The sequence below is a fragment of the Pongo abelii genome, chromosome 3 (assembly GCF_028885655.2).
Source record: "Pongo abelii isolate AG06213 chromosome 3, NHGRI_mPonAbe1-v2.0_pri, whole genome shotgun sequence".
Lineage (NCBI taxonomy): Eukaryota > Metazoa > Chordata > Mammalia > Primates > Hominidae > Pongo > Pongo abelii.
Window position 1 is genome coordinate 14,359,299 of NC_071988.2, and position 107,015 is coordinate 14,466,313.

Below are 107,015 nucleotides of genomic sequence, written 5' to 3' on the forward strand. Positions count from 1 at the left end.
CCATTCTGTAGGTTGCCTGTTCACTCTGATGATAGTTTCTTTTGCAGTGCAGAAGCTCTTTAGTTTAATTAGATCCCATTTGTCAATTTTGGCTTTTGTTACCATTGCTTTTGGTGTTTTAGTCATGAAGTCTTTGCCCATGCCTATGTCCTGAATGGTATCGCCTAGGTTTTCTTCTAGGGTTTTTACAGTGTTAGGTCTTACATTTAAGTCTTTAATCCACCTTGAGTTAATTTCTGTATAAGATGTAAGGAAGGGGTCCAGTTTCAGTTTTCTGCATATGCCTATCCAGTTTTCCCAACACCATTTATTAAATAGGGAATCCTTTCCCCATTGCTTGTTTTTGTCAGGTTTGTCAAAGATCAGATGGTGGTAGATGTGTGGCATTATTTCTGAGGCCTCTGTTCTGTTCCATTGGTCTATATATCTGTTACCATGCTGTTTTGTTACTGTAGCCTTGTAGTATAGTTTGAAGTCAGGTAGCATGATGCCTCCAGCTTTGTTCTTTTTGCTTAGGATTGTCTTGGCTATACAGGCTATTTTTTGGTTCTGTATGAAATTTAAAGTAGTTTTTCTAATTCTGCGAAGAAAGTCAATGGTAGCTTGATGGGAATATCACTGAATCTTTAAGTTACTTTGGGTAGTATGGCCATTTTCACAATATTGATTCTTCTTATCCATGAGCATGGAATGTTTTTCCATTTTCTTGTGTCCTCTCTTATTTCCTTGAGCAGTGGTTTATAGTTCTCCTTGAAGAGGTACTTCACATCCCTCGTAAGTTGTATTCCTAGGTATTTTATTCTCTTTGTAGCAATTGTGAATGGGAGTTCACTCATGATTTGCCTCTCTGTTTGTCTATTATTGGTATATAGGAATGCTTGTAATTTTTGCACATTGATTTTGTATCCTGAGACTTTGCTGAAGTTGTTTATCAGCTTAAGGAGATTTTGGGCTGCGACAACAGGGTTTTGTAAATATACAATCATGTCATCTGCAAACAGAGACACTTTGACTTCCTCTCTTCCTATCTGAATATGCTTTATTTCTTTCTGTTGCCTGATTGTCCTGGCCAGAACTTCCAATACTGTGTTGAATAGGAGTGGTGAGAGAAGGCATTCTTGTCTTGTGCAGGCTTTCAAAGGGAATGCTTCCAGGTTTTGCCCATTCAGTATGATATTGGCTGTGGGTTTGTCATAAATAGCTCTTATTATTTTGAGATACGTTCCATCAATACCTCGTTTATTGAGAGTTTTTAGCATGAATGGGTGTTGAATTTTATTGAAGGCCTTTTCTGCATCTATTGAGATAATCATGTGGTTTTTGTCATTGGTTCTGTTTATGTGATGGATTACGTTTATTGATTTGCATATGTTGAACCAGCCTTGCATCCCAGGGATGAAGCTGATTTGATCATGGTGGATAAGCTTTTTGATGTGCTGCTGGATTCGGTTTGCCAGTATTTTATTGAGGATTTTCGCATCGATGTTCATCAGGGATATTGGCCTGAAACTTTTTGTTATTGTTGTGTCTCTGCCAGGTTTTGGTATCAGGATGATGCTGGCCTCATGAAGCAGTGGTTATTTTTAAGGCTCAATTAAAGTTTGCCTCTTGTGCCTGCCCTTCACCATCCAGAATGTTTTTTATGCAACTTGAAATTGTGTTCTATGTTAAGGGGGATAAAAGAAAAGAAGCCAGGCTCTGACTGTTAGAGGACATACCACATTTTAATGACTCATCACAGACATGGCAATGTATAAGTGCCTCCTAAAAGGTGCAGAGGAGACAAATAGGACCAAGGAGTGTGGAGGAGGAGTGCAAGGTGAGCCACAGCATCTAGACTAGGTCTGACCCTAGAGCTAGGAGTGGACAGAGTAGGATTCATGGGCTTATGGCACTCACAAGCAGTACCAGGCATGGCAGTTGACGCTCTATGGTCACTGTCTTGAAATTTCCGATAGTTGCATTTTTGCATTTGTGTTTTGCAAGTAAAGTGGGACAATTGGGCATGCACCAGGGGCTTGGACTCTCCTTTCCTCTTTCAGACAGCTCCCTTGTTCTTGCCCACCAAACACTGCCACCCTCTATTTCCAATGGGCGGCTAGGCACAGGCATGAGGAAGGTCAGGTGTTCACATTCCATAAGCCAAATTGTAGGGCAAGGTCCAATGCCTATGTGCGTCTGCTCTCACCAACCAGTATCCTTGTGCCCAAGGGAGTTACATGAAATAGCAAATAGAAAACACTATGACAAGTCACGAAAGAGACCACAGAAAAAGGGAAAGACATCTGGCTTTTCAAACAAGGTATCTCACATTTTCATTTTGTTCTGGGTCCATAAATTATGTTGCTGGCCCTAGGGGTAAAATTGGAGGTGGAAAGAATCTCTGGGAACTCAATGGGTACAAATAAAAGAGAAGTTGATTCACACTACTTGAGTTTTGGGTGCCACAATTCTACCTTATGTAGAACTCTCTAGGGCTTTGTAGGACAGTTAGCATCCCAGACCCCTTTCCTCCTAAATAAAAGTGTCAATCCCAAATACTTCCAAGGGATTGTGATGTCACATCCCCACAATTGAATTAAAACCCACGGAGGTTTTCTCCCAAAAACAGGGTGCTCAAAGGAAATGTTAATATAAGAAATAGGACTATGAGATCTTTATAATTTCAGCATTGAAGGGACCTTAGAGGCTGTCAGTCAAAATCCCTGGAGTTTTCAACTCCTTGAGAACTCTTGATGACAAGTCTACCCCCAGATTGTCAGGAGTGAGTCTGATTTCCAGTTCAAGGAATACAGCTTAAGCAGGCTCCTTTCCCTTCTGAAGCATGGCCCTTTGCCCAGAGACACATCTTCACAGTGTGTGATAAACACAAGCAAGCCCCAGTACCTACTCCCAGCCTTCCTAGACATGGTAAGGAAAAGAGGAGACTCTCTAGACAGAGAGGAAGGGCACAGTTACAGCCCCTCACCCTGTCTAGGCAGAGTTAGACCTGAGTGGTGGCATCATTCCTGCTGTCTATGGTTTGCAATATTCTTGGATTTGGCTTCATCCATCAAGGGTCTGGCAGGTGTAACAGCAATGTTCTATCCACATAAAAGGCCTTCAAAGGCTACCACTTAGCCAGCCATCCTCTGAGTAGCCAGGGCTTTGGGATTAGGTTGGGAGACCAGGTGTTTAAGAGTTGGGTTCTATGAGTAGAACTAACCCATCGATCTTTTAAAAATACATACAGCTAATTCTCACTATTCACAGCTGTTATGTTCTATAAAGTCATCGTGAATTTGAACCATTGCTCCTAGGGAAATAAAGAGTTAGGTTCATGACAGCCCCTGGTCATATTTTTGGCAATTGATCATTACATAACCTTGTTTTACGTATGCTTACATTTAAGAACATCTTATTTTTTATATATATTGCTGATTCATTAACATTGAATTCATGGCCAACATCAGTGTAAATCATGCCTGAACGGAGCTTATCTAACACATGTATTTTCTTCAAAAGGCACATCATAGCTTTCTTGCACTTAGAAACACTAGTCAGCATTTCTATGCTTGGAGGACATTTTAAATAGCAAAATCACCAACAAAAAGTACAAAAATGCAAGAAACAGCACTAAATATACTGCCAAAAAGGACACTTGTTTACAGTGTGAGAGCTGAAAGGAGAAGGTAGAACATTGTCGTCTTTGACCTGAGATGTGCATATCCATGCGCAAAGAACCAAGAAAGCACCGTGAGGTTTGATTGGGGGCTTGCAAATAAATGTTAGCAAGTAGATGAATTTGCAATTATAGAATCTTCAAACAATGAGGACTTTTTCTAAAAATCATTCACACACTTACCTACCAGAAATAGCATCTGTACTTAAACTCACCTTAGCTGGTCTCCAGTCAAGTCATGTTAGGTGGGTTTATATCTAACACCTGTAAGAGGACACCATAGTAACCTCTGTACAATTGATTGAATTTAAGGATTTTCTCTTCCTTATCTATTGTCTTCTATGATAAGCTACTATATTTCTAATTAGGAGAAGCAATTCTATTTAGTATTTAAAAGGATTAAAGTTAAAACAACTTTTTGGTAATTTCAAGATAAAGTCCACACCCCTGCTTGGGACACCAGACTTCACAAAGCTTACCTCTTGGGTTTCATCTTCTAATATTCTTCAGAAGCACTTTCCACTTTGACCATCATGAACCACCTAAAACTTCCCAAATTTATACCCCTGTTTTCCACCTTCTGCTTGGAACATCCTATAGGTTAAGAAACTGGCTTGGGGAGATTATTCAAAATTACAAAACTGATGGAATGATTAAAAAAAGAAACAGTTGCTCTGAAGCCCATACTATCTCCCCAGGCTCAGAATGAAAAACTGAAACTGTCAAGGTGATATTTTTCTAATTATCTTTGTGCCATAATCTCAGCATAGACACATTAATCGCTTACATTGCTTTCAACATTATCTGGGGGAAGAAAACCCTGAAATATACTCTCTGCCATTACCATATATACAGAAGGTCAAAATGGTTCCAGAAAGGTGTTTTTGCCTTTTGAGAGGAATGACGCAGTGTATTCAGAGCAATATTTCAGCCAGACATTCAAGCCCAGTTTGCAAACACATGTCCTGTGTAGTCAGATTTCGTTAATATGGTCTACTCTGGTTTCTTTCATTCTAAGAATTTAATATTGAATTTCAAAACCCAAATGGCATAAATAAATTCCAGATGTCTTCCCAAATCCCTAAATCTCATATTAGACTAAGGAGAGGCATTGCTATATATGAGTAGACGGTTACATTTAATTCCTTGAAAAGCCAAAAGGATCTTTGGGAGGCTCTTCAGCCTTCTTCCACCAAGAAAACACATTAACTCTTCTGAGTTTCTTAAGAAGCTGAGTTCTCAAGATCCACAGCGCAGCTGTCTGACATATGTTCTGCGGCATTCCTCTGCTCGAGGGGCAAAAGAGCATCATGGTGAACTGCAGGGCACAGAAGCCAGGCCAACTGGGTTCCAGTCCAACTGGGTGGCTTTGGGCAAGTCAATTAAACTCATTATTTCCCAGTTTTCTGTGAAATGGGGGTAAACATAGTACCTACACCTCGAACAGCTGTTGCAAAAATTAATGAGTTAATAATTTAAAGTGTTTAGCACAGTGCCAGCCACACAGCAAAATGTCTACACTCTTATTTCCTAAGAGGCGATGTATAAAGAGCTGACCTGGGAGGTCCTCAATGGCTGAGAAATTCCCTTCCCTCTTTCCCTCTATATAGACAAGTGTAAGTCTTCAACCGTTGATTAATAAGATTCATCTTTCTGTGGGGGACTAATCAGCTAACTTCAGATCTCAGACCCCTCCCCTAAGTATGGCCCGTCCCCTACTTTTCCTACCTAAGTCAGCATTCTTGATCCTTGTGCGTTAGTCATAGGCAACTTGACCTGCAGCATAACTCCACTTACAAAATGTAAAAGTTCTGTCTTCAGAGTATTTGTGAACATAGCTTCATGTCTGCAATTAATTAAAGAAGATCATATATGTAAAACACCAAAGGGCTTACAATAAGTCATAAAAAAAAATTATAGTTTTCTTCCTTCTTCCTCTTCCCCCGTTAATGGCTGGCACATCTCTTTGTAAGAAACGTGTGATTATGACATGAAAGGCTCATTGCTAACCTTTGGCAGAGCATTTACAGCCCATATATCCTTCAGCGTCTCAGTTTCATGCCCCTAGACCACACTTTGGTGCCAGATGGTAACTGGGCAAGCTTGGCTATTTCACACTTGACTATCTTTTCACTTTTCAGTAGCAACAAAAGCTTGCCTAATAGTTTATTATTTACAAAGTGCTTTCACATACATTCCCTTGAGTATGCTCTATATCAACACTATAAGTAAGTATCATCATCATTATCATTATGATTTTGCAGCGTGGAAAACTCAAACCTGGAAAGATAAAAAGACGGGCCCAAATTCACTCTGCTGATAAAAGGTTCAGTGAGAATTTGAACCTGGGTTCCCTGCCTTGAAATTTTGTATTTTTTTTTTCTCCCAAACTTCATTGATAATATGATAGGATTAAATAATGAAAACCTTAAAATATACCTCATTAATTATTTGGTTACATGTCTTCCCTTGATGGTATTTTTTTATTTTAAGCTTTGATTTTTCTGCTTTGTCTGGTGTTACCATGGTTGGGAAGATCACACTGAGCTTAGTCTTTCAGCCAGGTGGAACTGTTTTTGTAGGCTACAATGATTGTGTGTTGGATGGTTGGTCTTTTTTTTTTTTTTTAAAGACACGTTTAATTGTTATTTTTGTTCAAGTAGAACAAAAACTCTGTGGTCATAAGAGACCTAGGTTTATTCTACCTTTCTGTTCCTCCATCCTGGTATGTATGGTATGCAGCAATCCCTATTGTAATCACAAGACATCTACTCTACCTCAATGCCATGACTGCATTCTGGATCAATGGCAAACTACACAGAACAAAATCTGAACATGTGAAACCACCTGAGCCTTTCTCTTCTAGGAAGCTTTCCCAGCAACCTCTTCCATCAACCTCTGCTTACTTATTATTGTCCCAACTCAGCGGGTCACAGCCTTCACTAGCCACAAAGGCTCTCAGGAAGGTGGGCATTTACCTGGCCACATTGCCTCCCCAGACAAATGAGGCTTCTGTTAACAAGAAATAATGGCAAAATGAACATTGGAAAGCAACTAACAGAATCTTGTAAGAAAATTACCATTTTTTGAGAGTCTGAAATGTGTTAGGCACAAACTAAGACAACATGAAGAAAGAAATGTCACTATCTTTGCATTAGACATATAGAAAGTGATATCCAGAAAGATGTAAAATGTGAAATGAGATGCCCTTGTCTCTGAACATTGCTATGTGGGTTTTCCTCATGTGCTGATACCCGGTTCAGAGCAGACACTCAAAAAATGGCTTCAAATGTTTCCTTCCCTTTCTCTCCTCTCTCGAAATTAGAAATGCAACATCAGCTTCCACTTGGAATGCCTTTATATTCGCATTGTCTAATTAATCTTGTTATGATCCCACTATGGCTACCATTCTGGCCAGTGTTATCTGTATTCTCTAAACCATCACACCCCTGACTTGTCAGATCCTGTCAAACCTTTTCTGTGTCATGTTCGTCTATCTTTTTGGTTGACTCTCTAGAGCTGCAATGACATTGTTTTTACTTTTAACATCATCAGCTAAGACATAAATAATCTTTGGCTTGGTGATTTATCAGCCTCTTCATTGTACTTGGCACTTAGGAGGAGCTCAATGATGTCTGTTGAATGAATGAATCTCAGCTTCATCATTTACCAGCTGTGTGATCTTGGGCAAGTTTCATAGCTCTAATGAGGGAGAAAAAAAACAAATGTTTGTTGTTATAAGCCACTGAGATCCGGGAGGTGTTTATTATGCAGCAGCATTAATAGCGGCATTAGCTGATGACTACAGCCTGCCACCATGTAGATGGGGGAAGGAAATTTATGGGAGATGCTCAGCAGATAATGCCAAAAACATTTGCCATAGAATATTATCCATGCCCTAATAAGACACGTTTCTCTAGCATTCGTTAAAATGAACAGACAATCCTGAATTGTAATAACTTCACATATAATAAATACTAAAGAAATTACACATAAACTTTCCATATTGTATACATGCTCTGTGATTTTTAAAACATGTATGGAACACCACCGTGGAGAAAAAAATATATTTCCTGGGCAAGCATCATCCCATTGCATCAGTGGGCAAGCACATGGGATGATCATGACAATTCAAAGTACCCAGAATACTTCTATCATTGTCACAGCTGTGTTATAAATACATTGAGTCTGAGGTATGGGAATGGTCTCTCTGAACAGAGAGTAGAATGGGTAAATAATCTCTTTTTTTGTGAGGCAAGAATAGCACCTCTTGATTGTCAGTGAAAACCAAAACTGGAGTACTTTTGAAAAGCTGACATATCATCACCTGGGGCTTCATCCCAAGTGAAATGAAAATACACACCAGAGTTGAGCAGGGTTTTTCCTCTTGCTTTGCACACTTGTATGTCTGACTTCTCTTCATGAAACATCCAGTGAAATGGGGATTTTACAAGCAAACGAGCAGGTGTTTGGCACCATATATATGTTCATACATAAAGGTATGAATTAAAATCTAGTATATTTCAAGGCCTTTGTCAACTAGCAAGGGAAAGCTCTTAAGAGATCTTTTTTTTTTTTTTTTCAGGCAGCATAAACTACTGGAAATATACTTGTGTACCTTAGAATCAAGAAGACCTGGATTTGATTCCCAGGTCTGCTGTCTAATAAATGTGCAACCTTGAGCATATTATTTCTCACCACTAATTGTTTTCCTCATCTGTGCAATGGAGATAATAATATTTAAAATTCTTCAAATGACATTTCCACATTTGCCGTCAAAAGAAGTTGAATATTGGTGATTTCATGTGGTTCAACTTAGACCCGTCTCTCTGGACTGACTCCAGAATAATAGAGCTTATGTATGTCTGTCAGTCACAACTCTTTTGGTTGCACATGAGAAGCACCCATCTCAAACCAGCTTAAGAAAAGAGGGAATGCATGAGCTCATGAAACTGGGCAATCTAGAAATGGTGTTAGCTTCATGTGTGGTGGGATCCAGGGGCTCAAAAGATGCTTCAAGTATTTTTTTCTCTCTCTCTTTCTCCCTCTGACTTCCTTCTGTATCTGTTGACTTTGTCATACATGGTAGAGAAGATGACCAATGATAGGCTTCACTAAGAGCAAAAGGGACTCCTCCCTCCCAAGGGCTGTATTCCTTGCATTCCATACTCACCCCTCAACTAATCACTGTTGCCAGAGGTGTCAGAGATGGCCTGTTTTGCTTAGCCTACCCTGGCTGACCTACTCACCTTAGGGGAGGCAGCAGGAGTGAAGGACACTGTGCATGACAGCCCAACTAGAACTACATAATATAGGAAAGGCATTACCCAAACATTACTGGGGTGCTGAGCAAGCAGAATAAAAAGATGTACACTGCAGTGTACACAACGTAACACAGATCCCAGCACATGGAAGATGGGTTAACAGCTGGAGAGTTTCCTGTGCAATCCTCAAAGGATGTAAGAGACACAATTTACTGTCTCACTCAAAGATAAGATAAACAGCTTTTCCTGATTTGCCTGAGACTTTTCTGGTTTTACCACTGAAAATCCCATGTCGTGGAGAACTCCTCAGTTTTAGACTGAACTATCCCAGTTTTAAAACTGAAAGCCTCACATCTTGGGAACCCCCTCAGTCCCAGGAAAATTAGGATAGCTGGTCACCCTATCCAAAAATGGCACTTGTAAGTGTAAACCTTAGCTACAGTCGAGGGCATGTTAAGTCAGTTTACTGTTGCTGCATCATGGAAGAACGGCATGGTATGGCACATGAAAAACTGCGGATAGTCCCCTGAAAAAAATGCACAGCCCAAGTCTGTGTTACTTGCAGTTACAGCATCTAACCCTTTGCTTTGCCTCCCTCCTCCGCCTTTTCTTTTTCTTTCACTGTCTTTCTCCCTTTTTCTTTTTCCTCACTTTTTTCCCTTCCTCTCCTTCCTTCTTTTTTTCCTTCCAATCTTTCTCCCTTCTCTGTTTTATTTTCTTCTCTTTTTTAAATTTTCTTTTGTGGCTACATATTTACCTTTCAAATAACATGAGACTTAAATGTTGTCCGCAGTCTCCAAAGGAGCTGCTATGTGTTCCTGGACTAAAACAAGGAAGCCTCAGTAAATGTCCTTATCCTGAATGATCTACCAACTAAGTGAGAGCTTCATTGTTGATTAAGACAGGAAGTGCATGTGTGATTCCTGTGGGCTGGCTGAGACAGCAGGGTCATGCTGATGCACATGAGGAATGGAAAAATTGGGGGGAAAAGATAGTGATGATTGTGAAACTAAGAGATTGGAAATTCGAAGGGCTTGAGACTAGGTTCTTTTGAGGGACATTTTGGTTCAACCATTTACATAGGGGATGCATCTATTTATCCATAATGAAAATTGCTGAGATTTGGAACTTCTTTCTTCTTTTGAATCAATTAATGAAGGAATATAAATCAGGAAGTGCTTCTTAGTTTCAAACTATTCTTTGAAGCTAGGCCTACATTTGAATGTTTTCAATCAAAAATCTTAAAATTAGAAAGAAGGCAATTTCCAGTAGTCTTCAAAGAAGAACTATTATTCGGGAAAATAGAGTCTTCTAAATTATACTTTTGAGAGTGATATGAATTTTGTTGCCTTTATTAGGTGCTAGAGTTGTAAAGAATTAACTCCACTTAGGAAGCAAATCCAAATACTCTCTCATGACAAGGTTTCCACCAAGTGATGGTCATATACTTGGGACTTCCACTACATTTTCAGCATTCATATATCACTTACACAATTTTCATCATTACCCAGTACTACCAGCACCATTTATTTATCTGGCATTTTTCTACAAGTTGACTTTTTAAATTAGACATACTGAGTTGATGCAGCCAATGCAGCTCACTAGGATGTATGTGTATCAATGTCAGAGGGACCAGGCTGATTCCCAGATCTTGTTTTTGAAACCCTGTGGGAAAGAAAATTATTGTCACCTACAAGAAAGCAGAGAAAGGACTTGGAGCTTCACCACGTGGCCCTTATCTTGGTTCTACCTTTTGGTAGCCTTGAGATTTGGTTTAAGTGACTTTAATTTTCTACCCATACAGTGGTAAAGATGAATTAAGATAATGTCCAGAAGAATCAATGAACTTTGCTAGCACCTAGCAAATGTTAGCCAGGAAACTTGTTTTTATTTTTTTTTCACATGTAAACATTACTAATGTATTAACTACGATTTTATAATCAACATTATTGAGGTATAATTTACATACAGTAAAAGGCATCCATTTATAGTACACAATTCGATTTATTTAAAGTGTTCAATTAGCTGAGTTTTGTACACACCCATGAAGTCACTGCCAAAATTTAAGAAACAGAATATTTCCATCTACCCCTGAAAGTTTCCTTCTGTCCTTTTGAAGTTTTTCTCTCTTTCTGTCCCTGGCCTCATGCAACCACTGATCTGACTGATCTGCTTTTTTGTCACTGTGGACTTAGTTGCATTTTCTAGACTTTCACAAGTTGTATCACGCAGTATAGACTCTTTGTGTCTGGCTTTTAAAATCTATCATAATGATTTTAAGAGTCACCCATGTGGTTGCATGTATCAGTTGTCCACACCCCCGACTCTTTCACCATGCTCTTTTCTTTTTCTTTTTTTTTTTAAACCATTTTTTAAAATTATACTTTAAGTTCTAGGGTACATGTGCACAACGTGCAGGTTTGTTACATGTATATACATGTGCCATGTTGGTGTGCTGCACCCATTAACTCATCATTTACATTAGGTATATATCCCAACGCTATCCCTCCCCACTCCCCTAACCCCACGACAGGCCCCAGTGTGTGATGTTCCCCTCCCTGTGTCCAAGTGTTCTCATTGTTCAATTCCCACCTATGAGTAAGAACACGCAGTGTTTGGTTTTCCGTCCTTGCAATAGTTTGCTGAGAATGATGGTTTCCAGCTTCATCCATGTCCCTACAAAGGACATGAACTCATCCATTTTTATGGCTGCATAGTATTCCATGGTGTATATGTGCCACATTTTCTTAATCCATTCTATCATTGATGGCCATTTGGGTAGGTTCCAAGTCTTTGCTATTGTGAATAATGCCACAATAAACATATGTGTGCATGTGTCTTTATAGCAGCATGATTTATAATTCTTTGGGTATATACCCAGTAATGGGATGGTTAGCCAGGAAACTTGTTAGTCTCACTGGTTGCAAGTAGCAAAGACTTGCATAGTTCTTTAGGGCAGATGGTTCATTTATTCTGGGAAAGCCAACCAAATGGTGAATGTAAAGCGAACATCATTTTCTGAAATATGTGGCTTCAAGTTGTTACACTGCCTTGGAGAAAATGATGTTAAAAAAAAATTAAGTTACAGCCAGGGACCATCTCTGCAGGCTAGGATATTTTGAGAGGAAATATGTCTTAATCAGGGAGGGACAAAGAACATGTCATAGTGTACATTTCCCTCGGCTTCTTCAGACCAGATTTTGATCGCTTGTGGTTAGTGAGTCAGAGGTAAGGATGAGAAGGGAAAGAAAAAAATATTTTAGCAAAATTTTGAGAGTCTCTGCACACAAGTTGTGCTGATTAAGGCTCAAGTGAGAAAACAGCTCAGAATTAGGGAGAGGCGAGTCTCTCCTTCCTCTGCAGGGAAACCAGCATCATTTTAGATTTTAGAGGGTTTTCAAACATTCTGTTTTCTGATTATTTTGATATACAGGAAGGCTACTTTCATTTATGTATTTTTGTATCTATAAACTCTGTTAAACATATATTATTTCTAATGGCCCTTGTTAAATTTGCTGCATTGTTTAGGTGTATAGTTTTATTATCTTCAAGAATGACAGCTTAGCCTCCTCCTATCCCTCAGCTATACCTGCTATTGTTTGTTTCATGCCTTATCATATATAAATTATTTTACCATTATTTAAGAATGATTCAAAAAGTTTTGCATTTTTAATCTACTACAGAAAGAATGACTTTGAAAACTGAACAATTAACAGCCCAACGAATAGCTAAAAATCTTTTGTGGTAGCTTACATATAATATAATGATACGCTGGGAATGCCTTTGTAATCCTGTGATGAAAACAATGGGAAAGAAGGCCTGTGAAGTTATATCGGTCAGTGAGATTTTAGTTGAATACATGAATGAACATAATGGAAGGTAAGCACCAAAATTTGACTGCAAGGCTTCAAATGTGAGATAACACCAAGAAATTATTAACCACCTCAGTCAGCATTCAGTTAAGAAAATAGCATCAGGTAGAGATTTAAGACAAGAAATTAAAGTCTTAAAGAGCCATTGAAAGAACCGTAAAGAATCTATACATCAGATCAAATTGTATTCAACTATACTGAACTATGCAACACACAAGTGAATCTACATAAAAACTGGTAAAAACTGAAGAAGGTCTGTAGTCTGCCTAATACTATTGTACTCATGTCGATTTTTTTTATTCTGTGATTATTACAGTGATATAAGATGTCACCATTTGAAGGGGCTAGGGTATTTTTGTAAATTTTTTTGCAACTTCTTATGAGTCTATAAATATTTCTAAATAAAAAATAATTGTTTAAAAGGGGTTCATGGGACCAACAACTGGCGAAAAAAAAGCATTCTGTTTGGCTGTAAACCGAGAAGAACAAGGTTGCTGGGAAGCCATAGGAAAGTGTGAGATTCTAGGATCTCACCCAGAAGTTCCTGCAAACCGTATATCAGCTGGCTGTTTCCACTCTGTAACTGACACCAAAGAATAATGTCCTCTAATTATTTTGTATCTTTCACAACCCTGTGTGTGCCCTCCTTGGCTGGCTGTAATTAGGAACTCTGCCTACAAATGATTCTGGGAAATGTAGTTCCAGGCTTCCAGTCTCTGTTCCCTCAGAGAGAGAGAGAGTAGAAAGGGCCAGGGATGGTGCTGAGTTGAAAACATATATCCCAACTCACTCATATTCAACAGATAGTATAAACTTACATTCTAGCCTTTGAAAGGAGATTATAAGAAGGAAATTAATCAAAACTTTTGGTTTATAAATAAAAGAAATTTATAAATAACTCCATTTCCCAGCATGGTTTCTTAGCCTAATATTCTAGTTATCTTCATCCAAAAGAATTTGTAATAAAAATATTTTCATAAGATTTTTTTTCCAGTTTATAGAGCAATTCCACATGTACTCTCTCATTGGCCCTCCAAACAATTTTGAAAAATAGATAATAATGGAAACACTTAAGATTTATCTGACACTTTCATTTCTACTATCACATTTCCTTGTAACTCACCAACAAAACTAGGCTTCTTGAGGTTCCCTAAACACAACATGCTGTCATTCCGTTTCTATGCACATATGGTTCCTTCAACTGAAAATGTCTTTCCCTGGTAGGAATTCCTCCTGGTTCCTACACGTCTTCACACCCTGTCCCGTCAGCTCTTTCTAGGAAGAGACTGAGGCTGATGGGGTATGAACAGGCAGCCCCATCCTGCAGAGGGCCAGGCTGTGCTGCCCTTGCAGGAACCCAGGCATTGACCAGCAGGCAGCAGATGTGACCCAAGATCTGCTCCTCAAGCTGCCTCTCTTCACATTAACAACTTCATTCTTGATTAGCCAAACCTAGCAAAATAGACAGGGGAAGAATGCATTTGGTGGTACACAGAGGGCTTAATAAAGGGGCCTCATTAGACTGTACTTGGGCATATGCTTGCTAGTCATACTGCTGCAGGGGAATTTTGAAGGGCCTTTCTTCTATTATTTATTTTCCGGCTTGCCCCTATCTAATCCTCCCTTGCTCCTCTGTAGCTTGTCATGTTAGTGTCCTAATGGCTGGACATATCTTAGTGAGCAAAGCATCCCTGGCTTCAGGAAGCTTACAGACTGGTGAGGGAGACAACCCCATTATGCAAATTATCTTAGAAATATATACCTATTGCTATAACCACTACAATAACAAAACTACATTTATGACATCTTATGAAAGGAGAAAAAATTATAAAGGGGAAGTGTAGGACAGTATAAGAGAATATAGCGAGGAAGAGCAAGGGTGGGGAGGGTCAGATTAAAGAAAACATCCCGGGGAAGAAGCATGTGAGTTCAGTTTGAACTAATGAAGGGACTTATTAACATGAAGGGGGCTGGGAGGGATGCAGGGAGAGAACATTCCAGGCAAACTCTCTACGGCTGCCAGTCTAAGCTCAGTGGGCATATGGAGGGAATCCCCATGGCTTCCTTCTCATGGTGCTCTGGGTAACAATGTCTTGCCTCCAGGCAACTCAATAGGAAAGAGTGGGAAAGGAAAGTAAAGGGTCACAGCTCAGAATCTCGGAGAAAAGAGGAGGTGGAGGCTGACTGTGTCATGAGGGGAGCAGGGTGCTGGTCGTCATGGTTTACATTTGGTCACTGCTGCTTACTAGCTTTGTGACCTTAGAAAAGTCACTACCAAGATATCAATGTTGTTTTGACAATTCAGTGAGGGAAAAAAAGGCTCAATAAGTATTTGTTCCCTTCTTTTACTTCCTGCAGGCTTGCTATGGACTGAATTGTGACACCCCAAAATTCATGTGTTGAAGCTTTAACCCCTAGTACGACTTTATCAGGAGATAGAGGCGTTCATAGCTAATCCAACTTAAATGAGGTCATAGGATGGGTCCATAATCCAATAGGACTATGGTCTCTTAAGAAAAGGAAGAGAAAGATCTCCCTCTGCCCACTATATGAGGACACAGAAGGGAGGCAGCCATCTGCAAGTCAAGAAGAGAAGCCTCACCAGAATCCAACCATGCTGGCACCCAGATCTCAGACTCCCAGACTTCAGAACTGTGAGAAAATACATTTTTTGTTGTTTATGCCACCCAGTCTATGGTATTTTGTTATGGCAGCCCAAGCAAGACTCTACTAGAAAATTCTTACAGATGATAGAGTGCAAATCTTAACTGAAATAACATTTAAATAATAAATTTATAAAAGGGTAAGAGACGTGAATGGAACCATAAAATATGAGTTGGACTTATGACTTGATCATTTTCAAGGGGGCGCTGATCTTGATTCATTTGATCTTTGTTCTTGGCTACTTCAAAAATAAAGACATTCCCATTTGTGTCAAGACACCGTGGATGCCTTTCTGTGTGACTGAACAAAATATTTTCTCTTTGTTCTTCATTCTTACCATTACATGAAAAATGGAAGGACAATTTGAGCCCTAAGAAAGAAAACCAGTAGCAGCAAGCATGGGAGACAAGTACCAAGAGGTGGATAACAAGGGAAGAAAGATGAAATACACTCCTAAAAGGAAAAGGGGGAAAAAAGGTCAAGGCAGAACCCAGGAGCCCTGGCACCTAGTGGTGTCAGCCAATGACACAGATGAAATGGGCAATGGTAGTTGCACAGCCCGCTGGGAAATACCACTGTCTCAGCCCATTAGTACTGCTATAACAAAATACCACAGACTGAGTAATTTATAAACAACAGAAATTTATTTCTGACAGTTCTGGAGGCTGGGATATCCAAGATCAAGATGCCAACAGGTTTAAGGCCTGGTGAGGGCTCTGTCTCTGCTTCCAAGATGGCACCTTGTTGCTACGTCCTCCAGAGGGACAAATGCTATGTCCACACATGACAGAAGGGTAGAGGGCAAAAAGGGCTTAGCTAGCTCCTTCCAGCCCTTGTACAAGGTCATGAATCCCATTCATGAGAGCCGTGCCATTGTGACCTAATGACCTCCTAAAGGCTCCACCTCTTAATATTATCACATTGGATCTTAGGTTCCAATGTATGAATTTGTGGGGAGACACATATATTCAAACCATGGCAACTACTTTATAGTTTCAAAGCCTGAAACATTGCAAAGCACTATCTTGATAAACACCTCATTTGATTCTAACCACAACAAAATGAGGTAAGTGCAATGGGACACGGATCACATACCCAGTGAGTCAACTGTGTTTTGGAATGTTTAAATGACTCCACAGGGCTCCCTTGGCTGTTAAGTGTTCCAAGCAGTGGCCAAGCCTTGATTTTCTATTTCTAGATCTAGTGTTCCTTCTGAGGCAGATGTTAAGATATGCTGTATATGCTGTATACCCTTTCATCTAATCTTGACCTGGATTTCCAAGGTAAAATTTTCTCCATGTTCTATCTCATTTCCTGGCCACTGTACTCCTCCTTCTCCATCCAAAAGTCACTCAATGGTTTCTTTCAGTCAGAAAATAACACCGAATGGAAAATGAGAATGGAAAGGAGAAGAGAAGCATGTAAAAGGGGCTGTGTCGACAAAATTTCATCTTAGGATACAATTGCTTTCATCCTGGACAAAATGCTTTCAGAGAGATTACCACATTGTATGACCAAGCAAGGGTTACTATTACGATTTTTATTCTGCAGCTGTGAAAACCAAGACTCAGAAACATTAAGGGCCATGTCCAGTGATAGGTATCTTAAAGATTGAGAGTCAGATCTCCAGCCCTTGCATCTGCCTCCACCTCCGGCTCTTAGGTTCCCGTCCTTCCACTAACTAGCTGTGTGATCCTGGTCAAGTCTTGTAAGCCCTGGGCATCATTTCTTTCGACTGTCAACCGAAGGGGCTGGGCTGCTTGGTCTCTAAGAACATCCTGTAAAGCAGCTGATAAGAAAGAAATTGCAACAGCTGGTCTTTGAAGACCAGTCAGAGGTGCCCTGATTTCTCCCAGCACAAAAATGAGAAGGTGTTCAGCTAATATTATACTTTTAGAAAAAATATCGTCCAGACTCACTGTGCTATTTCCCAAATATGATTTGGGGAGCGAGCCAACAGATAAAGAAGGATATTTATTTTTGTTTGTAATGTCGACGTCTTCTTTCGGGCTCGATCAAACAATCAGGAGATCTGTGTAGGCCACAGCGTCATTGCACGCCGGGGTCCTTGCCCGCTCCCTCTCTCTGCCACCGCTTAAAGCCTGGGAGAACGCTTTTGAAAGCGAATCAGGAAATTACTTATCAATCTGAAGCCCCAAAGAGTTATGAATAATCCTCGCTGCCAAAGGGAAGGGGATTTTGAGCAAAAGCTCCACATCTGCGCACATTAGAGTTCAAAGACTCCAGCTGTTGGAAGGTCTTGCGAGCAATGTAAGTAAACAGCCCTCTCTTCATTGAAGTAAACGTCTTCAGGCTTTTTTTCCTTAGAAAGGCGTCTTTTGGCTCATGTTGGTGTTTCTCTCTCTCTCTCTCTCATTTTTTTTTTTTTTAAATGATGTTCAGGGGTGTTTACCGACTGGGGCTTAGTCAATAACACAACTCCTCTGGGGGTTGCCACTGCTGAACAAGAGAGGGAAAGCGAAAGTCGTCAGAATCGGCTTTGCTTGGGAAGGGTTAGTTTTGAAAAGCCCTCCCTTGCCAATTATGCTCCTTCATAGCTATAGATCCATACTCAAGAGGAGTGTGAGGCTGACACCGACACTCGTGGGGGCAAGCAGAAGTGGCTCTGTAACCCTACTCTGAAAAACAGAATTGTCATTGTGTCCGTTCCTACATAATTCACATTGAAGGTGCTTTCTTCATTTTGATACACTGTAGGATTTTAGTAGAGGAAAAAGAAAGCATTAAAGTGAATATTGTTCTGTGGAGATTTCCTTATAGTGGCATAAATCCTGTGCTCAATTTAGCTTTCATTAAGGGTGTTGATTTATTTACTGTCTATTTTATTATTAAGCGAATGTGCTCACCACTCCACTTGGCCATGGGAGGAGAGTGCGATCATTGCAATATGGAAGCAGACATATCTAAATTGTGTTGGTAAAACTATGAGTTTGCATTAATAGTAATTCTATAAATAGAATGCATAATTTCATAAATGATGCATTGTACTGGGGTACATTTCTTTTGTAAGTATTTCAAATCAAATTGTGGGTAATGACTGGGAAGTAGTTAAAAGAATTACAACAAACTTGAACGGAATCGTTTTGTTTGGATCAGCCTTTGTCCTCGGGAACTTAAATGTCCATTTTGCAGGTCCCTCAGCATGAATTCTATGGCTGCAAGGAACATATGTCCCGAGTCCTCACACTCTGTCATATCATCAGACTATGTATTTCCCAATTTGTTCTGATTCATGATTTCAATAAGACCCCACACCCTCAGCCTGGGTTGTGTTCCCCCAACTCACTGGAAAGCTCCTCCAAAATAAATAATAATTGCCCTTAACTCTAGTTGACATCTGACTTCCTTTCCTCTCTTTGAATAATTTTGGTGTGTACTTCCACATCCTATACTGTTAAGACACGTTTCATTTCCAGTATGTCAGTCATTGTCAGCACACCCAGAAGCTACTTCCAAGAGTCAAAAGGCTCTAGGTTACTGTGCATTTATAACAGCAATTTTCTACGTAGCCCTTTCTCAAGCAACTCATTTATACTTTTATTCTAAGGTGATCTATAACCTTTCAGCTTTACCTAATAAACAGATAGTATGTGCCTAATGTGCTGAAAGCAATAAAAACCAAATGTGACACAATGCTCCCCTTCTTGTATAAACATGTCTGTAGTTTTCATGCAGCCCAAGTGCACTTTTGTGTTCATGGGCAATAGCTACATAGGGTTGAACACTGACTGTCTGAGCTGTGCGGTGGACTGCGTAATGAAATAGGATGAAGTTTGTAATGTGAAAGTAAGTTATTCAAATTTGGGGAAATATTTACTGAGCATTTGTCGTGTGCTGGGCCCTTCCTAATCATGCCTCGTGTGCTCGTGGGAGCAGCAGGCTCACTGGTAAGGTGTAGAGACTCTGAAGCAGAGTTCCTGGAGACACAAACCAGATTGGCGTCTGTGTGAATCTGGGTTGGGTTACTTAACTCCTCTGTGCCTCAGTTCCCTTACAATAAAATAGAGCTCATAACAGCAGGGTTCATGTAAAGTTTGAGAGTTGATATAGACAAAGTATTGTTTTTGTCTCTTTCATATATGAGAAAACCAAGGCTAGCGAGGTTTACTTGCCTACAATTACACAGGTAATGATGGCTGGCAGGGCTGGGACTTGGAAGTAAATGAGTGTTTTAATCACAATAGAGCAAGTCCACATTTTAAACCACAGCCTCCTGCCCTTTTGTTGTTGGATTCTTTCTTCTGCATTCCTTTATCCAGTTCTTACAATGGCCTTCTAAATAAACATTATTGACTATGATGATTTCAGACAAGTAAACTGAAGCTCAAAGACGTGAAGTGACTCATCCGAAGTCACATACCTAGAAATTAGCAGCACTGATGTCTGAACACAGGTTTTCAAATTCCAAGCTTTGTGCGTATTTTTCCTTTCTCTTGCCAATCTGTGAATGAATGGGTCAGGCCCACACCTGCCCTTTGGGGAAGAGTGAAATAAATAACAATGCTAATGGTCACCATCAATTAAGCCCTCACTCTGTGCTTGGCACAGAATCTCTTTAATTAAAGTAGGTCCCTGTGCCCCTTTGTTAATAAATTATCTAGATGATTCTGGTATGCACTAAAGTTTGACAGTTCTATAATCTAGGACAAAATGGAAATTGTTATATCCAATATGACCTAACCTGAAGAAGGTGAAAAGTCCTGATAGAGATGAGAAATTTGACATTTTCCCCAACTCAAATTTGTGGATTACCCTGTGGTCAGAATCAACACTATTTCAGGGTTATTTCCTGTCTTGTTGATACCCCTGTGCTTTCTTCATCTTTTGGCCCATGTCATCTGAACCTTCTATCATCTTTGATTGCATCAGGTTTCAATCATTAGCAGATGGGTGGATTTCTTTCTCTGGTAGGCTTTTCATGGCAAATTTGTGCAACTCAATAGGATTCATCATCAAATTGAAATAAAGCTATAATATCTATGAGAAATTTACTCAGTAAATTTTATACAGAGAAGCACCAGCAACGTAGAGTATTTACTGTGTTGAATATAATATCTTTAAGTTGGTTTCTCTGAAAACTATAGTGCCCAGATAGATATAAGCCAACAGGGGATGCCAAACACAAACTTGGTGTACTGGGAACTTTAGATGCCTGGGAAGAGGTCATGGAGAGGGTGGTGGAGCAGGAAGCATTGAACACTGGAAATCATTTCTTGTGATGTCATGACTTGAAGCAAAATATCCCTGACTTTCAATTCTGGCTTCTCCACTTTCTAACTGCAAGGCTCCAAGCACATCACTTACCTCTTAGTTTATGTAACACACATAAACAACTTAGCACAGCAACTAGCATAATAGATACTTAAGAAACAAGAGTTCCTTTCCTCTTTAGCTCTGGTCCATTCAATCCACAAATTTGCACTGAGGACTTATATGTCCTAAACATTATTTTAGATATAATAGTGAACAAGAGCCAAAGTCCCTGCCTTTGTGGAGCTTGCACTTTACAGGAGACAAACCACAGAATCATAAACCAGAATGTAACTTCAGAAATTGAAAAGTGGTATGAATAAAATAAAACAGAATAACAAGACAGAGTGACTAGTTGCCAGGAAGGAGCTAATTCTTTAGCTAACATGGTCAAGGACCACCTCATTAAGGGAGGGGCATTTAGCTCAAAGCTGAATCATAAGAAAGACAAAATGAAACTAAGCCATGATTAAGTAAGCCACTGACTAACCATGGGACACTAGACAAGTCACTGAAGCTCTTTTTAAGCCTGTTTCATCACCTATTAACTGCGCAGCTGGAGTAAATCTATGGGGCTTCTCTAGACTCTGCTCTGAAAACTCTGCTTTGGAATTTTCTTTCTCTTTCTTAGTATCATATGCCATAAGTAATTGTATGAAAAGAAGAAAGAAAAAAATCTCTGAACCAAACTATATTACAGTAGCTGTTTCATTCTTTCATTCAATGTTCTGGGCTTTTTCAACATGTTCTTCCTCATCACAGACAAATTAGTATGTCCTAAGTGAATGAAGATCAATTAACAATTTTTTTAAAAGCTCATATCATCACAATTCCTAGGGATTGCATTGTTGGAGGAGACAAGAACCACCGCATGGCAGATTTTTAGGAATGAATTGTGAGGCTTCACAATTACTTCCTGAGTGGCTTCAAGTCTGAAATTGTACATATGTCAGTGGAGTCAACGTCCAAAGCTGCCAGAAGTCAGTCGATCCAACACTCTATTAGCCAAGAACTAATAGAGTGTACAGGTTCTAAAAACAATCCAGGGTCTGAAATGTTCCTTTTCTTAAAATGGCACAGCAGATCACTTGGGTCTAAGTTAGTGGCCTGCTCAAAATGAAGATCACCATGCAGAGAACTTGCACCAGAGAAGTAAACTTTGTCTTTCAATTAGCCTAATAATTGTGGCCAAATCCTTGGCTGTAACAATCCAAATGATTGTCTCATTACTCCATTTTGTCTTTGTCACCATAGTGACCTCAATTATGAATCTGCAACCTAGAATGAGAATTTGGTCTGTATAGCAAAGTAGAATATATGGGTCAATGTTTTCAATTTTCAAGTACTGTTATTTTTTGCTTACTTTATAAAACTGCAATTCCCCAGAATGCAAAGCACATTTTTTTTTATATAATTTTTTTGGAAACAAGTTCCCGAGTTAAGATTCAAGCACTGAAAAATAAGAGTAAAGAGGATGGTATTAAGAAATTGGAGTTAATTTGCCTGTAGTGAAGAAAGTTGTGGAGCAATTCATGATGCTTCCTGGGCTCCGACACAATTTCAACCAGAGAATAGTGGTAAGTTGTTGTCCAGTCGACAGAGAAGGGGAAAAAAGAACTGCTTTCGAACACTTACTTTTATGACAAATAATATTCCCAACATTTTACATATATTAGCTCTGAACCATAACTTCAGGGATTATAGTGTAGCTATTACTTTGCTTATTTTGCAGATAAGGAAATGAAGCTTAGTGATGTTAAATAACAAGGAAGTTCATCAACTAGCAAGCAGCAAAGCCACAAGTCAACCCAGGACTGCTGGACTCCACAACCTGCTAACTTTCCACTCTGTCACTCTGCTTTAGAAAAATCAGGGTTTTTTTTTTAACCCACATGCAATACAAATTCTATTTCAGCAAAGGAAGAATTTACTGCGAGTTTTTAAATGTTGACATGGTCTCCTTAGGGAAGAGGCTGTGGAATTGTCTTCTTTGGAGGTCTATTAAAACCAGATCAGTTATCATATATGTCTGGTATGACTTCAGTGTGGTCCTTCCCCAAGGTGAAAAGAGACAAAATGATTCCTCAAGTTCCTTTCTAAACTTTCCAATCAAAGGCCAAGTCTACATCCATGCAAGGCAAAATGGTGGGGACATGTTGAGTCCAGCTGTCCTATTCTTCTTCCCCTACCCCAGGCCAATTACGTTGGTTGAAGTGATGTCCAGATTGTCTGGAAGGGCCACAGTTGCTTGGATCATACCATGTGGGCCATTTTTCCATAACCCGGGAGTGGACCCAACTCTGTTACAGTTAATGCCCAACAAAATGAATATCTTTCCAATGAATCTGTTGTCTAATTCAAAGGCTATACTTTCAGTGTTTGGAAACTACAAATTGGGAGAAAAGCTGGCATGAAAATTGAACTGTGTTAGAAAATAGGAATACCTTTTAAAATTCTGGCTATTAAGTGTATCAGCTAGGATTGTATTTGTAAGTATCAGAAAACCCAGTTCCTTTATTATGCAGGGGGGTTATTTTTCTCACACAACAAGAAGCCCAGAGGAAGGTCTAGGGATGCTGTAGCTATCCAAGGATGCCACTAGGAAACCAGTGTCCTTCTCTATTCCTTCTCACTAATGCTAGCATGGGCTTTTATTTTTATGGTGGCAATATAGCTGCTGCACCTCCAGGTATTGAGTTCATATTCCATGGAGGAAAACAAAAGCCTTTTCCTTGTCAAACTTTGCCTTTTAATTTCAGAAGGGAAGCCTTCCTCCAAGACTTTCCATGTGCATTTTATTGGTGAAACTGTGTAAGTAATAGGGTTACCCCTAGCTGCAAGGGAATCTGGAAGTCTGTGTATTCTGCTTTCCAGTCTTTCATGTAAAAAAGGTATGGAGAGGCCGGGCAGAGTGGCTCACATCTGTAATCCCAGCACTTTGGGAGGCCAAGACAAATGGATCACTTGAGGCCAGGAGTTTGAGACAAGCCTGGCCAATGTGGTGAAACCCCATTTCTACTGAAAATACGAAAATTAGCCAGGTGTGGTGGCAGACACCTCTAATCCCAGCTACTGGGGAGGCTGAGGCAGGAGAATCGCTTGAACCTGGGGGGGTGGAGGTTGCAATGAGCCAATATCACACCACTACACTCCAGCCTGGGCAACAGAGTGAGACTCTGTCTCAAAAAAAGAAAGAAAAAGAAAAAAGGTAGAGGCAGAAGTGAATTGGGTTGGGTCTTGAGTGACTCAACAAACCATACTTGTCAAAATATGCCATAAATTCCTATTTCTGAAAACAATAAATATAGAATTTAATATATAAATTGGACTATATTACATAAACATTTACTAGCTGTATTTCTTTTAATATTGAAAAATTATTGGCCAGGCGCGGTGGCTCATGCCTGCAATGCCAGCACTTTGGGAGGCTGAGGCAGGTGGATCACGAGGTCAGAAGATCAAGACCATCCTGGCTAACACGGTGAAATCCCGTCTCTACCAAAAACACAAAAAATTAGCCAGGCATGGTGGCGGGTGCCTGTAGTCCCAGCTACTCGGGAGGCTGAGGCAGGAGAATGTCGTGAACCTGGGAGGCGGAGCTTGCGGTGAGCAGAGCAGAGATGGCGCCACTGCACTCAAGCCTGGGTGACAGTGCGAGACTCCATCTCAAAAAAAAAAAAAATTGTGAACATGGAAATATTTTCTTAAAAAGTGAAAAGGGGAAGATAGGAACAAAATTCTTCCTGAAGTAGATAAAATGGGAAAAACATGAGTTTGGGTGCACATATCAAAGTCTGAATTCCACCTGTGCACTTAATTAGGTATGGGATGTCTCTGGACTACAGGTTCTTCATATTTAAAATAAGGGCAATAGTAGCTACCCATAGAATTTCTTTATAAATAAATAAGATATATAAAATGTTTATATGCCACATAAAGAGGCTAGCGTGAACTAGACATCCAGGAATGGTAATTCTCTTCTCCCTTGCTTTGCACCTTTTATTCAGCAAGTGCATAATGGAACGCAACTTCATGGAACCCAACTCAGACAGGATTGACAGTTGAAGAACCAACTCTTTAATTGTGAGAAATTAAAACAAATCTACTGAATGGTGTGTAGCCTTCCTCTATCAGTGCACGCCAAGATTCTTTCATTTGGGGCTTCATCACATTATCTTAGCAAACCAGACAAAAATGTCTAAGCAATTTCGTTTTCCAAGCTGCATCGTATGTTTCAAAGTGCCATCTGTTTGTAACTTGTTACAAAATAGAGTCAACAGAGCCATTTGGTGACATTTTAAAAAGTGACTTCAGTGTTTGTTTCCAAGGGATATGATTCCCAGAATTTGTGCAATTTGTTCTGTGTTGCTGTGATGTGAAATAAAGCCTTCACAGAGGCTCTCAGCTGTTTCAATACATTATCCTCATCTTAACCCGTGAAGCCAGGTTTCAAGTTTGGTTTTCTTTCCATTTTAATTATCTCCCCATGTCACTGTGACCTTTCCAGTCAAAGATTTAAAGCTTGTCACCTCATAGTCACCACTGCAAAATTAAAAAGAGGAAAAACACAAACAAAAAAAAGAGCCTACAGATTTGCATAGCCAAAATCTATTCATTAGCCAAAAACTCATTTCTGCAAGATGATAGAGCAAAAAAAAAATTCTAGAACACAATTCAAAGCCATGGGTTCTTGTTCACGAATGAATGCTGTGACCTTCAGCAAGCTACCATTTAACCTTATTCTCTCTCTTTCCTTACCTGGAAAAAAGAATTAACATACCTGTCCCACCCATCTCACCTGGTCAGTATGTAGATTGTTGAGATAATGCATTAGAAGCCCCATTCAAAACAATGCATGATATACTCAGGCCTATTTTGGTATTTCCTATCTATTGTAGTACAGTTTGCATCATATTGTTACACATGATGAATCCCATACCCTTCTCAAACTCCCATCTGATTTGTCTCCTTATTTTTGCAGCCAGACTTTCTTAAAAAAAGCCATTGCTCTTGCTTCACTGTTTCCCTTCCATACTCTTAATCTAACCTTAGTTGATTCTTCCTGGATCCTACTTGATTCCAGCTGTTCGGACTAAGTATCCAGCTCTCGGCAGGCTTGCCACATTTCCTGGCCCAAATGCTGCCAAAGTCATTACATGTTCATTGAACAAATACTTATTAGTGTTTACCAAATCAGAGGTGATCAAAACAGACAAAAATCCCTGGCCTCTTACAGAAAACATTTTATTTCTCCGGACTTAGGAGCCTGAGCATACTGATAAGGACACTTAAATGTCAACAATCCAACGTCATGCCCTCTCCTCTCACTGAGCAACTTCACCTAAGTGTTTCTTGATGTCTCTGTGCTGTGCCCACATGTACTCAGGAACTCCAAGGCAGCAGACACTATGCAAACCATGGACCCTAATGTTGTCCTTCTTGGCAATGGTAATATTTGTGTGACAAATGCAATCTCTTATCTTCCCCCAATCCCCCCAAATGACAATTTTCATGCAGCCAGAGTGTTGCTAGGTTCAGGGCAGAGGGAGGTAGAGAGAAAGCCACTTCCCTATGTTGATTCACATGGCCCCCAAAATGGTTACGCTAATACCAAGAGAGTTAAGCCTTTCCTAGAAATGCCCTCCTGAAACGTTTTCCTGGAAGCATTCCTTTCAGTGTCTGATGTTACAACTCTCTCCATAAAGGCTCAAAACCAGTCACTAGGCAGACAACAAAAACAATTTATATCCTCCATTGTCCTAACATATCCCCTTTCCATTTAGGTACTTGTGCATACTCATCCCGCACACCTTTCACTTGCAATGGGCAATCTCCAACTCCTAGCTGGCCTTAGCCAGAACACTGTAGAAACCAATGAAATTTAGGAAATTTATTTAAGGCTTTGTACCTTCAAATTGTTATTGTTCAGAAATAGTCATTCCCACCTACTCCCAACCACAGAATACTAGGCACAGTTGAATGCCTTCAGGTAGCAACATCTGTAGTATCTTTGGAAAGGGCTGATTTGCTTTCTTCACCCCTTGCTAGTCTTGAAACCTGCCTTTAACCTGCCAGGTCCACCTTCCTTGGAAGGACAGAGATGCATGGTGTTAGAGTTGGCTATGGGAGCCAAGTCAAGGTTATTTCAGAATGGACAAAAATTGAACATTTGTGTAGGTTAAAAGCAACCAGCCAGTAGTAGAAATGGAGGCTATCAGAGAATGAGAGAAGGTAGTTAGACCAGGTCATCTTGGAGAGGCGAGAGATGGATCAAAACAACCACCCAGGTGGAGGACTTGGTCTTGAACAAGCATGGATCCTGACTCACAGCTGTGTCCACTGAGGCAGGTGAGAAGCAAGTGAAGATGGGTAGGAATTTGAATAAATTGGGGATAGTAGGGAAATTGAGATGACTATGATAATGTTTTTCTCTAGGAGGTTGAACCTGGGATCATTGCTTAAGATAAAGACAGTGAGCTGATTAAATGTGTGCTGAGATCTCCCAGGCCTGTGCTTGTCATAGAGTAAGCACTAGAAAGGAAATATATATTCACTTCTGTCCTCCTTGACAGATTGAAATGATAGCAATTGTTTATTTACAAAGGATCTCATCTAAAAATAGCCCATGACACCATGCATATATTTTGCCTTTCAAGTGAAACACAAATACAACTTTTTTTTTTATTTTAAACCCTAAACTATAATGACTTCTCTAAGCTCATCTCAGCTTTGAAAATAACTTGGCCCAGGTGTATACTATTCGAGAAGACCTCTGACCACATCTCTTTCTATGACCCCTGAGTCTAGAGAATGTTCTGGAGCCTCGCCAGCAAAGAGGTGTGTGCAGGCAGAAAACTGAATTCCGGAGCTTTTATGTTCAGTGTTATAGAAATGGTTCAAGACATGACAAATGAAAGGGAGTTAATCTAAACCATAGACTGTTTTTATACTTGGCCTGTGAAAATTTTTGTAAGTATAAACTTTACTGGGCCAGATCAGGCTCTTACCTCCAAATGTTTCCGATTTTGACTGTCTTCCTTTAATTATTTGAAATCATAATGGTTGGTTTGGGGAGGCAGCTGGCAGGCAGACCAGAGCAAGTAGTGGCCTCCGGGGAGTGGGGTTGCAGGATTCTCTTCCACCTTGCCCTACCAGCCCTCACCAGCATCATAGCAGGGAGAAGCAAGAGGTGGAGTGGACAGACCCAGGATCAGCCAGTGTTTCACGGCTCCCAAGAGGAGCATTCTCTTGTAAGAACAAGGGTTAGGGGCTTGCGATTTCTTGAACACTGGTTCTCTCCTTCTCTTTCTCTCTTTTTCTCTCTGTCTTCCCAAGCTCTTGTAAATAAGTACTGGTCTCTTTGACTTGTTTTTTAGGAATTCTAGTTACTGGCAAGACCAGCACAGTAACAGAGAGGCAGAACTAAGTGCTCACCAAGTACCTGGCACTATTGTGGGTGCTTGGGACAGAGCTGTGATCAAAACAGACAAAGTCCCTCCCTTTAGCCCCTTAGAGTCCACTGGAGGGGTGACAGACAAAGAAAACACAAAGACGTACATGTCAGAAGGACCACAGAAAAGGGAGTGACATAGGGACAGAAAAGTGTAGACAGGTGGGTCAGATAAGGCTGGGAGCCATGGGAAGCCAATGTTGGAGCAGAGACATAAGCCACATCAGCCTCTGCGAGAACAGCGTTCTCAGCTGAGGAGTGACAAGCAGGACAGAAGGCAGGATGGACTGTGCTTGGTTTGTTTCAGGAACAACAAAGATGCCAGGGTGGCTGGAAAGGATCCCATGAGGCAGAGGCTTGAGGTCAGAAGGCAGTGGGAAGGAGATCATCTAAGGTCTTGAAAACACTTTGAGCTCTATCCCGGGAGAGGTGGGAAGCTACTGCAGGGTTTTCAACAGAAGAGTGACTGACAGATCTGAAAGTCCACTCCGATTGCTATTTGGAAAATGCACTGTCAGCAGGCAAGGCAAGGTGGATTATACTATCCCTGCTCCAGTTCTCAGTACCCTGGCTGGGCAATTTCAACAAGAGTGGGCTCACTTGGTGAAGAATTCACAGGTCAAAATAAAATAGACACACACCGAAAGTTTAACAACCACCTTCATTACGGCTTATATATTACATTAGATTACTCTGTTTGAAGACAGACAAATCACATCATAACACGATAATAAAATGAAATTAATTTCACTAAGGACAGTTCTATTTGTAGCATTTTGTTTCGCCAGCCAGAAAAACTCAAATACCAGACTGTTATGCTCAAAAACCAGACCTGGAAGCCAAAACCAAAAGCCATCTATTCTCCTTCCTTTTCCTTGGACTGCCTCTCCTGGCAGAGTGCTGTCCCTCAGAGAGCAGTGAGGATGTCCGCATCTCAGCCCAGCTCCACAGGGTTCTGGGCTCCTACTCAGGAGTGTGTGGCCAAAGCTCCAGATGGCACACACTGTTCCTTTCCCTGGCCTTGTCTCTCATGCATGGAGCTTTTGAGGAGACCGTGGAGGAGGCTAGTACAGAAACTAGTTCATTGAAGTCTTAGATACAAGAGGTCATGGGTCCCAACCAAATATTATTTGTCAACATTTATGGCTTTTATTTCATTTTTTCATCCAACAAATGCAGGTCCCTAATAGGCACCAGACACTGTTCTGGTTGCTCAGCACTCAGCAACAAAAAGTGCAGACAAAAACACCTGCCCTCATGGAGCTTACATTTTATGGGGAAGACAGATGATAAAAAAAGAAATACATAAAACACATGGTACCTTAGATGACCATACAAGTCATGGAGAAAACAAAGAAAAGGGGGTGTGGAATGGTTTGCTCTGCAATTTTAAGAAGAGTGGTCAAAAGAGGCTTCATGGGCAAAGTGAAATTTGAGTATAAATCTGGAAGAGGTGGAAGAGCAAGACGATGCTATAGATGGGTATAGGTGGAGTCATAGCCACACACATCTGAGGGAAAGGCTCTCTAGGCAGGAAGAACAGTGTGTGAAAATGTCCCATGGCAGGAGCATGCACAGCAGGCTTGAGGAGCGGCACAGAGATAGGGTGGCCAGAGTTGAAGGAGCAAAGGAGAAAGAAGTAGAATATGATGTAGGCTGGTTGGGAGAGGAAGGCCATGGAAGGCCTCCTGGCTCACTCTAAGCCTTTAGCTTTTATTCAGAGTAAGAAGGGAAGCCATTAGAGAGTCCTACCAGGAGGGCTCTGTCTGCTGAGTGGCTTCTGCAAGGGCAGGAGCAGGAAAACTAGATAGAGACTGTTTCAATCATTCAGGCAGAAGACAGCATTGAAAGGGAGGAAGGTGGCAGCAGTAGGGATGGGGAGAAATGCTGAGACACTTGAGGTGATGTTTATGGGGAGCCAAAGGATTTGTTAATGTACAATTTGCAGGAAAAGGAGAATCAAGGGGGACTCCAAGTTATTTGGCCTGAGCATCCGAAAGAATTTGCTACCAATTATCGAGACAAGGAAGTGTGTGGGGCAGGTTGAGAGACAGCAAGAGAAAGTGCTGGATGAGCTAGGTTCATGAAGCCAATCAGACATGCATGTGGAGGTGTCTAGCAGGTAGCTGAATGTGAGTGTGGCATTCAGGAGGGAGGTCTAGGCTAGAAATAGACATTACAAGCCACGTGGCTAGACAAGATCACCAAGGGAGAGTGCAGGAGGAGAAGTAAAGGTATTCCAAGATTGAACCTAGGCTTCCAACATTTGCCAGATTCAGAAGAGAAAGAGGATCTGGAAAAGAGGGCAATGAGGAGACTGAGGGGCAAGAGGAAAACCAAGAGACCGTGGTCTGAAGGACAAGAGAAGAAAGAGGGAGAAGCAAGGGGGATTCCAGTGACTAGTGGGACAGAAGCCTGATGGGGTGGGTTTCAGAAAGAATGAGAGGAATGCAATTGTAGAGAGTGAATAGAAATCCTTTATTCAAGGACTTTGAGATGAAAGGGAACAGTGAAATAAGGTAGTGTCTGAAAAGAGAAGTGGTAGTATATACAGTAATATCTATGCTATAAACAGTAATATATATCACTGCATATATTTAATTTACTTTACATATCTAATTTTACATACACGACTAGATTATTATATCTGTATATATTACATATATAGAGATATACAGATATATACAATATCCTTCAAAGAGAAGGAAATGTATGCAGGACAGAGAGGAGAACTGCTCTAGTGATGTCATGAAGTAAGGGAGAAGAGGAGAGAAGATGGTATCCAGGGCACAGGTGCAAGGTAGACCTTGGACGGAGGCATTAACCATTCATTCTCACTGAAGAGGAAAGGCCAAACACACCAGCATTATGCAATGTAAAAGGCATATCTATGCAGTGGTGGGAGATTGTATATCTTCACATTACTTCTCTTTTCTCAATAAAATGGGAAATAAAGCCATTCATTGAAAGTAACCAGGAGAGAAGAGGTTCCAGAGGTTTGAAGATAGAGAAGAAGATATGAAATGGTTATAAAGGAGAGTTGGATGTAAAGAAATATGAGAATGTAGTATCATTGATATGCAACATTAATTAAGGACTATTTTGAGGTGAACCATCATATGTTGAGATGGAGAGCAGTCGACATGGTTGTGTGTTTTCCTCCCGTGCATCCAGCCAGAATGGTGGATTAGCCAAATAAGTTACAATATAAAGAGGGGCCAAGGAGTCAAGTATGTGTTCAGAGAGCAATTAGACTCTAAGCAGAGTAAGGACAGAGGTGAACATGAATAAGGTACAAATTAAAGGTACAGTGTACAAGTGAAGTCAAGGAGTCGTGGGATTTGGGATACACATGAACAGAAAGGATAGAAATGGTGGCAGGACAGTGGGGAGCTTGAATTTGAATTTGTGAAGGTGCTGTAGTTATTGGTAATGACAAGGTCAATGAGATGATCATGTAGGTAAGAGGCTGTGGTGGAGAGGAAGACAAGACCATTGGAAGAAAAAAGGTTCAGGAACTGTGAGACCAGGATATGTGATGAGTCTTCCAAGTAGACACTGAAATCACTGAGAGTTATGACAGTAATGTTGGAGAAAGTGACAGGGGATCAGGAGCTGAAATCTCCAAGAAATGAGGAAGGTGGTATAATTAGTAGATGGCATCATCCAGGAGGACTAGTGAGTGGTGTAGACAGAGGACATGAGATTCACCTCTGGAGGATGGATGCTCTGGAAAGAGCAAGGAGGAGCAGGGAGGTCACCCATATCACCTCCAGGCTCAGTGGAATGAGGAATGAAGGGTTGAAAACAGCCTCCACCTTGTGGGGTACAGGAGAGGAAGTGTCCTCAGGGGACAGCAAAGCTTCAGTCAGAACAAGAAGGTAAAGGACATTCATAGGGATGGTGAGGATACAGGGGACTTCGCTGATGAGCGGCCTTGAGTTTTAAGGGGCAGTAGGGAAGGGCTTCTGAAATCAGGAAGGGGTTGGAGATAAGCCAGGAAGTAGCCATAGGAGATGAAACTCCACAAGATGAACAGTGACCAGGGGAGTTTTGAAGAGCATGAACTGGGGAGAAGGGTGTGATGAGAGCCCCCAATGGCCTAAAGGCAGGGCATGCTGGTGAGGCTGTAAGTGGGAGGCAGGAGTGAGTTGGGGTCTACACAAACCATGACAGGTCTGTGGCTTCTCTTCACTCCTGTGCATGATGATTGGAGGTAGGAAAATGAGGAGTCTTTTTATTTTTTTAGATGGAATTTTGCTCTTGTTGCCCAAGCTGGAGTACAACAGTGCAATCTCGTCTCACTTCAACCTCCATCTCCCAGGTTCAAGCGATTCTCCTGCCTCAGCTTCCCAAGTAGCTGGGATTACAGGTGCACACCACAACACCCGGCTAATTTTGTATTTTTAGTAGAGACAGGGTTTCACCATGTTGGTCAGGCTGGTCTCAAACTCCTGACCTCATGTGATCCACCTGCCTCGGCCTCCCAAAGTGCTCGGATTACAGGTGTGAGCCACCTCACCTGGCCCAAAATGACAAGTCTTGTGTGGAGCACCCAGAAATCTCTAGGGCGCCTTCCTTGATCCCCTAGAGATTTTCATAAACTGTCTTGAGAGGCACAGGTGCATTGGTAACACTGGATTATAAAATGTGAGTAGGTCAGGGGGCAGGAAATGAGGCTCACACCGTCAGCAGGGCAGGTTATGGAGAACTGTGCATCGTGCTAAAGACTTCTTCATTAATCCCACAAATCAGGGTTATTAGTCTGTGATGTGAGAGAGGTCCTTTGATATTATGAAGATCATGGACTCTCTTCTACTCCCACATAATCCTACACAACCATTATGCCTATAATTTCAGGGAAGGGAGGAATTTGTCAGTTGTATACAAGACTATTCAACCAGAGAAACAGATGAGTAGGAAGTATATATTAAGAGGCATATTGCAGGGATTCGGATTATGCAGATGTGGGGGCTGGCTAGAAGTCTAAAATCTGTAGGGGAGTCCTCCAGGAAGGGTAGGCTGGAACACTAAGGAAGCAGCTGATGCTTCAGTCCACAGGAAAGCCACAGCTCTGCTCTTCAATCCTTTCAACTGATTGAATTGAGGCACCCAAATTATCTAGGAAAACTTTACTTACCATCAACAGATTATTGAATTTAATCACATCTACAAAATGCCTTTACAGCAAAACCCAGAGTGTTTAATGAATAACTAGGGACTGAAGCCTAGCCAAGTTAATGCAAAAAACTGACCATGAAATCAGTGTATTTCCTAAAACCTACAGATCTATGGCTGGGAGTTCCTTTTGTGAGCAGGGGAGGAGCCCATGAAACATTACAGGAAGAAAAGCGAGATGGTCCACCTTGCATTTCAGAAAGATCAGATCTTCAAGATTAGGTGGTAAGAAATCTTAGTAAAGAATCTGAACAAACAATACTAAAAATAAAATACAACTTTCTCCAGTGCAAATCCATGTGAATTACAGCTGGTCTCAGTGGAAAATAAAGCAAGCTGGGAAGAACCCCAAAGAAAAGTTATTCCAGACTTCCCTGAACACTCAGGAAAGGAATTATTTGTCCAATGTGCAAGAACTTTTAAAGTAATAGATCAAAACTCCCAATAATGTTCTAATCTTCCACTGAAATCATGGTTAATGAATTGACAAGCATTTATGGGCACTCAATCAGTGCCAGCTTGCTCATGAAATAGAAAAAAAAATAGTTATCTATAGTTCCTGCCACCTCTCACCCTCCCAAAGAGACAGTCTATTTGGGGACTCCATCAGTTAGCACTCTTAATTGAAAGCAATGGAACACCCAACTCAAAATGCCTCAAAGCAAGAAAATGGGGAAGGGTGCTTTTGAATACATGTAACTAAAGTCCGGGGGTAGATCTTCTGACTTCATGTTGTGTTGAATCCAGGTGCTCTAAGCATACAGTCTGAACTCTGTCTCTCCACATCTCTCAGTTCTGCTTGTCTCTGAGGTGGTATGACTGTTGGTCAGGTCTCTCCTTGTAATGAGAGAAAGTATCACCAGCAACTCCAGGTCTACACCCTAGTAGCTCAGCAACCCCAGTAGAGAAGATTCCTGGACTCCCAGGGTTGAGTAGACTCCTACAGTCCAGTCTCAGTCGACTCACTTAAGTCACCTGCCCTCCCATGAATTAATCACTCTAACTTGAGCCACGGAATATCCTGAAGATGCTGGAGCATGGGTGGGGAGACCCCACCTGAACTGTACGTTTTGAGAGAAGGAGAAGAAAAGGTCTCCAAAGGAAAATTAAGAGGCTATTTCCAAAGAGGGAATTGGGTGTTGGGTAAACAACAAAAGTCAGTGCCCTTTTTTGGGACATCACCCCCCAAGCCCCAGAGACCAACGCAAACCAGCACAGACCTGAGAATTCCACTGGGCATCCTGCCCTAATGCGAGTCCCAGTGCCCTATCTCCAAAGGGGGAGTAATAACAACACTTGTTATTAATGTGTGTTTGTGTCTCCCAGCAACAATAGGTATTATTAAAAATCAAAGGAAATAACATATACAATTATGCCTTATAAATAATAAACATTGCATACAAATAAGGTATGATGAAAGCTTTATCAATGGGGTGGGACTTCAATTTGTGATGAGAAGGAAAAGGAGGAAAAGGGACAACAAGCAGGAAGAAGCACCACTATTTGGGCAGTTAAGAAGGTGAAATTTGAACACAGGTCCAAAACCCATGTTCTTTCAATTTGGCATTGCAACATGGGTCTCATGAATACAGACAGGCAGTGAGAGAGAGGAAGGGAGTGGGGAAAGCATTCCTGAGTGCCCAGGTCCTCAGCCTGGATTTCGTTTCAGCAATAGTTAGCCAGCTGAAAGTTTAACTTAACCTGTGGACTGAGTGATATTAATTAGAATGAATTTGTTAGAGAATGTTTTAGCCAGGACAAAAAGAACTCAACATTTTAAGAATGTGCCATAGACACCAAGCTGAATTTAAATGCTCTTCTGTCTGAATCCCTAAACCCTCCATTCATCCAGATATCGAGAAAAGAGACTCCATTTCTTGCCAGAAGACTGGGCTTGCACATTCATCAGATCCATGATTCACACCTGTGTATATATCTAGGTGGCGCTTACTTAAATCACCTCATTCATTTTCCACTACAGCCTTCTCAGTGGATACAGCATCCTCACAGAACCAAGGCACACACACAATGGAGTGTTAACTGCCAGTGTGTGAACCAAACCTCTCACCCCAAGCCCAGTGCCCCTTCAGCCCCATCACAGGCACCTGTGCAGGGAAGCAGCCCTCACCTAAAGACACTAGCCCTGCCCTCCACATTCCAAGAAGTCCTGAGGCACATTCACATCTGCCTGGGCCCCAGCTCAGCCTCTCCAGGGAGGACCTGGTACAGCCCAACCTCCTCACTTCTCTGAGCGTGGAATGATGCCAAGCATCTCTCAGGCGCCGGCAGAAGGAGCAGAGGGTGTGATGTGGGTGGCATTTGGGCCAGGCATTCTGTGTGAGTCTGTTTTGCCTCTCTGCGGGCCTATTTCCTTTCTCTCTCGCCTAGCAAAAATCACCAATAATTATGATATAGAAAGGAGCAACACAGGATTTTCAAAAGACATTTGAGTGAAATGAAAATGTACAGGTGAGAGTAACCGAGAAAACAGGTGAATGCTGCCTGGGAGTTTGCTATCCTCCAACAAGGAAATCACCATCATGACTGCAATCAAAGCCCATTAACAGAGACCCTGAGCTGGTCTGGGAGACACACTCTGATATAATTTGATTGTGTCCCCACCCAAATCTCATCTTGAATTGTAGCTCCCAAAATTCCCATGTGTTGTGGAAGGGACCTGGTGGGACATAACTGAATCATGGGGGTGGTTCCCCCCATACTATTCTTATGGTAGTGAGTAAATCTCATGAGATCTGATGGTTTTATAAGGGGAAACCTCTTTCGCTTGGCCCTCTTTTCTGTCTTGTCTGCCGCCATGTAAGACATGCCTTTTGCCTTCCACCATGATTGTGAGGCCTCCCTAGCCATGTGGAAATGTGAGTCCATTAAGCCTCTTTTTCTTTATAAATTACCCAGTTTCAGGTATGTCTTATAGAAATTGGCGCCCAAGGGGATTCTCATTATTAAAGACAATTTGAACACCTCAACCATTTCCCAAAACAACTTGGGTAGGACTGTCTTAAAATGTACCTGTGGGATTTTAATTTATGGAGGTGACTCAGTGACAACACAAACAGACTAATGCCATTGAAAGAAAAGTTTTATAACTTATATTTCCCAAGAGGAGGGGGCACACCATGCCACATAGGGCCACATGGGAAAGAGCCTGGCTGGTCAGGGGGCAGAAGGGGGAGAGGAGAGAGCCTGGGCCAGAGCCTTCATTGTGTTTTCCATGGGAAAAGCAAGACAGGGCAGGATAAACAGCTTAGGACTGGCTAGTTGGAATAAGTCTGATGGCTTTGGAGCATAGGGACTGTCCCTAGTTGTCTGGTGCCTAGCCCTGGAGTGATTTAGGGAAGAGGGAATATCGGCTCCATGTGTAAGAATTCCATAAAAGAGATGGTGGGGGGTGTGGACGCTGGACTGGTGTTTTTGCATTTAAAAAAAGAGTGCTCTTGGGCAAGCTCCCTTGCTTTCTGTAAGAACTGGCTATGCCTGGGAGGTGCAGTCTCTCCCCAGTCAAATGCCAGAGCATCAGGAACACAGAAAACAAGAAAAGATAGTTAATACAACTAGCCCTGTGATGAATGGATGCCAAATAGACACAGACTCTAAGAAAACAAAGTTGTTACAATCACAACCCTGTTAAAAGAGGCCAGTATACTCAGACTCATAACTCAGACATTCTCTGCCAGGAGGCATGATGGGCTGGGAGCTGGGGGATGGTGAGAAAATAGAGAAAGGCAGGGCCGAGGGGGGGTCCATTGTTCAAATGACACCGAAGAAACAGCAGAAAATTGTAAGACCTACTCTGTGCTGAGAAAATACAGGGCACCTTAGATATATTGTCTCTAACAACCAAACCCTTTGAAACACATATTAGTATCACCATTTTACAGATGAGAAAAATGAGGCTGGGAGGGGTAAGTATCCTGCCCCTATGGTCATCTGGCCAGTCAGAGGTGGAAATAGACATTAAACCTCAGTCTTTTTGACTCCAAAGACACTGTTTTAACTTTAAAGTCTAATTCCTCTGAAATCTGGACTTGAACCTGGGCAGATGCTAATCTCCAAAGAAATCAGTTTTAGTAAGTGGGGGGCAATGAAGAGGGCTCTAAGCAGTGGGAGTTCCAGGTCAGAGCAAAGCTGCAAAATTCCAAGTAGAGCTTCCAAACAAGCAAGTGGATGTGGATGAGACCTTCACAAGGACCTCAGGGTGGATGTCATTCCAACTTGGCCAGGGCACCAGCAATGGATGAGGGCTGCAGCGTGATAGCACCCGAATGTGAAGATTCAGCCACTTGTACTGCATCCTGGGCCTCACTGCTCCAAATTCCCACCAAGTTGGGCCTGAGCCAACCTCCGTCACGTTGGAGATGATTGAGATTGAGAGGGTCTGGCTGTGCCTTCAAATGGGAGGGGCAGGAGGCAGACAGCACTGACACAGAGGACCATAAAATGTATGTAGCAGAGCAGGAGAGCCCCATCTGGAGGTCAGGCGAAGTAGTGCAATTGTGCACTATCTTTTCTCAGCGCTTCCAGGGTTAATCATGATCTGGGGGCAGCTGAGCAGATCTCATGTATTCAGCAATTATTTATTGAGCACCAAGCAGCATATCATATTTTAGTTTCCAAAAACCCTAAGACAAAGACTTAGGGAGCACATTATTTATATGCATAAAGCAGGGAGTAGGGACAGAAAAAGGATAATAAAGCTAAAAAAAAAGGGTGTGTTATTGAGTGGTTGGCACTGTGGGCAACTGACGCGCAGTCCCTCTGAGGACCCTGAGAGTTCCTCAGAACACCCCTCAGAATTGTCCCATCAGCAGAGGAGAGGTTGTGTCTTCACTGACTGAGAGTTTCCTGGGTGGCTTTCCATCACCAGCCCTTCTTGGCAGCCCACACACTGAATAAACTTTCCTATAGTTCCAGAGAAAGGGACACAGCAAAGGGACACAGGCAACTCAGGGGGCAGCTGTCAGTGTAATGACATATTAGTCTGTTTTCACGCTGCTAATAAACACATACCTGAGACTGGGCAATTTACAAAAGAAAAAGGTTTAATACAGTTATACGTGCCTAGGGAAGCTTCACAATCATGGCAGAAGGCAAGGAGGAGCAAGTCCCATCTTACATGGATGGCAGCAGGCAAAGAGAGAATGAGGAAGATGCAAAAGCGGAAAACACTGACAAACCATCAGATGTTGTAAGACTTATTCACTACCATAAGAACGATATGAGGGAAACCGCCCCCGTGATTCCGCTGGGTCCCTCCCACAATACGTGGGAATTATGGGAGTACAATCCAAGATGAGATTTGGGTGGGGACACAGCCAAACCATATCAGATGGAAACTTCCCACTGCAGCTTCAAGTGAGCTCAGAGGTGGATTGAGAGCCATGGAGCAGGGAAACAGCAGTTTCTGATCCCCTAAGACCCCTCAGAGACTGTTCTCCCACAGTGGACTCTATAGCTACTCGCCTGCTCTGCAACCTCCTGGGCCTAAGCTCAGGGCTCCTCTGTCTGAGTGGTCATCCCCTACTCAAATTCAGGAGTGAGCTCAGACAACCCTTCCTCTAAAATATGCTTTGGTGACCATAAAATCTGAGGCAGGAGTGTGCCTCTGCACCTCTGGCTATCTCTAGAGGCACCTGGATAGTGGTTACAGGCCTGAGCTTACAACTCTGTGTCACACTGGGCTTGAAGATAGTAAGTCATGGCCCTTATCTTCAAGGGACTTAAAGTCTCAAAAACAAGAAGATCACAACTCTTTCTAGGCTGTGAGCATCCCCAAGAGTTCTTAAGGCTTCACTTAGGAACGTGCTGAGAAATAAAAAAGAGCAACATTCTATGCACTCAGCTCCACTGTAGATCCTAAATTAGTCACAGGATCCCCAACAGCCCACCTACCAAAGCCCCACCCAGGGAGTTTCATTAACAAATCAAATTAAAATCTCTCAGCAGATGCTGGCGACTACACAGTTCTACTTCCAAGAATACCCAGATCATCCCAACTGATTTTGAAGCTGCAAGAGCACCCAGTGGAATTAAGGCCCACCACTCTCACCTCCCCTCCTCCTGCAGAGTCCTTCCTAAACTAGACCCACAAAGGAACACAGCCACAATTTCAGTCTTTCTTGCTCCTTTTCTCAACTTTGCTACCATTAATCTAGTTTTCATTCATTTTTTTCATTCACTCAGCCAACAATTTCTTCAGTGCCAGTCGTGAGTCAGTTGCTGTTTGGCTCCAGCAATGTAATCATGACTGAAATATGGCCCTAGGTCAAAAGGAGCTTATAGGCCATAGCGATGACAGCAATTTTATTCTTCCACACCCAACTGGTAATTTTAAAAGCACCTGGGGTTATCAAGAGATCTAATGAATCATAGCTAGAAACCATTTTCCAAACACTAAAGGCAAAGCTAATTATATCAGACGCATGCTTAATATCCATTATTGACCCCCCACCCCCACCCCATTGATGTCCAAGTCCCTTTATTTACAGCTAAGCATCTTGACTGGATTCCCAGCTACTGTACAAGCCTTGTCCTCCAATATCTACCTTCACAGACTCTCTGTTCCACAATGAACACTTCAGCATATCTCTTCTGGGACCACCTGGGTCCAGGCTCAGTACTGCCCTGTCTGAGTAGACAAGCCCTACTCAAATCTCAAAGCTGAGCTCAGGCACCCCTTTCACAGAAGTGCCTTTTGTGAACATTCCCCTGAGGCAGCAGTCTGCTTCTGTTACCTGTGGCAAATCTGTAGGGTCTGCAGCAACCTCAATTCTTGCCTGCTCAGAAGAAAGAATTCAACTGAGGGGCATAAAGCAGAAGGAGAGACTGAGGCAAGTTTTAGAGCAGGAGTGAAAGTTTATTAAAAAGCATTAGAGCAGGAATGAAAGGAAGTAAAGTATACTTGGAAGAGGGCCAAGCAGGCAACGTGAGAAATCAAGTGCATGACTCCACCTTTTGACTTGGGGCTTTATAAGCTGGTGTGCTTCTGGGATCTCACATTGCCTCTCCCCTGATTCTTCCCTTGGGATGGGCTGTCCATATGCATAGTGGCCTGTTAGTGGTTTGGAGGTGAGCATGCGCAGTGTGTTTACTGGAGTTGTATGCATGCTCACCTGAGGTGTTCTTCCCCCACCAGTCTAGCATTCCTAGAGGAAGGTCATGTACCAGTTAAATGCTGCCATTTTGCCTCTTAATGCACATGCTTGAGACCACTCTCCCAACTCCTGAGATCTTAACAAGAACCTGCTGATCACCGGTTTCAGGCGTTTTCTATCTATTGGGAAACTGCCCTTTCCTGGTGCCGACTGCAACCAATTATTATTTTAGAGAGACAGTTAACTTCCTGACCATAAACTGATGGTCACCTGACATTCCTAGTGGGTGGATGTGTTGGGGAGGGAGCCCTCTCCTGCTCTGCCAATGCCTGATGAGCCACCTACACTTCCAGCAGCTCTGAATATCTCTGTAGGCTCCGCAGATAGTAGTTAAGGACATGCACCCCAAGTCATAATGACTACAGGACCCATTTCAATCGATGATCTGTGACTTGGCCAGGTTCTTCGTATCTCTAAGCCTTGATTTCCTCCCATTAGAATGGAGATAATAATAATCATGTACATAGTGTTGTTGCATGGAATAAATGTGATGACCCATTTAAAGACTTAGCCCAATGTTTGAACACATAGTAAGCCCTCAAACATTAGCTACTGTGATACGTACAACACTTCATTTTAACTGGTTAGCTTAATTTGACTATCACCTCCTTACCTATGTCTTGTATAACTATAAGCCCAACTGTCCCACAGCATGCCGGGTATATAGGTATTAAGTAAGTGAATGAATGAACTGAGATGCCCCTTGCAAAATTTGGAAGGTGCTTTCAAGTAGTATATACTGAGTGCCCACTTGAAGCCAGTCATTGCTCCAGGGCCTTTCCCATATATGAAATCATCTGTTCTTCCCAATATTCCTGTGGGATTAAAAAGACTACTGCCATTATCACATTTTTATGGGTCAGAAAACAAGTTCAGAAAGTCTATCCAATTTTTCTGAGGCCATGACATTAGTGAATGCCAGGACAGAGATTTAAGCCTGGCTTCTCCGGTTCTGGGGAAGATACGTCAATGTGATTGTAACACACAAGCTAGATTTTAGGGAAATGACACTGCAACTAAGATACCGTCCATTGTTGCTAGGCCCCACAGGAATTCAGAGATGCAAGGTTTTATTCTTCAAAAATGTCTTGGATTGTACACATATATTTTAATTGTTGAGAGAATAAATAACTTGACTGAAAAAATAGAAAACATTTACAGTCTGTATATTGCAAAAAGATCTAAAGGCAGCAGCTCCCATGGCTCTTTCAGGGATATAGATGATCAGTGTAATCTATCATAAATCAGCCAAGTATGTTCAGTGGCAGTAAATAATGCTGTCAACAGCCTTAAATTTGGTGCACAAGAAGACACATTTGTATGAAAGGGAGTGGAGAGAAACAGAAAAGGATTAAGTTCCATTGTTTTGTTTTCTGGTGAACACAAGGAATCTGAAAACTTCTGCAACAAGAAACCCTAACTTTGGAAATTGTACAATATTTTCCCTCCAACATTCAAGGAGACCATTGAAGCTGGTCAGTGTCATGGCTGGATGATGAATGGTCTGCTCTGATCCACACCTTCCAGCCAGACCTCATGACCTTCTCAATTCCCAGGCTTCCTAATGTTTGTTATAGAAATTATTGGCTTTTCTTGCCCTGTATTAATCAAAGAGGCTAAGTTAGGCAGCACTAACCAACAAATCCCAAATCTCAGTGGCTTCAAACAGCAAAAAGGTTTATGTACTGATGCATAAATACATAAGCCTTTATGTTACATGCTCACTATGGAGCAATCAGGGTCTCTGTTCATTGTAGACACTCAGGACCCAGCCACCATCACCATTTCCCGATACCCCCATCACAGCATAAGGCTTCAGATTTCACCATGGAGGGGAAAGGGGACATGTAGGTAATTCATGTTGTCTGCCCACACAATTCTTCTAGCCAGGCCTAATTTTAGAGATGAGGAAGGGTGATCCTGCCAAGTGTCTTAGAGGAGGACAGAACCGGAAATACTAGCGGGAGCACCCCAGTGCTGCATACCACACATAGAAGAAGTCAGAATAGTCCCTTTAGAGAGCTATTTCCATGTTGCACAATAGCGAGGGGGAAGGGAGTGGCAAACAAATGAGGAGGAACTGGGAAAACATATCATTTTTGTTGTGTAGGGATAGTCTCTGATGAGGAGACCATGTCTGGGTGGAAAGGAATGAGGAGCGTGTGGGGAGGAGCGACCTTGCAGCCACAACACAATCTGCATCTTTAAGTGCTTCAACCTGAGCCACACTGGCCTCCTGGACACCAAAACCTGAGGGGGATGTTTCATCAAGGCCATCTGAGTAGGAAGAACAGAAACCACAAACCTACTGGGGCCTGGTTAACTGAATGCTGCAAGCCCCCTCTGCACTGTTGTTGGCCAAATAGCTGGAGGCATCTCATCACATTTGAATAACACCAGTACCAAAGCCAGGCAAGGGTCCCAGCATGGGTATTCCAAGAGGGGAGAAACAAGTAGAAAAATCAAAACCAGAAGGCAGATACAAAATTACATACATCATAAATGATCCACCACCAGAGAACACAGAGATCAGTTCTCTTCAGTCTTAAATGAATCAACATCGTAGTTTCTCAGAAAAGAAAGTTTAAAAACGAAATAGAAATGATCAGAAAAGAAATAAGATGAAGACCAGTTGAAAAGTAGCAGAGCTCAGGAAATCAATGAAATAAAACAATTATAGACATGAAAGTCAACTTCAAAGTCAACAGAAAACATAAATGCTATTGAAAGCACAGGAAAGCTTCAGATACCACACAAAATGAGAAAGAAAGAACAATGTGATAAAAATGATTACAGACAAGACAACACAAACTGAAGCAAAAGGGAGGCTGACATACCCAGATTGGTATTTTGAACAGAAAAGAAGGAACAGGAAAAAACTTAAAGTCAATTCAAAAAAGCTTTTTGAGTTTAAAAAAGCTTTCTCTAAATTTAAAGGGCACACCATATCCCAGGAAAAATAAGCAAGATTGGTAACATCAAGATATGGACTGTGAAAATTCAAGGGAAAATGTCTTGTATGTGTTGTTTAGAGAACAGATATCACAAGCGGAGCCTGGCAGGTTCCTTTAGTCTCCACCACAATCCTCAACACCAGAAAATAGCAGAGCAACCTCTACCAAGTTCTAAGGGGACAAGGTGACCCAAGAGTTTTTTTTTTTTCACTCAGCCAAGCTATCCTATAACTACAAAAGAAACAGGCAGGCATTCCTAAACATGTAAGAATTCAAGGACTGTATTAACAAAGCCCTTCTTGAAAAGTATTTGATGATGAAATCTAGCATAGCAAGACATGAATCAAAATTAAACACCCAGCAATGGAGAATCCACCAAATAAGGACATGAGCAAGTATTCGATCTTTTACAAAACTGAATCAAGACTAAGCAACAGTGGGAATTATTTGACAGAAAAGAATATAAATGTTATAATTCCAGGCAATCCAAAAATAATGATGTAACTGAAAAAAATTGGGAGCCTAGGGGTGGAAGGGAAAAATGAAATAAATAAAACCCTACTCTTTCATGGCAGAAGATAAATAAATATTGTATAAAGTTAAAACATACAAAGTTTTAAAAAGCAAAATGACACTAAATTCTGGAATTGTTTTTCATAGTTGTCATCTCACCTTAGAAATATCTGAAGTTCAGCAATTCCTTCAGTTGGATTCTAGTTTATTTTTATTCTGATACATTCGAGTAACCTCACATTCAATTGTTTTTTATAAAAATAGCATGTGTAGTATGAACTTATTTTTGTAAAATTATATCCAGCATGGCTTCTGGCTAAACCTGTGCCTCAGAGAATCTGGAATGATGTTCATCAAATGTTGGCAAAATGATTTCTGAGAGGTGAAAGTTTGTTTTGCTTTGCTTTTTTGTTTTTTTTTAAATAAAATTCCTTGAAATTTTTATAAGCAGATACATTTTCACAAAATCACCACAATCTCCCCCAAATAATCACTCCCTACAGATCATGTCAGCTACTTAGGTGCCTGAAAATCTGCCTGTCTCTGAGTTCCATGCTTCCCCAAAATACTATGCAAGCCCAGCAGTCGGCTCTGCTCAGAAGAGTGTGCCCAGGCAGCGCAGCCCTTCCCTCTTGGAGTCAGCAATCAATTTCGCTCTGTGTTATTCATTTTGGATGTTCAATGTTGGTCTCATTCTGTCTCATCCTCTTACTCTAGTAATGCTGTATTAGTTTCCCAGGACTGCTTTAGCAAATTACCACAACCTGGGTGGTTTACATCAGAAATGTATTCTCTTGCAGGTCTGGAGATCAAAAATCCAAAATCAAGGCTTTGACAGGGTTTGTTCCTTCTGGAGGCTCTGCAAGGTCATTCATCCTCTGCCCCTCTCCTGGCTTTTGGTGGCTACAGGCAATCCTTGGGGTTTCTGGGATCGTAGGCACAACATTCCCATGTCTGCCTCTGTCATCACCTCACCTTCTTTTCTGTCTCTTTTCCCCTTCTTTTCTCAGGATACACTGAATTTAGGGTGCACCCTAATCCAGGATGATCTCATCTCAAGATCCTTAATTACATCTGCATAAACCCTATTTCAAATTAAGGTTGCATGCACAGGTTTGGGGTAGACACATCTTTGAGGGGGCTACTATTCAGCCCACTACAAATGGTGTGATTTCTGAGTGGTGTAACAACTAAAACTGCTTGCAATATAGCTGTGCTCCAAGAATTGCCCAACTCCAGTAAAATGTTGTATTCTTAATGTTTTGTTCAAATAGGTTTTTTTCTGTATTATGAAATGATATAAAATACCTAAATTTTAAAAACAAAAATGTCCTCTATTTTTAACATTCATAAACATACTACTATCAATATATTTTAGTTCAGTATCCTCCTAGAGTACTTTTCTATGCATATACAAACACATCATGTACTAATAATGTACTTACTGTTTTGCAGCTCTTTACAATGAATCTATTTTAGGCATTTAGTCAAATGGATTCACCTTAGTTTATTTAAGTAGTTTCTTTAACTTGACATTTAAATTGTTTCCCATTTTTTGTTTTATCACAAGCTGGCTACAATAAATATCCATATAGACATAGATGTTTTTATATATATTTTTAAAAAGACCAAAACCATGAGCTGCTCATTTTATGCAGTTCATGGAAGCAGAGAGTAGCTTGCTAGAAGAGAGTTTCTCACAATACAGGGGCCTAAGGATCCCTGAAGACACAAGCAGTTTTGGAACCAGATATATCTGAGTACTAGTTCTTCTTGCTTAGCTCTATGACTTTGGGAAAATCACTTAATCCTTCTCAGTCCTGATTTTCACCAGGAAAATAATCTCTAGTCTGTAAATCACAGTGAAGGTTAAATGATGATTAGAGTTAACACTTATAAAGTATCTAGAATACAGCAAGTGTTTTTTATGCTAGTATTATAACTTATACTTCAGAGAGACTATTCCAGGAAGATCCACCTCAGTAATTTCACTGTGGAACAGGAAAAGGGCCAAACTCAAAAGTATTTGCATGAGTCAATGACTAGGATCACTTCGTATATTCTCTGATCTTCGCTAAGCATTTGTGACTTTACAGCGGCATAGTCAGAGCAGGTTGACTGGGGTAGGGTTGTCATTTTATTCTTAATGGGGACCAAGGGCATGGGAACCAAACAGTCTGAGAGAGAAAGCAAGACCAATCACTTCTCGAATAAGGAATGTCTGCACAGCACAATAGAACTCATTCTTATATTAAGTGGCAATTTAACAGCACATCCCCAAAGCATCTGTGATCACGAGCCCTTTTTCCAAAACAAACAATTCATAAGTTGGGTTCAGTAATTGCTTCAATTTTAATGTACATTGAGATATTCAGAACTTCAATGATTTGCATAATATTCCATGGAATTAATAAGAGAGTCACTTCCCACTTTTTCTCAATCATAAGTGTATCAGTTAGGAACGCTTTAGTTGCAAGTAACAGAAAATACACACAACCATGGCTTAAACTAGTAAAAAATTTTATTTCTTCCTATAACAAGAAGTCAGGGGGTCCCTGGCGCTGGTTCAGCTGCTCATTAAAGACATTAGGGAATGAAGCTGTTTCCCTCATTCCACTGTTTCATCCTGAACATGTTGTCTTTCATCTTCGCACTTGTGTCGAATGACAGCAGGCGGGCTCTGCACTTGACATTGTATCTGTGTCAGAGGCAAGCAGAGGAGGACACAGGGATGTGCTGATTGGATCTGTGTCCTTTCATCAGGAAAGCAAAAGCCTTTTCAGAATTTCCCATAAGGTGCCTGCTCATGCCTTATCAGCAAGACTCCTGTCAGATGCCTCCCAAGCCCTCCCACAAAGGCAACTGGGAAGTGAGGATATAGGTGGGTATATATTGCCACTCAGTAGAATCGGGACTCTGGTAGCAGAGGCAGAGGTGGAAATGGATATCAATTTATTAACAGTACCTGCCACAGAATGAGACCTGAAAGGCTCAGAGAACTCAAGTTCACAAAACCCTGTTGCTTCCTCCTAGCCAATACCAGCTAAAGAGTTACCACTCTCCCTGCTGAGTGTTTATAACCTGGATAATTTAGTTGAAGATCAAATTTGAGCAAAGTGATCTCTTAAAAATGGAAACGAGGTAATGTCCCTCTCCTGCTTCTTTCAAGACCTTCCTATTGACCTTCAAATAAAAGTTAAACTCCTCCACAGGGCTTTCAAGACCCTGTATAACCCAGCCTGTGTCCAATCCCTCTGGCTTCACCTCTGGTACCCCCGCTTGCTCTGTCCTCTGCCATCTCACTCTCCTTCCTGTGGCGATTGCCCTGCTGCAGTGCCTTTCAGCTGTTAGTCTCTGTAGGAAGAGCTTGTCCCCCCAGACTCACTGGTCACAACTTTGCATCATTTAGATCTCTACTCAAAGGCTGCCTCCTCAAAGAAACCTCTGACCCGCTCCTTAAATCTAAACTAGCTACCCACCCCTTCTCCAAGATTTACCATTCTCTTAACTGCTTTCTGGTCTTTGCAGCACTCACACTGTTTGAATAATCACTGCATTTGCTTGCTGGCTTGATGTCTGCCTTCTACTCTACAACACCACTCCCTAAAGGCAGGACATTTTTCTGTCTTATTTGCCACAGTTTCCCCACCAGGACCCACACTTTGCACCTAATACATATTCAATAGCTCTCTGGCTCTCTGTTGAATGAGTGAGAGTATAGACCAGAGCTAAGAAGCCAGACGTCAAATATCCAAGCAGAACCAGTAATGGGGATGCAAATTTGGGATAACAGGCTAAGGGTAGAAGCACACTGAGGACACCACATAGTGCTATGTATTAGAGAGGAAAAATGAAGATGAACTGTGTGTGCTTGCTGCTATCAAAGGAGTTTACAGTCCACCTAGGAAGACACGCATACACAAACAACACAAGGGACTCTGTAAAGGGAAGTAAGAGGAAAACAGGGTGGGGGCTGAGTATGCTGCCAGCTTCAAACTTCCTAATTAGAAAATGATGCACAAAGAGTTCACTAGAGGGATGCCTATTACAATGTTACTGGCAAAAACAAAAATTAAAAACAACCATACCATCCAACAATAGGGAATTAGTGAAGACAATTTTAACACATCCATATACTATAATTTAAAAATTACTCTGTAGAATTATACTTTACTATTTAAAAATTGATCATATACAGTAAGAGATAATAGGATACACAAAATGAAACGCATAGAATAGTTCAATTTTATTAAATCTTTAAAGGGAGAAAGAGACAGGGAGAGAATATGTATCTTTCCAGATGTAGATCCCAAAATGATAACAGGGTTATTGCTGGGTGGTCTGATTACAGCTGATTTCTATTTTCTTCCTTTTGTTTATTCATCCACTCTAATTTTTCTATGATTAATATGTATTAATTGTGTAATATTTTTCCATTTTGGAACAACTGATTCAAGTGCATGTTTTAAATCCCATCTCAACAGTATGATTAAAACACTAGATATCAGAGTGTCATTCCTCGGAGCAGGAGACCAAGTGGCTCTTAATTATTTCAAGCACATGTAAATGTTTAAGAGGCTCTGCTGGGCACGGAACAAGAGTGTCAGGCGGGTAACACCAATGGTACAGCCCCATTGGTGGTACAGCCCAGACAGCCCTTAACTGGAGGTCAATAGCACCCTATGGACCTAGGAAATAGCCACCATGCAAAAATGCCATTTAAAGTTGTATTCTGTGCCAAATTCACTTCATCCACAGAACTTGCAAAGTAGTTATTATTCTCCCATTTTAGAGATGAGAATCCTGAAATTCAGGGAGGCTCAGAGACTTGTCCAATATCCTCCAGAGAGTAAAATTTAGACCAGCTCTGCCTAACTCCAAAGACCTGGCTTGTTTACCTGCACTGATGTTAGCCACGAGCCTAATCAAGTGGAGGACACCTGGCCAGAGGCTCATCCAGTGGATATCACACATTTCCTTTCACTGTCGTTCTAGAACCATTGCTTTGGCTAAAATCTTAATCAGTGGTGAAATCAAATAAGTCACAAAATGCAGTGTAGTCTACTGAATTGGATCCTGGGAAAGACAAAGAGCATTAGTAAAAAAAAATAAACAAAAAGCAAACAAAAACTGGTGGAATCTGCACAGCCTGGACTCAACTAATATTTTATACAGTCATTCCAGAAGAGCAGCTCCTTCATGTTATATATATACATATTAGCCGGGTGTGATGGTGGGTACCTATAATCCCAGCTATTCAGGTGGCAAAGGCAAGAGAATCGCTTGAACCCAGAAGGTGGAGGTTGCAGTGAGCCTAGAAGGTGGAGGTTGCCCCAGCCTGGGTGACAAAAGCGAAACTCTGTCTCAAAAAAAAAAAAAAGAATGTATATATGTGCGTATATACAGATAAGAATGTAGGCCGGGCTTGGTGGCTCATGCCTGTAATCCCAGCACTTTGGGAGGCCGAGGCAGGTGGATCACAAGCTCAGGAGTTCGAGCGCAGCCTGGCCAATATAGTGAAATCTCATCTCTACTAAAATTACAAAAAACAAAATTAGCCAAGCATGGTGGTGCACACCTGTAGTCCCCTACTCGGGAGGCTGAGGCAGAAGAATCACTTGAACCCAGGAGGTGGAAGTTGCATTGAGCCGTGATTGCGTCACTGCACTCCAGCCTGGGCAACAGAGTGAGTAAGACTCCATCTCAAAAAAAAATAAAAAATAAAAAATAAAGTATGTATGTATATACAGATAAGTATGTATGTATATACAGATACAGATAAGTATATATGTATATAGGTATACAGTGTTCAAATAACTCAATAAGGTCAAGTCTGTAAATCATGTTGTTTAAGTCTTTTACAACATTAAATATTTGTCTCTTAAAAAAAGAATCTATGTATGTATATACAGATAAGTATGTACATATATACAGATACAGATAAGTATATATGCGTATATATACAGATAAGAATGTATGTATGTATGTATATATGGATAAGTATGTATGTACAGATAAGAAGAAGCTGCTCTGGTGGAATGATGAGGGTGGGAAGGGGCTAAACTATTGACTTAGAAAGCTGTCAGCTGCGGTGTTAACACTCCCTCCATCTCAGCCCCAAAGAAGTCTCTAAGCTCCTCTGGAGAGCACTTTGGATATACCTGAACTGGTCCAATCAGACTATCTCACAGTCTGAAAACAGGAGTAACTTTCCCAAGAGCACTCAGCTGCTCATTGGTGGAGAGGATTAGAAGCCCTGTGTTATGGACTCCCTGTTTTATGAACTGAATATGTGTGTCCACCTCCCACCACCAAAATTCATGTGTTGAAGCCCTAACCCCAGCCAGTACCTTGATCTTAGAATTCCCAGCCTCCAGAACTGTGGGAAATAAATGTCTGTTATTTAAGCCACCAGTTTATAGCAGTATCTTGGTAGGGCATCCTGAGCTAAGACCCCCAGTCTCAGCAAGTCCAATGTTCCTTCCAGTATCCCAGTTGACACCCAAGGACAGATGGGCTTTTCAGATCAATTTTCAATTCCACTTCTGCTCAAAAACATCTCCAACTAAAATAACCACTCTCTAAAATTTTTAGATTTTTGTAAAACCAAGAAAAATTAACTTGCTTTATCAAACATCTATTTTTTAAAAGGCTGCATGCAGCTAAAATATTATTGACATAAAAAGGGTGACATTGCTATTATTTTTATTCAACTGGACATCACTGTATCATGGTAGTGATGGTCCTCAGCCTCAGGCCCTTCATCCAAATTATCTGGGAAGCTTGTTAAAAATCCAGAGATTTTCAAGGCCTACAAGACTCTAAGTGATTGCAGCTTGGGAATGGGCCTCTGTATCTATCTGTATTTATTTAGTGCTCCTTATTTACACTGGTTTTCTCAGGAAAGACAAACTGGGGATGAAAGATGAATGTGGAAGAAAGACTTATTTTCACTATTCATGCTTTTCATTATGAAATTTTTAAAAACCATTGTGTACATGCACAGCCATCGTCAGAACCTATGAATCTAGTGAGATGCTGTTGGATCTCTTAAAAACAGAGCATTGTGCAGAATCACCGGGAGGGTCTCGGGCAGTCTAGTCAGGCTGAGCTCCTGGAGGAGACAGTGAACTGTGGAGTCTGACGGCCCAGGGTCTGAACGTGCTCTGCGCACCCAATGAGACACCCTGGGCTTGGTGTGCTCACTTTAGTGAGCATCTCATCTATGAAATCTATATAATAGGACCCACTTACCAGAGTTGTTAGGCTGAAATAGAACAATACATATAAAGCATTCCACACAGTTTGGCACATAGGGAGCCCTCAGTAAATCATAAATATGATGACTCTTTTTTTCTCCATTGTCCTTGTGCTGGAATGAAGGTTATTGAAATGATCACAATTGAATTATCTGGGAAAGCAAAACTCTTCTTTGTCTCATAAAACCAAATCAGTTGACTTAAAGCCAGAAAGTGTATGTGCTAAAACAGTTTATACATACCCCATGAAGTGCTAACGGCCAAAATTTCTCACCCCAGCCTTCCTGCCATTAGCACTAATCCAGGAAACTAGAACTCCTGAGGCATTTTAATTTAGAATTATAAATGTGTGCAGTCATAATTTTCTTAGACATCTTCCACACTATTTTGGAGCTTTGGCTTATTGCTTTATGCTTGCACTTAATTTTTTTTCTTAGAGATGTAAATAATTATGTTACTAAATATATGGGAAATAGAAAGCAGGAAAAAAACAGTTCATAATTCCACCATTTTCACAATGGATACCAGCATTTTGGCATATTTTCTGCCAGGCTGTTAATGTGTGAGCTATATCATTACAAGCATTATAACTGTATTGAACACAATTTTGACTCTCAATGTTTCTCTTAACAGTATATTGTGAATATTTTCCTTATTATGGAAAAGGCATTGTAACTACCTTTTCAATTAACTGCATAATATTCCACTGAGTGACTAACCCACAATATATTTAATAACTCTACTATTACACGACATTTTGGTTTATTCCAATTTTTTCTGGTTTTCATAGTGCTGCAATAAACATCTTTGTATGTGAACATTTTTACCGAATTCATAATTATTTCTTAGGCTAGATTCACACAATTGGCTAGCCTTCAATTTTAGAGATATAAAATTACATTAGATTATGGTATTAAACTAACTAGGTAAACTTACAAAAATCACCAGGATTTCACGTGAATATGCTTTCTCTCTGGTTTTCAGAACTATTAGGGGAATAAATCTTTTGCAAAGCAGCAAGAAGGCAGCCTGTGATCTACCAGAGACATACAGAATTGCAACAAGGTCAAAGGGCACCACTTTATTTGGCTGCTACAATATCAACATCAATTTCGAGTTACAACCCAGAAACAAAACAGAGTTTTGAAAAGCAGCAGTGCCTGTCATCCAAATTGCGTCTCCTGTTTCACACACGAACAGGAAGGAAAAGAAACTGCCACTGGCCCCCTACTGAAAGAGACTCTCACTGTGGAAATGTACGTGTATACTATCTTCCATTATTCCAGGAAGTCAGCAAATTCATTCAAATAAGAACTCATTATATTAATAACCATTTACATTTATTGAGCATTTATACAATGTGCCAGTGTTCTTAAATATCCTAAACATATACTAACTTTTGTCCCATTTTATGGAAGGCACACTGAGGCATAAAGAGAACATAATTTTCTGAAGATGACAATGATTTTCACAGGAAAGACAAACGAGATGAAAGATGAATGTGCAAGAAAGACTTATTTTCACTATTCATGCTTTTCATTATGAAATATAAAAAAAACACTGTGCACATGCACAGCCATGGTCAGAAACTATGAACCTAGAGAGATGCTGTTGGATCTCTTAAAAACAGACCATTGTGCAGAATCATCAGGAGGGTTTCCGGCAGCCTAGTCAGCCTGCATTCCTAGAGGAGACAGTGAGCTATGGAGTCTGACAGCCCAGGGTCTCAATGTGCTCTGCCCACCCAATGTGAAAGTGGTTAGTAGGAGGTGGAACTGGGCTTCAAACCCAGGTATGCTGGCTTCAGAAATCACTGTCTAAACCAACCCAGACACCCCTATTCTTTTTGCTGCCTACAGCCCTGGCAGGGTCTCCTGGCTTCCCTTGGTATATTAATTTTCTATAACTGCTGTGACAAATTATCACAAACCTGGTAGAGCAGTTACCATCTTATGGTTCTGAAGGTCAGAAGTCTCAGATGGGCTTCCAGGGCTACATTCCTCTTGGATGCTCTGGGGGGAAAGCTGTTTCCTTGTCTTTTTTATCTTCTAGAGCAGGAGTCCCCAGTTCCTGAACCACGGACTGGTACTGGTTCAAGGCCCATTAGGAACGGGGTAGCATAGCAGGAGGTGAGTGGCAGGCGAGTCAGTGAAGCTTCATCTGTATTTACAGCTGCTCCCCATTGCTCACATTACCCCCTGAGCTTCACCTCCTGTCAGATCAGCAACATTAGATTCTCACAGGAGCGCAAACCCCATTGTGAACTATGTATGCAAGGGATCTAGGTTGCACACTCCTTATGAGCATCTAATGCCCAATGATCTGTCCTGGCTGTGATCACCCCAGAGAGGATGGTCTAGTTGCAGGAAAATAAGTTCAGGGCTCCCACTGATTCTACCTTATCATGAGTTGTATAATTATTTCACTATACATTACAGTATAATAATAATAGAAATAAAGTGCACAATAAATGTAATGCACTTGAATCATCCTAAACCATCTCCCACCCCCACCCCCACCAGTCTGTGGGAAAATTGTCTTCCATGAAACCAGTCCCTGGTGCCAAAACGTTCGGGGAGCACTGTTCTAGACTTCCCACATTTTCTGGCACAGGGCTTCTTCCTCCATCTTCAAAGCCATCAGTGTAGCATCTTCTCTCATTGCTTCCCTCTCCTTCCATCCACACATCACCTTCTCTCTATAATTCTGAACTTCTGCCTCCCTCTTAAAAGGACTGTTGAGATTACAGCACAGGGCCCACTTAGATGATCCAGGATAACCAGCCCATCTCAAGACTCTTCATTTAATCACATGCGCAAAGCCCATTTCACCATGTATGGTAAACACACTCACAGGTGCTTGGAATGAGAACTAGACATCTCTGGGAGGCTATTGTGCAGCTCACCACACCTGGCAAGTAAATTACACTAAAAGACAACTTGAAAAGACACAAGTGCATCTGCGTAACTACTTTTCTGGAGATTTTTACAGAAGGCAAAACTGTTAGAATTCCAGCAATCTCAACGAGTGAGCAATAGGAGACAGAGATCACATAAAAAGAACATGAATCGATCCCTCTCAGTTTTTGAGTCCCTAATACGTTCCACAGACTGTTCGCCTAACCCATTTCACTGTCACACCAACACTGGCAGTGTGCAGTCTTATCTGCAAAACAGAGATGAGAAAACTGAGGTTCAGATCCGTTATAGAATTCTCCTGGGAGTTGCACCACCCAGGTGGCTCTGACTTCAAAGCCCAGTTACTGTCCACTGTAGTAAGACAGTCAACATCAAATTTGATCAAAATGAACAGCACATTTTAAAGACATCAAGCATCAGGGATTGATAGTTACAGAGGCAGTCTCCTGCACACAACCTCCATAGCCATCCTCTGTGTTCACATTATGTGCTTCTACCACCTATTTCCACGGTTACTTATCTATGTCTTTATTGTCATCTCTTCAGAAGGTAAGGACCTTGTCTGTTGCTGACTGCTATTGCACTAGCTCTGAGTAGAGGCCAGGCACCTAGTAGGCACTAAATAAATGTTTTTGTAACAAATGGATAACACTCCTTTGACCCGGAGATAATTTATGTGAATAAACCCAACCACTTGCAACATGGATGGGATGCTAAAAATTGGCAAACGCTCCAAAAAGATTTCTTAACAGCCAAAATAAACAGCAATGAGTCCAAGTTAATGCACAATCTCTTTGGAAAACCCTGTGAGACCCAATCCAGAGCTCATATTCCCTCTTTAAAAACTGATTTCTAACCAATTTGTTGAGCTCTTTACTGCTGTACTTTTTGCTAAAACGAATATGCTTCAGTTGTAGTTAAAATTAAAAAGGAAGATTAACTTTCTAAAACACATGAGCCACAGAAGCACGGTAACTGCAAATATAATAGCACTCAAAAGATGCATCAGCAAAGTTACAGCCTCTGTGGTTGGAGACAAGGATTCAGAGAGACTGATTGCATTTCTCAAATTGACAACCACAATACCGCGTGATCCTTACTCAGCCCCTACAAAGAGTGTCATCTCAGTTTTTAGTTCCAATCCTCTCAAACACAAGTGTAACTGGAGAGAGCAACCTCGAGTCAAAGAGACGGTATTTTTTCTTTCATGTATATGGAACATTGTCATTACAATGTGTATTTGTTTTTAAATTTTGACTCTGCACACAGGTATAATGGGCACTACCTTTTTGATTCACACTTGGACCTCAAGCGTTCCTCACTCATGGCAGCTATTCACTTTGTGTCGATTTCTGTCTCTCCTAGAGTTCTGTATGCTTCTTCAGGGCAGATAAATAGTTTAATCATCCTTGAAGCTCTAAACTTAATGATTGGAAGCTATGTGCTGGATGAATAAATAAACCATTTATTATTTTAAAAATTCATGATCATTAAGAATTTCAGAAAATACAGAAAGGGAGAGAACAACAAACGAATCTGTGATCATAACATAAAACAAGTAACATTTCATGATATTTCTTTCTGGTCTTTTTTAATGTAGAGGGTTTCTTTCTTTTTATTTTTCTCCTTACAAAATCATATGCACACATTTTCTGTCAGGACTTTTGCACACACTATAACCTAAGCATTGCCCAATAACATCTCATAGTTCTGCAGCTTGATTAAAGCTAAAGAACACACTAATAGGGCTTTGGGGGTACAAACACATTTTCTTCCATTCAACACATTATTAACTCTGGTGTGACAAAAAGAGAGTTCTGCCTGCATCTCAGTGGTTATAAATCAGGCTTCAGTTCCCCAACCTGACTAGAATATCCGTTTGTTTTGCTTCCTTTTCTATTTAGAATCTGTGACCTAAATTTAGAATCTCTCCATTTCTCCTCAGTGTGATAAGCAGTAACAGCCCTCAAAACTCTCAGTAGAACCTTCCAGCAAGAATCCTTTGGCAAAACATAGTATCAGTCACTCTGATTCTAGAGTTGTTCTATTTTTTTTTCTATTAAAGTAAATGTTTTCATGAACTCACAAAATGTGTTAGTCATAGCCATTGTAGAGTTCCAGTTGATGATTAAAAAACAAACTAGGCTTGGGATAAAATTCAAGATGCCTTCCTTACTCCAAATTTGTTCTTAGTCAACAGAGAATAGAGGCCAATGCCTTGAAACCAAACATATTTTTATGAAACCAAACATCATAAAACATGAGTGCGCATACCCTTACATCACTGAGACCGCTAAGATTAATAGACATGCTGAAAGCATTTGCTTCACACTTGCTCAACTGAACAAATACATCTTTTCACAAAACCAGTCCAAAATCTTGGCCATTCCCAAATGTCTAAAATCCAAGACTCTTTGCTTTCAAATTCCTCAATGAGAAAGCACAGGAGAAGGAGAGAATTCAGATCATTAACCAGATGTTTAAGGTTGGCACCAGGAAGAGAAGCAGCTAGAGTTGTACACTGAGGAACCAAAAAGATAAGAAATAGGAGGAGGAGGAAGAGAAAATACACTAAGAGAAATATTCAAAGACACTCTTTTACATTATCAATTATTTATTTCTTTAAGAAAGAGGACATTTCTTTTCATCCACACAAGATATTGTTCGTTAGATGAGTAGAGAAAGTTTGTTTTTATGTAGCATTTATTGACTTGTTTCTAAGACCAAAAGAATATGCTTATTTCCCATTGAAAAATAACTGGAAAATACAATAGAAATAAAATTAGAAAATACAAATCACCCATAACCTCTCTGTATAGCAATGTGGCTACATTAGTATTTTGGTATTGGGCCTTCTCATTTTTTTTATTTGATATATATATATATATATTAGAGATGGGGGCTCACTATGTTGCCCAGGCTGGTCTCAAACTTCTGAGCTCAAGCGATCCTCCCACTTTGGCCTCCCAAATTGCTGGGAACACAGGCATGAGCACCTGGCCTGTATATATTATTTTTAAACTGGAATAAATGTTACAAACTAGAGACACTATTTGGTAGCCTCCTTTTTCCCTTAAGCAATATGTTAAAAAATATTTGCCTTTGTCATTAAATGTTCTTTTAGCACATAGATTTTTAAGAACAGCAAAACAGTCCTTTTGTTGATGTGCATTGATTTAACTAATCTTTAATTATAGAACAAATCATTTATAACATCAAAAAAGTTACACTGTGATTAACAGTGTTGTACATAGAGCTTTGAGTACTTTTTAAAAATTGTTGTCTTCATATTACATCCTAAGGGTGGAAGTGTTGGGAAAAAGGGTTTGCACAATTTTCAGACTCTATGTATATATTTGCCAATATAAATTTTGCACTCCTAAAAGTTTATACCACTTTATATTTGCATGAACAATCTATAAATGTGCCTGCTCTTTAATTGGTTTTAATTCTTTGCATCTTTACCAAACTAAAAAGCCATTAGAAATTATTTCATTTGCTATTATTCATTAATTCATGGAACAAATATATATCCAGCACTTTCTACATGCCAGGCTCTGTTTTAGAACTAGAGGCTCTACCATGAACATAGGCTCTGGCACTGGGCAGACAGGGTTGGAATACCAGCTCTGTTCAACTCCCTCTGTTACCTTAGGCATGTTCCTCATTTGAGATTCCATTTCCTCCACTACAAAGTGCAGGCAAACCAACCCCCACTTAGAGGTGATCCTGAACGTTGACCATGCTGACATGTGCACAGTGCCTGGACCAGGCAGGGTACAGGGGCCTCTCAGTAGGGTAGGTTCCTTAGCTCCCCTTACCTGTAACCTGGGCAACCACTCACTAGAGGCACCAGCTGTCTCCATGATACTCGATCCTGCCTTGATTGTAGGGACTCAGTCCCTGACCCTGAAGTGCTCTGATGTCTCAGACAACCCCTTTTCCATCAGAGGAAAGACAGACTAATTGTAAGAAGCCATTTTCTGCAGTTTGTTAGATCTCAGGTTAGCATTGCATTATTGCATTGATTCTAATATAGGAACTGTGGCCACAGCACACCAAATTGAGTCTCATGACCTCAAAGTCCTCCCTCTTATGTTAAGAGTCAGAGGCTTCAGTTGAAAGAAAAATTAGCTGAAGTGCAGCCAACACCACCTTCTTGCTTGTCTATTGCATTTTCTCTAGTCTTAGCTGCATTTCCCTATACAAAAGATTTTTCAGGGATAACCCAAGTAGTGATAGTTTTTGTTTTCCTCCAGGTCTTTTATGTTATAAAGAAATTAAAAAATATATAAATGTAGCGAATGATCCACCTTTTATTCTTTCTCTGTCCTTCAGTTAACCAATGAGGACCTGAAACTAGTGCATTTCATTCCCATGTATTCTTTTTAAATTTTTTTATTGCAATGAAACTCTCATAATGTAGAATGAACCGCCTTAAAATGTGCAATTCAGCAGCATTTAGAACGTTAACAATCTTGTGCAGCCACCAACTATATCAAGTTCCAAAACATTTTCATCACTTCAGCAGAGAACCCCATACTACTAAGCAGCTATTCCCCATTTCTCACTCCCCTGAGCCCTTGAAAACTATCAATCTGCTTTCTGTCTCTATGGATTTATCTATTCTGAACATTTAATATAAAATGACTCATGAAATACGTGACTATGTTAGTCTATTCTTGCATTGCTATAAAGAGATCCTGAGGCTGCGTAATTTATACAGAAAAGAGGTTGAGACCAGGCACAGTGGCTCATGCCTGTAATTCCATCCCTTTGCAAGGCCAAGGCAATAGGATCACTTGAGTCAGAGAGTTCGAGAACAGTCTGAGCAGCATAGTGAGAACCTGTCTCTACAAATATGGTGACACACACCTGTGATTGCAGATACTTGAGAGGCTGAGGTAGGAGGATGGCTTTAGCCCAAGAGTTGAAGGCTGCAGTAAGCCATGATCAAGAAAGGCCCTGTCTCAAAAAGAGAAAGAAAGAAAAGAGTTTTAATTGGCTCACAATTCTGCAAGCTGTACAAAAAGCATGGTGTTGGCATCTGATTCTGGTGAGAGCCTCAGGAAGCAAAGGAGGAAACGGGCCACATGGATTGAGTGGGAGAGAGAAGGGAAGAGGTGCCACATACTTTTAAACAACCAGATCTCTCAAGAATTCAGTCACTATTGCGAGGACAACATTAAGCCATTCATGAAGGATCCATCCCCATGACCCAAACACCTCCTACCAGGCCCCATCTCCAACACTGGGGATTACCATGGGACCAGAGAGAAGGTTCGCCAGGATGAGCCTGCATGGACAAGCGCCCAAAAGGCTTCCCGTAAGAGGCTACATCTTACCCATCAGCTCTTAAACAAAAGTCTGTTGAAAATCTCTCTACTTCTCTCGTTTATCCTTTGCAGCCACAGTGACCAGCCATGATCATCTTTGCCCACTCAGCTGCATCAGCCTCCCAACTTGCTCCCACCTCCCCTCCCCAGCCCTCTCTAATACCTTCTCCACCATCGTTTTATGCACAACAAAGATCATGGTCTCGTCTAACCCTCTCATGGAACCCCATTGCTGTTAAGATAAAAGCCAACCTCTTCAGGCCCTGAAATGACTTGACCCCTACTATTTTTCTGACCTCCTTTCTTACAAGCCATTTTGTCTTATAAGTTCCAACCCATTGTCCTTTCAGTTACTAGAATTCCCAAAGTCCTCTCCTGCCCCAGGGCCCTCTCTCATACTGTTCTCCCTCCCTGTGAGGCTTTTATCCCATCTTCACCTGGCTAAGTCATCGTCAGGTATCCCCAGGTATCTCATCCTTAGAGTGACTTTCACTGATCTCCCAAACTGCAGTAGGCATTCTTTTTAATCTCTTTCACCAACCCCTCTTCTTTTCCTTTGTAATGCTTATCTCTCTTTAGTTACATAGGTATTTACTAAAAAGAGGTAGTAAAATACAGTAGTTAAGTGTCCTAACACCACATGGCCTCGGGCAAGTTATTTACCTCTTCTGCCTCAGTTTTTCCATCTGAAGAATGCAAAGAATAATAACAGTAACCTTCTCCTGTGGTTGTAGAAAGACTGAGTTGGTGTATTCAGAGCCCTCAGCACAGAGTCTGCCCAGAGCTCCTGGCTGAGATTGTGTAGGGAATTTGGGGCATTTATGCAAAATGACCACTGAGATGCCACCCAACTCAAAAATGGTACAAATGCCAATACCATTGTGGAACAAGCTTTGACGTTCTCTTCACAGCAGAGGTTAGCTTCACTAACCTTAAAAGTTACTTCCAAATCTGAGATTCTGTGGCTCTCTCTGTGTTCCAGGGACAAAAGGTGCCTGGCTGTGGGGGAACTTACATTCCCCAGGATTTTGTTTTTATACAGGGACAGGGCAGTGTAAATTCACACAACCTTTTGGAAAGCAGTTTGGCAGCATGTACCAAAAAAGACATAAAACATACAGACCTTTTGATCCAATAATTCAATTTCTGGGAATCTATCCTAAGGAAATAATCCTAAATAGGGATAAAGGCTTATGCACAAAACTTTCAATGTAATCTTATTTATACTAGGAAAAAACAGAAACAGCTTAATTGTCCCGTAATAGGAGAGAAGGGGGTTAAATAAATTATTGTACAACTACTTGATGGATATTGTTTGGCCATTAATGGCTCCAAAACATAACAGGGGAAAAACACCTATGATATAATATTAGGTTAAAGAAAAAGCACACAGCAACAAGTGTATAGGTACTATTACAAATCTTTGAACAGAAGACCTATGCATACACAGAGAGAACAAAAATAACAGAAAGAAAGAAACTAAAGTGGTAACAGTGGTATAGTTCTGAGAAACAGAACTATATAAATAATTATTTACTCTTGTTTTCCTACCTTTTCCTCCTGATATTTCGTGAGCGTATATTTAAAATAAAATACAAATAGTTCCATAGGACAGGTATAGAAAATACATGAGGTTAAAAAAAATAGCATATGTATTTTGATCAAAAAGTGTATATACTATGAATAGGAAGAAATATTAGAAGGAAATCACATACATATATACACACACACACAAACATACACACACACGGCCAAACAAAAACCAGACAAACCAAATCTGCGCCTAATCTTCTAGAATCCTACTATATTAGAATCCTTGCCAGTGGTGGGGTGGTTTTCTTACCTATCTTTGCCCAAGTGTGCTTCATTTTTGCTGCCTCCCATCCTTTCTCCAGATAGCAGTCCAAGAAATCTATCTATTAATAGGAGTCATATATGATTCTCGTCACTGGCAAACTCTTCACTGGCTTCTTAATGTCCTGAAGATAAAGTCTAAGTCCCCCAAGAAAGCTTTAGCCTCAATATCCACAGCTTCCACAATGGGCTCCACCCCCCATCCTTCTCCCTCCTCACTCCTCTCCAGCCTCCCCAGCTTTCTCATTCTCCAAGGTGCCTTGTTCTCTCTCAATGCCAGGCTTCCACTGAAACCATTAGCTCTCCATGAAAAAACTACTTATTCCATTCTGGCACTTATTTTCTCAGACACCTTACAGTCATCCTTCAGTTTTCAAGAAATTGCTTAGGAGTTCGGTCCCTAAGGAGAGTGTTTCTGATCACGTAGATGAGATTATCCTGAAAACACAGATCTAAAGTGCCTCCAAAGACATGCATTTCCTAGTCCCAACAAGAACGTAAACTCTAAACACTATTGAAAGAAAAAGGAATGCCTCTAACTTAAATCTGCTCCTCTCTGCACCAACAGAAATCAACATTTTTTGAGTTTGAATAGCACAAATGTGTCAGTCAACAAGATGCATTACTTCATCAAACTTTACAACAACCTTACTTCATTTGGACATTTTTAAAATTTCAATTTATGGAAGAGAACACTAAGGTTTCAGAGGGGTAATCCTCAGAGTCTTTTGCCCAAGGCAATTTGCCCAAGTCACATGGCTGGACAATGATGACTTTGTCCTTCAAAGTCAGCAGTCTTACTCCACAAAGAAATGTCAGTGGGAAGGGGGAAGACATGAAGATTTCTGCTAGTTTAGACTCTAGGGTAACATTCCATTGCTTTGTCTTTTTTTTTTTTTTTTTTTTTTTACCAAACCTCAGTGCTCAACTTTCCTCCCCAGCACACTATGAGTCATTGTTGGATTTCCCAGCTCTCTCTCCAATGTGATGGAGTCTGCTGAGGACAGTGTTTTGGCTGGAAGTGAATGTGTATGCAAGAGGCACCACCTGCCGCTAAATCTTTGCCTTTGTTGGGTCTAATATAGCTCTTGACCCTGAACTTGGCTCATGTCCTCAGGCACCCTCCCCACAAAATGCCTCACATGTTTTTAGCAATAAACAAAGCAGAGAACATGGGCCCCCCATTATCCGGATAAACGTTTAGAAACACCAAAATGTTCAAATAGACCGAGATGCCTGAAAAAAAAAAGATAGTTGAAGAGCTTTTTCTACTAAATAATAAATGAAGGTATTAGCACAATATTGTTATGATCACCACTATTTTTATGCCTGCATAAAGTCACGAAGACACTCCCAAAATTCTGTGGCTGGAGTGGTTTGCATCATTGAGTGGAGGCATTGCTTCCAGGTCTCTGGCCTTCGGATGGTTTTCAGGTGCAAACAAGAGGAGCATAGAGAACCCAGGACAGTCAATGGCACTTACCAAAGAACAGTAGCCAAAGGTCAATGGTAAGAGCAGCGGCAGCTATGTCAGCACTATTCACCCACTTCATATTTATGGAGCACCCACGAAGTGCTAGGCAACAGGGACTCATTTTCTGGGGATTATTTCAATTAATCTTTACAACAATCCAAGGATCCAAGTACTATCACTCTCCTCATCTTAAACCAAGAGCTTGGTTTGAAGGTCAGACAAATCTGGGTTTGAATGCCAGATCTATCACTCAGTAGCTGTGTGACCTTGGGCCAGTTCTCTCATTTAGAAACTTCAGTTTCCACATCTGTAATAAGGAGATAATAATACCTACTTCGCTAAGTGGTCAGGACTCACTGTAGGTAGCACATAGTAGATGGTTAATAAATATATAGATATAGATATTTAAAATTTGTGGTACAACCATACAATGGAATACTATTCAGCAATGAAAGAAACATGCAACATGAATGACTCTCAAAAACATTATGTTAAGTGAAAGAAGAGAGCCTCAAAAACCCACATATTGTAAGATTCTATTTATATGACACTCTGGAAAAGGCAAAATTACAGGACAGGTATATGACCAGAGGTTGCAGGCAGCTGGGGTGGAGGAGACTGACTACAAAGGAACATAAGGGAACATTTTGGAGGGAATGGAAATGCTCTGTATCTCTTTTTTAGTGGTGGTTACACAATTGCATACATTGGCCAAAAATCACAAAACTATTAATACCAAAAGGGTAAATTTTACATTTTAATAATTATACTCTAATAAACCTGTTTTTTTTAAAAAAAAAAAAAAAGGATATTGCTCAGATACGACAGCAAAGGAGCTTCTTAATCCAGATTCCTTGGGATTTGGCAGATTTTTTATCTCCAGTTCATTGACCTGAACATACGTAGTTGTTCTTTTCATATTTGCCTATCCGATAATTCATCCTACCTTCCCCAGGGCAGAATAAATCAAGAGGTGAGGGAGGAAAAGAGTGTACTTGGAAAATCCTTCCTCCTGAACACCAAAGGGTCAGGGAAAATGCGTTCTCATCTAATATCTACCCTAACCTAATATTATTTCATCTAATATTATTTCCTGTCCATTCAATACTAAATTTCCAAATAGCTCAGTGGGTACATGGAAATTCATTATCTACTTGATCTCTGTTTTTTAATATGTTTAAGACTTTCGATAATTTTTTTTTTTTTTTAAGACAGGGTCTTGCTTTGTCACCTAGGCTGGAGGGCAGTGGTGCAAACATGGCTCACTGCAGCTTCAACATCCTGGGCTCAAGCCATCCTCCCACCTCAGCCTTCTGAGAAGATGTGCCTATACATGCACTCCAGCAATGGCTGGCTTTTTTTTTTTTTTTTTTTTTTTTTGGTAGAGATGGGGTTTTGCCACATTGCCCAAGCTGGTCTCAAGCGATCTTCCCACCATAGGCCCCCAAAATGCTGGGATTACAGTCATGAGCCACCACGTCTGGCCAACTTTCTATAAGTTTTTAAGTTTTTTATGTTTTAAAATATGAGAAGTGATATTTTGGGCCAGGTAAAGTATTATGATCCGGGATAATGCTATATTGTTAATTCACATTTATCCACAAGCATGGATATTTATGTAGATTAAAACACTGGATTGTCTTCTACATGTGAAGTAGGAACCAGGTATCAGTGAAGGCTGTAGAGCAAAGACTCTTTTGGCCACCCTGCAGGGACCTGAGTTCCAGTTCTGGTTTAGCATAAATAGGTTATTTGGGCAAGTCACTTCTTACTGAATCTGGCTTTTTATCTGTGAAACAGGAAACTCAAGCAGATAACCTCTGAAATCCCTTCTCCTCTAACAGTGTGAAATTCCCAGTGCAATGTAAGAACTGTGAATTGAGATCCTGTCTTCCACTTTCAAAGCTGTATGTTCAGGGCCCAGCACAGTGCCTGGCACACACAGGGGTCAATGACATTTGTTCATTCCATGAGTCAGTGAATTGCCTTTTTTAAATATGCAAACTCCTTTTCTCATAAGAACCCACCTCTTTCCCTGCAATGAAAGCAGATTCAGTTTAGAAACCAAACTGAGTCGTTTCAGCTGGTTGAAGTCAGCTTGAAAAGCCAGGAAAGTGGCAGAAGGCACCACCTCTACCTGGTCAACAGCCTGGTTCATGAAGTCCCACTCACAGCCCTTCTGAGGAACCTACTGACCCCAGGATAAGGACCAGAACCTCCCGTGGCCAACAGAGCCCCGGCCTGGCCCAGGCACATCCTCCCTGCCTTTGCTCTCTCCCACTGGCCTCCACTCAGCATCATCCTCTTCCACCTCAGGGCCTTTGCATATGACATTCTCTCAGCCTGGATGTGTTTTCCTGCCCTTCTGCCAGGTTCATGCCTACCAGGTTCATGCCTAAAAGGTTTCCCCCTTTTAGGTCAGATGTCATTTCTTTAGGCAAGTTCTCTCTTATTCAGGCAAGTTCTTTAGGCAAGATTCAACTGGGTTGTACAGCTAAACACTCCACAATATCCTTTATTTTTTCCTTCAGAGCATTCTCCAAAACTTATTGAATTTATCAAATGGTATTAACTGTCCTTAATATGATATGAATAAGAAATAACCTCATTTTTCTTCCATCATTTGTTCTAGCCAAATTTTGTTGGATCTTTCTTCCCTGCCCTTTTATGACATCTCAGGCAAATTTCTTGGCTTTCTGGTAACTTCCAGTTACATGAACAATTTTATTAGTCAATTGTGACTCATTTTCAGATACTAAAAAGACAAATCTCAATAAAATTTTCTATTTTATATCCAATACAATACTTGTCCATCTCCATGGCTGTAGTTCAGGATATGCTACACCCTTTCACTCTTCCCCCATCTCCTGCCACTTCCTTTCACTTTCAGCTTCTCTTGAGTCAGGTCAGAGAGTAGAAGAATCAGGAAAAAAGTGACTGAATTATTTTTACTTAATAAGTGCTACTTGTATGATCGTCTCCTGGCTCCAATGTCTGCTGTGCACTCCAGGTAGCCAAATGCTGGCTCTTTCAGGGTGAAGGTGTTCCTTGGTTGATAGCTTGCAGTGCTCCCCCGCCAGCCTCAGATTCTATACTCAGTGATATACCCAGTGACTTCTTAGTGGCCTCCCCTCAACTAGGAGGACTCCTTGGCTCAGGAAGTCCCATCAAGATGGCCCAACTCAGCTGCCTTCCTCAGTACCATCTCCCTCTTGGGGAGTGCATATATTCTTGCCTCTCTAACAGCTGCCCCTGCACTGCTCTCCCTTCTCCACAACTCTACCTTGATGCCTCTCTTCAACCACTAATCCTTTCTGAATTTCCAGTTTTCTCTTATGTGGACTGAAAATGGCTGATGGTCACTGTCAGATCCGGCTGGATTTTAACAAGTTCTAAGTCAATGTATGAGCATTGGTTGCCTATCATTCTCTGCTTTGTGTTCTCAGCTGAAATTCCAAGTGGATGGGAATTCCCAGTTCATATCCTGTTAAGCATAGTTCTGTGATTATTTCATAAATATCTCTCTTCCCCACTAGATTTTGTCTCTACAAGGGCTCTTTGTTTGCTCTCTACTGAATACCCAGACCAAGCATTCAACATCTGACATATAGTAGCAACTAAATAAATATGTGATGAAGTAATAAATAAAAGAACAGGATGAGATATAAAGAAGACCAGATTTGTATCACTACAACTCCCTGGTTTGTAAGGACAAGCAGATAAGGCATCATTTGAGCAAGAGTAGATAAGGCAAAGATTCCTAGAGCCTGGCTGCCCATTGGAATCACCCATAGAGCTTTTAAAAAATATTAGTGCCTAACTTAATCTGCTGATATGCTCATTCAGTAGATCTAGTTAAGAGCCAGTGAGCTAAAGTGCATGGGAGTCCAAATTATGTGCTAGAAGGGTTCAGAAGAAGACAGGGTTGTACTTCCTTGAGAATATCAGGGAGACTTTCTGTAGAAAGTGATGCATACAGAAGATAAATGTGAACAGATGGAGAAAGAGGCATAGGGGAGACATGGTTGGTAATGGCTTGCAGCTACTGGAGATGATATAAGCAAGGCACTGAGGTTAGAAAGAGAAAATTCAATTCCTAACAGAACACAGGGCACTCATGGAGAGGAGGAATAAGAAACAGGGGGTATGCAACTGCAAGTTGTTTGGATGCAAAAACATGGTCTTTTAAAGTTAGCAACAACCTAGGGAGGAAATATGATAAGTGATTAGGTGTGTCAATTGTGGATCAGACTGTCTAAATTATTCATCTGTAGAAGGAGGATAATACAATTACTCACCTCAAGAGGTTATGATGAGGATTAAAGAAAGTGATGCTTGTCATGTCTTAGCACATTGTACATGCTCATTACGTATCAGCTAGAACCTTCTTTTTAAAATACTTCTACCACCTAGAAAAATGATGTGTGAGTGTGTGTGTATGTATATGTGTAGTGGTGAGCAGAGCTGGCTTATACCTGCCAGCAAGCACCAATTCTACAATTCTACATTCTATAACTTTCCAACTCTGCATTCAGTGAAGGTCAGATTGTCAGCTTGAAATTGACCATGTCGGTGGCATTCACTCCAAGAAAACTAACAAAAGCTACAAATCTGAACCTTCTTTTTGAGAGCTAGGTTAGCGGCAAACTGTTAGGTGCTCTGGGAACATTGATGGGTTTGGAATGGGATGGAACGAATTCAGTTGAAAAGTAAATAAAGGATATAGGGGTAAAAAAGAGCACAAGTTGAGAAAGGAAGATTATCTGCCTAGGAAAGACAAAATAAGACCCCGTCCTTGGGTTGAGTGGCAGGTAAAAATGGAATCTGACTTTTACTCTGAGCCAATACTTCCTTCAGCATATTTTTCTACCCATCACTTCACCACTGCTTCTAAGTGTGAAAATAACTGAGTGAAATAGACACTGACAAGCTTTATCAACATCTGAGGTTCTGAACACTCTCAGAGACATTTTCAAAGGTTCATTCTCTCTGGGAAAAAGAATGAGTTCAGAAAAACATAGATTACAATAAATTATCTGAGATGAAAATAATAAAGAAGAAAAAGAAAAAATCCAATTTTTATTGAAGAACAGAAAAAATACTGTAATACTTTAATGATACAAAAAAACCTTATGTTGTGTGGTAAGCAACATTAAAGAGAAATTAGAGAAGTTGTGAATGACACAGAAAAGAAAATATGAATATCCACAAATTGCATCAACACTTTAAGGCAGAAAAATAAGAATGCATCTATTTTTTATTGGTCTACAAATTCATCCACTTCTAAGTTCCCTGGCAGAGACTGGGCTACTCCAAAGAAGACATAATGGAAAAAGCCCACTTAAGAAGTTATCGCTTATAAACAAACAAATGAACATATTAAAAGGCTGTATCACCTGAAATTAAGCTTGTAAATGGGTGACATCAGACACCATCATCTGGTTCGAGAATATTAAGAACTATGAGAAACCCTGGAAATAATCAAGGACAACCATCTTATTTTGAAAATGAGAAAACAGACACAGAGACTTTATCTGATTAAAATCTGACTCTAACTTAGCAATAAGTTATGACTAGCTTCTATGCTCAAGACATTGTTTTGACCATCCTATGATGGTATTAAGATTTTGGAAAGCCAACAAATTCAAAGGACCATTTCCTCCAGTGTGGAGAGTGGATCCCAAAGGCAAAATTAAGCTGGTCAGAACGGGGAGCCCAGCAATCTCGTTGGTCAAGTGTATGGTCAACGTCCACTTCACTAACTCTGGAAACATTCCTTTCAATTAGAGTTCTCATTGCTTGAGAAGAATGAGAGGAAAAGAAAGATAAAAACAAGATTTTTTTCAGTCGTCTGATTTCCATAAATGACATCATAAATTATATATTGCCGTTGCCAAGGAAATATAAGAAATACATAGCAGAAGGAAACAAAGAAATTGATTGCACCATAGACGACTAGTCATATGCTTTGGAGAATCATTCTGCCTTTTGAGATGTTATGATCAGTTCTTTACAGGCACAAAGACATATTAGTTTTCTAAAAATACCCAATCATTTATCCATTCAGCAAAGAACAAAGAAAACAAAATCAGTGCAATTCTCATAACCCTCTTTCTTTGCACAGCACATAGAATGAGGGGCTATTTTCCTGCCATATTTACCAAGAATAGGGACAGTGTTCATTATTCCACAAGACACCATCCTAGGTCCAGAATCTAAAGGCTCTACCTCCAAAACTCTCAAATATAAAATGGCTTTTTTCTCTAAGTTAACAACTAATTTCCAGTCAGTGAGTAATTTTTTTCCTGAAACATTCACTCAGTGGAAAACAAATGAAGAGGGAAAAAATTAAGTAAACAAATCTGAAAAAGAGGCCACAACACACAGAGATGGAGAAGCTCTAAACTTACCACTGAAGGAAAGCAGCCACTTAAAGTTTATCCCAAACAAAACTGTAATTTTAACTGGTCCCCGAGTTGAGCCTCACTCGATGAATGACTTCCAGGGCCTTTGGCTCTTTGGGACTAAACGAGAAAATTATTTTTAGCACAACTATTTGGAAATCTTTGAGAACTTGGATCTGTTATTCTGTCTGGTACCAAAGCAAGTTTTTCACTGAGCTCTCATGAAAGATCCTCAGTCTCTTGTGGATTTAGAATCCTGCAGCAGCCCACCATCTAAGAGCAAGGTATGGTGTTTACTCTTTTTTTTAGAATTTTGGCAAATGTAGATGCAACGGCCTGTTCTCTTGACGGGAGCTTTTTAGCTTATTAAACAGATGGCTCTGTAGGAAGAATCCATAAAACTGAAGACCTAGCTTCAAGTCTCTGGACTGACACTAGCTTTCTAACCATAGACAAGTTGCGGGACTTCTCTGGACCTTGGTTCCCCAGCTAACCTACCACAAGATGGTTTTGGGGAGGATGATATGGGCTTAGCATTGCTCTCTAGGATATAAAATGTTTTGCAAATGTCAGGGTATTTTTTTAATCACTGTGCCATAAAGTAGTCAAAACTTTATCAATAATGAACTGTTGACAATAATAAATATTGATGAATTTTTTTTTCCTTCATTGAGCCTCTACTGTAGACGAGTCTCTGTCCTAGAGTTTGCATTTTAGTGGGGAAACAAGCAAGTCAATAGATAGCCATAACACAGTGCAATTGTGTGGCCTTGCAGGAACTTGAGTAGTGCCAGGAGGAGAAGGAGGTTAATTCATGGCAAACAGGAAAAGCAGTTCTGCAGAGGAAAATTGGAGCCCCCAAAGGCAAGGAACTGGTGAACAACAACGTAAAAGGAACTGAGGCATGAGCAGCTCAGGTCTCCATCCTGTCCCAATCACAGTGCCACTCCCAGTGCAACAAGAGAAGCACAGAGCCTGCTGTTGTGAAATCTCCACCTCTGCAGGCCAAGAAAATGTCCCGTTTTGGCTTTTCCGGGTTACCTAGTCTCTTCTTAATGATTTCCAGGCAAAGCACATTTTCAACTTGAATTAATTATCAAGTCCAGCCCTTTGTCATGAAGTAATATGTTATAGTTTCCCTCACATGATGTAGGGACAAACTCAAGTGTTTGAAGACAAAAGAACTCAGTACAAATTCTGGCTGCACCATTTCATGCCTGTGTGGACTTGAGCCCACAGAGTATCAATGTTCTTACTTGTAAAGTGAAGATAATAGCACTTACTTCATAACAAGTTGTGTGAGGATAAAGTAAAAGATGTCCTTAAAACACCTAGCACAGAAATAAGAATACTGGGCTCTCCCTGCATTCCAATTCATTTTTATTCAGTTTTTTAAATTATGGTAAAATATACATACCATAAAATTTACCATTTCAACCATTCTTATGTGTACAGTTCTGCAGCATTAAATACATTCATTTTGTTATGCAGTATCATCACCATCTCTCCAGGACTTCTTCATCTTCCCAAACTGAAACTCTCTATACCCATGAAACCATAAATTCCCCCATTGCCCTCTTTCCTTCTTCCTCCAACAGTGAGTATTCTACTTTCAGTCTTGATGAATGTGACTACTCTAGGAACTTTGTGTAAGAGGAATCACACAATATTTGTCCTTTTGTGACTGGCTTATTTCACATAATATAATGTCTTCAGGGTTCCTCCATGTTGTAGCATGTGTCAGTATCTCCTTTCTTTTTAAGGCTGAAGAAGATTCCATTGTACGTGTAGCCCAGGTTTTGTTTATCCATTCACCTTTCCATGGACACTTGGGTTGCTTCCACCTTTTGGCTATTGTGAATAATGCTGCAGACATGGCTATGCAAATATCTGTTTGTGTCCTTGCTGCTACGAACATGCATGTACAAATATTTGTTTGAGTCCCTGATTTTACTTCTTTTGGATATATGCCCCAAAGTGGAATTGCTATATCCTATGGTAATTCTCTTTAATTTTTTTGAGGAATCACTATACTGTTTTCCACAGGTGCTGCACCATTTTACATTCCCACCACCAACATATTTTATTTTTCCAAGAAAAAAATATACCTGGATTCTACTTACACTGGGGAAAAAATAGTATGCTATTTTACAAAGGGATCTCAATCTATGAACATGTTTTCCAGGATTTCAATCTTTGTACTGAGTTAATCAGTATTTCTCCAAGTATTTTCCGTGGCTAGTTTAGCTAGAACAAAGGGCTCCATGACTAAATAAATTCACAAAATACTATATACAACATTTCTGCCTCAAATATAAGCACATTAACATGGAGCTTCTTGAATCTAAAGTAACACAAATTAAATTTTTTAAATGTGTTTTAAAAACAAAAACCTGTTACTTTGTAATCCCTACAGAAAAATAGGACTGAGGATTATTTATCATTAGCATCCAGGACAGACATGTTCAAGATTAACAGTATTTCCAGGCTGGGCGTGGCAGCTCACTCTTGAAACCCCAGCACTTTGGGAGGGCGAGGTGGGCAGATCGCTTGAGTTTAGGAGTTCAAGACCAACCTGGGTAACTTGGTGAAACCTCATCTCTCCAAAAAATACAAAAGCCAAGTGTGGTGGCACACGCCTGTAGTCCCAGCTACTCATGAATTCAATTCAATGTTTTAAAGCATATTGCATGTGGAGTGACAGCTAAGGGGTACAGGTTTCTTTTTGGAGTTTTAAAATAGTCTTTAATTGGATTGTGATGTACATTGAGTTGTACACTTTGGCAAATTTTATGGTGTGCAAATTATATCTTTATAAAGCTGTTAAAAATTATTGTAATGTTTATGAAATTGTGACCCACGTGATTTATTCCCAGTCAAAATAACCAAGTTCACTGCAAGGCAGTGGGGGAGTGGGTAAAGACTGGATTATTCAATAAAAGGAGTTGAAAATATAAAGTAATATCCCTACCTCACACTTTTTATCAGAAAAATTCTGATGGAACAAATTTTTAAATGTGAAAAAATGAAACAAAAAAATTGAAAGAAAAGCACAAGGATTCTTTTCAGGACCTTAAAGTGGTGAAGGCCTTCTAAACCCAATAAATTGAAGCTCAAAAAATATTTTCATGGTAAAAATATTTTAAAATACATGAGGAAAGACAAAGGACAAACTGGGGGAAATTATTTGCTGCTCATGTCATAAGCTATTTGTAGATTAAGATAGATAGATAGATAGATTCATTGTACCATTGCTTATAATAGCAAAAGAAAGAAAATAGTCCAAATACCCATCAGTAGGAAACTGGTTAAATATTACAAACACATCTATATGATGGATTTTTTTTAGCCACTAAATAAAAAAGGACAAGACAGCTCTACACATATAGGTGTCAATACAGAAGCTATAAATACTCATATGGAAACTAAGTGAAAAGGCAACGTACAGAACATTGTATATGGGATGCCAACATGGGGAAGGAGGACACACAAGAAACTGGCAAAGGTGATCAGCTCTAGGGAGGGAACCTGGGTATCCAGAAGACTCAAAGGGAGGAGAAGAAATTGACTTATCGTTGCATACTCTTTTTTCTTTTGAATTTTATGAAACGTACATGTATTCCCTATACAAAAAAATTAATTTTAAAATATTTTTAAGCACCCTAGACTACATCAAATTAAAACAACTCAAGTTTTGTATTTGTATTTCTCGAACACTGCAAAAACGACACATAGACTCCAGGGAGATTTCTTCAAACCCCATTTCCCTCTTTCTTGTGTAATATTCTCATATTTCATAATTTCTCACCAGTTTCTTTCCCCCACAAAGCTCAAACCTCCCCACAAAATTCTCCTTTTTCTCCAGCCATGTTTTTTGGGTTAAGCCCTGCTGTAGGTGGTTGGACACATCAATGACTTCAACAAAGATCCCTGCCCTCATGTAGATTACATTCTATCAGGGAAAATGTAGATATAAAATAAAGATAGGAATTAGCTACTGAGTTAGAAGTCAAAAGTACAGTGGAGAATAGAAAAAATGTAGAGCAGATAAAAGGAAGGTCATGGGCAGAAGAAGGCAGATTGCAGTGTTAAGCATGGTGATAAGGGTTGAACTTAATGACAAGATGCCATTTGAGCAACGATGTGAAGAGGGAGATGAAGAAGTAGCTATATAGACATCTTGGTGAAGAGGGATTTAGACAATGTGAAGAGACACGTGAGACCCTAAGGCAGGGCATACCTAGTGTCTTTGAGGAGCACCAAGGAATCCAGTGTGACTGGAGCTGACAATGTGAGGAGAATAGAAGATGAAGTCAGGGAAATAAGGAGGGCCTTGTAGACCATCGCACCATGTAACATGAAGCTTTGGGCCCTTAAGTGCAATGAAGAACCAAACCGCGTGATCCCACTGTGATTTTTCCATTATAATGCACACCCCGTGGTCTTCTTGCATCAACTGAATCCCAGTACTTGACTGACCAGTCACCATCGTGCCACTAGCATGCATCAGGCACCACAACACATTGTTCCTCAATTCTTTTTGTTTTTTTAGACAGGGTCTGGCTCTGTTGCTCAGGCTGGAGTGCAGCAACACAGTCTCGGCTCACTGCAACTTCCACCTCCAGGATTCAAGTGATTCTCCTGCCTCAGCCTCTCGAGTAGCTGGAATTACAGGTGCACGCCACCATGCAGGGCTACTTTTTGTATTTTTAGTAGAGATGGGTTTCGCCGTATTGGCCAGGATAATCTTGAACTCTTGACTTCAAGTGATCCTCCAACCTCGGCCACCCAAAGTGCTGGGATTACAGGCGTGAGCCATAATGCCCAGCCTGTCCCTCAATTCTGATAAGGATTTTTATGGAATAATCACTTTGAGTGCCTTTTTTAAAGTTTTAATTGGGAATGCTTGAAGCATTTAGACTCCTATACAGGCGGTAGTATTCTTCCACACTTGTCATAAAAGCAATCTATTTATTCAGTGAATAAATCTGTTTACATTCTTTTAATTTATTCCTTCTTTGAGTGCCTTTTTGCCTGGCTATTGGCAATACTGAATATCGTTTCTTCCAATCACATCTTTAAAATTTCTGCTTCCTTTGCCCACCATCAACTAGACCCTTACCACACTCTTCTTCACAGACTGTTCCTGTGACTATTGGCGTAGTTGGGCTTTCACACCTGCATCACCATGTCTGAGAAGCCACTGTCCAAATCAACTTCTCTGCAGATGCTTTCAGGTCCCTCCTGAAAGCAACTCTGGCCTCAGCCTATAGCCTGGCACCCCATGTCTAGTTAAAAACCTCATTATGACTATCTTCTATGAACCTTTATTTTTTTGGTAGAGATGGGGTCTTGCTATGTTGCCCAGGCTCCTCTCAAATTCCTGGGCTCAAGTAATCCTTCCACCTCAGCCTCCCAATACACTGGGATTACAGACATGAGCCACCATACCCAGCCTTTTTTTTCTGGGGAGGGGGGTGACTTTATTGCTGTCCTGCTCCAACACCACAGCAAAATGGGCCCTGCATGCTCCAGGCCTGCATCATGTATCACCACAACAAAAACATGACCTACTTGAACACGTTCCCTCCCAGGATATGTATTAAAATTCTTTAAAGAAAACAGAATAGATTAATAACTTAAGTGATTAGGCACCAATAGCAATTTGAAAAATTAAATGTCCATTTTAAATGGTAACAAGACAAGAACTTAAGATTGGGTTTACTCTAGCCCATCTTCTCTTCCTGTCAAATAGCAACAATTCTATGGGAAATGATTCTAAATTTCAAGACACAAGTAGCGGACAAATAAGTGAGAACACATATCACCAGAAATCCAGGACAGCCTGAATCTCCAGGCGGCCTCCTCGGCAGGTAGCCCACCGTGATTCCAGGCCCCAAAGAGCTTGGCAAGTCCCAGAAAGGTGGCCCCCTGAGGAAGGGCTTTAAAGCTCCTGAGATCAGATTTGCTTCCCCCACATTTTAAAGATGAAGCCCCAGACAGGGCCACTTTCTCATTCCTTCTCAAAGTCTCCTCTAATCAGCCTTTCACAAGGGAGAGGGAACTGCTAATTTAATCAATGCATCTTGTTCTGACTGTGGCAGGGGGTGTGAACAGAATGTTCTTTCCATATATATTTTTTTCATCTGAAGCTCCTTTGGAAGGCCTGTATTGAATGCACTGGGCTTGTCAGAAAGTGCCTTAATCCCAGTTGAGCAATAGAAACAATAATTTTGGATTTGTGCTGTATGACAAGGGCATACAAAAATGTCTACCAGACAGGGCATGGCAAAAATGTTCTCCTTGCTTTTTTTTTTTTCAACTAGTAACACCGAGATTTAGTCAAAGTTACAGAGCCTGAGTTCGGATAAGTTGCTTTGGTTTTTCACTAATAAGATTTCTAGGAATCAGCTTACTTCAAAATCACATGTGCACACTGTGTTTTTCTTAGTTTGTCATTCCTATGCTCTGGCAAATTTCTGGGTCTAATTCCAAGATGTTGTAATTTCCCCATGGGTACCACAAAAGTGGTGATGTGTGCCTGGTCAATTTTCTTACATGGCTGTCAAAAAACAAAAGAAATTTCATCTGATTGCTTTCCCCACATTTTGTGATGATTTCCTTTGGGAGAGTATACACCAGGTCAAGCACTATATAGATTTCTTGTTAAAGCATGGGTCCAACCACCCAAACACAACTCATTTGCATGACCCCAGAACCACCTGTATATGTTCTTCCCTTTAAAAAACTGCTAATCCTAAGGACCATTTAGCCTAAAAAATCAGGTATCTCCAATCTATACCACTCTCCATCTCACCTTCAGCCTATATGCCAAAGTGCCATACTAATATATGACTCATCATTCTCAGCTTCTAGGCTTTGTGGGGGAGTAGGGTTGGGGCCCAAGTCCTATTAGATCAGAATTGAAGAGACCTGCTGCCTGCTTCACTTGGGGCACAGGCACCATGCATGGCTTAATTTCACACAGCTCTTTAATTGAGCCCCAGTGCTAACAGCTTAATGGGACACCACAACATTATATCCTGCAGATTTTAAATTAAAGTTTGAGACCCCCCCCCCCAGGACATGCACAGTACTCCAATTAACACTAATTGGCATTATACATGATTACCAAGTGAAAACCATGGTTTTCCTGAAAATGCCTCCTCTTTTCTCCAGCTTTAAATAGTCCATAAATTCTAAGAAAACAATCATGGGTGCATGCAAAGATTAGCTAGAATGATGTCCAGCATGATGTTTATATTGGGAGAACTCTGGAAGCAACCTAAATATCTATAATGGGGGTTCTGTACATAAAAGATAGTAGAGACAAAAGGAATTATTTTTTAATGTTACACATAATTTTGACATGAGAAAGTGTTCATGATACATTGTCAAGTGAAAGAAGTTAAGGAAGTGTAGAAATGGCATGGTATCACTTTCTCCATAGTATGGACAAAAGAGACTGGAAGGATATATATACTTCCAATGTATATATTTACCAATGTAAATCTCAAGGTGGTAAAAATAATGTTGATGTTTATCTTTTTCATTTCCAGGTCTAAATTTTTTTCTTTAAAAAATGCACTACTTTTGCAAAAAGAAAATGCCATTTTTAAGTCCATCATTGATTTCTGAAGAATAAATGCAGTGATTTATTTTGAAATGATTTTAACCAATTCTTCATCTGCACCAACTCCCGTGTAGGGCACTGAGGATTCTATGTCAATAATGTGTTAATAATTTTCAATGGAATTATGAAGGTAAACAGGGTTTTACATGTGTGGAAAGATGAACACTGGAGTGATTTGTTGCAAATGCACATTCTCATGTTCAAACTGATTCAATCATGCCAAACCACCCCCCTCCCAACACAGAAAGCTCATTTACGTCCGTGTGTTTCTCTTCCAGAGCCAAAGATGTTTGTCTTGCTCTATGTTACAAGTTTTGCCATTTGTGCCAGTGGACAACCCCGGGGTAATCAGTTGAAAGGAGAGAACTACTCCCCGAGGTATATCTGCAGCATTCCTGGCTTGCCTGGACCTCCAGGACCCCCTGGAGCAAATGGTTCCCCTGGGCCCCATGGTCGCATCGGCCTTCCAGGAAGAGATGGTAGAGACGGCAGGAAAGGAGAGAAAGGTGAAAAGGGAACTGCAGGTAATGAATGAGAAGTTGCATAAAACACCCTCCTTCACCCCCACCTTAAAACTGTTCCCCTTTCTTTGTTACTTTTTCTAATGGGAATTGCTCCTTAAACCCCTTCTGTACTTTCATTAATCATAACAATTTACTGAGCCCTTACTAGGCTTCAGATGCTTCCCTAAACTCTGTACCTGCATCCTTATTTTACTGCAATGACAACTCTTTCAGCTGAACGTTATCCCATCTTATAGATGAGAAAATTGAGCCACAGCATGATTAAATGAATTACTGAGAATGGACTGGGGTGGACGTGCACTGCTAGTAGCTGCCAGAGCTGGACTCAAACATCTGATGTCCAGAAGTACTGGGCTATTGCAGCCAGCAGGCAATGGCCGGATGTGCAAGCGCATGGATGGACAGACAGACAGATGGACAGAAGGGGAAATGGACAGACTAAGCAGAGGCAAAAACCAGGAGCCAGATGCACAGATGCCATCCTGCTCAGCACGAATATCCTGAACAAAGACACATAAAGGGCTTCTAAATTTTATTTTTCATAAATGAAGTGACAATAGCACTGTAAAGCCTACCTTTCTTAGCTCATCACTTTCCCACCTGACACGTAGCAGCTACAAAGTAGATTTTTACAGCTCTTTACAGCAACACAATTGCCCACTAGTCCTTCAGTAATTTTCACTTTGTTTCCCCCCAAAATAAGTTGGTCCGGGAAGCTTGCCAGATTCTGCAGTCCTTCAGAGTAAACCGAATTGAAATTCTAGACAGGCTGTGTTAACTCTAAAAGAGGAAGGGATTTGGAATCAATCTTTCAAGACAAGTTGCTGAGCATAAAAGTTGGGACAAAAGATAGGAAGGAAAAAATTCTATATATCTCCAATCATCACACCTGATTTACTGGAGTTCTGTAAAACAAAATCATAAAACATATTCAGATTATTGGATAATAATTCATTTCTGAATTTGCCATGTGGATAATATCTGGAAAATCAATTATCAAATTTAAGAACATTGCACAATAATAGATAAAGAACCTTTAGGGAAAGCTTCAACATCAGATAAGAAGCTTTAATTTGGAGCTAAAATGTAAGCTTTTAAAGACATCTATAAGGTAACACCTGTGAATATAAGTTACCACTGAGTCATAATTATGAATATTCTTGAAATCCTATAATAACACCAGGATTATAGTTATATATTGCTTTTAGTTTACTGGGTCTGGAAGCAATAATGTAGTGGCTATACAAACAAACATTGGAGTCAGAAAGACTTTGGCTCAAAGCTTAGCTCCTTCAATTACTAATCTAGTATCCTTGGCCACATATGCTCTTAGAGGCTCAGTTTCCTCATTTGTAAGTTCATGGTAATAAGGGTGATTGTTAAGTTTAACGGCAAGAGTACATGCAAAACCCTCCACAGGATAACTGCCATGTGATAAAAACTCAGTAAATGTTATAACTTATTAAATTCTGATCTGCAAATATGAGTCACAGCTAAATTTGTGACTAGCAAAACCATATAATAAACTAGACATTGGTAATTCGTTTCATGAGGTAGTTCTAATGTTAAAGACATATGTGTGGATATGCACTCAGATTAAATTAAATGTTCATAACTGCTACAGTTTTAACCATATATGAGGCCAACTATACCACCACATTCATAGATCCATTCATTCATCCATGCATCAGGCATTATTCATTCAATAATATTTCTGTGCACCTATTACTATCCAATATTATTCTTCCAGTGTTTCTCAACCTCTGCACTAATGAGAATGTGGGTAGAATAATTATTTACCGTGGAGTGACTATTCTGTGAATTACAGAATGTTCAACAGCATGCCACTAGATGCTAGTGGCACTCCTCTCCAAACTGACAATCAAAATTTTTCTATACACAGCCAGCTATCCACTGGGTAGAAAGGGGGACAATGCAAAATTGCCACTGGTTGAGAACACTGTTCCAGACACTGGGAACGCAAGCATAAGACATTGTTCTTGCCTTGATAAGCAGACATTCATGTGGGGGAGGCCAATATATGCAGACATAATTAAAATACATCATTATAATAACCATTTACTAAGAACTTACTATTTGTCAGGACCTTTACATTTCATATTTAATATCTACTATAACCCTATTAGCAATAATTATAATCAGCAATGAAATTAATGTTACAAATGAAAAAAAATCGAGATTCAAAAACAAAATGACTTTCCTAACCTGAGATTATTTAAATACAATATACACACATAGGATACATAACAGCTCAGAACGAAAATGTAGGAATCACTATATGATTGATGAAGAGAGGTGTACCTCACTTATAAACTACAGGAACAGCCTGGGAGATTTGGGAATGTGTTTTTAATATGGCTGTAACTGGGCACAACCTGGCTGGGAGTGCCTGCTCCCTGTTTCCCCTTTAATGACACTACAAGTGCCTTCTCATTCACGTACTCTTGGTGAATACCCTCACCACATCCACCCCAACCAAGTCCAATCAAGCATAATTTTGGTCCAACTTCCCTATCCTAAATGAGAAATGCAGAGTTTATTACACAAAGTTATAAATTTTCTATGAAAGTATCTGTCTCCCTCACTGGTCTGTTGCAATTATTACTGTAGCATAATATTAACATTTAATTTAATCTGGGTACATATCCATATAAAAATCTTCAGATAACACTAGAATAACCTCATGAAAAAGATCATTCATTCCAGTTTATCATACAGATTTAGGTATTCATGAACTTAACTATGGCCCATATTTGCAGATCCAAGGTCATAAGTAATGACAGCTAATTTGAGGTTCGGGCAGATGTCTTTCATGCCCATGTTTCACTTAGCCCCTAGTCCATGACTGGTATGTAGTAGATGGTCAATTAATGTTAAAAGGTTTACATGGATGCATGTATGTACGCATAGATCCATGGATAGACGGATGGAAGGATAGAATGAATGAATGGATGGATGGAAGGAAGAAATGGCATGGAAGAAGAAATCTAGGTAGATCCATTTCATGGAGAACTATAAAGAAATCCTTTCTGATCTAGTTTCAGTACCTAAACATAGACTAACTCTTACCCCCATAATCCTCCACTCTACCCAAGCATGTGTCTGACCAAATAGGGAGAAGGACAATGACTCATCCCTTCTTTCCACTCTTAATGTGTGGAACCTAAGCATGTGAGCAAATTCTTCATACAAACAGGAAGAATAACTATACATTATTACAGCTAGTCCATGATTATCTATCACCCAATTCAGCATCTCAAACAAACATTACTATAGAAAATCCAAAATTTCAGGCTGTGAAGGACTTTTTGTGGACAACATTGTAAAATTGCATCCCAGAATGTATGACTCGGTCTCAAGGAATTTTCAAGAGGGTGAGACCTCAAACAATCTAGTCCAACACCTTCATTTCAAGGACTGGGAAACTAAAGCCAGAGAGATCAAGCCTTTCTTAAAATTCACCTAACTAATCCATGGCTGAACTGGGGTTTTATCTCAGGTCTGTTTGCTGCTTTGCCCAGTAACTTTGGATTGGACTTAGATCCAATCTCCCCTTATTACAAATGGAGCATTTAAAACCCAGAAAAGAAATGACTTGCCCAAAATTTAAATTTAGGTTTAGCTTAATAAAAGTTCTCAAGAACAAATACATAGGTATAGTAAAACACACAATTCATCAGCAATATATTTGCTCTGACTACAAAAGTGCACTACAGGTTACTAATAATTTGGATACTTTCTGAGGAAATATCATCATACAAGCACTATTTGTGAAATAGATTTGGCCATAAAATTGAATGATATCTTTCGATGGTATTAAATCATTGCTGTTATATATATAAAATCATTGCTTTTTTATATATATAACAATGCCTTATATGTAAAATGTCATATATAAATCAATGTCTTATATATAATCTATTTTATATATAAAACATCAATGTCATATACAAAATCAATGACTTATATAGATTTTATATATATAAAATATTGTATATATAATGTGTTATATACATAATCTATTTAAATTTTAAACCATTTATATAAATTAAATTGATTTTGCTTATTTCCTTCAACCAGGATAACCATTTTTCTGTATTTAGCCTATAGTTGGTCTGCAGATATAAAGATTTAAACACACAGAAAATATTCCTGTATGGTGATTTGGAATTTGTGAAATTTCTTTCACAGCAGTTATGTCTTTTCTGTATATAAAGAGACTCAGAAAAATTAAGAGACTTCCCTAAAATGATACAACCATTTAGTGACAGAGCCAAACACTATTTAAGATTCTTGACTCCAACCCCAAAGGTAAAAGGCATTTTGATGAACCGGAAACATCATTTGACTAAGAAGGCTTGGATTCTAGTCCTAGCATTGGTACAGAAGCAACTTTTTTTTTTTTTGAGACTGAGTCTTGCACTGCCGCCCAGGCTGATGTGCAGTGGCGCAATCTCGGCTCTCTGCAACCTCCGCCTCCCGGGTTCAAGCAATTCCCCTGCCTCAGCCTTCCAAGTAGCTGGGACTACAGGCGCGCACCACCACGTCCGGCTAATTTTTGTATTTTTAGTAGAGACAGGGTTTCACCGTGTTAGCCAGGATGGTCTTGATCTGCGGACTTCGTTATCTGCCCGCCTCAGCCTCCCAAAGTGCTGGGATTACAGGCGTGAGCCACTGCACCCAGCCCAGGAGCAAGTTTTTTTGCCTGTCTGGGACTCAGTTTTCTCCTCACAAAAGAAGCTACTGCATGGTGGTGGCAGTCATTGTTTTATGGTTATTGTAGCATGTTGAGCCCTCGCTATGTGCCAGATGCACTTTCGAATTTATGCTCCTGTTGGCCGGGCATGGTGGCTCAGGCCTCCCAAATCTCAGCACCTTGGGAGGCCGAGGCAGGCGGATCACCTGAGGTCATGAGTTCGAGACCAGCCTGGCCAACATAGCGAAACCCCCATCTCTACTAAAAATACAAAAATTAGCTGGATGTGGTGGTGCACACCTGTAATCCCAGCTACCCAGGAGGCTGAGGCAGGAGAATAGCTTGAACCTGGGAGGTGGAGGTTGCAGTGAGCCAAGATCGCGCCATGACACTCCAGCCTGGGCAGCAGAGTGAGACTCTGTCTCAATAAAAAAAAAAAAAAAAAAAAAAAGAAAAAAAAAGAATTTATGTTCCTGCCAAATGCTCTGGCTCCAGAGTCAGGCAGGCAGGCATGAGGTTAAACCACAGCTCCATCATTCACTAGTTCTCTTCTCTTAAGTAAAGTAACTCCTCTATGGCTCAGCTTCCTCATCTGCAATGAAAGTAATAATAATTCTGAGTTCATAAAGTCATTGTGAAACTTAAATAAGATAATGCATGCAAATAAAGCATTTAACATTGTCCCCGGAACATAGTAAATCATTCATAAATATAAGCAAATCTAATTTTGATTAATTCTCTTATTATTATCACAAATAGAAATAGAATGAAGCCTCTAGGGATTTGCCTGGTTCTGTCTGCCCCTCTGGGCCCACTCTGAGAAATAATATCATCATGCTCATTGAACCCTTCCTGTAGTGCCCAGTACCTATATGTGAATAATATAGTGACAAGTGATCCATCATCAAAATGATAGTTAATTATGTTAAATTCATCAGGATTTAAATTATTTCTTACATATTCAGGAAAATTGACTTAAATTCTGATGAAAATTTTCTATTTTTGTTGTTAGTGCACCAGTGATATTTTAAAAGTTTATTATTGGCTGGGCGTGGTGGCTCATGCCTGTAATCCCAGCACTTTGGGAGGCTGAGGTGGGTGAATCACAAGGTCAGGAGTTCAAGACCAGCCAGGCCAACATGGTGAAACCCAGTCTATACTAAAAATACAAAAAATTAGCTGGGCGTAGTGGCAGGCGCCTGTAATCCCAGCTGCTTGGGAGGCTGAGGCAGGAGAATTGCTTGAATCCGGGAGGCAGAGGTTGCAGTGAGCCGAGATCACACCACTGCACCCCAGCCCTGGTGATAGAGTGAGACTCCATCTCAAAAAAAAAAAAAGTTTATTATTTAGTAGTACACTGTTAAAGGTTGCCTGAAAAGACAAAGTTGGGATGTGCTGGGACCATGTAGGTATATTGTTTGTGATTATATCTTTCGAGGAACTATTAATCAAACTATATACTCTTTTTGAAGGTTTGAGAGGTAAGACTGGACCGCTAGGTCTTGCCGGTGAGAAAGGGGACCAAGGAGAGACTGGGAAGAAAGGACCCATGGGACCAGAGGGAGAGAAAGGAGAAGTAGGTCCAGTTGGTCCTCCTGGACCAAAGGGAGACAGAGGAGAACAAGGGGACCCAGGGCTGCCTGGAGTTTGCAGATGTGGAAGCATCGTGCTCAAATCCGCCTTTTCTGTTGGCATCACAACCAGCTACCCAGAAGAAAGACTACCTATTATATTTAACAAGGTCCTCTTCAATGAGGGAGAGCACTACAACCCTGCCACAGGGAAGTTCATCTGTGCTTTCCCAGGGATTTATTACTTTTCTTATGATATCACATTGGCTAATAAGCATCTGGCAATCGGACTGGTACACAATGGGCAGTACCGGATAAAGACCTTCGACGCCAACACAGGAAACCATGATGTGGCTTCGGGGTCCACAGTCATCTATCTGCAGCCAGAAGATGAAGTCTGGCTGGAGATCTTCTTCACAGACCAGAATGGCCTCTTCTCAGACCCAGGTTGGGCAGACAGCTTATTCTCCGGGTTTCTCTTATACGTTGACACAGATTACCTAGATTCCATATCAGAAGATGACGAATTGTGATCAGGACCAAGATCCCTGTGGTAGACACTCATCGAATCCGGGGTTCCAGAAGGTGGAACAAGCAGGAATGGGATCCAAAGAGACTCCCACTCAGATTCTAAAGCATTTAAAGACAATTCTAGCAGAATTTATCAAAACAAGATGAAACAGAAAACTTGAAACCACAACAAAATGAATTCTATTACAGAATAGCCCCAGATACAAATTCTCTTGAAAGCAATGTTCATAAATATTTAAGCAAACTAAAGACAATGTTAACAAATTTTCTATTAAATGCCCTGAGTGATAAAACCAGTTGGCAATAATATTGCCTTATTAAATCTTCAAAAAAATATATTTTAGTCTGTTATTTAAGAAAAACATAACATCCCAAAATCTTTGACAATTCTCAAAAGGCTATATAGTAAGTCAAAAACCAAAGGTAAGAGATGCTAACTATTTTTCAAGCAAGCTACAGAGAAATGATAAATGTCTTTTGTTTTATTATTTATTCCTTCATGTTTGTATATATTCACTCAACAACCCTTTAATGAGCCTGTAAGGACCAGACACTGTGGCGCTGAATCAGATTTAATAATGAGTTAAGACAAAGCCCCTACCTACAGGCTAGTGTGTGGTGATCAAACTATCACAATTCAGTGTGATGAGCAGCATAGCAAACAGATGGATTTGATGCTAAAACACACAGGGTCTGCTATTTCTGAGGCTGGGGGCCAGAGAAGCTTTTACACATGGAAAAACACTAATCATGCCAAGGTGTATGTGTTTAAGTGGATGTGATGGATGCAAAAGGAATGAGGAATTCAGCACTGCATTCTCTTTGCGCCCTCAATGTGTGATTGGTATTCTCAACAGCAAAGGGGTGAAAAATCTAGAGACAGAGGAGGCCTGGCAGGGGTGATAAAAATGAAGATTGAAATGAAGAGAAATAGCCAGCAGATGATTCTTCTAAATCCTTTAGTGTGATGGTTTCCCAAGACAAACATTTGTCCTAATAGCTTTCTCATAAATATGGGCACCACTTTACATTGTGGTAAGACATTGCTTCTCATGGATCTGCTAGGTATTTAGTTCAAATAAAGCAAGGCATATGTTCACTGACTTATGAGTAAGCTGATGAGAGCAATGAACAGGAGAAGGAGGGAGACAGCCAAATGTCTGAGTAAACAGACATCCCTTCCAAGTCTCACACCTCCCTTAGTCCCACTCTTGCTTGTGTCAGCACCTTGTTCTTCACTGAACTGCAATTCTTCAATTATTCTCTTCCATGATTCTGTCTGATCTACCATTCCCATGGTTTATGGTAATAGTATTCCCTTCATCCCTCCCTTTTGGTAACTTCCAATCCTCCTTCTATGTATTCCTTTCTCTGCTCATTGACTTATAAATAGTTTTCATACCTCTTATGTTTGAATCACCATGCTAGATTCTGTGAAGACAGAAGAGTATCAAGATTAATATATTAATAGTATAGCTCCAACTGGTAAATTTCTTTTTTTTAATCTTCCCCAATTTAAATTTTTTAATTTAAAAGTAAATTTTACTGTCGAAAATGCAAACTTGGGGAGGGCGGAAACATCACACACAAGGCTGCCACTTCGCACTTGGAGGGTTGCATGGCGGCTGGGCAAAGATGCTCCCCACTTCCCAGATGGTGCGGCGGCCGGCCAGAGGCACTCCTCCCTTCCCAGACAGAGGGGCGGCCGGGCAGAGGTGCTCCTCACTTCCCAGATGGTGCAGGAGCCAGCTCTGACTAGTAAATTTCTAAGGATACCAGAAAGGAAATGGCATGCACACACACAAAAATACCTATAATTTTGGAAGATAAAATGATAAAATATGCTAAGTTCTAGGCTGGAAATAAGAGCAAAATGCTGTAAAAGAAGAGAAAATGTTTATTTCCAAATTAGGATGTGACAGAGAAGGGACAGGGAAATCCTCTCTGCTCATTGGGCCTTACGTGATGGGTGACACTTGGAGTGGCACAAGTTGGGGGAAAGTGCACTTGAGACAGAGGTAATGATGGGGATGAAGTGAGAACAGAGACCCAGAAGGAGAATCAATGGACCATATTTGTAAGAGCTTTGAAAGCCAGCCTGAGATTTGGAGGATTTATTCATAAGAAAGTGTGGAGAACCTGTGTATTTCAGAGCTGGATACTGCCATTACCACAGATGAAAGTTGCAATGATCTAGCAGTTTTGTGTAAGGGTAAGGCTTACTTTTCCTGTCTTTCAACCCTATCTTGCTTTCATTGTCTTCATCTGCCTGCCATATTTTGTGCACTTATTGCTCTCCTTCTGAGTCAGGACATGTGTACAGGAGACCAACAACAATGAGTATTAGAAAAAAAGGAGAGAGCAAAGGTGGTTTGAGGTAGTCACCTGCTTACAGATAACAGCCAAAGATAGAATTCCAAGTTATAAAGCATAAAAAAGAGTCAACAGAAGTAACTAATCTGGCAAAAATGAACATATGGGCACTTTGAAGACTACAGGATTTGCTGGATAAACTGGAAATGGAGAAGTTATTGCAGACAGTCATGAACCACAGATTACTGTGATTAAAATTTTCTTCTGATCGTAATCCACAAATGCATTCATTTTTTGGACATTGCTTACTTATCTTTTAAATGTGTCTTTTATTACGAAGCCTATTTTGAGTAGCTTCTAAAACTGAATTTCCTTTAATTGGTTTGAAGCCTAGAGATGAATTTCATTTTGAAATATCTGGTGGGATGGTAATGGGGATCAGAGAACTGACATGAGAAAGGAGGAGCTGTTTTGGTATTAAACAAATAAAATCTTAAGCAAATGTAGGTGTCTTTTATTCTTAAAAAATAGCAGATGCAGTTTATCCACATTTGTAAATATTTGTATAAAGAAAGTAGCAGAACAGTTTTGGTTTAAAAAATTCCAAGTCTCATTCCAGTCATTCTTTGTAAAGGCTGACTTGTAATGAATATGTATTAAGCAATATTTATTGACTATATACCATCTTGTTCTGGAAGAGTTTAAAGCCACTTACGAAGATAAATAAGATATAAAAAGAAAACAGTGGTAAAAAGCAGATGAGAAGAAATGGGAAAAACACAGAAAAAAGAAAATAATGAGGCTAATATAATGCTGTGTGTACATGAACATGCATGTGCCTGTGTTACACATTTTCAGGCCACAAATGTTTCTTTGTGCCCCTGCATGCACAAGGGTATTCCCAGGTCATTTGTCATTGTGAATAGTGTTGCTTATGATAAAAAATAGATTCTATAAACTCTAAATATACTTTTTTTCTACCACTCTGTGTAAAAGATCATGAACGTAAATAAATTTTAGATATGAGCTGGGTTAGTCCATTTGCATTGCTATAAAGGAATACCTGAGGCTGGGTAATTTATAAAGAAAAGAGGTTTATTTTGGCTCACAGTTCTGCAGGCCATACAAGCAGCATGGTGCCAGCATCTGCTTCTGGTGCAGCCTCAGGAAGTTTCCAATCATGGTGGAAGATGAAGAGGGCACCACCATCCTATCACATGGTGAGAGAGGGATCAAGAGAGTGGGGGGGAGGTGTCACACTCTTTTAAGCAAACTGACCTCACATGAACTCATTAGCATGAGGACAGCACCAAGCCATTCATGAAGGATCCACCCGCATGACCCAAATTCCTCCCACTAGGCCCACCTCCAACATTGGGAGTCATATATCAACATGAAATTTGGAAGGGACAAAAACATCCAAACCACATCATTAGGTTTCTCTCTTTGTCTCTCTGTCTCTGTAGCTCCACTTTCAGTAAATAGCATCTCTACCCACCCTGTACCAAAGTCAAAACCCTAAGGTGCAAACTAAATGTCTTCCCTCCCTTCCCTACTGAATTTTGCCCAGCATAAAATTCTTATGGTTCCAGCCTACTGAATTTTTCCCAGCATAAAATTCTTATGGTTCCAGCCACTAAATGCACATATCTGATTCATTGTACCTTTCCATTCCTGGTGCAAAAGGTGTCATTCATACGTTCATCATCACTTCCCTTAATCAGTGAAAAACGTTGTAACTGGCCCTTTGCCTCCAACCACAACCCTCCAATCCATCCTCCACACTAGATTGAGTATATCCTTTTAAAATGAAAACGTGCATGCCATTTCCCAGCTTAAAAAACAGCAATGACCCTCCCAATCCCTCCACTATAAAAGATGTTTTGAACTTCTATAGGTTTTGCCATCAGGTGTGTATTTCATATTGTTTTCTGGTATCCATACCTGAATTCCTTCTGAAGGACCATCTTCCTTTACATGCTAAGTCTATGAGCTTCTCAGTGGAATTGACACTTCCAGTATGTAAATCTCTAGCCTACAGAGTATAGCATCCCACTCACCAAAATAATTGATTCAGGTGACTCTATGAGAGTCAATGAAACTTTGCTGGGACATCTATAGAAGAGAATCTCCTTCTTTTCCATTGGACTTAAGCCTGTGAACCTCCACATTACCACCACAGAGCATAATACCATGCAAGAATAGACCCATGCACAGATGAAGCAGAGAGACAAAGAGAGAAAATGGGTCTTGGAGTCATCATTTGAACCCCGATCTAGACATACCTATAGCCAGCTGTTCCCTTGGACTTTTCAATTATGGTAACTGTTAAATGCTGTTTTTACTTAAGCCCTTTGATTATTTGATCACTTGGAAAAGATGTTATCCTACCTAATACTCATAAAAGCATCATTTAGCATGGTGCATTGAGCCCTTGAGGATGTAGCTTCTGCAAACTTTTACAGTCACATCTTCAAAAGCCACCCACATGTAACTATTATCCAAGAATATGCAGATAACTGCAATTCTAGGGTACTTTGCCCTAGGGTGCGTCACCTTTTCAGGTTCAGCTCAAAAGTTACTTTCTTTTCTCTAATCTTTCCGTTCCCCTGTGCCTAAGGAGAATTACAGATGACCACATGTGTGTTCCTTGCCATCTGGGAACGAGTGCATAGTCATGGTAGCAATAGCAAACACTTACTGGGCACTTTTTGAGTGGTTTATATGTATCAGCTCACTTGGTCCTTGCTACAGTCTGCATGTTTGTGTAGCCTCAAAAGTCATATGTTGAAACCTAATCACCAGTGGGATGGTGTTAGAAGGTGGGGCCTTTGGGAAGTAATTAAGTCATGAAGGACCTACCCTCATAAATGGGACTTGTGCCCTTATTTTTTAAAAAAAGGCCCCAAAGACCTCCTTTCAACACATGAAGACACAATGAGAAGATGGCCATCTATGAATGGGGAAGCAGGCCTTTGCCAGGCACCAAATCTGCTGGCACTTTGATCTTACTTTCCAGCCTCCAAAACTGTAAAATAAATTTCCGTTGTTCATAATTTATGCAGTTTTTGTTATTTTGTTATAGTAGCTCAAATGGATTAAGACAGTCCTCACAACAATTATTCACCTCATTTTACAAATGGGTAAACTGAGAGGCAGAGAGGTTACGAAATATGTGAAGTAAATAGTAAGTGGCACAGTAGCCCTAGGCAGTGAAGCTCCAAAGCCCACTCTCTTAACCACCATGTTGGCACATTGCTCATATATTTTTTACATTTGTCTATCTAATGGAGAGTTTGTTTGCCCTATTGATTTTTATATCCCAGCACTCTACATGATGACTACTATAGTATGTGCTCAATAAAATTATGATGAATTAATTAGTGACAAGTTCTTTTCAGTCACAATCTACACATGTTGTTAGAGTCAAATGGGGGAGGTGTCACAACAGGAAAATCCTATAATCATCTTGTACATTAATCAATATTATTTAGATTATAACTGCCAGGCTCCAACTCAACATGGTTCAAGTAAAAGGAAACTCACTGAAATAACACAAATCCCAGAGCCTGACCTGGGTACCCAAACAATGTCACCAGGGTCTTATCTCTCTCCCTCCTACAGAGCAGCTCCCCACATTGCTGGCTTCACTTTCAGGAAGGGTATTGCCTTTATTTATTGCAAAGATGGCCACCAGCACCTCAGGTTTGCATTTTGCAGTCCTAGCGGGGGGAAAAAAAGTTACCTTTCTCAATAGTTCCAGTGAAATACCTGGAAATGACAGCCTTTTGATTCTGAATGGTTCTACTTGAATCATGAGCCTATCCCTCAACCAACAACTGGCCGAGGAAATGTGATGTTGCCATTGGCCAGGCTTACATCACAACCCAGCACTAGAGCTCAAGAAAAATCCATCTCCTCTAAATCACATAGACAGAGGTTGTAGGAGGAGGAAGAAATTACTTCCCAAAGGAAAATGAAGATTCCAGGTCAAGAAAAAGAGAGATTAATTGATTGGCAGACAAAATTAACTAGAGATTTCCTAAACTAGAGATTTGTTTTCATATAAAATCAAAACCACATTTATTTTGTCTGCATGATGCAAAATAAACGTGTTGCTAGAATGATTTTTCCCTGAAATAATCTAATTTTTGATAATATTTGGTCAGAATTGACTAAATATTTCATACTGTAAAAGCCTGGCATCTGTGATGATCTCATCCTATAGGCTATCATAATGCTGATCTCCAATGGCCACTCTTAATGAAAGAATAAATTATTTCCAACTGAAATACTTCTTCTTCCCCTCAAACTCTCTGATTTTTGACATCAATAGCCTAGAATAGGCAATAACATATGCAACTATTTTCGATAATGATAAAAAGAAGAGGAAGAGCATCCTTGGAGATAAGTCTCTATGGTATCAGAAAGAGCCAGTTTGAGGTTGCAGAGAAAAGAGAACACTTACACACTGTTGATGGAGGTGTAAATTAGTTCAACCACTATGGAAAGCAGTACAGCAATTCCCCAAAGAGCTACAAATAGAACTACCATTCAATCCAGCAATCCCATTACTGGGTATATACCCAGAGGAATATAAATTATTCTACCATAAAAACACATGCATGCAAATGTTCATTGCAGCACTATTCACAACAGCAAAGAAATGGAATCAGTCTAAATGCCCATCAGTGACAGAATCCATGGTACATATACACTGTGGAATACTATGCAGTTATAAAAAGAGAATAAGACCATGTATTTTGCAGGAACATGGATGGAGCCAGAAGTTATTATCCTCAGCAAACTAACATGGAACAGAAAACCAAATACCACACATTCTCACTTATAAGTGGGAGCTAAATGATGAGAACTCATGAACACAAAGAAGGGAAGAACAGACACTGGGGTCTACTTGAGGGTGGAAGGTGAGAGGAGGGAGAGGATCAGAAAAGATAATTATCGGGTACTGGGCTTAATACCTAGGTGATGAAATAATCTGTACAACAGACCCCCGTGACACGAGGTTACCTATGTAACAAACCTTTACATGTATCCCCCAACCTAAAATAAAACCTTTTTTTTTTTTAAAAAAAAAAAAAAAAAAAAAAAGGAGCCCGTAAATCCAATTCATTCCTTGGCCAACACATAATGACAGCCCTGAAAGGAGAGATTAAAAAGCTACTCTCAGTTGTTAACTACATTGCTGACCTCATGTTTTCTTTCTTTTTTCCTTGAGAGATCACCAGTCAGTGTCTCATGATACCAGCAGTTACCATTTACTGTGTGCCTAGTAAATGGCACCACACTGGATCCTTTCAGCATGGTACTTTATTTTATCCTCAGGAAGAGCCCCTGTCAGTGGCGCATTCTTCTAACCTCTAGAGAGAATTCAGTACCACTCTCACCTTCTTCCTCTCTAAAAAAATAAAAATAAAAAAATAAAAAAAAACACACACACAGAAAAGAAAAGAAAAGAAAAGAAAGAAAAGTAGCATTTGTATGGACATTGGGATGGAAGCTTCCCAAGTTCTGGGATGCCGCTTCAGCATCAGAATGGAGAAGTTCAAAGACTCTCAAGGCCACATACCAAGTTCTCTAGGGGTTCTTCTCTCTCTAGGATGTGCCTATCAGTGTTCAGACAGAAGGCAGCAGAACACTTTCAAAAGGATTTCACTATGGAAGTTCAAATGAAAGAACTGTATTAAAGGTGCAGGTGGGGTGAAAAGAACCATGCAGGGATGTTGAAGTATCCAAGGACTAGCAACAGCAGGAGTGTTTCACCATCCCAAAGCCTGAAAAGGAGGAGAGGCAGTGGTGGTTGCAAAGTGCAGTGAAGAATTGGAGACTTGGCAGAGGGACCAGCCTACAGGAGCTACACCTGCAGAAGAGCTCAGACACTGCCAGAAGTAGGGAAGAAGCCAGGATTGTGAATCACCTGACCACCCTCTTCTACCTTTCAGTCTCCTATTTATACCCCTCACTGGTCAAAGCCCATGACTCCAGGTGCCCAGAGAGCCTTGGTGATACAGTGCACAGAGATGAACTTCTTGGGCAAAACTCAGAACAGACAGGGATAGAAGATGGATGGGAGCCAGGAGAGAGGGTGGGAGCAACGGAAATCAACCAGCACAGGGCTCCCCTCCCAGATCTCTTCCTTCTCTAGAGTCTCTCTAAAACTCCGCACAGCTTATGCAATAAAACTGGCTCCCTGTTTTTACAGGTTCCTTGAATGCATTCAGCAGAAGGAACATTTTTCCAGAGCTGTGTGTAATTTATGCACAAGGAACCCTTGAGTTGCAGAAGTGGCCCAGCTCCACTTCGAAAAAAATTGCATGGGATTTTGGAGTGAAGTCCTTGGACTGATGAACAGAGGGTTTTTGCCACAGTGTCCCTCTCCAAGTCCCTCTCCTAAACTTGCAACAGCAACAAACAGCTAGTGGAGATTTAGGAGTTCAAGATTCTAACCTAGTAGCTTTCCAGCTCATCATGAGTTAAATACTCTTCTTACCCCTTTAGAGGTAAGAATACTGAGGCTCAGAGCAATTGAGCAATTTGCCCATGACAAGCCTTAATAAATGTGGGATATTCTAGCTCTGCCCATCCACCTCCAATGCCCATGCCCTGTCATGAGCACACACACCTGCACTCCCCTGCCTCTCAAGGCCTCTTCTTTAAGACATATTTTCACAGCAAGATCATTGCATTATGGAGGAAATGCAACATCCACAATTATCTTCCTTTGATCCTAGCAAACATCATTTTCCTCTGACCTTAGCTGGGAACTAAGCCTGTCACAATCATGACTGGCTTACTCATGATCAAAATACTCAGTGTGGCCAGAACATGCAGCTCGGCAAACTCTAAGGAGTCCCAAATATAACAACCTACTTTGCTCTGCCCAAGAAACAGAGACTGGCCCCAAAGGACTGATGCTGACCCTCTGCATCTGGTTTAGTTCCACAAAAGGAACCTAGGCAATCTTTTAGCATCATCCTTGTAATATTATGCTTAGAAAAATCCAGGCAGTCTAAATTCCTCTATACATACTACACATTCTTGTCAAGATTAATCCTAACAGAAGCCAGGAGCAAGTAGGACCACACATTCCACAGGCCTTGTGTGTCCCCTAATGTGGTTTGTAGATCAGCCTGAGACATGCCAAATATATTGGGTAACTGAAGAGTCTTTTGAAAGAGAAAATTGAAAGAAAAAAAAAACATAAAATTTGCAGTGCTGTACCATGGTTTTCAAGAGACTCATTGATCCCTTTTTATTTCTGCTCTGCATCACTGTTTCCTAAATTCGGTAGGAATCTTGCACTTTGAGCCAGACCCTTCTTTTTTTAAGGGCTGTCCTGTGCAGCATCCCTGGCCTCTACCCACTAGATGCTAGTAGCAGCTCCACCCAACCATGTGAGTCATCACAAGCAACAATATCTCCCATCATTGCCAAATGTCTCCTGGGGGGTCAAAATTGAGAACCACTTGTGAACCATATCTGTACAGTCTTGTCATGGTGAGAGAGTCTACTCAGCACCCCCAAATCTACTTTTTCCAACTGACCTTTATTTACAGAAATGACCCCATAGCTGCTCCTCATTTCAGGTATGATATCTGTTCCCTTGTGAGAGTCCCAAGTTAAAGAGACTCCATCCTGGAAGGTGTACAGGAATAGCAAGAAACTGTGCCCTCATCCAAATTCTCTTTTACTATAGTCAGGATTTTTTTTTAATGTTGTCTAAGATACAAAAATCACCAAGTCTCCCATTTCTAAGAATTTACTCCAAGAAAATAATTAATAATGTGTGCAAAGGTTTAATTGTAGAAAGATCCTTGCAGCAAAGCTTGCAATATGGAAAATTGAGAAATAGCCTCAACATGGGTAAAATGAGCTGTGATACACTCATCCAATGAAACAGAGTCATAAAAAATGATGAGAATACACCACCAGGCACAAGAGCTTGCACCTGTAGTTCCAGCTGCTGGGGAGGACTGCTTGAGCTCAGGAGTTGAGGCCAGTCTGGGCAACATAGGGAAACCCTGTCTTTAAAAAAAAGAGGATGGAAATGTATTGGCACCATAAGATATTCACAAAATATTAACTAAACAAAGTAGATGACTAAGGAATATTTTCAGTACTCATTTCATTTTTAAAGTCTGTTTGCCCATATGCATAGAAAAAGTCTAAATTAAAATATTAATGGGGAATTTTAAATCTCTACTCTTTTGATCTTTATTTTTAATTTTTATAATAAACATTGTACTCATTTTACATAAAATATTTTATGTACGCTCTTAGGCTAGTTGCATATTATTTTGTTTCCAAAAATTGCAGAGAAAATGTCTAAGGAGAGAGAAATAAAACTCTTAGGAGTTGAAGTGTAAAACACAACATCATTCTTAAAGTTTCCTGGTGGCATACCTGGATGTCTATTCCAGAGGATTTTTTAAAGCAAGAATAAGACAAAATAATACTAGTTTATATGTTTTTAAATTGTTTCTTCCTAACTAGAACAGGGAGGGAAATGAGTCTTGAGTTTACATCATTTTATTGAATTTTTCTTAGTCCAGAACTATGAACCCAATGGGTTACTACAGTATGAAGTCATTCAGAACCAATGCATTTGTCAGATGGCAAAGGCATTTATGAGCAGCTATTTGAAGAAGACTGAATTCATGGCTTCACTCCAGTGCCATCATGGAGGTGGCAGAACTTATTGAAGTAAAGACTTGCCCAATATAGTCAGGGTTCCAAAAAATGATCTGCTAGCACTGAAAGGAGAAAAATCATAAACTCTAAGGGGTTGCATAGGTGCTCTGTCATTACAAAAGTGTTCTTTTACAAGATTGTGAGATGCTGCCTTGGTGGAAATAAACAAGAAAAAACAAAGTCTCAGTGATCTATTCCCACCACAGTTTCAGATAAATTTGGCACCACTGAGCATCCCCATTGTTACTGAAACAGAAAACACTCAGGTCTTACTATTATTATTACTCCAGAACAACAAAAAGAGTTGCAAGGATTTTCTACAGAAAACATCCAGGTCTTACTACATGCAGAACTAAAATTAAAGCACAGCCTCCTGAGATGTCCCAGTTGGTCAGAATATTGACAAATAATAACTAGAAGGTTAGTATGTGAGATGGTCAGGGCCCAGAAGCCATATATCCATCAATATATCAAGGTTTGTCCACACAAGGAGTTGCCCACCTGATTCCCCTTTAGGGTTGCCAGATAAAATTCAGAAGATTCAAATATAAATTTCACATAACAATCATTTAGTAGAAATCTGTCTCAAATATTTAACTGGGTGTCCTGTATTCCTTTTTGCTAAATTTGGCAACTCTAAATTATGAACTAAAAAATGTAAATGTGAGTCCAACTAACTTTTCGGAAGGCCATGCATATAATTTCTCATATAACAAGAAGTAATTGTTCTTTTGAGAAGGGATTCTTAGCTTCCTAAAACAGTTTTAAAGGGCCAAAGTTAGCTGGATGAGAAAGCCATTAGAGAATCTTTTGGGTGGAAAGTCAGAAGACAAGATCTAGCCCCAGGAATTCCAATAATCAGCTTTGTGTGACTTTTAGACAAATCACCTAAATCCTTTAAGCCTCTGATTCCACACTGGATTGGTGGTGGAAAGTATGTTGCTGTCTTTCTCCAAACTCATGGCAGACATTGCTAATAGATAGCAGCATTTCTTCCCACTGTGCCCCAGGGCAGCCTCAGAATTCTCAACGAAGTCTCCAGGTCCATCCATCAACAAGCATGTACCCTTGAGATGAAATCAGCTTGCCTTCCCTGAATTAAAGGAGCCTTTGTTTACCCTCCCAGTTCTAACAAAAGTTTGGAATCTCTTGTATTCTAATTCAATAGGCAAGGCTATACCTAATTTTGCACTCCCAATTAAAAGCAAAACTTGGCAACTGCCTTCTGAAATCGATATTTTACAAAATCAGAGCAGGAGTAACGGGTGCTGGAGTTCTGTTTGGACCAGGCCTTATAGGGCATTACTTCAAGCTGAGTGGCTCCAACAGCCCTCCAGGGCCTTGATGGAGGCCAGGGTAGATCCTGACACTGGCACTCAGTGAAGAACTTGACTCCACTCTGCTTCACGTCTCTGCTTCTTTTGCATCCATGGGCTTCTCATACCACTCACAGGTTTCCTTACCCTGTTATCTGTCTTTTCTACAGCATGGATTCTGATTTCTCATCATTTCAATCTCTGCTGGCATCTCCCAGCCCAGCTCTAGTTCATGACATGTTCTTTGCTTTAGCTCCAATTGCTCAATCCCTGCTGACTCTTTCTTCATGTCTCAGTTCAAATCCCCAGAGTGAGGATCTCATGTTTGGCAGGCCCCTGTTTACCAAAGAGCCAGCCTGGGGATTGGCTGCAGCTGATCCACACCCTCCTTTGGTCCCATCAGCTAGGACTGTGAATAATGGTATAAAGCACAGTTACCTGCTCAAAGCCCTTCAGCAGGAGATGTAGGCAGTTTTGTTTCATTTTTTTTTTTTCCAAAAGTGTGTCATCAGGTAGGCACTGCGATGTTCAGTTCATAATTTCACAGGGTCTTTGCAAAAACAAAATGTGGTAATATACGTAAAAAATGACAATTTTAGCAGATTTCCCCCAAAAGCAGACTCTGAGACAAGGACTTGAGTATAAGTGGTTATTTGGGAGTTGCAGGAAATACCAATAGGGTAGTGAGGAAGCAACAGAGCAACAATAACCGTGTCTCTAAGCTAACTGCCATGGTGGCTGACTGAAGCTCATCCCAAGGAGCTGCCCAGGAGAACGGGATAACACACACCGAATCAGCTCACCCAAAAAGGGAGGAAGCTGGAGTGTTTAAAGACCAACTCTCAAGAGTCATTGGCTGAGGACCGCTCTCAGGAACAATATTTTTCCAGCACTTTGGGAATGCCTTTGGTGCTCAGGTAAAGTGGCTTTTCAGGATTCTGAAAAAAGGCTTCAGGCACAGAGATGGAGACAAGTCAGTTAAAAATCTACCAAAGCACCCTGAATTGGTTAATGCAAGGGATATGGAAGAGGCAATGACTTCACCTGCCACAGTACTTGGTCAAACCTCAAATAAATGTTGGCCCCACAAGGGAAGGGGGTATTGTCTGCTTAGTTCCCTGTACCTGAAACTGCCTGGTGCATAATCAAAGCTCAGTAAATATTGCTAGGATGAATGAATGAATGAAGAAATGTCTATATAAATGAATGAATTATTTGGACAACTGTTGGAGATCTTTTCTATTTGTTTTTCTTCTCTTGTGAATAAAGAGGTAACGGGATGGGAGAGGGTAAAGGGGAGCTGGGAGACACAGAACCACCTTGTACCAAAAGAGGCCTGAGTTTTAAGACCAACTCTTTTTGCACAACTACCATGACTTAGGCAAAGCAGAACAAAACATCTCTCTCCTACACACTCCTCAAGTTGAATTTTAATGATTTTTTTCTACTATTTGCCCCTTATATTCATTTCAGTTTGGTTTCAGCTGCATAAGGTGTTGAGGGCTATATCTGTCTCCTTTCCCTGGTCCTGTATCCCCAAGGACAACCCTGAGCCCTGCTCTTACCTAAACCCTACACCAACAACATCACAAGCAAGCCTGCAGTCATTAGAGTTGTGAGGGGACAATATAATCCACCTCCACTGATAGGATTTGAGAAGGGCTTCCATTTAATCCCACTCCTCACCCCTGAGAGTGCCAAGCCAATTGAGAAATGCACACAGAAGCCACATATGTACCAAAATACTGGTCTTCCTACTGGTAGCACCAAATCAGAGAAAGCAACTTGGATATGAGGATGAAACAAACTTCCCAGTAGTTGCCTCCAGGTCTAGACCTGATTAGCATCCCAGAACAGAAACTTTTCCATTCAGCCTCAAAGAGAACAGAGGTCTTCCTCCCCCCAAATCAAGCTCATAGAACCCAAGAGAGGCCACATGTGCAAGTGACTTTTTACACACAGCCCACTCCCAACACAGAGCCCAGGGGGTGCCAGACTCTTGCCATCTCACCAATCAGAGAAATCCCTCCTCCTCCCTCCACCAGAAGGAGCCATGGAGAGGTAAGCCACTAATTATTAAGAGAGTGGAAGTTCCTATCTTTCAGAGCAGCAGGAACTCAGAGAAAGGAAAAAAAAAGTGTGCCTTCCCTACCACATCTATGAGAAAAGAGCCGATCTGAAAACATATTTACCTTTTAATTCTCAATGACCAGATAGGGGCAAGTGCACCACTGGATACAGTGAGGGGCTTGCTCTACAGAAGAGTCATTTTCAGTTCCTTTTTCCTCCTGCTACACAGCTATCAATGCATTCAGGTCTGTGCAGAAACCATACGTTCTTCACTAGCTAGGGCCGGACCTTCTGCTCCTTCATCTCTCACGTTAAGATTGTTAGTGAACTCTGCAGTGAATGCTCAGCCAGAGTTTGGAAATGTCATCTTACAAGCTCTAATATGTCAAGGAGAAAACTGTTTCTTTGGGAATGTTTCTTCCTAACCAAGATAAGAAAACAGTAATTTTGCTTTTGCTTCAAGGCATACTTTGATGGCAGGAGAATCCAGTTTACTTTTTAAGGTACTGACCTCTAGTGGCCAGCAACAATAACTACTCTATTAGAGACAATTTCCAGAGATTATGTAAAATCCAAGTGCGGGCTAGGAGAAACTTTAGAAATCAACTTTCTCTGCCCACCTCATATTCCAGAAGAGGAAACAGAGATCCATAAAGGATGAGGGCCTTGTCGGTGGTTGCTAAGATGGGACTAGAGTCAAGGTCTTCTGTCTTCCATGTGGATCTCCTCCCATTGCCTAGTATACATTTATTAAAGCTACTTAGCCATATACACTGTAATTAATAAACAATTAGAGTAAAAATGACATTTCAGTAACAGATAATCCTTCTGTGGTTTCCTGCAAAGCTTGATTGGATAAGTGTGAATAGAGGTATATTCGTCCGTTTTCACGCTGCTGATAAAGACATACCCAAGACTAGGTAATTTATAAAGAAAAAAAGGTTTAATGGACTCACAGTTCTACCTGACTGGGGAGGCCTAACAATCATGGCAGAAGGCAAAAGGCACATCTTACATGGCAGTAGACAAGAGAGAGAATGAGATCCAAGCGAAGGGGGTCTCCCCTTATAAAACCATCAGATCTCGTGAGACTTATTCACTACCACAAGAACAGTACAGGGGAACCATTCCCATAATTCAATTATCTCCCACTGGGTCCCTCCCACAACACATGAGAATTATAGGAGCTACAATTCAAGATTAAATTTGGGTGGGGACACAACCAAACCATATCAAGAGGTTTCAACCTCACTGGAGAGTAAACAGCTAGAGGGTGAGGATTTTTTCTTAATCATCTTTGAATTTCTAGTACTTTGCACCACATCTGCCATGTGGCGGCACTAAATAAATGTCAGATGGATGAATAAGTTGATGGAAAGATAAATTTTAATTTGAAATTAAACATCAACTAAAACCAAAAGCTACCTGTCTTGCTACTCAACTAGCAAATGGCAGATTTAAGATTTGAGGCCAGCAGTTCAGTTTCACACTAAATGCTACTACTCCTAAAAGACCCCTTCACTGGCCCGAGGAACCCCCTCCTACTAGTGACGACTTTCCCAGATTTAACAGATGCAGCATTTCTGGCTCTTTGAATCCACACAGCTGATTCAAAAGTAGGTTGTGTTTTTTCGGCTCTCACTCATCAGTTTGTGTTTTTTAGATCTCAGTCATACGTTTTTTAGATTCTCAGTCATAAGTTCTTGTCCTTAAATAAGGACTCAGTGAAGGCTTTGCTTTGTGTGTTGATTTGTTCCTTCAATCACTCAACGTATTTACTGAGTGTCTACTATGCACCAGGAGCTTTCCTGAGCAATGGAAACCCAGCAGGAAAGACAAAATGATGTGTCAACAGCTATGCTAGTGGTAAGCACTAGAAGGATAAAGAAAGAAGGAAGGCTTGTTAATGATGATGGATCCTTCTCTGGTGTTAGCAGAGACTCGAATTAGGAGGGAGTCTTGAAGGTCTCAAGCATACTTTAGTATCATGGAGAAAGTGTGAGTGATTCTCAGGATCCCTTGGAAAAATAACCCGGGCTGGCAGTGAAGAGAGAAAATCTCCATATAGGAAGGGGCAAACTTACGCTCAACACTGATCCCCAATCATTGTTCCTAAAATTTACTTGCCTTTTGAGAATTTTAGCAATCTTCACTGATACCATCATTCTTGCTCCTGAAATTATTCTTCTTTACTTTACCCTCTCATCTCGAGCATGGATATAAATTCTTTCTGTAATTCCCCCACAGCATAGATGAGTCTCTAAGGGAACAATTATAAGATTTTACAGATGTGTCAGAAATAAGAGGCAAAAATTATAACACAGAGAATTACTAAAAGCTGGCAACTAGATATGATGGCACTTGTGATCCACAAAATCTAGTCCACCGTCATGAAGTTGGCTGGGTCCTTGTAGTGCTACTGCTTTTCTGTCTGGCCCTAGTTGGACAGTACATGGCAGTGTCCATCTTTCCCTGCCAGGAAAATCCTCTAGTATGGCAAAGTCCCTCAGAGTCCAAGCCCCAGAGAGCAGAATGATGCATAGTAGCAGGCAACCCTTTGTCCTCTGCTCCAAATTCCATCTCTCAAATAGTGAGAACACAAGCAGCTACCAATTTATGGATGGATTTTACTCCAGAAATCTGTTTGCTAGTCAGTTCTTTGGAATCTGCCATGCATTTCCAAAAACATCAACAGTGACTGAGATCAGAGGCGAGTCCATGAAAATTCTATTTATACCCTAGTCCATCTAAGGATGTTGGAAACATAGCTTCTCAATTTAGCAGAACTCAGGAAACAAGTATAGATGCTCCTGGGTACTTTTTTTTTTTTTTTTTTTTTTACCAATCTATGCTCTGTACCAATATAAGCACTCAAACCCCCCCAGGTCCCCAAGCTTCTGCATCAGAAGGTAAAGCAAAGTTGTCTCTACCAGGAGCTGTGGCTACAAACAGCAAAGAGTTGAAAATTCTTGAGCTGGAATAGCAGAGAGGTCATTCTTATATTGAATCTAGCAAACTGCCTTTTTCCCAAGTATCTTTAGCAATTGCTGCATTGGAAGGAAGTACAGTACAATTTGTTGCATCACAGGGCATGAAAAAATGAAATATGGATCAGGCTGTGTAGGAAAGCAAAACCTACTTTTTAATCAGGAGGGTATTATCAGCTAATCCTCTCTCTGGTAAGCTCAGTAAGTCTCCTTGGATAAGATCTTGCTTCAATGGAGAGTCCTGTGAGCAACTCATCTTGATTATGCAAATGTAAGGCAAGTGGACACCCACTGCCCTGGAAAATGGGAATATAACATCATTTTCTGTGACATGACTGATGCTCCCCAATTTTCAAAATGCCCCTTGTGCTCTTTGACATACATTGAATAAATCTGCGAAGGGAGCCAAGAAACCTCCTAGAGGAAAAAGAAATTTTGATACTAATTTCTTTTCTGCTGAATTTCAATAGCATTAAAAACTCAGTGATAAACTTGGTTGGTTAAAACTGAGATTGATCAGCCAAAAAGGATACTTGCCTCTATGGAGGGGAATGCAACATGAGGAAAGGGAGTTTGTGGGCTGTGGATTGGTGACCATGGTTCAAACTAGAACTCAGAGGATGTTGGGCTCCAGGAGAGTCCATTCCTGGTTTAAATGTAACCTGGGATTGAGGTCTTAAAACCTGCTAAATTCTGGAAGCAGTAGCAGATCATATGGGTGTAAACCATATTGGAAAAAACAGGGTTTCTCAACCTCAGCACCCTTGACATACGTGGACAGATAATTTTTTTATGTTGGAATGGCAGTGTGGGGACAGTTCTATGCACTGTAGGATGTTTAGCAGTATTCCTGACTTCTACCCATGAGATGCCAGTAGCACTCCCTTCCCCCCACAAAGTTGTGACAACCAAAAATATCCCCAAACTTTGCCAAATGTCCAAGAGGGTCAACATTGGTTGAAAAGTACTAGTATAACCTGAAAGAGGGTAAACCTGGAATCTCTAATGTGAGGCAGCTGGTTTGACTAACAGGAACATCAATGTAGCTGAGAGCAAAATTGCTTAGACTTCTTGGGAACCATTTCAAGCAGTAATTGACTAGCTACTTCTCTCTCCATTGGCATTTGCACAAAGGGTTACCCTTTGAATCAAGTGAGCCCCTCAAGATTCATGAGCAATTCTAGATAGCAATGAAGCTTCAAGACGGAGACATTACATGTCCTGCTAAAAAGGGCATGAACATTTTCAAGCAACTACACAGAAAATGAAAGAGTTCTGATGATATTTGTACACTAAGCTGGTGAAGCAGGTCCTGCCAGTGAGATGCATTTAAGGGAAGTAGCTGGAGAGAAAAGAATATAAAAATTGTAGAAAAATATCCTTTTCAACAAAAATAATAAAAATTCACTACTTATACTGGAGAAGCAGTTTTCTCTGATATGTAAGAGCATCTCTAGTTAATTCAAATTATGACATGACTCTCTAAATAAAATGAATCTTACAGCATTTTATTCTCTATAGCTCCAACAGCTCTCTTAGAAAGTGAGAATGTTGTGAAATGCAGCAAATAAGAAGAAAGTGTGCGATTCGAAACAGATTGAAAATCATAGCACTAGAGGAAGAAAATTAAATGCTTTAGTATCTATAAAATAAAAATGGGCTACACAGTCAATGTATCTGAGTCAATAAGTATTTCTCTCTATACTATAAACCCAAGAGGTTCTAATTTGCTGGAGTTCAAGTTATGTTTGAGGGAGAGAGGTATGTAATTCAGTAAACTGGAAAAGATAAATCCAAATTGAAAGGCATGGTTATATAAAATTTATGATTCAAAAGTCATTCTTCAGCATCCAACTTGAACCTTATTTTAATGAGGTTTTCCCTTGTGATAAATTTTTCTTTCAGAGAGAATGAATCAACTACAATCAAAAGTAGTATAAAATTCAAAGAACCAGTAAGAATGACACATTCATCTAAAGCTACGATTGTGTTTCACATGTACAAGTGTGAAAGGCACATTTTAGCCATTTATTGACCTAAATAATGCACCACTGCAGCTTTACCCCAAAGAGAATATAGCATAGTAGTCTCATATTGGGCTCTATAATTTTTAGTGTTGTACAGTATCCTAGTCTCCCAAGAGGCTTCAAATGCATCATGCTTTAGTGGCATTATCCTCAAAGGCACTGAATGCATTTGCTTATTTTTTTTAGGTATACATGTGTCACATACTGAATGTTTGTGTTCCCTGCAAAATTCATATGTTGAAGACCTACCCCATAATGTGATGGTATTTGGAGGTGGGATCTTGGGAAGGTGATTAGGTTCAGACGAGATCATGAGGGTGGGGCTTCCATGATAGGATTACTGTCCTTATAAGAGAAAGAGAGCAGGGCTCACTTGATCTCTAGCCTGTGAGGACACAGATAGAAGGTGGCCATCTACAAGCCAGGAAGGGAACCCTCACCAGAACCTGACCATGTTGCTCTTTGTTCTCAAACTTCAGCATCTAGGACTGCAGGAAATAAATGTCTGTTGTTTAAGCCACTCAGTCTATGATATTTTGTTATGGCAGCCCAAGCCAACTAAGACAACATGTCCTTTAATCCATTTTCTGCTGCTATAAAATAATACCACAGACTGTATAATTTATAAAGAAAAGAGATTTATTTGGCTCACAGTTCTGGAGGCTGGGAAGTCCAAGATTGAGAGTGGCATCTGGCGAGGGTCTTCTTGCTGCATCATAACATACTGAAAGGATCATATGGTGAGCAAACTGTGAGGCAGAGAGAGGATGGGGGCAGAACTCATCCTTATTACCAGAAAACTACTCCTGTGATCATTAACACACTCCCTCAATGATAGAATTAATCCATTCATAAGGGTGGTGCCCCCATGACCTAATCACCTTTTAAAGGTCCCACCTCTCAACACTGTTAAGATAGCAATTAAACTTCAACATGAATTGTGGAAAAAAACATTTAAACTACAGCAACATGTAAAAAGTATGTCCCTCAGAATTCCATGTAAAAAAATCATGGCTGTATTTCATTAATTCATTCATTCATTCATATTTTTTCATTTATATAAAGGTATAACTCCTATAGTTGTTATTGTTGCATAACAAATGACCCCAAAATGTAGTGGTTTAAAATAATTATTTTAAAATGCACATGGATTCTGGGAGACAGGAATTTGAACACAGCACAGCTAGTTCACTTATCTGTGCTCCACAATGTCTGGAGTCTTTGCTGAGAGAACTTGAACCTGAGGAGGCAACTAAACAACTTGGGGCTAGAATCATCTGAATGCTTGTTCACTCTCATGTCTAGAGCCCTGGCTAGGACAAGTCAGACTAGGACTGCCAACAGAGTGTGTATGTGTAGCCTTCCCATGTGGCCTGGCTCCCTCATAGCATGGTGGCCTCAAAGTAGTCAAACTTCTCACATGGTGAGTCAGGGCTCTAAGTATAAATGTTTGGGCAAATAACATAGAAACCACATCATCTTTTATGGCTTAGCCTCCTGATTCAGCCAGGAAGCCAGCATCACTTCTGCTATACTCTCTTGGTCAATACAGTTACTAGTCCACTCAGTTACAAATGGAGAAAAGATAGACCCCACTTCTTGATAAAAGGGGTGTCAAAGAATTTGGAGGTTTTGTTTATAAAGCCACCATAAAGGCATACCAAGATAGAGCACAGGATGTTTATTATTAGGAATAATCAAAGGAATATGACCGAAAGTCTGTCAGAGTTTTAAAATAATAAAGAATATTTTGAAACACCTTATGTTAATCAGTTTAAAAAGAAAAAGGACAATTTCCTAAAAACATATGATATACTAAAACTGAAATGAGAAGAAATGTAAAACCTGAATACTTTGGTAGGGACTAAAGAAATTGAGTCTGTGGTCAGAATTCTAATTACAACCACCCACACACATATACCAGTTCTCAAAAAAAGATATACAAATGGCCAACACGTACAATGGAGCATGATGCTCTACATCACTACTCATCAGGGAAATGCAAATTAAAACTACAGTGAGATACCACTTCATACCTTCTATGATGGCCATAATTTAAAAAACTAAAAATGGCCAGTTGCAGTGGCTCACACGTGTAATGCCAGTACTTTGGGAGGCCAAAGGCGGGCGGATCGCCTGAGGTCAGGAGTTCAAGACCAGCCTGTCCAAGATGGCAAAACTCTGTCTCTACGAAGAATACAAAAAAAAGTAACCAGGCATGGTGGCAGGTGCCTGTAATCCCAGCTACTCAGGAGGCTGAGGCAGGGGAATAGCTTGAATCCGGTAGGCAGAGGTTGCAGTGAGCCAAGATCGTGCCGCTGCACTCCAGCCCGGACAACAGAGCGAGGCTCAGTCTCAAATAAAATAATAATTAAAAAAAAACCTAAAAATAACAAGTGTTGGCAAGGATGTGCAGAAATTGGCACTCTTGTACAGGGCTACTGGGAATGTAAAAAGGTGCAGCCACTGTGGAAAATGATTTGGCAGTTCCTCAAAAGTTAAACAGAATTGCCATACGATCCAGCAATTCCACTTCTAGGTATGTACCCAAAAGAATTGAAAACAGATACTCAAGCAAATACTTTCAGGCAAATGTTCACTGCAGTATTATTCAAAATAGCTAAAAGGTGGAGACAACCCAAATGTCCATCAGCAGATGAATGGATAAACAAAATGTGATCTACATATACAATGGAATACTGTTCAGCCTTAAAAAGGAATGACATACTGATATATGCTACAACACAGATGATCCTTGAAAACATTATACTAAGCAAACTAAACAAGATGCAAAAGGACAATATTGTAATAATCCACTTATATGAAATATCTAGAATAGGCAAATGTATAGAGACAGAAAGTAAATTAAAGGTTACCAAGGGCTAATGAGGGAAGGGAGAATGTTATTTAATGGATGTAGAGTTTCTGTTTGGAGTGATGAAAAAGTTTTGGAAGCATAGTGGTGACAGTTGCACAACATTGCAACTGTGTTAAAAACTATTAAATTATACACTTTAAAATGGATAAAATGGCAAATTTCATGTATACACATTTTACCATAATTTTAAAAAAACTTATTAGACCCAGACAATTGTATAGAGTTCACAGAAATGATAAAGCTAATTTTACTTGAACTGTTACAGAGATGAGTGAAAGAGAAATATTAGTCTGCTTTTTTTTTTTTTTTTGAGGTTAGACTATCCTTTATCCTAAAATGAGACAAGAACAATACAAGGCTGATCTCAGCTAAGAACATAAATGCAAAAATTTCTAGAAAGTGGTAACTAAATCCAATATTAATTTTTGAAGTATCTTGACAAAATTGAGTGTATCCCAGGAATGCAAGCAGAATTTGACATTAAAATGCCTG

The 107,015-nt window shown here is 40.4% G+C and overlaps 1 protein-coding gene and 1 long non-coding RNA gene across 2 annotated transcripts; one reads left to right on the top strand and one right to left on the bottom strand.

The window, feature by feature from the left end:
* The first annotated feature begins 17,395 nt into the window (after positions 1-17,395).
* C1QTNF7 (C1q and TNF related 7) lies at positions 17,396-87,557 on the top strand. Its single transcript, XM_009239802.4, has 3 exons — positions 17,396-17,732; positions 77,156-77,401; positions 83,591-87,557. The coding sequence occupies exons 2-3, from the start codon at positions 77,164-77,166 to the stop codon at positions 84,220-84,222; spliced, it is 870 nt and encodes a 289-aa protein (XP_009238077.1). The 5' UTR covers positions 17,396-17,732; positions 77,156-77,163; the 3' UTR covers positions 84,223-87,557.
* A 4,358-nt stretch (positions 87,558-91,915) lies between these two features.
* Positions 91,916-105,357, bottom strand: LOC134761260 (uncharacterized). The gene is made up of 2 exons (XR_010139609.1): positions 104,298-105,357; positions 91,916-100,891 (listed from the first exon to the last, which is right to left on the bottom strand). It is a non-coding gene; the product is annotated as an uncharacterized LOC134761260 (long non-coding RNA).
* Positions 105,358-107,015: the final 1,658 nt, after the last annotated feature.

Excerpts from the sequence above, each read along its gene's own strand:
- C1QTNF7 (XM_009239802.4), top strand. The coding sequence starts at position 77,164 with ATGTTTGTCTTGCTCTATGTTACAAGTTTTGCCATTTGTGCCAGTGGA. Across the intron at positions 77,402-83,590 it reads AGGTGAAAAGGGAACTGCAG|GTTTGAGAGGTAAGACTGGA; the intron begins GTAATGAATGAG and ends CTCTTTTTGAAG.